The sequence below is a fragment of the Oncorhynchus mykiss genome, unplaced genomic scaffold (genome assembly GCF_057628025.1).
Source record: "Oncorhynchus mykiss isolate SJ-2025 unplaced genomic scaffold, ASM5762802v1 scaffold93, whole genome shotgun sequence".
NCBI classification, from domain to species: domain Eukaryota; kingdom Metazoa; phylum Chordata; class Actinopteri; order Salmoniformes; family Salmonidae; genus Oncorhynchus; species Oncorhynchus mykiss.
In genome coordinates this window covers 263,055-377,553 of record NW_028322092.1, presented here as the reverse complement: position 1 = coordinate 377,553, position 114,499 = coordinate 263,055, and the positions used below count along the sequence as shown (strand labels likewise).

The following is a 114,499-nucleotide window of genomic DNA, read 5'->3' as shown; positions in this document are numbered from 1 at the left end:
AAAGGGAAATTAAGCACCGTATGAAAACAGCACAAGACAAGCCTGTAGTGTACGGCTCACGTCAGAGGAACCCACGGCCCTATTGATGGAATCTGATCACCATGACGATATCTCACCAAAAGCTCTCAAACCTGATGAGTCTTCAGGGCTGTTTAAAATCCTTACCTTTTCACTATTACAGGCTGCTGTGTTGTCCAATCATTGTCCTGTCGGTCTCAATACAGAGCTCTATAGGAGAGTGGGACTGGACACTTCCTGCAGTAGGCGGATATGTCCCAAATGGCACCCTATTCCCTACATAGTGCCCTGTGCGCCCTGGTCAAATGTAGTGCACTACATAGGGAATAGGTTGTCATTTGGGAGGCATCTCGTGAGGAACACTACTCTGTTATTGTACCCTTGGATGATGTCATCGTCGAGGGTGACGGAGATGTTATCAGGCCGTCTCATGTTTTCTCTGTACATGCTGTTATCAGGCCGTCTCATGTTTTCTCTGTACATGCTGTTATCAGGCCGTCTCATGTTTTCTCTGCTGTTTCACAAGGCCTTCTGAGAAGCAGGAGACACCTTTTTGAAGGACAACCCTAAACCCAAAAGCTGAAGCAAATGAAACGTTGAAAGACGTGTTTTTCACCTACAGGGTTAGGGTTAGCAGCACCATATCACCAGGTAACATCCTGAGTATGTTGTCTAACAGCACCATATCAGCAGGTAACATTCTGAGTATGTTGTCTATCACTAGCAGCACCATATCACCAGGTAACATTCTGAGTATGTTGTCTTGCAGCACCATATCACCAGGTAACATTCTGAGTATGTTGTCTATCACTAGCAGCACCATATCACCAGGTAACATTCTGAGTATGTTGTCTAGCAGCACCATATCACCAGGTAACATTCTGAGTATGTTGTCTATCACTAGCAGCACCATATCACCAGGTAACATTCTGAGTATGTTGTCTAACAGCACCATATCAGCAGGTAACATTCTGAGTATGTTGTCTATCACTAGCAGCACCATATCACCAGGTAACATTCTGAGTATGTTGTCTAGCAGCACCATATCACCAGGTAACATTCTGAGTATGTTGTCTATCACTAGCAGCACCATATCACCAGGTAACATTCTGAGTATGTTGTCTAGCAGCACCATATCACCAGGTAACATTCTGAGTATGTTGTCTATCACTAGCAGCACCATATCAGCAGGTAACATTCTGAGTATGTTGTCTATCACTAGCAGCACCATATCACCAGGTAACATTCTGAGTATGTTGTCTAGCAGCACCATATCACCAGGTAACATTCTGAGTATGTTGTCTAGCAGCACCATATCACCAGGTAACATTCTGAGTATGTTGTCTATCAGCACCATATCACCAGGTAACATTCTGAGTATGTTGTCTATCACTAGCAGCACCATATCACCAGGTAACATTCTGAGTATGTTGTCTATCACTAGCAGCACCATATCACCAGGTAACATTCTGAGCATGTTGTCTATCACTAGCAGCACCATATCACCAGGTAACATTCTGAGTATGTTGTCTATCAGCACCATATCACCAGGTAACATTCTGAGTATGTTGTCTATCACTAGCAGCACCATATCACCAGGTAACATTCTGAGTATGTTGTCTATCACTAGCAGCACCATATCACCAGGTAACATTCTGAGTATGTTGTCTATCACTAGCAGCACCATATCACCAGGTAACATTCTGAGTATGTTGTCTATCACTAGCAGCACCATATCACCAGGTAACATTCTGAGTATGTTGTCTATCACTAACAGCACCATATCACCAGGTAACATTCTGAGTATGTTGTCTATCACTAGCAGCACCATATCACCAGGTAACATTCTGAGTATGTTGTCTATCACTAGCAGCACCATATCACCAGGTAACATTCTGAGTATGTTGTCTATCACTAGCAGCACCATATCACCAGGTAACATTCTGAGTATGTTGTCTATCACTAGCAGCACCATATCACCAGGTAACATTCTGAGTATGTTGTCTATCACTAGCAGCACCATATCACCAGGTAACATTCTGAGTATGTTGTCTATCACTAGCAGCACCATATCACCAGGTAACATTCTGAGTATGTTGTCTATCACTAGCAGCACCATATCACCAGGTAACATTCTGAGTATGTTGTCTATCAGCACCATATCACCAGGTAACATTCTGAGTATGTTGTCTATCACTAGCAGCACCATATCGCCAGGTAACATTCTGAGTATGTTGTCTATCACTAGCAGCACCATATCACCAGGTAACATTCTGAGTATGTTGTCTATCAGCACCATATCACCAGGTAACATTCTGAGTATGTTGTCTATCACTAGCAGCACCATATCACCAGGTAACATTCTGAGTATGTTGTCTATCACTAGCAGCACCATATCACCAGGTAACATTCTGAGTATGTTGTCTATCACTAGCAGCACCATATCACCAGGTAACATTCTGAGTATGTTGTCTATCACTAGCAGCACCATATCACCAGGTAACATTCTGAGTATGTTGTCTATCACTAACAGCACCATATCACCAGGTAACATTCTGAGTATGTTGTCTATCACTAGCAGCACCATATCACCAGGTAACATTCTGAGTATGTTGTCTATCACTAGCAGCACCATATCACCAGGTAACATTCTGAGTATGTTGTCTATCACTAGCAGCACCATATCACCAGGTAACATTCTGAGTATGTTGTCTAGCAGCACCATATCACCAGGTAACATTCTGAGTATGCTGTCTAGCAGCACCATATCACCAGGTAACATTCTGAGTATGTTGTCTAGCAGCACCATATCACCAGGAAACATTCTGAGTATGTTGTCTATCACTAGCAGCACCATATCACCAGGTAACATTCTGAGTATGTTGTCTATCACTAGCAGCACCATATCACCAGGTAACATTCTGAGTATGTTGTCTATCACTAACAGCACCATATCACCAGGTAACATTCTGAGTATGTTGTCTATCACTAGCAGCACCATATCACCAGGTAACATTCTGAGTATGTTGTCTATCACTAGCAGCACCATATCACCAGGTAACATTCTGAGTATGTTGTCTAGCAGCACCATATCACCAGGTAACATTCTGAGTATGTTGTCTATCAGCACCATATCACCAGGTAACATTCTGAGTATGTTGTCTATCACTAGCAGCACCATATCACCAGGTAACATTCTGAGTATGTTGTCTATCACTAGCAGCACCATATCACCAGGTAACATTCTGAGTATGTTGTCTAGCAGCACAATATCACCAGGTAACATTCTGAGTATGTTGTCTATCACTAGCAGCACCATATCACCAGGTAACATTCTGAGTATGTTGTCTATCACTAGCAGCACCATATCACCAGGTAACATTCTGAGTATGTCTATCACTAGCAGCACCATATCACCAGGTAACATTGAGTATGTTGTCTAGCAGCACCATATCACCAGGTAACATCCTGAGTATGTTGTCTATCACTAGCAGCACCATATCACCAGGTAACATTCTGAGTATGTTGTCTAAGAGCACCATATCACCAGGTAACATTCTGAGTATGTTGTCTAGCAGCACCATATCACCAGGTAACATTCTGAGTATGTTGTCTATCAGCACCATATCACCAGGTAACATTCTGAGTATGTTGTCTATCACTAGCAGCACCATATCACCAGGTAACATTCTGAGTATGTTGTCTATCACTAGCAGCACCATATCACCAGGTAACATTCTGAGTATGTTGTCTATCAGCACCATATCACCAGGTAACATTCTGAGTATGTTGTCTATCACTATCAGCACCATATCACCAGGTAACATTCTGAGTATGTTGTCTAGCAGCACCATATCACCAGGTAACATTCTGAGTATGCTGTCTAGCAGCACCATATCACCAGGTAACATTCTGAGTATGTTGTCTAGCAGCACCATATCACCAGGTAACATTCTGAGTATGTTGTCTATCACTAGCAGCACCATATCACCAGGTAACATTCTGAGTATGTCTATCACTAGCAGCACCATATCACCAGGTAACATTCTGAGTATGTTGTCTAGCAGCACCATATCACCAGGTAACATTCTGAGTATGTTGTCTATCACTAGCAGCACCATATCACCAGGTAACATTCTGAGTATGTTGTCTAGCAGCACCACATCACCAGGTAACATTCTGAGTATGTTGTCTAACAGCACCATATCACCAGGTAACATTCTGAGTATGTTGTCTATCACTAGCAGCACCATATCAGCAGGTAACATTCAGAGTATGTTTTCTATCACTAGCAGCACCATATCACCAGGTAACATTCTGAGTATGTTGTCTAGCAGCACCATATCACCAGGTAACATTCTGAGTATGTTGTCTAGCAGCACCATATCACCAGGTAACACTGAGTATATTGTCTAGCAGCACCATATCACCAGGTAACACTGAGTATGGTGTCTATCACTAGCAGCACCATATCACCAGGTAACATTCTGAGTATGTTGTCTAGCAGCACCATATCACAAGGTAACATTCTGAATAAGTTGTCTAGCAGCACCATATCACCAGGTAACATTCTGAGTATGTTGTCTATCAGCACCATATCACCAGGTAACACTGAGTATGTTGTCTAGCAGCACCATATCACCAGGTAACACTGAGTATGTTGTCTATCAGCACCATATCACCAGGTAACACTGAGTATGTTGTCTATCAGCACCATATCACCAGGTAACACTGAGTATGTTGTCTAACAGCACCATATCACCAGGTAACACTGAGTGTGTTGTCTAACAGCACCATATCACCAGGTAACACTGAGTATGTTGTCTAACAGCACCATATCACCAGGTAACACTGAGTATGTTGTCTATCAGCACCATATCACCAGGTAACACTGAGTATGTGTAAATGTACTTGGTAAATAAAGGTGATTCTGAAAAGAACACGTTTGCTTTCTGAATGTTCTAGAATAGTTCCAGTTTCACTTGGTTTCTCCAAGTGCCATCATGGGCAGGCTTTCTATCACCACAATGGGAAGGAGGAAGAACAGGCTTTTCCCCACTATCCCCATTTAGTTTGACTGATCAGTAATAATGACCCTTTAAAGGTCAAGACACAGCAGTGGCATGGATAATGGATAGATGGATGAATGATGGATAATGGATAGATGGATGAATGATGGATAATGGATAGATGGATGAATGATGGATAATGGATAGATGGATGAATGATGGATAATGGATGGATGGATGAATGATGGATAATGGATAGATGGATGAATGATGGATAATGGATGGATGGATGAATGATGGATAATGGATAGATGGATGAATGCTGGGTAGGTGAATGGACAATGGATGGATGGATGGATGCATACTGGACAATGGATGGATGAATGATGGACAATGGATGGATGGATGAATGATGGGTGCATGCTGGATGGATGAATGACGGACAATGGAAGGATGAATGATGGATGGATGATGGATGACTGGCCAGTAATAATGACCCTTTAAAGGTCAAGACAGAGCAGTGGCATGGATAGTTGATGGATGGATAATGAATGGTGGATGGATGATGGTCAATATGGAGAAGTGGAGCAGTCTTCCATGAGACAATCGTTGAATCATATTATTAAACAATGTTTACCTCTTAGATTTTAATTTGTCAAATTAAATAGAAATAGGCTCTGTAACAGTGAACATTTACAAAACATTTACAGAAGTAAGAAGATATTGTATACAACATCATATTTACAAAGTCATGCTTAACATATAAAGAACCGCAACAGAAAACATCAAGGGGAACGTGATGCGTTAACCAACAGATAAATAATATGGACATTAAAACCAGTCCCAGAAGTTCAGTCCACAGCAGGGTTCAAGGTGTCAGATCTGAAAACGTATGGATAGATAACACTCTGATAGGATTTCCTAGGTCCAAGAATGTTGCCTTTCAGATCTGTACAAGTGGCAATGGACCTAGGGGTTAGGAGCTAGGGATTAGGAGCTAGGGGTTAGGAGGGGTTAGGAGCTAGGGATTAGGAGCTAGGGGTTAGGAGCTAGGGGTTAGGGGTGTGGAGGTGTTAAGGACTAGGGGTTAGGAGCTAGGGGTGTGGAGCTAGGGATTAGGAGGGGTTAGGAGCTAGGGATTAGGGGTGTGGAGGTGTTAAGGACTAGGGGTTAGGAGCTAGGGGTGTGGAGCTGTTAAGGACTAGGGATTATGAGCTAGGGGTTAGGGGTGTGGAGGTGTTAAGGACTAGGGATTAGGAGCTAGGGGTTAAGGACTAGGAATTAGGAGCTAGGGGTTAGGAACTAAGGGTTAGGAGCTAGGGGTTAGGAGCTAAGGGTTAGGGGTGTGGAAGGGTTAAGGACTAGGGGTTAGGAGCTAGTGGTTAGGGGCTAGGGGTTAGGAGCTAAGGGTTAGGGGTGTGGAAGGGTTAAGGACTAGGGATTAGGAGCTAGTGGTTAGGGGGTTAGGAGCTAAGTGTTAGGGTTGTGGAAGGGTTAAGGACTAGGGAATAGGAGCTAGGTTTAAGGGACTAGGGGTCAGGGGCTAGGGGTTAGGAGCTAGGGGTTAGGAGCTAGGGATTAGGAGCTAGGGATTAGGAGCTAGGGATTAGGAGCTAGGGGTTAGGAGCTAGTGGTTAAAGACTAGGGGTTAGGAGCTAGGGAATAGGAGCTAGGGATTAGGAGCTAGGGATTAGGAGCTAGGGATTAGGAGCTAGGTTTTAGGGACTAGGGTTTGATGTGTCGGCAGAGCGAGGCGATCTGTGTGATGCAGCTGGTGACAGCGGGGGGGACGGGCTGGGTGGTCTCTCCTCGCCATGACGCCAGCGCAGCCAGAGCCTCCTTGGGGTTGCTAGGCGACAGGTCGTAGACAGTGTAGACAGCTGCCAGCTGGACCTCCCAGGGAACACCTGGAAAAGACATCACAGAGACTCATTGGTTGGCCATCTGTCCAATACAGACACACAGATCTGTCCAGTCTCATCTCTAAAAACAAAACAAAAAGTAATTCTGCTCAGATGAGACTGGACAGATGTCTGCCCGGTCCCGTCTGCCCGGTCCCGTCTGCCCGGTCCCGTCTGCCCGGGCCCGTCTGAGCAGAATTACTTTTTGTTATTCGCAGAAGAGTTAGGGTTACAGGTACATATATCCCACCCAGAAACTGAGGTTATCAGGAAACGAGGTGTACAGCGCCTTCAGAAGGTAATCAGAACCCTGGACTTTTAACACATTATGTTTACAGCCTTAACCTAAAATGGATTCAATTAAATACAAATATCAGCAATCTACACACAATACCCCATAATGACATCACAATACCCTATAATGACATCACAATACCCTATAATGACATCACAATACCCCATAATGACATCACAATACCCCATAATGACATCACAATACCCTATAATGACATCACAATACCCCATAATGACAAAGCGAAAATAGGTTTAGACAATTAAAAATTAAATACCTTACTAAAAGTTTGGACACCTACTCATTCCAGAGTTTCTTTATTTTTACAATTTTCTATATTGCAGAATAATAGTAAAGACATTAAAACTATGAAATAAAACACATGGAATAATGTGAAAGTGATAAATAAAATATATTTTATATTTGAGTATCTTCAAAGTAGCCATCCTTTGCCTTGACAGCTTTGCACAATCTTGGCAATCTCTCAACCAGCTTCACCTGGAATTATTTTCCAACAGTCTTGATGGAGTTCCCACATATGCTGAGCACTTGTTGGCTGCTTTTCATTCACTGGGCAGTCCAACTCATCACAAACCATCTCAATTGGGTTGAGGTCGGGTGATTGTGAGCTCAGGTGCATCCGGTTTCCATTGATCATCATTGAGATGTTCCTACAACTTGATTGGAGTCCATCTGTTCAATTGATTGGACATGATTTGGAAAGGCAAACACCTGTCTATATGAGGTCCCACAGATGACAGTGCAGGTCAGAGCAAAAACCAAGCCATGAGGTCAAATTAAATTTTCCGTAGAGCTCCGAGACAGGAGGGTGTCGAGGCACAGATCTGGAGAAGGTTACCAAAACATTTCAGCTGGTCCCCAAGAACACATTGGCCTTCATAATTCTTAAATGGAATTAGTTTGGAACCACCAAGACTCTTCCTAGAGCTGGCAGCCCAGCCAAACTGAGCAATCAGGGGAGAATGGTCACTCTGACAGAGCTCCAGAGTTCCTCTGTGGAGATGAGAAAACCTTCCAGAAGGACAACCATCTCTGCAGCACTCCACCAATCAGGCCTTTTTGGTAAAGTGGCCAGAAGGAAGCCACTCCTCAGTAAAAAGGCACATGAGAGCCCGCTTGGAGTTTGCCAAAAGGCACCTAAAGACTCTAAAGACTCTAAAAAGATTCTCTGGTCTGATGAAACCAAGATGAATCACTTTGGCCTGAATGCCAAGCGTCACATCTGGAGGAAACCTGGCACCATCTGCAGCATCATGCTGTGGGGATGTCTTTCAGAGGCAGGGACTGGGAGACTAGTCAGGATCGAGGTTCACCATCCAACAGGACAACGACCCTAAGCACACAGCCAAGACAATGCAGGAGTAGCTTCGGGACAAGTCTCTGAATGTCCTTGAGTGGCCCAGCCAAAGCCCGGACTTGAACCTGATCTAACATCTCTGGATAGACCTGAAAATAGCTGTGCAGTGACTCTCCACATCCAACCTGACAGAGCTTGAGGATCTGCAGAGAAGAAATGGGAGAAAATCCCCAAATACAGGTGTGCCAAACTTGTAGTGTCATATCCAAGAAGACTCAAGGCTGTAATTGCTGCCAAAGGTGCTTCAACAAAGTACTGAGTAAAGGGTCTGAATACTTATGTAAATGTTTTCAGTTTTTATTTTTTATAAATTAACAAAATGTCTTAACCTTTTTTTTGTTGCTTTGTCATTATGGGGTATTGTGATGTCATTATTGGGTATCGTGATGTCATTATGGGGTATTGTGATGTCATTATGGGGTATTGTGATGTCATTATGGGGTATTGTGATGTCATTATGGGGTATTGTGATGTCATTATGGGGTATTGTGATGCCATTATGGGGTATTGTGATGCCATTATTGGGTATTGTGTGTAGATGAGGGGGAAAACAACAGTGTAATCCATTTAGAATAAGTCTGTAACCTAACAAAAGTCAAGGCATCTGAATACATTCTGCATTCTGCCCCACGTCACAGAAGCGGCATTTGTAAACGTAAACATTTTTTCTTTTCAATCAAAATGCTTTTTTTTTTGGCAGAAATGCCTTCTGGAACTTTCATGTACCTTAATAACAAACTTGTATTCCATCCATAAATACAAATAAAATTGTTAAATTACGAGCCTAGTTGGTTTAGCCACAAAAAGGCAGGAACCTTCCTGCTAGCCATGATTGGCTGAGATAATGAATGGGCTGGACATGCCAGGAGAGGAGTTTGGATTGGTCTACCATGCCGGATGCTTCTGTCTATAACGTGAGCTGTTCAGTATGTGTTGACAGTCGTTTCTACCACACCGTTTTTGAAAGATATAACGTTAGCCATTGAGAACTACAAATGTTTTTCTACTTTTCTCAGCAATATTGAAACCCTGAATGTAGCAGGCGCTATCGACAGATCAGTTGGAACAAGTGATGGGCTACTTTCTGCACAGGCCACAGTCAGTGTGAACCGGAGTGACTTGACAACGCTGCCAAACAAGATGTAGCTACAACCAAACCTGAGTTAAATGGTTCCAGTCAGTGTGAACCGGAGTGACTTGACACAACGCTGCCAAACAAGATGTAGCTACAACCAAACCTGAGTTAAATGGTTCCAGTCAGTGTGAACCGGAGTGACTTGGCACAACGCTGCCAAACAAGATGTAGCTACAACTAAACCGGAGTTAAATGGTTCCAGTCAGTGTGAACCGGAGTGACTTGACACAACGCTGCCAAACAAGATGTAGCTACAACCAAACCGGAGTTAAATGGTTCCAGTCAGTGTGAACCAGAGTGACTTGACACAACGCTGCCAAACAAGATGTAGCTACAACCAAACCTGAGTTAAATGGTTCCAGTCAGTGTGAACCGGAGTGACTTGACACAACGCTGCCAAACAAGATGTAGCTACAACCAAACCTGAGTTAAATGGTTCCAGTCAGTGTGAACCGGAGTGACTTGGCACAACGCTGCCAAACAAGATGTAGCTACAACTAAACCGGAGTTAAATGGTTCCAGTCAGTGTGAACCGGAGTGACTTGACACAACGCTGCCAAACAAGATGTAGCTACAACCAAACCGGAGTTAAATGGTTCCAGTCAGTGTGAACCAGAGTGACTTGACACAACGCTGCCAAACAAGATGTAGCGACAACCAAACCTGAGTTAAATGGTTCCAGTCAGTGTGAACCGGAGTGACTTGACACAACGCTGCCAAACAAGATGTAGCTACAACCAAACCTGAGTTAAATGGTTCCAGTCAGTGTGAACCGGAGTGACTTGACACAACGCTGCCAAACAAGATGTAGCTACAAACAAACCGGAGTTAAACATGGTTCCAGTCAGTGTGAACCAGAGTGACTTGACACAACGCTGCCAAACAGGATGTAGCTACAACCAAACCTGAGTTAAATGGTTCCAGTCAGTGTGAACCGGAGTGACTTGACACAACGCTGCCAAACAGGATGTAGCTACAGCCAAACCGGAGTTAAATGGTTCCAGTCAGTGTGAACCAGAGTGACTTGACACAACGCTGCCAAAAAAGATGTAGCTACAACCAAACCGGAGTTAAATGGTTCCAGTCAGTGTGAACCAGAGTGACTTGACACAACGCTGCCAAACAAGATGTAGCTACAACCAAACCGGAGTTAAATGGTTCCAGTCAGTGTGAACCAGAGTGACTTGACACAACGCTGCCAAACAAGACGTAGCTACAACCAAACCGGAGTTAAATGGTTCCAGTCAGTGTGAACCGGAGTGACTTGACACAACGCTGCCAAACAAGACGTAGCTACAACCAAACCGGAGTTAAACATGGTTCCAGTCTACCGTGAAGCATTCCTCCATGTAAGAGTCTAGGTACAATTTCAGATATAAGTTCTTAATTTTGTCAGAAATGTGTTTTTATTGCAAGCTAAAGTGTACTGTTAGTTAGCATGCTGGCTCGCTAGCTAATGTTACGCGTATAATCTGTGTAGTAATATGATTTGAATCAGAAATCCATTCGCGTTGCTAGTTATAGCCTAATGTTAGCTAGCTAACGTTTACCCTAGTCTGTTAGCTTTAGCTACCTGCAGATTCATACTACAGCTATGACCATGTTTGTATTGGTAGTAGCACGAGCTGGGATTGTGCCCAGTCATAGTTTAGCTAGCTAGCCACATTCAGCCGTGGCAGTATGTTCATCCTGAAGCATTGAACTACACACATTCAGCCGTGGCAGTATATCCATCCTGAAGCCTTGAACTACACACATTCAGCCGTGGCAGTATTTCATCCTGAAGCATTGAACTACACACATTCAGCCGTGGCAGTATTTCACCCTGACGATAGACATTCTGCCGGGTTAAAGCGACTGGGATGTCAGTCCGTCTGAGTAGAATGACTGATGAAATATAGATGGACCATTCCAGAAGCTCTACAGTAGACGGTTACCTTCTGACTGTCCGTGTCTGGCGAATGTGTTGATGACCCTGGCGATGTTCTTCACAGACGAGCCGCATCTCTCCTTTATCCCGAGCTGCCCGAGGCGCCCTAACGAGGTGGTTCTCATGGTTACACTTCATTGGTCAGGACAAATTATACAGTGCCTTGCGAAAGTATTCGGCCCCCTTGAACTTTGCGACCTTTTGCCACATTTCAGGCTTCAAACATAAAGATATAAAACTGTATTTTTTTGTGAAGAATCAACAAGTGGGACACAATCATGAAGTGGAACGACATTTATTGGATATTTGAAACTTTTTTAACAAATCAAAAACTGAAAAATTGGGCGTGCAAAATTATTCAGCCCCTTTACTTTCAGTGCAGCAAACTCTCTCCAGAAGTTCAGTGAGGATCTCTGAATGATCCAATGTTGACCTAAATGACTAATGATGATAAATACAATCCACCTGTGTGTAATCAAGTCTCCGTATAAATGCACCTGCACTGTGATAGTCTCAGAGGTCCGTTAAAAGCGCAGAGAGCATCATGAAGAACAAAGAACACACCAGGCAGGTCCGAGATACTGTTGTGAAGAAGTTTAAAGCCGGATTTGGATACAAAAAGATTTCCCAAGCTTTAAACATCCCAAGGAGCACTGTGCAAGCGATAATATTGAAATGGAAGGAGTATCAGACCACTGCAAATCTACCAAGACCTGGCCGTCCCTCTAAACTTTCAGCTCATACAAGGAGCAGACTGATCAGAGATGCAGCCAAGAGGCCCATGATCACTCTGGATGAACTGCAGAGATCTACAGCTGAGGTGGGAGACTCTGTCCATAGGACAACAATCAGTCGTATATTGCACAAATCTGGCCTTTATGGAAGAGTGGCAAGAAGAAAGCCATTTCTTAAAGATATCCATAAAAAGTGTTGTTTAAAGTTTGCCACAAGCCACCTGGGAGACACACCAAACATGTGGAAGAAGGTGCTCTGGTCAGATGAAACCAAAATTTAACTTTTTGGCAACAATGCAAAACGTTATGTTTGGCGTAAAAGCAACACAGCTCATCACCCTGAACACACCATCCCCACTGTCAAACATGGTGGTGGCAGCATCATGGTTTGGGCCTGCTTTTCTTCAGCAGGGACAGGGAAGATGGTTAAAATTGATGGGAAGATGGATGGAGCTAAATACAGGACCATTCTGGAAGAAAACCTGATGGAGTCTGCAAAAGACCTGAGACTGGGACGGAGATTTGTCTTCCAACAAGACAATGATCCAAAACAGAAAGCAAAATCTACAATGGAATGGTTCAAAAATAAACATATCCAGGTGTTAGAATGGCCAAGTCAAAGTCCAGACCTGAATCCAATCGAGAATCTGTGGAAAGAACTGAAAACTGCTGTTCACAAATGCTCTCCATCCAACCTCACTGAGCTCGAGCTGTTTTGCAAGGAGGAATGGGAAAAAATGTCAGTTTCTCGATGTGCAAAACTGATAGACATACCCCAAGCGACTTACAGCTGTAATCGCAGCAAAAGGTGGCGCTACAAAGTATTAACTTAAGGGGGCTGAATAATTTTGCACGCCCAATTTGAGTTTTTGATTTGTTAAAAAAGTTTGAAATATCCAATAAATGTCGTTCCACTTCATGATTGTGTCCCACTTGTTGTTGATTCTTCACAAAAAAATACAGTTTTATATCTTTATGTTTGAAGCCTGAAATGTGGCAAAAGGTCGCAAAGTTCAAGGGGGCCGAATACTTTCGCAAGGCACTGTATATATATGTAAAAAAAAGAAAGTGTTTCATGATTTTTTTTTTACACAAACAAAACACCACCCACCTATGAGTCTGAGGACCGCAGCCACAGTGACATCCTGGATGGGTGTTTGTCTTGACCTGGGCTGGGTCACCCAGGAGTTCATCATCGGCCACAGCTCTGTACTTTAAACAGAACAACAACAACACACCTAAGGCCACGATTCACTGACTGATACACACTCCTACATACTGTATCTACTGTCTACAGTCTGTCTCTATCTGACTGATAAACACACTCTTACATACTGTATCTACTGTCTTCAGTCTGTCATGTTGTCTCTATCTCCACTGACTGATATCGTGATACAGGTTGTGGCCGAAAGTTTTGAGAATGACAAATATTAATTTTCAAAGTCTGCTGCCTCAGTTTGTATAATGGAAATTTGCATATACTCCAGAATGTTATGAAGAGTGATCAGATGAATTGCAATTCATTGCAAAGTCCCTCTTGGCCATGCAAATGAACTGAATCCCCCCCAAAAAACATTTCCACTGCATTTCAGCCCTGCCACAAAAGGACCAGCTGACATCATGTCAGTGATTATCTCGTTAACACAGGTGTGGGTGTTGACGAGGACAGGGCTGGAGATCACTCTGTCATGCTGATTGAGTTTGAATAACAGACTGGAAGCTTCAAAAGGAGGGTGGTGCTTGGAATCATTGTTCTTCCTCTGTCAACCATGGTTACCTGCAAAGAAACACGTGCCGTCATCATTGCTTTGAACAAAAAGGGCTTCACAGGCAAGGATATTGCTGCCAGTAAAATTGCACCTAAATCAACCATTTGATCAACCAAGTTCATCAAGAACTTCAAGGAGAGCGGTTCAATTGTTGTGAAGAAGGCGTCATGGCGCCCAAGAAAATCCAGCAAGCGCCAGGACCGTCTCCTAAAGTTGATTCAGCTGCGGGATCGGGGCACCACCAGTACAGAGCTTGCTCAGGAATGGCAGCAGGCAGGTATGAGTGCATCTGCACGGACAGTGAGGCGAAGACTTTCTGAGGATGGCCTGGTGTCAAGAAGGGCAGCAAAGCAGCCACTTCTCTCCAGGAAAAACATCAGGGACAGACTGATATTCTGCAAAAGGTACAGGGATTGGACTGCTGAGGACTGGGGTAAAGTCGTTTTCTCTGATGAATCCCCTTTCCGATTGTTTGGGGCATCCGGGAAAAGCTTGTCCGGAGAAGACAAGGTGAGAGCTACCATCAGTCCTGTGTCATGCCAACAGTAAAGCATCCTGAGACCATTCATGTGTGGGGTTGCTTCTCAGCCAAGGGAGTGGGCTCACTCACAATTTTACCTAAGAACACAGCCATGAATAAAGAATGGTACCAACACATCCTTCTAGAGCACCTTCTCCCAACCATCCAGGAACAGTTTGGTGACGAACAATGCCTTTTCCAGCATGATGGAGCACCTTGCCATAAGGCAAAAGTGATAACTAAGTGGCTCAGGGAACAAAACATTTATATTTTGGGTCCATGGCCAGGAAACTCCCCAGACCTTAATCCCATTGAGAACTTGTGGTCAATCCCAAAGAGACGGGTGGACAAACAAAAACCTGCAAATTCTGACAAACTCCAAGCATTGATTATGCAAGAATGGGCTGCCATCAGTCAGGATGTGGCCCAGAAGTTAATTGACAGCCTGACAGGGTGGATTGCAGAGGTCTTGAAAAAGAAGGGTAAACACTGCAAATATTGACTCTCTGCATCAACTTCATGTAATTGTCAATAAAAGCCTTTGACACTTGTAATTACACTTCAGTATTTCATAGTAACATCTGACAAAAATATCTAAAGACACTGAAGCAGCAAACTTTTTGGAAATTAATATTTGTGTCATTCTCAAAACTTTTGGCCATGACTGTACAGTGTAGAGAATCATTGTACCATCTAAATCACTGTATCTTTTCTACAACCATATTTACTGTTTACAGCCGGTCGGTGTACAAAACCAAAACCAAAACATGAAAAAAATTCAACTTTAGACCGGAAGCATAGAAATAGTGACATAGAACAGATCTACCTCTTCTTAGACTGGCTTTCAATGACAAATGACAGATCTATAACTCGCATTTCTGTGTGAATTTTGCAGATGTCACCTAAAAAGTGACATCTGCAGTCAAATGGGGCTAACTGGCCGAGTTAGTTACATACATTAACTAACCATCTTCAACGCTTCACAAAATCATTTTTAGGTCGTTTTCCACCCCCCCCCCCATCCCCCCACATGCTGTCTAGCTAGATTATTATTTATCTGGATGGTCATAATGACATTAAAAGAGTTTGCTAAATGTATGCATCTGGTTCTGTCTTCACTGTTTTGTTAGCTGTTGAATTTCAGTCCAGCTGTGGCAGTCAACAACAACCAATAGCAGGCCTGCTTTCTACCTCAGTAGGTTGTCATGGGTCCACTTCCAGTGTGTATGAGAGCAGAGCAGCTCCAGGGTGAAGACGTGTTGCCAGGCAACGGGGTTCAGGTCCTGTCCCTGTCGCGGGTGTTTCTGGAAGGTCATCTCAGCTGCAGCTCTGACGGACGTCAACGTGCGGGACACCAACTGATCCACGTCACTAGGAGGACTCTGGGGACACAGACATGGCATGAAGTCCAAACAGATGTTACGCCAAGCTTCACAATCCACAAACAGGAAATGGCCTTCTCAGTGACGGAATACTGACAACTCTTCCCTCTGTTAATTGAACAAAAGGCGGAGACCGATAGACAACAGTAGATCCATAAAACCTCATGACCACAGACCAAGATTACAGAGATGCCATACCTTCTCCCAACCCAGGTAAGCAGTTAGGCAGTGGAGCACCTCTCCTTGAGCTTTGACCTTGGTGACCGTGTGGATGGCCTGGCACACTACAGTCCTGCAGGAGAACACATTGGGCCATGTGGTCACCATGAACAGAACCAGCTTGGTTGACTCAGGGAAATCTGGGGGGTAACAAGAACAGAAACAATGTCAACTCAAGCTGTGAAGTCACGTGACGTCAGTCCAATCAAGCTATTCAATGAAGCCATGTTACCTTCTCTAAGGACACTGTAGGCCAGGATGTGTTACCTTCTCTAAGGACGCCGTACCTTCTCTAAGGACACTGTAGGCCAGGATGTGTTACCTTCTCTAAGGGCGCTGTAGGCCAGGATGTGTTACCTTCTCTAAGGACGCTGTAGGCCAGGATGTGCTACCTTCTCTAAGGACGCTGTAGGCCAGGATGTGCTACCTTCTCTAAGGATGCCGTAGGCCAGGATGTGTTACCTTCTCTAAGGATGCCGTAGGCCAGGATGTGCTACCTTCTCTAAGGACGTCGTAGGCCAGGATGTGTTACCTTCTCTAAGGACGCTGTAGGCCAGGATGAGTTACCTTCTCTAAGGACGCTGTAGGCCAGGATGTACTACCTTCTCTAAGGATAATGTAGGCCAGGATGAGTTACCTTCTCTAAGGATGCCGTAGGCCAGGATGTGCTACCTTCTCTAAGGATAATGTAGGCCAGGATGAGTTACCTTCTCTAAGGATGCCGTAGGCCAGGATGTGTTACCTTCTCTAAGGATGCTGTAGGCCAGGATGTGTTACCTTCTCTAAGGATGCTGTAGGCCAGGATATGTGCTCTGTCCCAGTCCCTCTTCCGTCGGCACAGAGCAGTGTAGACTCTAACAAGAGCCTGGAGGTGAGACCCAGGCAGCTCAGTCCTCTCAGTCTTCAGCTTAGTCAGCATCACCGACATCAGGTCATCTGCCAGAGGCTGACAAGTCACAGGACAGCCATGTACCAACGATTCACAGGACAGCCATGTACCAATGATTCACAGGACAGCCATGTACCAATGATTCACAGGACGGCCATGTACCAATGATTCACAGGACAATAATGTACCAATGAGTCACAGGACAGCCATGTACCAATGAGTCACAGGACAGCCATGTACCAACGATTCACAGGACAACCATGTAAGAGGTGTTACCGTCTACAAATTAAAGGGATATTTTAGGATCTCTGCTAGCAGATACCATTAACTTCTAGTCATTATGCCAACGCTAGTTAGCAACTACGTTCAAACTGCACGGAGACATAAAAATGGTATCCACGAGTTCACCTGACTCTGGGGAAGTCGATAAAGGAGACCACCTGACTCTGGGGAAGTCGATAAAGGAGACCACCTGACTCTGGGGAAGTCGATAAAGGAGACCTCCTGACTCTGGGGAAGTCGATAAAGGAGACCTCCTGACTCTGGGGAAGTCGATAAAGGAGACCTCCTGACTCTGGGGAAGTCGATAAAGGAGACCTCCTGACTCTGGGGAAGTCGATAAAGGAGACCTCCTGACTCTGGGGAAGTCGATAAAGGAGACCTCCTGACTCTGGGGAAGTCGATAAAGGAGACCTCCTGACTCTGGGGAAGTCGATAAAGGAGACCTCCTGACTCTGGGGAAGTCGATAAAGGAGACCTCCTGACTCTGGGGAAGTCGATAAAGGAGACCACCTGACTCTGGGGAAGTCGATAAAGGAGACCACCTGACTCTGGGGAAGTCGATAAAGGAGACCACCTGACTCTGGGGAAGTCGATAAAGGAGACTACCTGACTCTGGGGAAGTCGATAAAGGGTCTCATTGACAAAATCCAGAATAGAGGTCGACCGATTAGTCGGAATGGCCGATTAATTAGGGCCGATTTCAAGTTTTCATTTATACCTTTATTTAACTAGGCAAGTCAGTTAAGAACACATTCTTATTTTCAATGACGGCCTAGGAACGGTGGGTTAAGTGCCTCGTTCAGGGGCAGAACGACAGATTTTCACCTTGTCAGCTCGGGGGATACAATCTTGCAACCTTACAGTTAACTAGTCCAACGGTCTAACCACCTGCCTCTCATTGCACTCCACGAGGAGCCTGCCTGTTACGCGAATGCAGTAAGCCAAGGTAAGTTGCTAGCTAGCATTAAACTTATCTTATAAAAAACAATCAACCATAATCACTAGTTAACTACACATGGTTGATGATATTACTAGATATTATCTAGCGTGTCCTGCGTTGCATTTAATCTGACTGAGCATACAAGTATCTAAGTATCTGACTGAGCGGTGGTAGGCAGAAGCAGGCGCGTAAACATTCATTCAAACAGCACTTTCGTGCGTTTTGCCAGCAGCTCTTCGTTGTGCGTCAAGCATTGCGCTGTTTATGACTTCAAGCCTATCAACGCCCGAGATGAGGCTGGTGTAACCGAAGTGAAATGGCTAGCTAGTTAGCGCGCGCTAATAGCGTTTCAAACGTCACTCGCTCTGAGACTTGGAGTAGCATGGGTAACGCTGCTTCGAGGGTGGCTGTTGTCGTTGTGTTGCTGGTTCGAGCCCAGGGAGGAGCGAGGAGAGGGACGGAAGCTATACTGTTACACTGGCAATACTAAAGTGCCTATAAGAACATCCAATAGTCAAAGGTTAATGAAATACAAATGGTATAGAGGGAAATAGTCCTATAATAACTACAACCTAAAACTTCTTACCTGGAATATTGAAGACTCATGTTAAAAGGAACCACCAGCTTTCATATGTTCTCATGTTCTGAGCAAGGAACTGAAACGTTAAGCTTTCTTACATGGCACATATTTCACTTTTACTTTCTTCTCCAACACTTTGTTTGTGCATTATTTAAACCAAATTGAACATGTTTCATTATTTACTTGAGGCTAAATTGATTTTATTGATGTATTATATTAAGTTAAAATAAGTGTTCATTCAGTATTGTTGTAATTGTCATTACTACAAATAAATAAATACAAATTTGGATGATTAATCGGTTTCGGCTTTTGGTCCTCCAATAATCGGTATCGGCGTTGAAAAATCATAATCGGTCGACCTTTACTCCAGAAGCATGCCTTTAAAAGATCCTACGGTAAATATGCTATGTAGGCAAAGCTGTTCGTGACTAACCTCATTGTCTGAGAACTCAGAGAGGACCTCCTTCTCCTCATCCCGTAACACAGGTTTCCTAGACAGATTCCCAACAAACAGGTGACTCTTGATGACAGGTAACAGGTCAAAACACTGGGCTGCTATCTTCTCTAAGGCCTGGGATATGGAGGCTTCGCCTGCTGCTTTCCCAACCAGTTTCTCCTTCTCTAAGGCCTGGGATATGGAGGCTTCGCCTGCTGCTTTCCCAACCAGTTTCTCCTTCTCTAAGGCCTGGGATATGGAGGCTTCGCCTGCTGGTTTCCCAAACAGTTTCTCCATCTCTGTAGGCTGTGAAGAACTCCCATGTTGAGGTGTCCTGAGTAGTGGGTCAGGACAGGCTGATGTCGTGGAGGATATCCCCTTCGCAGCAGGGCCGGCCGTCGCCCCAGCAGGGCCGGGGGAGCAGTTATCCAGCCTCAGTCTTTTGGCACTCTTTGGTAGAAGCACGTCGACTCCACTTCGCTTCCCTCTTTGCTCTGTTTTGGTGAAAGCCGTGGACGAGGAGTTGATGGTTTTGAAGCCAGATATCTGACTGACAGAGCTGGAAGGTGTGGTGCCCGTCTCAGCAGAAGACATAGAGAGGTTTCCTCGGAGGATACTGAGAGTCCAGGCACGGGCAGACAGTTCTGGATACATGCCGTCTAGAATCCTCATGGAGTTCTCCTGGGCGGGACTAGTGGAGGAAGAGGAGGGGCTGAAGGCAGGAAGTCTCCCTGGAACAGGAACAGCGTGTTTAGGAGTGGCTGAACCAAACTGTAGTGGTGAGGAAGGGGTGGTTCGAGACGGGGAGCTCAACATCTGACCATCAGGTGCTGTTTGGGATCCCACAGGGGAAACAGGCCCTTCCATCGGTGAGGGAAAGGACAGTTTACCAATCGCCGGTCTTGGATTGCCAGGTTTTACCGGTCTCGGAGGAGTTAAAGTGAGAGGCATCAGAAGAGGAGGTAGTGGAGGACCCATTTCAAAGCGAACCTTCCCAATGGGAACTTTCCATGTACATTCTGGGGAGTGGCCCACAGGCAAGGCTGCTGTAGGTTTTGGGGAGTGGCCCACAGGCAAAGCTGTTGTAGCTTCTGGGGAGTGGCCCACAGGCAAGGCTGCTGTAGGTTCTGGGGAGTGTCCCACAGGCAAGGCTGCTGGCCTGATCCCATCACTCATGTCAGGGCTGAGTCTTTCAATAATAACTTTACATGAAAGGGTGGCCGTTTGCTGGCCGTCCCTGGGAGCCGCTCCGTCCCTGGGAGCCGCGCCGTCCCTGGGAGCCGCGCCGTCCCTGGGAGCCGCGCCGTCCCTGGGAGCCGCTCCGTCCCTGGGAGCCGCGCCGTCCCTGGGAGCCGCGCCGTCCCTGGGAGCCGCGCCGTCCCTGGGAGCCGCGCCGTCTTTCACTGAGCTGGTTTGGACTGCGTTTGATCTAACAAGACTCTTCCTGACACGCCCACTTCTAGTACTGATCATCTCAGTCTGGTCTTTCCCACCTAGTTTCTCAGACCCTTCATCTGTCAGCTGGGACTCAGAGATGCAGTCGGTGGTTGTAGGACGCTTACGGTCAGCTTTCATATCCTGGTGTTGTAGAACATGGACTGGGCGATCACAATCTTTCAGCATCCCGTTGTTCAAAGGCTCGTCCCTCTGTAACTCTGTAGGAGACAGTGGATTCCTAACGTCAGACCCTGGGTCTTCAGCATCTTTCCTTCCATTCATCCTCTTCGGTTGTGTACCAGATCTCAGGAGCTTCACGTTCACCACAGGGGAAAGACATATGGGACTATGTAACCTCTTGCAAACTGTATGGTTTCTGCTACTCTGAGCATTGGGTTTTGTTGCCTGGATGTCTTCATGGAGTTCAGATGTCGTAGTACAGTTCTCTACGTTATTTACAGAGCTCATTAAACTGGCAGGAGAGATGTGGACACTTGTTTTTGTCAGCGGTGCCAGAGACTTCTGTTCAGATGATGATTCCTCTGCCCCAGAGGAATGCACCGTGATGACTGTTGATACTATACCTACATCCTTCAGTCCTTCTGTAGGGTGACTGTGGGAGGCCAGTCTTTCTGTAGGTTGACTTGGGGAGGCCAGTCCTTCTGTGGGGTGACTGGGGGAGGCCAGTCCTTCTGTAGGGTGACTGGGGGAGGCCAGTCCTTCTGTAGGGTGACTGGGGGAGGCCAGTCCTTCTGTAGGGTGACTGGGGGGGGCCAGTCCTTCTGTAGGGTGACTGGGGGGGAACAGTACATCACCAACCTGTTTCCAAGAGAAACCCTCTTCATCGTCTTTATCCGATTCCTGGCCTGTAAACAACTTGTCTTGTTTATGGGGACATGCTTGAGGAGCTGCTTTCTGATCAGTTGTGTTACATTGAGTGTTAGGAGCCCATTCAGTCAGTTGTTCTGGACCAGTCACTGTCTCTGCAGAACACTCAACCAGAGGACTGGGTTCCAGCTGTTTAGTGGAGGGAGTTTGAGACACGCTGGCCTCTCCTGACTGATCTTTAATGCTTTCTACTTTCTCTGAGTCCCCATGGTTGATGCTCTGACCCGCCAAGACACAGCCATTATAACACGGGTTAGTCTCAACATCCATCTCTGTCATGTCTGGTGAGAAGTGCTGCACTTCTTCTCCTTGTGTCTGGGTGAGTGACTTCTGAACGGCCCCATTATGGACAGAGAGGTTGTCTGGATGCTCTACTGGGTTTGGGAGACACTCTGTGGCTTTGGTAAAGGAAGGTAGATCATTAGAGGAGGTTTGAGTCTCTCCTGATGGGGACTGGATGGTTTCAGCAGCTGGTTCTACCTGCATGTCTTCCTGTTCACAGACAGCCACACTGTTCCTCTCTGTCTCTCCTGAGGTCCCTGCGGCCAGATCAGGGCTTTTTCTCAGAGTAGAATTAGTGCTGTCTGAAACAGGGCTTTCTCTCGGAGTAAAATTAATTCTGTCTGATGGTAGTTCCACTGAGGAGTCTGCAGGTTGTTGTCCTGCCAAAACAAGGGCCATCTGATTGGCTGGTCCAGTTTTCTGTCCTGCTGTCTGATTGGCTGGTCCAGGCTGCTGTCCTGCTGTCTGATTGGCTGGTCCTGTAGTGTAGACAGAGTGGTTTCTGTTCTCTAGAGGAGATCTGGTTCCTCGAGCTCTGGACTCCAAGACATCATCCAACCTCTCCTGAGCTGAGGAGCAGGGTAAGGGGGAGAGGACAGGGGGCAGCGGCTTGAACCAGTCCAGGATCTCCTCAACTGATCTACTATGTTTATGGCCTGGCGGGTCATTGTTCCTGCCGGGACCAGGGCCTGCCGGGTCACTGTTCCTGCTGGGTCCAGGGCCTGCCGGGTCACTGTTCCTGCTGGGTCCAGGGCCTGCCGGGTCACTGTTCCTGCTGGGTCCAGGGCCTGCCGGGTCACTGTTCCTGCCGGGACCAGGGCCTGCCGGGTCACTGTTCCTGCTGGGTCCATGGCCTGGCGGGTCACTGTCAGGTCTGTGGGGTTCAACTGTGCTGCGGTCTTGTAGGTGCTCCTTTAACTGCTGTTTCCTCCTGGCTGTGAGTGAGACAGACAGAGACATAATGATATTCTGGTCTGTTGTAACAAGGAGAGGTCCATTATATCATATGACATCATTACAATGCGTCTTGAATACATACCAGGGAGGTGTGATGAGGGAGGAGCTACACACACCCATAGATCCTCCAGCAGCCTCTGGATCTTCTCTGTAAAACACACCACCGTATCAACACCACGATGACTGTAGATACTATACCCCACCGTATCAACACCGTGACGACTGTAGGTACTATACAACACTGTGACGACTGTAGGTACTACACCCCACCGTGACGACTGTAGGTACTAAACCCCACCGTGACGACTGTAGGTACTAAACCCCACCGTGACGACTGTAGGTACTACACCCCACCGTGACGACTGTAGGTACTACACCCCACCGTGACGACTGTAGGTACTACACCCCACCGTGAGGACTGTAGGTACTACACCCCACCGTGAGGACTGTAGGCACTACACCCCACCGTGACGACTGTAGGCACTACACAACACCGTGATGACTGTAGGTACTACACAACACCGTGACGACTGTAGGTACTACACCCCACCGTGACGACTGTAGGTACTACACAACACCGTGACGACTGTAGGTACTACACAACACCGTGACGACTGTAGGTACTACACCCCACCGTGACGACTGTAGGTACTACACCCCACCGTGACGACTGTAGGTACTACACCCCACCGTGACGACTGTAGGTACTACACCCCACCGTGACGACTGTAGGTACTACACCCCACCGTGACGACTGTAGGTACTACACCCCACCGTGACGACTGTAGGTACTACACCCCACCGTGACGACTGTAGGTACTACACCCCACCGTGACGACTGTAGGTACTACACCCCACCGTGACGACTGTAGGTACTACACCCCACCGTGACGACTGTAGGTACTACACCCCACCGTGACGACTGTAGGTACTACACCCCACCGTGACGACTGTAGGTACTACACCCCACCGTGACGACTGTAGGTACTACACCCCACCGTGACGACTGTAGGTTCTATACAACACCATGACGACTGTAGGTACTACACCCCACCGTATCAACACCATGACGACTGTAGGTACTACACCCCACCGTATCAACACCATGACGAATACTACACCACACCGTGACGACACCCCACTGTGACGACTGTAGGTACTACACCCCTACTACAGTACTATACAACCCCATGACGACTGTAGGTACTATAATACACCATGACAACTGTAGGTACTACACCTAACCAACACCATGATGACTGTAGGTTTTTAATTTTATTTAACTAGGCAAGTCAGTTAAGAACAAATTCTTATTTACAATGACGGCCTACATGGGAACAATGGGTTAACTGGGGCAGAACGACAGATTTATACCTTGGGGCTAGGGGATTCGATCCTGCAACCTTTCGGTTACTGGCCCAACGCTCTAACCACTAGGCTACCTGCCGCCCCAAAGGTATTAGTGTGTGGTATCAACTTGTGTAATAAAAACATACCTTTATCCACCTGTGTTTCTTCAGGTGCCGTTGCTTGAGTTGATGTGCTCTTTAATACTGAACAAAGACAAGATTGAACTTAATTAACAAACGCTGTGATACTACTACTGCTACTTATCAACTCACTGCCTTCCTGAAGACAAACAATGTATACGAAATGCTTCAGTCTGGTTTTAGACCCCATCATAGCACTGAGACGGCACTTGTGAAGGTGGTAAATGACATTTTAATGGCATCGGACCGAGGCTCTGCATCTGTCCTCGTGCTCCTAGACCTTAGTGCTGCTTTTGATACCATCGATCACCACATTCTTTTGGAGAGATTGGAAACCCAAATTGGTCTACACGGACAAGTTCTGGCCTGGTTTAGATCTTATCTGTCGGAAAGATATCAGTTTGTCTCTGTGAATGGTCTGTTCTCTGACAAATCAACTGTAAATTTCGGTGTTCCTCAAGGTTCCGTTTTAGGACCACTATTGTTTTCACTATATATTTTACCTCTTGGGGATGTTATTCGAAAACATAATGTTAACTTTCACTGCTATGCGGATGACACACAGCTGTACATTTCAATTAAACATGGTGAAGCCCCAAAATTGCCCTTGCTAGAAGAATGTGTTTCAGACATAAGGAAGTGGATGGCTGCAAACTTTCTACTTTTAAACTCGGACAAAACAGAGATGCTTGTTCTAGGTCCCAAGAAACAAAGAGATCTTCTGTTGAATCTGACAATTAATCTTAATGGTTGTACAGTCGTCTCAAATAAAACTGTGAAGGACCTCGGCGTTACTCTGGACCCTGATCTCTCTTTTGAAGAACATATCAAGACCATTTCAAGGACAGCTTTTTTCCATCTACGTAACATTGCAAAAATCAGGAACTTTCTGTCCAAAAATGATGCAGAAAAATTAATCCATGCTTTTGTCACTTCCAGGTTAGACTACTGCAATGCTCTACTTTCCGGCTACCCGGATAAAGCACTAAATAAACTTCAGTTAGTGCTAAATACGGCTGCTAGAATCCTGACTAGAACCAAAAAATTTGATCATATTACTCCAGTGCTAGCCTCTCTACACTGGCTTCCTGTCAAAGCAAGGGCTGATTTCAAGGTTTTACTGCTAACCTACAAAGCATTACATGGGCTTGCTCCTATCTATCTCTCTGATTTGGTCCTGCCGTACATACCTACACGTACGCTACGGTCACAAGACGCAGGCCTCCTAATTGTCCCTAGAATTTTTAAGCAAACAGCTGGAGGCAGGGCTTTCTCCTATAGAGCTCCATTTTTATGGAACGGTCTGCCTACCCATGTCAGAGACGCAAACTCGGTCTCAACCTTTAAGTCTCTACTGAAGACTCATCTCTTCAGTGGGTCATATGATTGAGTGTAGTCTGGCCCAGGAGTGGGAGGGTGAACGGAAAGGCTCTGGAGCAACGAACCACCCTTGCTGTCTCTGCCTGGCCGGTTCCCCTCTTTCCACTGGGATTCTCTGCCTCTAACCCTATTACAGGGGCTGAGTCACTGGCTTTACTGGGGTTCTCTCATGCCGTCCCTGGAGGAGGTGCGTCACCTGAGTGGGTTGAGTCACTGATGTGGTCATCCTGTCTGGGTTGGCGCCCCCCCCCCCCCCTTAAGTTGTGCCGTGGCGGAGGTCTTTGTGGGCTATACTCAGCCTTGTCTCAGGATGGTAAGTTGGTGGTTGAAGATATCCCTCTAGTGGTGTGGGGGCTGTGCTTTGGCAACGTGGGTGGGGTTATATCCTTCCTGTTTGGCCCTGTCCGGGGGTGTCCTCGGAGTGGGCCACAGTGTCTCCTGACCCCTCCTGTCTCAGCCTCCAGTATTTATGCTGCAGTAGTTTATGTGTCGGGGGGCTAGGGTCAGTTTGTTATATCTGGAGTACTTCTCCTGTCCTATTCGGTGTCCTGTGTGAATCTAAGTGTGCGTTCTCTAATTCTCTCCTTCTCTCTTTCTCTCTCTCGGAGGACCTGAGCCCTAGGACCATGCCCCAGGACTACCTGACATGATGACTCCTTGCTGTCCCCAGTCCACCTGGCTGTGCTGCTGCTCCAGTTTCAACTGTTCTGCCTTATTATTATTTGACCATGCTGGTCATTTATTAACATTTGAACATCTTGGCCATGTTCTGTTATAATCTCCACCCGGCACAGCCAGAAGAGGACTGGCCATCCCACATATGCTCTCTCTAATTCTCTCTTTCTTTCTCTCTCTCGGAGGACCTGAGCCCTAGGACCATGCCCCAGGAATACCTGACATGATGACTCCTTGCTGTCCCCAGTCCACCTGACTGTGCTGCTGCTCCAGTTTCAACTATTCTGCCTTATTATTATTCGACCATGCTGGTCATTTATTAACATTTGAACATCTTGACCATGTTTTGTTATAATCTCCACCCGGCACAGCCAGAAGAGGACTGGCCACCCCACATAGCCTGGTTCCTCTCTAGGTTTCTTCCTAGGTTTTGGCCTTTCTAGGGAGTTTTTCCTAGCCACCGTGCTTCTTCACCTGCATTGCTTGCTGTTTGGGGTTTTAGGCTGGGTTTCTGTACAGCACTTTGAGATATCAGCTGATGTACGAAGGGCTATATAAATAAATGTGATTTGATTTGATTTGATTTATACTGATACTACTACTACTACTACTACTACTACTACTACTACTACTACTACTACTACTACTACTACTGCTACTACTACTGATACTGCTACTACTACTGATACTGCTACTACTACTGATACTACTACCACCACTACTCCCACTACTACCACCACTACTACTACTACTGATACTGCTACTACTGATACTGCTACTACTAATACTACTACTACTTCCACCACTACTACTGATACTGCTACTACTGATACTGCTACTACTACTACTGATACTACCACTACTTCCACCACTACTACCACCACTACTCCCACTACTACCACCACTACTACTACTACTGATACTGCTACTACTGATACTGCTACTACTAATACTACTTCCACCACTACTACTGATACTACTACTACTGATACTGCAACTACTGATACTGCAACTACTACTGATACTACCACTACTGATACCACTACCACTACTAATACCACTACTGATACCACTACCACTACTACTACTAATCAACCACTACCACTACTACTCAACTACCACCACTACTACTCAACTACCACTACTACTCAACTACCACTACTACTCAACTACCACTACTACTCAACTACCACTACTACTACTACTGATACTACTACTACTGATACCGATACTACTACCACTACTACTACTACTCAACCACTACTACTACTCAACCACTACTACTACCACCACCACTACCACTACCACTACTACCACCGCCACTACTACCACTGCTACTACTACTACTACCACCACCACTACCACTACCACCACTACCACTACTACCACCACCACCACCACCACTACTACTACTACTACGAACAGCACTGTTACCTTTATTCTTCTCCGTCTCCAGTTTCTCTAGTCGTTCCTGGAATAGAAAGAGGGTCCAATCAGACCGTTTCAAAACACTTTACAGTTGATACTACAGCCAATGAGAGTCTAACACTCTACAACAGTGGTCACCAACCTTTTCTGAGTCAAGATCACAGAGTCAAAATGCAAGCTGAGATCTACCGCTCTGATTATTTTTAAACAGGACTTTAAAAAACAACCAATTAAAAACAGTTCTGTAGCAATGAGGTTTGAGCAGTAGACTATAGGCCCAATACATTATACAGCGCCTTGCAAAAGTATTCATCTCCCTTGGCGTTTTTCCTCATTTGTTGCATTACAACCTGTCATTTAAATGGATTTTTATTTGAAGTAATGGACAAACACAAAATAGTCCAAATTGTTGAAGTGAAATGAAAAATAACACTTTAAAAATATAAATAAAGAATAAAACCTGAAAAGTGGTGCGTTCATCTGTATTCACCCCCTTTACTAGGAAGCCCCTAAATAAGATCTGGTGCAAACAATCACCTTCAGAAGTCACATCATTAGTTAAATAAAGTCCACCTGTGTGCAATCTAATTGTCACATGATCTCAGTATATATATACACACACACACCTGTTCTGAAAGGCCCCAGAGTCTGCAACACCACTAAGCAAGGGGCACCACCAAGCAAGCGGCACCATGAAGACCAAGGAGCTCTCCAAACAGGTCAGGGATAAAGTTGTGGAGAAGTACAGATCAGGGTTGGGTTATAAAAAAATATCAGGAACTTTGAACATCTCACGGAGCACCATTAAATCCATAATTCAAAAATATGAATATGAAGAATATGGCACCACAACAAACCTGCCAAGAGAGGCCTACCCACCAAAACTCACAGAACAGGCAAGGAGGGCAACAACGATGACCCTGAAGGAGCTGCAAAGTTCCACAGCGGAGATTGGAGTATCTGTCCATAGGACCACTTTAAGCCGTATACTCCACAGAGCTGGGCTTTATGGAAAAGTGGCCCAAAAAATGCCATTGCTTAAAGAAAAAAATACGCAAACACGTTTGTTGTTCACCAAAGGGCATGTGGGAGACTCCCCAAACATATGGAAGAAGGTACTTTGGTCAGATGAGACTAAAATTGAGCTTTTTGGCCATCAAGGAAAACGCTATGTCTGGTGCAAACCCAACACCTCTCATCACCCCGAGGACACCATCCCCACAGTGAAGCATGGTGGTGGCAGCATCATGCTGTGGGGATGTTTTTCCATCGGCAGGGAAACAGGTCAGTACTGAAGGAATGATGGATGGGGCTAAATAAAGGGACATTCTTGAGGGAAACCTGTTTCAGTCTCCCAGAGATTTAAGACTGGGACGGAGGTTCACCTTCCAGCAGGGCAATAACCCTAAGCATACTGTTAAAGCAACACTCGAGTGGTTTAAGGGGAAACATTTAAATGTCTTGGAATTGCAGAGTCAAAGCCCAGACCTCAATCCAATTGAGAATCTGTGGTGTGACTTTAAGATTGCTGTACACCAGCGGAACCCATCCAACTTGAAGGAGCCGGAGCAGTTTTGCCTTGAAGAATGGGCAAGAATCACAGTGGCTATATGTTTCAAGCTTATCAAGACATACCCCAAGAGACTGTCAGCTGTAATTGCTGCGAAAGGTGTCTCTACAAAGTATTGACATTGGGGGGTGATAGTTATGCACGCTCAAGTTCTGTTTTTTTGTTTTATTTCTTGTTTCTCAATAAAAAAATATTTTGCATCTTCAAAGTGGTAGGCATGTTGTGTAAATCAAATGATACACACACACCCCCTCCCCCAAAAAATATATTTTAATTCCAGGTTCTGAGGCAACGAAATAGGTAAGATGCCAAGGAGGGTGAATACTTTCGCAAGCCACTGTTACTGCATTTTGGCTATGCTCAGTAGGCTATAGGTCCAATACATTACCACTGCATATTGGCAATGCTCAGCACTCCCAATACATTATCCCTGCATATCGGCTATGCTCAGTAGGCTATAGACCCAATACATTATCACTGCATATTGGCTATGCTCAGTAGGCTAGAGGCCCAATACATTATCCCTGCATATCGGCTATGCTCAGTAGGCTAGAGGCCCAATACATTATCCCTGCATATTGGCAATGCTCAGCACTCCCAATACATTATCCCTGCATATCGGCTATGCTCAGTAGGCTATAGACCCAATACATTATTACTGCATATTGGCTATGCTCAGTAGGCCCAACACATTATCCCTGCATATTGGCAATGCTCAGTAGGCTATAGAACCAATACATTATCCCTGCATATTGGCAATGCTCAGCACTCCCAATACATTATCCCTGCATATCGGCTATGCTCAGTAGGCTATAGACCCAATACATTATCCCTGCATATTGGCTATGCTCAGTAGGTTATAGACCCAATACATTATCCCTGCATATTGGCTATGCTCAGTAGGCCCAATACATTATCCCTACATATTGGCTATGCTCAGTAGGCCCAATACATTATCCATGCATATTGGCTATGCTCAGTAGGCTATAGGTCCAATACATTACCACTGCATATTGGCAATGCTCAGCACTCCCAATACATTATCCCTGCATATCGGCTATGCTCAGTAGGCTATAGACCCAATACATTATCACTGCATATTGGCTATGCTCAGTAGGCTAGAGGCCCAATACATTATCCCTGCATATCGGCTATGCTCAGTAGGCTAGAGGCCCAATACATTATCCCTGCATATTGGCAATGCTCAGCACTCCCAATACATTATCCCTGCATATCGGCTATGCTCAGTAGGCTATAGACCCAATACATTATTACTGCATATTGGCTATGCTCAGTAGGCCCAACACATTATCCCTGCATATTGGCAATGCTCAGTAGGCTATAGAACCAATACATTATCCCTGCATATTGGCAATGCTCAGCACTCCCAATACATTATCCCTGCATATCGGCTATGCTCAGTAGGCTATAGACCCAATACATTATCCCTGCATATTGGCTATGCTCAGTAGGTTATAGACCCAATACATTATCCCTGCATATTGGCTATGCTCAGTAGGCCCAATACATTATCCCTACATATTGGCTATGCTCAGTAGGCCCAATACATTATCCCTGCATATTGGCTATGCTCAGTAGGCCGTAGACCCAATATATTATCCCTGCATATCGGCTATGCTCAGTAGGCTATAGACCCAATACATTATCACTGCATATTGGCTATGCTCAGTAGGCTAGAGGCCCAATACATTATCCCTGCATATTGGCAATGCTCAGCACTCCCAATACATTATCCCTGCATATCGGCTATGCTCAGTAGGCTAGAGGCCCAATACATTATCCCTGCATATTGGCAATTCTCAGCACTCCCAATACATTATCCCTGCATATCGGCTATGCTCAGTAGGCTATAGACAGAATACATTATCCCTGCATACTGGCAATGCTCAGTAGGCCGTAGACCCAATACATTATCCCTGCATATTGGCTATGCTCAGTAGGTTATAGGCCCAATACATTATCCCTGCATATTGGCTATGCTCAGTAGGCCGTAGACCCAATACATTATCCCTGCATATTGGCTATGCTCAGTAGGTTATAGGCCCAATACATTATCCCTGCATATTGGCTATGCTCAGTGGGCTATAGACCCAATACATTATCCCTGCATATTGGCTATGCTCAGTGGGCTATAGACCCAATACATTATCCCTGCATATTGGCTATGCTCAGTAGGCCCAATACATTATCCCTACATATTGGCTATGCTCAGTAGGCCCAATACATTATCCCTGCATATTGGCTATGCTCAGTAGGCTACAGGCCCAATACATTATCCCTGCATATTGGCAATGCTCAGCACTCCCAATACATTATCCCTGCATATCGGCTATGCTCAGTAGGCTATAGACCCAATACATTATCCCTGCATATTGGCTATGCTCAGTAGACCCAATACATTATCCATGCACATTGGCTATGCTCAGTAGGCTATAGGCCCAATACATTATCCCTGCATATTGGCTATGCTCAGTAGGCTAGAGGCCCAATACATTATCCCTGCATATTGGCAATGCTCAGCACTCCCAATACATTATCCCTGCATATCGGCTATGCTCAGTAGGCTATAGACCCAATACATTATCACTGCATATTGGCTATGCTCAGTAGGTTATAGACCCAATACATTATCCCTGCATATTGGCTATGCTCAGTAGACCCAATACATTATCCCTGCACATTGGCTATGCTCAGTAGGCTATAGGCCCAATACATTATCACTGCATATCGGCTATGCTCAGTAGGTTATAGGCCCAATACATTATCACTGCATATTGGCTATGCTCAGTAGGCTATAGGCCCAATACATTATCACTGCATATTGGCTATGCTCAGTAGGTTATAGACCCAATACATTATCCCTGCATATTGGCTATGCTCAGTAGACCCAATACATTATCCCTGCACATTGGCTATGCTCAGTAGGCTATAGGCCCAATACATTATCACTGCATATCGGCTATGCTCAGTAGGTTATAGGCCCAATACATTATCCCTGCACATTGGCTATGCTCAGTAGGTTATAGGCCCAATACATTATCCCTGCACATTGGCTATGCTCAGTAGGCTATAAGCCCAATACATTATCACTGCATATTGGCTATGCTCAGTAGCTATAGGCCCAATACATTATCCCTGCATATTGGCTATGCTCAGTAGGCCATAGGGCCAATACATTATCCCTGCATATTGGCTATGCTCAGTAGGCCCAATACATTATCCCTACATATTGGCTATGCTCAGTAGGCCCAATACATTATCCCTGCATATTGGCTATGCTCAGTAGGCTATAGGCCCAATACATTACCACTGCATATTGGCTATGCTCAGTAGGCTGTAAGCCCAATACATTATCACTGCATATTGGCTATGCTCAGTAGGCCATAGGCCCAATACCTTATCCCTGCATATTGGCTATGCTCAGTAGGCTATAGGCTCAATACATTATCCCTGCATATCGGCTATGCTCAGTAGGCTATAGACCCAATACATTATCACTGCATATTGGCTATGCTCAGTAGGCTAGAGGCCCAATACATTATCCCTGCATATTGGCAATGCTCAGCACTCCCAATACATTATCCCTGCATATCGGCTATGCTCAGTAGGCTAGAGGCCCAATACATTATCCCTGCATATTGGCAATTCTCAGCACTCCCAATACATTATCCCTGCATATCGGCTATGCTCAGTAGAATATAGAATGAATACATTATCCCTGCATACTGGCAATGCTCAGTAGGCCGTAGACCCAATACATTATCCCTGCATATTGGCTATGCTCAGTAGGTTATAGGCCCAATACATTATCCCTGCATATTGGCTATGCTCAGTAGGCCGTAGACCCAATACATTATCCCTGCATATTGGCTATGCTCAGTAGGTTATAGGCCCAATACATTATCCCTGCATATTGGCTATGCTCAGTGGGCTATAGACCCAATACATTATCCCTGCATATTGGCTATGCTCAGTGGGCTATAGACCCAATACATTATCCCTGCATATTGGCTATGCTCAGTAGGCCCAATACATTATCCCTACATATTGGCTATGCTCAGTAGGCCCAATACATTATCCCTGCATATTGGCTATGCTCAGTAGGCTACAGGCCCAATACATTATCCCTGCATATTGGCAATGCTCAGCACTCCCAATACATTATCCCTGCATATCGGCTATGCTCAGTAGGCTATAGACCCAATACATTATCCCTGCATATTGGCTATGCTCAGTAGACCCAATACATTATCCATGCACATTGGCTATGCTCAGTAGGCTATAGGCCCAATACATTATCCCTGCATATTGGCAATGCTCAGCACTCCCAATACATTATCCCTGCATATCGGCTATGCTCAGTAGGCTATAGACCCAATACATTATCACTGCATATTGGCTATGCTCAGTAGGTTATAGACCCAATACATTATCCCTGCATATTGGCTATGCTCAGTAGACCCAATACATTATCCCTGCACATTGGCTATGCTCAGTAGGCTATAGGCCCAATACATTATCACTGCATATTGGCTATGCTCAGTAGGTTATAGACCCAATACATTATCCCTGCATATTGGCTATGCTCAGTAGACCCAATACATTATCCCTGCACATTGGCTATGCTCAGTAGGCTATAGGCCCAATACATTATCACTGCATATCGGCTATGCTCAGTAGGTTATAGGCCCAATACATTATCCCTGCACATTGGCTATGCTCAGTAGGTTATAGGCCCAATACATTATCCCTGCACATTGGCTATGCTCAGTAGGCTATAAGCCCAATACATTATCACTGCATATTGGCTATGCTCAGTAGCTATAGGCCCAATACAATATCCCTGCATATTGGCTATGCTCAGTAGGCCATAGGGCCAATACATTATCCCTGCATATTGGCTATGCTCAGTAGGCCCAATACATTATCCCTACATATTGGCTATGCTCAGTAGGCCCAATACATTATCCCTGCATATTGGCTATGCTCAGTAGGCTATAGGCCCAATACATTACCACTGCATATTGGCTATGCTCAGTAGGCTGTAAGCCCAATACATTATCACTGCATATTGGCTATGCTCAGTAGGCCATAGGCCCAATACATTATCCCTGCATATTGGCTATGCTCAGTAGGCTATAGGCTCAATACATTATCACTGCATATCGGCTATGCTCAGTAGGCTGTAAGCCCAATACATTATCACTGCATATTGGCTATGCTCAGTAGGCCATAGGCCCAATACATTATCCCTGCATATTGGCTATGCTCAGTAGGCTATAGGCTCAATACATTATCACTGCATATTGGCTATGCTTGAATTGCCCTTCCAATGCTATTCTTCTCAGACCATTTAGAAAATATATTTTCTGGAAATAGATCATGTGTTGTATTATATATAGTTATTATTATATAGTATATAGTTGTATTACTATTTTTACTGGACTGCTGTCCTGCATCTGATGGTCAGTCTGCGGGAGGGAGGGGGCAGCGGTAAGGCTGCCTCACCTGACTCACCGTCCCTCTGGTCTCCCTCCCTCCCTCTGCCCTCCCTCCCCCCGCTGAGAAAAGGGGACGCAGTCTTCTAGCTGATGGTCAGTCTGAGGGAGGGAGGGGGCAGCGGTAAGGCTGCCTCTCACCTGACTCACCGTCCCTCTGCTCTCCCTCCCTCCGCTGAGAAAAGGGGACGCAGTCTTCTAGCTGATGATGAAACTCAAGTCACTCTGCATTATTTAAAAGACAAGTCTCTAATAAAAACAACGTAAGCTTATCGGAACACTTTGTTAAACTCCATCGTAGCTGCAGTGCTGGTTGTAGCGTGAGTGGAAGTAGGGAGAACGTGCAAACCTGAAGATGAAGAAGCTCGTTCTCCAGTACAATCTTCTCTGTTTTCAGCCTGGTAATGTCACGCTCTTGCTTGAGTTTAGAATCTAAAAACAGAACAACCCAGGCACATCGCCAATAAGACAAGGCAGGTAAAAGGCTGTGTGACAGATCACAATAGGAATATTGTAAATGATGTTTCCCACAGACTAGCAGATAATAAAAAAGTATTATCAACCTTGAAACAGTACAAGTTGTTTTTCCAGGTCGTATTTTCTGTTGGTGAAATCAGAAGGTAGAAACATGAGTACAGCAACACCATGACTTAATCCATCCACTTGTTGTTTTAGTGTTCGGTGAAAACCCCCTTACAGAACGGATGTTCTGGCGTTGTCCTCCTTCAACTGCTGCACTTCCTCTGCTACCTTCTGACATGTCTTCAACGACACCTGACAAGACAAACACACGTCAAATCATCCCCGTACTAAACACTTTGACACCAATACTTCACCGTGGTTCTTAGTTCAGTGGGTTGAAACCACGCAGACAAACATTGGATAAGTGTTAGAACGAGGAGGATTTATTGTCCCGATCGATGATACTGTTACCTGTGTTTTCAGCAGGTCTTTCTGCAGTGCCGTATTCTCCTGTCTCAGCTGGACATTATCCACACACTGCTTCTCTGTTGTCTCTTCATAATAAAACAGTTTCAGAGGAAAGACCGAGTTACATACATCAGACAGTGGACTATTACAATGTGGGTATATCAGCGGTTGAGGGTTTACAGAAAGTACAATTATAACCAGAGACGATACCTGCTACCATCTTCAGCCGGTCCTCAAGTCTCTTCTTTCTGGAGAACAGAGAGAGAGAGAAAAGAGATGTCAGCGAAACAAGAACCAAACAAAATATGCTGTAAAATGTTCTTGATGAGTCTTACAGTGTCTCTGTGTTGTTGTTCTGCTCCTTCAGCCTCTCCACTTCCTCCAAAAGCTGCTGGGACAAATTCTCAGCGCTCTACAGGACAGAAACACAGCTCTGTTAGAGCTCTCCAGGACACAACACTGGTAGAGCTCTCCAGGACAATAGGACACAGCTCTGTTAGAGCTCTCCAGGACACAGCTCTGTTAGAGCTCTCCAGGACACAGCTCTGTTAGAGCTCTCCAGGACACAGCTCTGTTAGAGCTCTCCAGGACACAGCTCTGTTAGAGCTCTCCAGGACAATAGGACACAGCTCTGTTAGAGCTCTCCAGGACACAGCTCTGTTAGAGCTCTCCAGGACACAACACTGTCATGATGAGTAGAACGGAGCATTTCACATCTCTTACCTGCTTAGCCTCCAGCTCTGCCCGCACGGCTTCGTACTCTGCATGTTGCTTTACCAGAGAAGCTACTTTCAACTGCAGATCATCAAGTTGTATACGCTGCTTACTGGTCTCCCTGGAACAATGTCGTGTGACAGAAAATAATGAACAACTTTATGTTGTCAACCATATAAGTTTCCATAACATGTCAAATACTCGCAAAAGACATAGACGAGCATTTAGTAAAGAGGAACTGGAGAAGTGAAATGTGTCATACCTCTGGGATGTCTGGAGCTGTAAACAAACTGTCAAGGAAAACACTTCATAATCCTGGAATTAAAGCAGAGGCCTTTTATCCAAAGCATTAATGCGTGCATACATTTTTAGGTACGGGTGGTTCTGGGAATCGAACACACTATCCTAGCGTTGCCAGCGCTACGCTCTATCAACTGAGCTAGACGAACACTTCTAACAACACTGACAGTAGTGCAATGGGTGTGGCAGGTAGCCTTGTGGGTAAGGCTGTTGGGCCAATGGGGGTGGCAGGTAACCTTGTGGATAAGGCTGTTGGGCCAATGGGAGTGGCAGGTAGCCTTGTGGGTAGCCTTGTGGATAAGACTGTTGGGCCAATGGGGGTGGCAGGTAGCCTTGTGGATAAGGCTGTTGGGCCAATGGGGGTGGCAGGTAGCCTTGTGGATAAGACTGTTGGGCCAATGGGGGTGGCAGGTAGCCTTGTGGATAAGGCTGTTGGGCCAATGGGAGTGGCAGGTAGCCTTGTGGGTAGCCTTGTGGATAAGACTGTTGGGCCATTGGGGGTGGCAGGTAGCCTTGTGGATAAGGCTGTTGGGCCAATGGGGGTGGCAGGTAGCCTTGTGGATAAGACTGTTGGGCCAATGGGGGTGGCAGGTAGCCTTGTGGATAAGGCTGTTGGGCCAATGGGGGTGGCAGGTAGCCTTGTGGATAAGGCTGTTGGGCCAATGGGGGTGGCAGGTAGCCTTGTGGATAAGACTGTTGGGCCAATGGGGGTGGCAGGTAGCCTTGTGGATAAGGCTGTTGGGCCAATGGGGGTGGCAGGTAGCCTTTACCTCAGTAAGGTCACCCCCATAGAATTCTAATGTTCACCCCCATAGAATTCTAATGGTCACCCCCATAGAATTCTAATGGTCACCCCCATAGAATTCTAATGGCCACTCCCATAGAAGTCTAAATGGCCACTCCCATAGAAGTCTAAATGGCCACTCCCATAGAAGTCTAAATGGCCACTCCCATAGAAGTCTAAATGGCCACTCCCATAGAAGTCTAAATGGCCACTCCCATAGAAGTCTAAATGGCCACTCCCATAGAAGTCTAAATGGTCACTTCCACTAAGGACGAGGTCAGTACAATACATAATCACCTTGAACCTCTCATCCCACTGTAACCAGTGAAGTCAAAACAGACTTGTTATGATGGTGTTATATTGTAACACCAGTGAAGTCAAAACAGACTTGTTATGATGGTGCTATATTGTAACACCAGTGAAGTCAAAACAGACTTGTTATGATGGTGTTATCGTGTAACACCAGTGAAGTCAAAACAGACTTGTTATGATGGTGTTATCGTGTAACACCAGTGAAGTCAAAACAGACTTGTTATGATGGTGTTATATTGTAACACCAGTGAAGTCAAAACAGACTTGTTATGATGGTGTTATATTGTAACACCAGTGAAGTCAAAACAGACTTCTTATGATGGTGTTATATTGTAACACCAGTGACAGGAGTGAGAGTAGTGAAGTCGGAAATAGTGGCCATTAGTACCAGAGCCAGCAAATCAGAACAGTTTTCTGTTCTGTTCATTCCAAGGGAGGCACTGAGACCTAATTAATGACTGAAGAGAGGCTGAAGAGCATGAATGGCTGAGACCTAACAACTGAAGAGAGGCTGAAGAGCATGAATGGCTGAGACCTAACAACTGAAGAGAGGCTGAAGAGCATGAATGGCTGAGACCTAACAACTGAAGAGAGGCTGAAGAGCATGAATGGCTGAGACCTAACAACTGAAGAGAGGCTGAAGAGCATGAATGGCTGAGACCTAATGAATGACTGAAGACAGGCTGAAGAGCATGAATGGCTGAGACCTAATGAATGACTGAAGAGAGGCTGAAGAGCATGAATGGCTGAGACCTAATTAATGACTGAAGAGAGGCTGAAGAGCATGAATGGCTGAGAACCTAATTAACGACTGAAGAGAGGCTGAAGAGCATGAATGGCTGAGACCTAATGAATGACTGAAGAGAGGCTGAAGAGCATGAATGGCTGAGACCTAATGAATGACTGAAGAGAGGCTGAAGAGCATGAATGGCTGAGACCTAATAAGTGAAGAGAGTGAATGGACTTTTGAAAGGATATCTTCACACTTCCCTTGATATTCACTCAGCAGGTGACTGAAAAAGAAAGTTAAACAGATTACATTAGTAGCCTACCGTTTCTAAAACATACCAGTGATTCACTCCACCTGTTACATTAAACATGGTAGGCCTAGCTACATAGCTACATGGTAGGCCTAGCTACATGGTAGGCCTAGCTACATAGCTACATGGTAGGCCTAGCTACATAGCTACATGGTAGGCCTAGCTACATAGCTACATGGTAGGCCTAGCTACATAGCTACATGGTAGGCCTAGCTACATAGCTACATGGTAGGCCTAGCTACATAGCTACATGGTAGGCCTAGCTACATAGCTACATGGTAGGCCTAGCTACATAGCTACATGGTAGGCCTAGCTACATAGCTACATGGTAGGCCTAGCTACATAGCTACATGGTAGGCCTAGCTACATAGCTACATGGTAGGCCTAGCTACATAGCTACATGGTAGGCCTAGCTACATATGTGTTTAACATTGTCATTTTCAGTTCCAAAACACAGCTAGCTACATCAGATGAGTCTAGATAGAGTCTATGGGTCGTAGTCAGTCAAACCAGGCACCGGGTCAATGACAACACTGTTGCTGCTCTGTGACATGTGTAGCAGACAGACAGATATAGCTTTAACGTCGTGTCTGGCTCCGTTTCCACACAGATGTTTATTGACAAGTGGAATGAAACTGTCATCAGAATTCAGACAATGCAGGTTTGTTTTCAACTTCCAGGGAACCAGACTACAGAGTTTGATTGAATATCCCCCACCCCGAGTATGTATGCAGTTAGCTGTTTGATTGAATAGCCCCCCACCCTGAGTATATATGTAGTTAGTTAGCTGTTTGATTGAATAGCCCCCACCCTGAGTATGTAGTTAGTTAGCTGTTTGATTGAATAGCCCCCACCCTGAGTATATATGTAGTTAGCTGTTTGATTGAATAGCCCCCACCCTGAGTATATATGTAGTTAGTTAGCTGTTTGATTGAATAGCCCCCACCCTGAGTATGTAGTTAGCTGTGATTGAATAGCCCCCACCCTGAGTATATATGTAGTTAGCTGTTTGATTGAATAGCCCCCACCCTGAGTATATATGTAGTTAGTTAGCTGTTTGATTGAATAGCCCCCACCCTGAGTATATATGTAGTTAGCTGTTTGATTGAATAGCCCCCACCCTGAGTATGTAGTTAGCTGTTTGATTGAATATCCCCCACCCTGAGTATATATGTAGTTAGTTAGCTGTTTGATTGAATAGCCCCCGACCTGAGTATGTAGTTAGCTGTTTGATTGAATAGCCCCCCACCCTGAGTATGTAGTTAGTTAGCTGTTTGATTGAATAGCCCCCCACCCTGAGTATGTAGTTAACTGTTTGATTGAATAGCCCCCCACCCTGAGTATGTATGTAGTTAGCTGTTTGATTGAATAGCCCCCACCCTGAGTATATATGTAGTTAGTTAGCTGTTTGATTGAATAGCCCCCCACCCTGAGTATGTAGTTAGTTAGCTGTTTGATTGAATAGCCCCCCACCCTGAGTATGTATGTAGTTAGCTGTTTGATTGAATAGCCCCCACCCTGAGTATGTATGTAGTTAGCTGTTTGATTGAATAGCCCCCCACCCTGAGTATATATGTAGTTAGCTGTTTGATTGAATATCCCCCCACCCTGAGTATGTATGTAGTTAGCTGTTTGATTGAATAGCCCCCACCCTGAGTATGTAGTTAGATAGCTGTTTGATTGAATAGCCCCCCACCCTGAGTATGTAGTTAGCTGTTTGATTGAATAGCCCCCCACCCTGAGTATGTATGTAGTTAGTTAGCTGTTTGATTGAATAGCCCCCACCCTGAGTATATATGTAGTTAGTTAGCTGTTTGATTGAATAGCCCCCACCCTGAGTATGTAGTTAGATAGCTGTTTGATTGAATAGCCCCCCACCCTGAGTATGTAGTTAGCTGTTTGATTGAATAGCCCCCCACCCTGAGTATGTAGTTAGCTGTTTGATTGAATAGCCCCCACCCTGAGTATATATGTAGTTAGTTAGCTGTTTGATTGAATAGCCCCCACCCTGAGTATGTATGTAGTTAGCTGTTTGATTGAATAGCCCCCACCCTGAGTATATATGTAGTTAGTTAGCTGTTTGATTGAATAGCCCCCCACCCTGAGTATGTAGTTAGTTAGCTGTTTGATTGAATAGCCCCCCACCCTGAGTATGTATGTAGTTAGCTGTTTGATTGAATAGCCCCCACCCTGAGTATGTATGTAGTTAGCTGTTTGATTGAATAGCCCCCACCCTGAGTATATATGTAGTTAGCTGTTTGATTGAATATCCCCCCACCCTGAGTATGTATGTAGTTAGCTGTTTGATTGAATAGCCCCCACCCTGAGTATGTAGTTAGATAGCTGTTTGATTGAATAGCCCCCCACCCTGAGTATGTAGTTAGCTGTTTGATTGAATAGCCCCCCACCCTGAGTATGTATGTAGTTAGTTAGCTGTTTGATTGAATAGCCCCCACCCTGAGTATATATGTAGTTAGTTAGCTGTTTGATTGAATAGCCCCCACCCTGAGTATGTAGTTAGATAGCTGTTTGATTGAATAGCCCCCCACCCTGAGTATGTAGTTAGCTGTTTGATTGAATAGCCCCCCACCCTGAGTATATATGTAGTTAGTTAGCTGTTTGATTGAATAGCCCCCACCCTGAGTATATATGTAGTTAGCTGTTTGATTGAATATCCCCCCACCCTGAGTATGTATGTAGTTAGCTGTTTGATTGAATAGCCCCCACCCTGAGTATGTAGTTAGATAGCTGTTTGATTGAATAGCCCCCCACCCTGAGTATGTAGTTAGCTGTTTGATTGAATAGCCCCCCACCCTGAGTATGTATGTAGTTAGTTAGCTGTTTGATTGAATAGCCCCCACCCTGAGTATATATGTAGTTAGTTAGCTGTTTGATTGAATAGCCCCCACCCTGAGTATGTAGTTAGATAGCTGTTTGATTGAATAGCCCCCCACCCTGAGTATGTAGTTAGCTGTTTGATTGAATAGCCCCCCACCCTGAGTATATATGTAGTTAGTTAGCTGTTTGATTGAATAGCCCCCACCCTGAGTATATATGTAGTTAGCTGTTTGATTGAATATCCCCCCACCCTGAGTATGTATGTAGTTAGCTGTTTGATTGAATAGCCCCCACCCTGAGTATGTAGTTAGATAGCTGTTTGATTGAATAGCCCCCCACCCTGAGTATGTAGTTAGCTGTTTGATTGAATAGCCCCCCACCCTGAGTATGTATGTAGTTAGCTGTTTGATTGAATATCCCCCCACCCTGAGTATGTATGTAGTTAGCTGTTTGATTGAATAGCCCCCCACCCTGAGTATATATGTAGTTAGCTGTTTGATTGAATAGCCCCCACCCTGAGTATGTATGTAGTTAGCTGTTTGATTGAATAGCCCACCACCCTGAGTATGTATGTAGTTAGCTGTTTGTTTGAATAGCCCCCCACCCTGAGTATGTATGTAGTTAGCTGTTTGATTGAATAGCCCCCCACCCTGAGTATGTAGTTAGTTAGCTGTTTGATTGAATAGCCCCCCACCCTGAGTATGTATGTAGTTAGTTAGCTGTTTGATTGAATATCCCCCACCCTGAGTCTGTAGTTAGTTGTTTGATTGAATAGCCCCCACCCTGAGTATGTAGTTAGCTGTTTGATTGAATATCCCCCCACCCTGAGTATGTAGTTAGCTGTTTGATTGAATAGCCCCCCACCCTGAGTATGTAGTTAGCTGTTTGATTGAATAGCCCCCACCCTGAGTATATATGTAGTTAGTTAGCTGTTTGATTGAATAGCCCCCACCCTGAGTATGTATGTAGTTAGTTAGCTGTTTGATTGAATAGCCCCCACCCTGAGTATGTAGTTAGTTAGCTGTTTGATTGAATAGCCCCCACCCTGAGTATGTATGTAGTTAGCTGTTTGATTGAATAGCCCCCACCCTGAGTATATATGTAGTTAGTTAGCTGTTTGATTGAATAGCCCCCCACCCTGAGAATGTAGTTAACTGTTTGATTGAATAGCCCCCACCCTGAGCCCCCACCCTGAGTATATATGTAGTTAGTTAGCTGTTTGATTGAATAGCCCCCACCCTGAGTATGTAGTTAGTTAGCTGTTTGATTGAATAGCCCCCACCCTGAGCCCCCACCCTGAGTATATATGTAGTTAGGGTGGGGGCTATTCAATCAAACAGCTAACTACATACATACATACTCAGGGTGGGGGCTATTCAATCAAACAGCTGAGTATATATGTAGTTAGCTGTTTGATTGAATAGCCCCCACCCTGAGTATGTAGTTAGCTGTTTGATTGAATAGCCCCCCACCCTGAGTATGTATGTATGTAGTTAGCTGTTTGATTGAATAGCCCCCACCCTGAGTATATATGTAGTTAGTTAGCTGTTTGATTGAATAGCCCCCACCCTGAGGATATATGTAGTTAGTTAGCTGTTTGATTGAATAGCCCCCACCCTGAGTATGTAGTTAGTTAGCTGTTTGATTGAATAGCCCCCACCCTGAGTATGTATGTAGTTAGCTGTTTGATTGAATAGCCCCCACCCTGAGTATATATGTAGTTAGTTAGCTGTTTGATTGAATAGCCCCCCACCCTGAGTATGTAGTTAACTGTTTGATTGAATAGCCCCCACCCTGAGTATGTAGTTAGCTGTTTGATTGAATAGCCCCCACCCTGAGTATATATGTAGTTAGTTAGCTGTTTGATTGAATAGCCCCCACCCTGAGTATGTAGTTAGTTAGCTGTTTGATTGAATAGCCCCCACCCTGAGCCCCCACCCTGAGTATATATGTAGTTAGGGTGGGGGCTATTCAATCAAACAGCTAACTACATACATACATACTCAGGGTGGGGGCTATTCAATCAAACAGCTGAGTATATATGTAGTTAGCTGTTTGATTGAATAGCCCCCACCCTGAGTATGTAGTTAGCTGTTTGATTGAATAGCCCCCCACCCTGAGTATGTATGTATGTAGTTAGCTGTTTGATTGAATAGCCCCCACCCTGAGTATGTAGTTAGCTGTTTGATTGAATAGCCCCCACCCTGAGTATGTAGTTAGCTGTTTGATTGAATAGCCCCCACCCTGAGTATGTAGTTAGCTGTTTGATTGAATATCCCCCACCCTGAGTATGTAGTTAGCTGTTTGATTGAATATCCCCCACCCTGAGTATATATGTAGTTAGTTAGCTGTTTGATTGAATAGCCCCCACCCTGAGTATGTAGTTAGCTGTTTGATTGAATAGCCCCCACCCTGAGTATGTATGTAGTTAGCTGTGTTTTAGGGGCCTGTACAGCCTCATCTCATCACACAAGTCTAATAACGTTAGTTACTTACTCGGAGTCATTAGTTTTCTGTTTCAAAACCAGGAGAGCTGCCACATATTCGTTTAGGTTCTACAATGAGAGAGAGGATGGATTGTCCGTCAGTATAGTTGGGTGAAATATTATCTAACTATCTTTTTCTCCAGGTTTGAAGCAAGCATAGACCAGTAGCCAGAGCCTTTCTCTCCTCACCTGGTGAAGCACAGTGCAGTTTTGACAGGCTCCAGTAGTTGCTCCTGAAGCGATTTTGGAAAGATTCTCCCCCGGCATCATGATAAGTCGTCACAGTTACTGTCCAATATCCCAAACTAGTAATGTCAAAATAGAACTACTGACATTAAAAACACAAACACTTGACAACAAATTCGGCATGACACAAACGCACTGTCCCACGTTGACTCAAGACCCAAAATATACACGGGGTTGTCTATAGAAATGCCGGTCTGAAAAAGTCAGACCTTAGCGATATATTTTTTCACATTTTTTATACATTACATTTTTGTATTATTATTATAAACAACAAATCAATACAAAAAAGTACATGGGGGAACACAAGCATATATAAAGAATATCCCAAGAACAATTGGGCTAGGGGAGGGGCTGGAGGCGGTGGCGGGGCTGGGGGCGGGGCTTGGGGGTACAATAATCACGTTACACAACGACCTCAAGGGGAATATACACGTTTATCATTCTAACAGCTTATTTGTTGTATTTAGTTGTCATAAAATAAAGTTCCATTTATTTTTGTAATGTAAAATGTGGTGTTTTGTTTGTAAATTTACATTTGTGAATATGGCCAAAAGAATAATGAAATTAATTGTTTCAATTTATTTCTATCGTAGGTAAATAATCCAAGCAGTACATCTCTCCACAATAGTGTAAAATCTTCATAAATGTGTTTGATTATAAATCTACTGATGTCTTGCCACAGATTCCTTAAATGCATAAAATACCAAAAAAGATACAACACTGTTTCTGGGTGGTCATTACAAAAGGTACAATTTGAATTTATATTTTCTTAAAATTTCTTCGTGATATGGTGGTTGGCAGGATAATATTTATTAATCATTTTTAAAGAAACTTCCTTAATTTTGTTAATAAGTAGGTATGTGTGTGGCAATATCCAAACTTTTTTCCAACAGACATGATCAATAAAACCGTTCCAATATGGCACGACATAAGGAATAGATACAACATCCTGTTGAAACAAGGTTCCTATAGTTCTATTGTTGTTGAATGGACCAACATGACATAAAGAATAGATACAACATCCTGTTGAAACAAGGTTCCTATAGTTCTATTGTTGTTGAATGGACCAACATGACATAAGGAATAGATACAACATCCTGTTGAAACAAGGTTCCTATAGTTCTATTGTTGTTGAACAGGCCAACAGAAAAACTAATCTCTCCTGCTGATGGATGGTTAATTGTAGGTATGTTCTGAGGGTCTGGTCTTGACGGGTCAGGTCTTGACGGGGTCAGGTCTTGACGGGGTCAGGTCTTGACGGGGTCAGGTCTTGACGGGGTCAGGTCTTGACGGGGTCAGGTCTTGACGGGGTCAGGTTCCTGAATAATACAGCAACACCAGAGGGAATGGCATCTAAAACAATCACAACACTTTTAGGTGTTACAGGGACCTTGTAAAGGAATAAGAATTCCTTATAACTAAGTAAAAGACCCTCTGAATTTACCAGTTGGCTCACCAATAGCATATTATTTCAGAACCAATATTCTAAAATCAAAGAGGTATTTTTATACAATATGTCCTGATTATTCCATATATAAAATCTGTGCTTATTAATTAAGGACCATGACAAGAAAACATGCTGATGAAAAACAGAGAGTTTCACTAGAAAACATGCTGATGAAAAACAGAGAGTTTCACTAGAAAACATGCTGATGAAAAATAGAGAGTTTCACTAGAAAACATGCTGATGAAAAACAGAGAGTTTCACTAGAAAACATGCTGATGAAAAACAGAGAGTTTCACTAGAAAACATGCTGATGAAAAACAGAGTTTCACTAGAAAACATGCTGATGAAAAACAGAGTTTCACTAGAAAACATGCTGATGAAAAACAGAGTTTCACTAGAAAACATGCTGATGAAAAACAGAGAGTTTCACTGGAAAACATGCTGATGAAAAACAGAGAGTTTCACTAGAAAACATGCTGATGAAAAACAGAGAGTTTCACTAGAAGCATGCTGATGAAAAGCACCGAAAGTAGAGAAGACATGATGAGGAATCAAGTTCCACATAGAAGTGGGTCTTCTTATGAATTGTTTTATCCAATTGATCTCAAAAGTATTATTTAAGGTAGTAAAGTCCAGAAAATTCAACCCACCATTCTCATGTGTTCATTACAACAGCTTTCCTAGCGTAACGGGTACGGTTTCTCCACAGAAAGTTGAAAAGCATCTGTTCTATCTCCTTGCTGATTTTACCGTCAAGATATAAAGACAGAGTATGTTAGTCTAGAGATACCTTCAGCCTTGGTTATTAGGACTCTTCCTTTTAAAGAGAAGTCCCTCTGTAGCCATTGATTTAGCTTCTTCTGTTTAAAAAAGAACAAGATGGTTAAAATGTAGTAAGCCTGTAGACTTCTGATCCTTAGTGACGGTTATACCTAAATGTGTAATATATTCTTTCACTGGAAAACCATCATATGTCACAATCTTTGACAGCCATGAGTTCACATGTATTCATGTTAAGACATAATAAATGACACATCACATTGTTCGAATTGGTAATCTGACTAGTGTCTTTCAGAACAAGTGTAGTATCGTCAGCCAGCTGGCTTATAATAATTTCTTTACCATCTATTGAAATACCTTGTACTGGACTATTTAAATCATTTGTAAGAAGTTGGGTGATTAACAAAAACAGATACAGTGAGATAGGAACTAGGTCAAGTTGTCCTCTCTTCAACTCAAATCTAGGTGAGGGGCCATGTTTCAGTTTGATAGAGCTGTTACCATTCGTATTGAGAGTTTTAATAGCCTTACAGAAAAAATCCCCAAAGCCAAATGTCTCAAGGGAGTGGAAGAGGAACTGATGCTCTACTGTGTCAAATGCTTTACAAAAATAATACGAAGCTATCCTCTGTTATCAGGACTGAGTAGTCAATAAAAATAATGCGAAGCTATCCACTGTTATCAGGTCTGAGTAGTCAATAAAAATAATACGAAGCTATCCACTGTTCTCAGGTCTGAGTAGTCAATAAAAATAATACGAAGCTATCCTCTGTTATCAGGTCTGAGTAGTCAATAAAAATAATACGAAGCTATCCTCTGTTATCAGGTCTGAGTAGTCAATAAAAATAATACGAAGCTATCCTCTGTTATCAGGTCTGAGTAGTCAATAAAAATAATACGAAGCTATCCTCTGTTATCAGGTCTGAGTAGTCAATAAAAATAATATGAAGCTATCCTCTGTTATCAGGTCTGAGTAGTCAATAAAAATAATACGAAGCTATCCTCTGTTATCAGGTCTGAGTAGTCAATACAAATAATACGAAGCTATCCACTGTTATCAGGTCTGAGTAGTCAATAAAAATAATACGAAGCTATCCTCTGTTATCAGGTCTGAGTAGTCAATAAAAATAATACGAAGCTATCCTCTGTTATCAGGTCTGAGTAGTCAATAAAAATAATACGAAGCTATCCTCTGTTATCAGGTCTGAGTAGTCAATAAAAATAATACGAAGCTATCCTCTGTTATCAGGTCTGAGTAGTCAATACAAATAATACGAAGCTATCCACTGTTATCAGGTCTGAGTAGTCAATAAAAATAATACGAAGCTATCCACTGTTATCAGGTCTGAGTAGTCAATAAAAATAATACGAAGCTATCCACTGTTATCAGGTCTGAGTAGTCAATAAAAATAATACGAAGCTATCCTCTGTTATCAGGTCTGAGTAGTCAATAAAAATAATATGAAGCTATCCTCTGTTATCAGGTCTGAGTAGTCAATAAAAATAATATGAAGCTATCCTCTGTTATCAGGTCTGAGTAGTCAATAAAAATAATACGAAGCTATCCACTGTTATCAGGTCTGAGTAGTCAATAAAAATAATATGAAGCTATCCACTGTTATCAGGTCTGAGTAGTCAATAAAAATAATATGAAGCTATCCTCTGTTATCAGGTCTGAGTAGTCAATAAAAATAATATGAAGCTATCCTCTGTTATCAGGTCTGAGTAGTCAATAAAAATAATATGAAGCTATCCTCTGTTATCAGGTCTGAGTAGTCAATAAAAATAACACAAAGCTATCCTCTGTTATCAGGTCTGAGTAGTCAATAAAAATAATATGAAGCTATCCTCTGTTATCAGGTCTGAGTAGTCAATAAAAATAATACGAAGCTATCCTCTGTTATCAGGTCTGAGTAGTCAATAAAAATAATATGAAGCTATCCTCTGTTATCAGGTCTGAGTAGTCAATAAAAATAATACGAAGCTATCCTCTGTTATCAGGTCTGAGTAGTCAATAAAAATAATATGAAGCTATCCTCTGTTATCAGGTCTGAGTAGTCAATAAAAATAATATGAAGCTATCCTCTGTTATCAGGTCTGAGTAGTCAATAAAAATAATATGAAGCTATCCTCTGTTATCAGGTCTGAGTAGTCAATAAAAATAATATGAAGCTATCCTCTGTTATCAGGTCTGAGTAGTCAATAAAAATAACACAAAGCTATCCTCTGTTATCAGGTCTGAGTAGTCAATAAAAATAATACGAAGTTATCTACTGTTATCAGGTCTGAGTAGTCAATAAAAATAATATGAAGTTATCTACTGTTATCAGGTCTGAGTAGTCAATAAAAATAATATGAAGTTATCTTCTGTTATCAGGTCTGAGTAAATAAAAATAATACGAAGCTATCCTCTGTTATCAGGTCTGAGTAGTCAATAAAAATAATATGAAGTTATCCTCTGTTATCAGGTCTGAGTAAATAAAAATAATACGAAGCTATCCACTGTTCTCAGGTCTGAGTAGTCAAGTTTGTCTAATACTAGTCTGTTATTGTTAGAAATATGTCTGTTCCTAATAAAGCCAGACTGTGTTTCATCAATGACTGCATCCAGGACTTATTTAATTAATTGTGCAAGTAGTAAGGCTAATATAATACTAATAGTAGTCATTATTGTGTCTGGAACCTGTTTTGTTACTCCAAGCGAATGATCTGTCGGCCAGAAACCTCTCTCTCCATATATCAGTAAGATCAAACTTTTCCGTAAAAAAGTATTAAACCCAAATTCTGATTGGTTGGCCTACCTGGGGGCCATCTATCAGATGAATTATTTATAGTAATGTTAAAGTCCCCTCCTATCAATAATAACGAATTGGGACATTTAGATAACCAATGAAGTATGTTTCTCTACAGATTCAAGCAACTCATCATTCTCATGTTTGGTGTGGTACCCCTAGAAGTTTACAGTAATGAGCGTAATGTCATTGTAACTGATGACAGGATAAATAAAGTGACCAAAGGGGTCACAGTCCGAGTGTAGAATATTACCACCAGCGCGACTCCTAAAATATATATATATTTTTTCGAAGTTGTTTAGCAAATTAAAATAAGGCCTTGTGCTTCACATTGTTTCGTAACCCCCAGACCTTTGCATTTTTTAAATCAGTTTCTAAACCCAGAGGCGCTGCATTGCGAGACTTGTGGGAACGCTTGGGAAGTGGACCACATATGATCCATTATATTGATAGGTGAGATTTAGGACTTTGTGGCTGTGGTAACTAGTGACGACCAGGCACAATTTCGAAGTGTTTTTCCAAAGTTGCCGGGATGTCACGTGTCCTAGTTATATCAGTACCCTCATAGCTACCTAATCATTACGAAACGTCTATTCGATTAAATAAGCCACACGTAACAAATAAGCCATTAGATTTTTTGTTAACCAAATTCGACACTCTCTCATTGATCTCCATAAAAAGACTCCTCGCTTGGTGAGCGGAAACAACGACACCTACTGGAGAAGACAGATTTTGGTCCCAGCTTCGCCTCTTCCTCTCAGAGAAGACCAAGCAGGACGTTCTTCTTCTTCGGTGGAGTTTAACGGCGGTTGGCATCCAATATGTTGCATTACCGCCACCAACTGAACTATAGTATAAACCCATTCAACTTTGTGACGGAAAAAGGGCAAACGGGAAAAATACAATATATATTTAAATGTTTTAATTAACCCTTATTTTACAGGGTAAGTTGACTGAGAACACATTCTCATTTACAGCAATGACCTGGGGAATAGTTACGAGAGGAGGGGGGATGAATGAGCCAATTGGAAGCTGGGGATGATTTTGAAGCCGTGATGGTACCAACTAGCCCTCATTAAAACCCACCACCTTATTCCACTACTTTAACCCCATCTAATCCTACCCCATGCCAACGACCTGAGAGGACAGACCTTGTTCCACTAGAGGACAGACTTTATTCCACAAGAGGACAGACTTTATTCCACAAGAGGACAGACTTTATTTCACAAGAGGACAGACTTTATTCCACTTGAGAGGACAGACCTTATTCCACTAGAGAGGACATACCTTATTCCACTAGAGAGGACAGACCTTATTCCACAAGAGGACAGACCTTATTCCACTAGAGAGGACAGACCTTATTCCACTAGAGAGGACGGACCTTATTCCACTAGAGAGGACGGACCTTATTCCACTAGAGAGGACGGACCTTATTCCACTAGAGAGGACAGACCTTATTCCACAAGAGGACAGACCTTATTCCACTAGAGGACAGACCTTATTCCACTAGAGAGGACTGACCTTATTCCACTAGAGAGGACAAACCTTATTCCACTACTTTAACCCTATCTGATCCTACTTCAGGCCAACAACCCTTGTCACCTCAACATACCACATCTCCTGCACTACTCTGACCCTGGTCACCTCAACATACCACATCTCCTGCACTACTCTGACCCTGGTCACCTCAACATACCACATCTCCTACACTACTCTGACCCTGGCCACCTCAACCTGCCTCTCTCACCTTCATCACTCCACTTGTATTGTGCGACAGCTAATAACAGTCAATTGTACTAAAATGTTAGTGTTACAATAATTATTTAATCTATTTTAATTACGTATTATATAATAATATCAGCCATTGCTTAGAAATTAACATTACTCTCTCTATTTTACATAGTTTTCTGATGAGTGCTTTTATTTTGAAGCCCAAAACCGGAAGTGACGTTGACTCTACGTCCTGTTTTCTAAACGCATAGAATACACTGCTAGTTTATAAGATTAATTTAGCTATTCACTACGAAGTTTAAAATGTCTAGAATAGAACTATTACGGTCGTTTTTCAACCAGAGATTAGCAGCTGCTGCCGAAGAGATATTCCGGGTCGTGGAGAAAACGATAGCCGAGTATCAGGACGAGATGTCCCGCTCGGAAGAGAGGAACAGCCGTCTACAGAAGCTGCTCGATATCACTATTAAACCAGAAATAAAGTTATATAGAGCAGGTTTGTGAATGATTTTCTAGGTATGTTTACATTGTTAGTAGGTAGATGTTCGTTAGCTTCTAGACGCCGTCGCCCCCTCAGTGGACCAGGGCCCTTATCCACAAAGCATCTCAGAGTAGGAGTATCTGATCTGGGATCCGTTTTCCCATTAGATTATATCGACAGATCCCAGATCAGCACTGCTGCTCTGAGATGCTTTGTGTAAATGTGCCCAGAGTTAATGTAGTGTTTCCCCGTTCATAGACGCTAATTAACTTCAGATCCCAGATCAGCAGTGCCTATTGATGAGTTTTGTTGTTCGGTCTGAACGAGAACAAACATAGCTTGGGATACGGTTTTGGAAACAAGGAACGTATCTTTTATATCAGAAATAAATACTTTTTCAAAAAGCATAAGGTTAAATAGAGTACCACAGTGTGAGTCATAATACCCATAAAACCTAGCAGTCAAAAAAAGGAAATGGTTCCAATTGTTTTTCCACAATGTTTCCCATAGTGGATTTTAGAAACATTTAAATTAAGGGCTGTGTTTCGTGTGACTTGCCTGTATCTACCCTACCAAATGAAACGCTAATTCGTTGCTAATGTGGCTATCATTAAGCACAAATGCCATGATGATCTGGATTGCCTGATCATGGATGATCTGGATGAGACTGCCTAATCAAGGCAAAGGTAAACATTTCTGGATTTACTTTCTAATGTTTCTAATAAATTAAGGACATTTCTGTCAAGTGACAATTCTGTGAATTGTCTTGTGCAAGTATTAAATGGACACAATACCTGTTAGCAAAAGGTGTCAGCTAGAGATGACCTGCAGGGATTTGTCGTCTTCAATGGATGTCTACTCTGATGCTAACTAGCGTTTTAGAATGTGAGAGTAAATAGAGATGAATAAGTGGATAAAAGTCACCTTGTCCAAGAGCAATTTACCTGGTTATTAAAAGGTCACGCCAGGGTAAGGACACACGAAACACAGCCCTCATTTGATAAAAGTCACCTTGTCCGAGAGCGATTTACCTGGTTATTAAAAGGTCACGCCAGGGTAAGGACACACGAAACACAGCCCTCATTTGATAAAAGTCACCTTGTCCGAGAGCGATTTACCTGGTTATTAAAAGGTCACGCCAGGGTAAGGACACACGAAACACAGCCCTTAATTGAAGTGTTTCTAAAATCCCCTATGGGGGGAAATGATTGGAACCATTTCCCTGTTTAACCGCTAGGTTTTATGGGTATTATGACACCTCCACTGTGGAGCTCTATTACTAAACACCTTTATAAGGTAAGTGTTCCCACACAGCCACATCTCCGTGTTACAATGGTGTTTACATAAAACAGAGGAGACCACCGGTGCTAATTGTCTATCTAGCTCAGAATGACTGTGTGTAACAGAACGCAGCCAGAAACATGTCATTGAAAACTACTGCCACTAATAAAGCTGTTAAAACACTGGACAGTATATTCTGGATTTTGACGTGATGTGAAAGGACTATGTATTTAGAACCATATCGTTGGATTGTTTGTCTGTTTTGTCTGCCAGAGCCTGTCTACTTCTGACAATAACCAGGTCCCTGGCCCTTTTTTATTTTTTATTTTACCTTTATTTAACCAGGCAAGTCAGTTAAGAACAAATTCTTATTTTCAATGACGGCCTGGGAACAGTGGGTTAACTGCCTGTTCAGGGGCAGAACGACAGATTTGTACCTTGTCAGCTCGGGGGTTTGAACTCACAACCTTCCGGTTACTAGTCCAACGCTCTAACCACTAGGCTACCCTCCCTGGCCCTTAAGGAGTACTGGTAGGCTGACCTACACTCCTTTTAGAGTACATGGTTGGCTTAGTGCACTGGTTCCCTAACTGTTTATAGTCCTGTACCCTGTCAAACATTCAACCTCCAGCTGTACCCCCTCTAGCACCAGGGTCAGCTGTACCCCCTCTAGCACCAGGGTCAGCTGTACCCCCTCTAGCACCAGGGTCAGCTGTACCCCCTCTAGCACCAGGGTCAGCTGTACCCCCTCTAGCACCAGGGTCAGCGTACCCCCTCTAGCACCAGGGTCAGCGTACCCCCTCTAGCACCAGGGTCAGCTGTACCCCCTCTAGCACCAGGGTCAGCACACACTCAAATGTTGTTTTTTGCCATCATTGTAAGCCTGCCACACACACACAATACGATACATTTATTACACATAAGAATGAGTGTGTTTTTGTCACCACCCGGCTCGTGGGAAGTGACCAAGAGCTCTTATAGGACCAGGGCACAAATAATAATATAATAATAATCAATAATTTTGCTCTTTATTTAACCATCTTACATATGAAACCTTATTTGCTCATCAAATGGTGAATAACTCACCACAGGTTAATGTGCTTGAAAGGATGCACATAACTCTGCAATGTTGGGTTGCATTGGAGAGAGTGTCTGTCTGAAATCATTTTCTACACACAGTGGCCTGTATTTAGTTTTCATGCTAGTGAGGGCCGAGAATCCACTCTCACATAGGTACGTGGTTGCAAAGGGCATCAGTGTCTTAACAGCGCAATTTGCCAAGGCAGGATACTCTGAGCGCAGCCCTATTCAGAAATCTGGCAGTGGCTTCTGATTAAATCCAATTTTCACAGAACTGCTTGTTGCAATTTTGATGAGGCTCTCTTGTTCAGTGGACTTGAGGCAGGGCATGAAAGGGATAACGAATCCAGTTTGTGTCATCTGTAACTCTGATGCTTCGCTATATCACATTTGACATTGTCCGTTAGCTCGAGTTAATTTACACACAAAATCCTGCAGTGATGGAAAGACCTGTGTGTTGTTAATGCAGACAGAGAAGAGCTCCAACTTCTTAATCAGCCTCAGTTTTGTCCTGCACATTGAATATAGTTGCAGAGAGTCCCTGTAATCTCAGATTCAGATCATTCAGGGGAGAAAAAACATCACCCAGAAAGGCCAGTCGTGTGAGAAACTCGTCATCATCAAGCGGTCAGACAAGTGAAAATTATGGTCAGTAAACTTTAATCTCGTCTCTCAATAAAAAAATAAAAAACGTGCCAATACTTTCCCCGTTGATAACCAGCGCTCTTCTGTATGTTGTAAAACGGTCACATGGTCGCTGCCCATATCATTGCAAAGTGCAGAAAATATACGAGAGTTCAGGGGTCTTGCTTTAACAAAGTTAACCATTTTCACTGTGGTGTCCAAAACGTCTTTCAAGCTGTCCGGCGTTCCCTTGGCAGCAAGAGCCTCTCGGTGGATGCTACAGTGTACCCAAGAGCCTCCGGTTGGATGCTGCAGTGTACCCAAGAGCGTCTCGGTGGATGCTGCAGTGTACCCAAGAGCCTCTCGTGGATGCTGCAGTGTACCCAAGAGCCTCTAGGGGGATGCTGCAGTGTACCCAAGAGCCTCTCGGTGGATGCTGCAGTGTACCCAAGAGCCTCTCGGTGGATGCTACAGTGTACCCAAGAGCCTCTAGGTGGATGCTGCAGTGTACCCAAGAGCCTCTAGGTGGATGCTGCAGTGTACCCAAGAGCCTCTCGGTGGATGCTGCAGTGTACCCAAGAGCCTCTCGGGGGATGCTGCAGTATACCCAAGAGCCTCTAGGGGGATGCTGCAGTGTACCCAAGAGCCTCTAGGGGGATACTGCAGTCTACCCAGGTGGCGTCAGGTGCAACTGCTTGCAGGCGCGTTACCACTCCACTATGTCTCCCTGTCATGGCTTTTGCACCATCAGTACAGATGCCAACATGAGCAGCAGCTACGTTTGGCTCCATACAAACCGTTAGTGGAATTACCGCGAGAGAGTAACGATTAATGTGATTGGATGTTAATTACTTGACTAGGCTACCTGGTTAATGTGATTGGATGTTAATTACTTGGCTCGGCCACCTGATTGATGTGATTGGAGGTTAATTACTTGGCTCGGCCACCTGGTTAATGTGATTGGAGGTTAATTACTTGGCTCGGCCACCTGGTTAATGTGATTGGAGGTTAATTACTTGGCTAGGCCACCTGGTTAATGTGATTGGATGTTAATTACTTGGCTAGGCCACCTGGTTAATGTGATTGGAGGTTAATTACTTGGCTCGGCCACCTGGTTAATGTGATTGGAGGTTAATTACTTGGCTAGGCCACCTGGTTAATGTGATTGGATGTTAATTACTTGGCTCAGCCACCTGGTTAATGTGATTGGAGGTTAATTACTTGGCTAGGCCACCTGGTTAATGTGATTGGATGTTAATTACTTGGCTAGGCCACCTGGTTAATGTGATTGGATGTTAATTACTTGGCTAGGCCACCTGGTTAATGTGATTGGATGTTAATTACTTGACTGGGCCACCTGGTTAATGTGATTGGATGTTAATTACTTGACTGGACCACCTGGTTAATGTGATTGGAGGTTAATTACTTGACTGGGCCACCTGGTTAATGTGATTGGATGTTAATTACTTGACTGGACCACCTGGTTAATGTGATTGGAGGTTAATTACTTGACTGGGCCACCTGGTTAATGTGATTGGAGGTTAATTACTTGACTGGACCACCTGGTTAATGTGATTGGAGGTTAATTACTTGACTGGGCCACCTGATTGATGTGATTGGAGGTTAATTACTTGACTGGACCACCTGGTTAATGTGATTGGAGGTTAATTACTTGACTGGGCCACCTGTATTTGACATTTTGTTGTTATTTAGCTATTTTTGTCAGTGTAACGAGGCTACTCAGGCGAGAGAAGGAAAAAAAACTCACCCAAATGTAGAGCCCCGTTGGAAAATATAAATGGACTGTTTGAAAATGGGAATCACATTTTTATTTGGCGTACTTCCGTTTGGGAATACCTGGCCCAGTGTATGTTCTGATCTCTGTCTCTGCTTCCTTCCTTCCAGACACCCAGCTGCAGCAGCTCCCAGCCTGTGGAGAACAGGTTCCCTCTGAGCAGGAGGAGTGGATCCACAGTCTGGGGCAGGAGGATTCACAGTCTGGGGCAGGAGGATCCACAGTCTGGGGCAGGAGGATCCACAGTCTGGGGCAGGAGGATCCACAGCCCGTTCACATTAAAGAGGAACAGCAGGAACTCTGGACCAGTCTGGGGGAAGGTCAGGAGTCTGACACCACAGAGTTCATATTCACTTCCGCTTGTGTGCAAAGTGACTGTAATCAGGATCCACCTCAGCCCTCACATCTCTACCAGACCCAGAGTACCAGCACCTCATATGAACAGTTGAAAAGAGGAACTAGAGAGGACCGCCAACTATTAGAGACACCCAGTGCTTCTCAGCCCGTCTCTGCAGGGAAGTCGATCCATCCTAGTTCTCCCTCTAAGAGTCACTGTAAGGTGTGTGGGAAAATGTTTCTCATGAAAAGCTATTTCTTTAAACATGTGAGAATGCACACCAAGATGAGAGAACGTGTCTGTGGGGTGTGTGGAAAACAGGTTGAGTTAGAGGCGATAAAAGATCACGTTCAAGCTCACATCGATGCTCAGTTTACTTGTCAGTTCTGCAGTAAGTGTTTCACTAAGAATAATGCTCTGAGGTTACACATGAGGATCCACACAGGGGAGAAACCCTACCGCTGTTCTGTCTGCGGCAGAGGGTTCGCAGGAGCAACCAATCTAACCAATCACATGAGGATCCACACAGGGTATAAACCCCACCGCTGTACTGAGTGTGGACGGTGCTTCTCTGTCCTGGGTCATCTCCAGACACACATGAGGAGCCACACGGGGGAGAAACCCTACCGGTGTACTGTCTGTGGTAAAGGGTTTAGTGTGAGCTGCAACCTGACGCAGCACATGATGATACACACAGGGGAGAGACCTTACCACTGTCCTGACTGTCAGAAAGGATTCATCACCATGGTCCGGCTGAGGAGACATCAGATCGCCGTTCACATGCAGGGAGAAATGTTCTTCTGTAATGAGCAACAGCTGTAAAAGCATGCAGGCCTTGAAACACACAGTAGAGTACAGAGAGAGAGACAGCGATGACATGATGAGCCCTGACGTAAGACACAGAGAGACAGCTGTTGGTGGACCGTATCTTCTGAGCAACAGAAGTCCCTGATCATTAGTTAGAACAGTTGGTTCTCAGACTGTTTGGGGCCTGGGACCCCTTCTGTGTGAGTAAATTCATCAGGGACACCCTCATCAGAACACAACTAGAGTGAGATAGAAAATAGCATACAAGGAATTTGACTTTGACTTTGGCAGTGCATTGTGGGACAAACCAAGTCCCTGGGAAGGAACATTTTAAAAGGCATCACAGAAAGAAATGAGCAGTTTTCAAGCTAATTTCTATGTACTGTCATCTGTTGTTGAGAGTAAAACATCTTGTTCATATACTGTCATCTGTTGTTGAGAGTAAAACATCTTGTTCATTTACTGTCATCTGTATTGTCACATCTGCTTAATATTGCTAACCTAAAATCTACAATGATTGGGGATCTTTCACTATTCTACCTATTTGACTTTAACTTGAGAATAAAATGTGTTGTTTTAAATAGTGTAATCTGCTGTAATGTGTCATGTATATCTGCTTAATGTTGCTTTGGGGATGTGTCTCTATGTTGTGGTACATTGGGGAAGTTGGGAGAGACACGGTGACGTCGTAACTCTTCCTGTGTTAAGTCCCTGATCCTGTGGTTAACCACGATCCATTCTGCCGCTCGTCTGGACAGAAAGAAAGGGCTCTAGAATGTTAACAATGGAAGCCTTGACAACAGCCCTAAATCACCCTCGGGAACATTCAGAGGACAGAGACCTCTTAGAGGAGTCGTTGGTTAGAGACCTCTTAGAGGAGTCGTTGGTGAGAGACCTCTTAGAGGAGTCGTTGGTGAGAGAGAGAGCTCTTAGAGGAGTCGTTGGTTAGAGAGAGCTCTTAGAGGAGTCGTTGGTGAGAGAGAGAGACCTCTTAGAGGAGTCGTTGGTGAGAGAGAGAGAGCTCTTAGAGGAGTCGTTGGTGAGAGAGAGAGAGCTCTTAGAGGAGTCGTTGGTGAGAGAGAGAGACCTCTTAGAGGAGTCGTTGGTGAGAGAAAGAGCTCTTAGAGGAGTCGTTGGTGAGAGACCTTTTAGAGGAGTCGTTGGTTAGAGAGAGAGAGAGCTCTTAGAGGAGTCGTTGGTGAGAGAGAGAGAGCTCTTAGAGGAGTCGTTGGTGAGAGAGAGAGACCTCTTAGAGGAGTTGTTGGTGAGAGAGAGAGACCTCTTAGAGGAGTCGTTGGTGAGAGAGAGAGCTCTTAGAGGAGTCGTTGGTGAGAGACCTCTTAGAGGAGTCGTTGGTGAGAGAGAGCTCTTAGAGGAGTCGTTGGTGAGAGAGAGACCTCTTAGAGGAGTCGTTGGTGAGAGAGAGAGCTCTTAGAGGAGTCGTTGGTGAGAGACTGCTCTTAGAGGAGTCGTTGGTGAGAGAGCTCTTAGAGGAGTCGTTGGTGAGAGACAGCTCTTAGAGGAGTCGTTGGTGAGAGAGAGCTCTTAGAGGAGTCGTTGGTTAGAGAGAGAGCTCTTAGAGGAGTCGTTGGTTAGAGAGAGCTCTTAGAGGAGTCGTTGGTGAGAGAGAGAGCTCTTAGAGGAGTCGTTGGTGAGAGACAGCTCTTAGAGGAGTCGTTGGTGAGAGAGAGAGCTCTTAGAAGAGTCGTTGGTGAGAGACAGCTCTTAGAGGAGTCGTTGGTGAGAGAGAGAGCTCTTAGAGGAGTCGTTGGTGAGAGAGAGAGCTCTTAGAGGAGTCGTTGGTGAGAGACTGCTCTTAGAGGAGTCGTTGGTGAGAGAGCTCTTAGAGGAGTCGTTGGTGAGAGACAGCTCTTAGAGGAGTCGTTGGTGAGAGAGAGCTCTTAGAGGAGTCGTTGGTTAGAGAGAGAGCTCTTAGAGGAGTCGTTGGTTAGAGAGAGCTCTTAGAGGAGTCGTTGGTGAGAGAGAGAGCTCTTAGAGGAGTCGTTGGTGAGAGACAGCTCTTAGAGGAGTCGTTGGTGAGAGAGAGAGCTCTTAGAAGAGTCGTTGGTGAGAGACAGCTCTTAGAGGAGTCGTTGGTGAGAGAGAGAGCTCTTAGAGGAGTCGTTGGTTAGAGAGAGATCTTAGAGGAGTCATTGGTGAGAGAGAGAGCTCTTAGAGGAGTCGTTGGTTAGAGAGCTCTTAGAGGAGTCATTGGTGAGAGAGAGAGCTCTTAGTGTAGTCATTGGTGAGAGAGAGAGCTCTTAGAGGAGTCGTTGGTGAGAGAGAGAGCTCTTAGAGGAGTCGTTGGTGAGAGAGAGAGAGAGAGCTCTTAGAGGAGTCGTTGGAGAGAGAGAGAGCTCTTAGAGGAGTCGTTGGTGAGAGAGAGAGAGAGCTCTTAGAGGAGTCGTTGGTGAGAGAGAGAGAGCTCTTAGAGGAGTCGTTGGTGAGAGAGAGAGAGCTCTTAGAGGAGTCGTTGGTGAGAGAGAGAGAGAGCTCTTAGAGGAGTCGTTGGTGAGAGAGGGAGAGCGCTCTTAGAGGAGTCGTTGGTGAGAGAGAGAGCGAGCTCTTAGTGGAGTCGTTGGTGAGAGAGGGAGAGTGATTGGTGATTAACATCATACTGCATGTCTGGTGGAGTTACCAAACTAAACATCCATATTAGTAGTAGATACTTTCTGTAGGGTTAGTATTGGATACTTTCTGTAGGGTTAGTATTGGATACTTTCTGTAGGGTTAGTATTGGATACTTTCTGTAGGGTTAGTATTGGATACTTTCTGTAGGGTTAGTATTGGATACTTTCTGTAGGGTTAGTATTGGATACTTTCTGTAGGGTTAGTAGTAGATACTTTCTGTAGGGTTAGTATTGGATACTTTCTGTAGGGTTAGTAGTAGATACTTTCTGTAGGGTTAGGGTTAGAATTAGATATTTTCTGTAGGGTGTTCAATCGGGTTCAAGTCTGGGCTCTGGCTGGGCCACTCGAGGACATTCAGAGACTTGTCCCGAAGCCACTCCTTCATTGTCTTGGTTGTGTGCTTTGGGTCGTTGTCCTGTTGGAAGGTGAACCTTCGCCCCAGTCTGAGGTCCTGAGCACGCTAGAGCGGGTTTTCATCAAGGATCTCTCTGTACTTTGCTCCGTTCATCTTTGCCTCCATCCTGACTAGTCTCCCAGGCCCTGCAGCTGAAAAACACCCCCACAGCATGATGCTGCCACCACCATGCTTCACCATAGAGATGGTGCCAGGTTTCCTCCAGACGTGGCTCTTGGCATTCAGACCAAAGAGTTGAGTCTTGGTTTCATCAGACCAGAGAGCCTTGTTTCTCATGGTCTGAGAGTCTTTAGGTGCCTTTCTGCAAACTCCAAGCTGGTTGTCATGTGCCTTTTACTGAGGAGTGGCTTCCATCTGGCCACTCTACCATAAAGTGCTGCAGAGATGGATGTCCTTCTGGAAGGTTCTCCCATCTCCACAGAGGAACTCTGGAGCTCTATCAGAGTGACCGTTCTCGCCTGATTGCTCAGTCTGGCTGGGCGGCCAGTTCTTGGTGGTTCCAAACTTCACCCATTTAAGAATGATGGAGGCCACTCTGTTCTTGGGGCCCTTCAATGCTGCAGAAATTGTTTGGTACCCTTCCCCAGATCTGTGCTTTGACACAATCCTGTCTCGGAGCTCTACGGACAATTCATTTGACCTCACTCATGGCTTGGTTTTTACTCTGACATGCACTGTCAACTGGTGGACCTTGTATGGACATGTGTGCACGTTTCCAAATCATGTCCAATCCATTTAATTTACCACCAGCTGGACTCCAATCAAGTTGTAGAAACATCTCAAGGATGATCGGTGGAAACAGGATGCACCTGAGCTCAACGTTGAATCTCATAGTAAAGGGTCTGAATACATATGTAAAATAAGGTATTAGTTTTTATTTTTAATAAATTTGCCAACATTTCTAAAAACCTGTTTTAATTTTGTCATTATGGGGTATTGTGTGTAGATTGCTGAGGATTATAAGGCTGTAACGTAACAAAAATGGAAAAAGTCAAGGGGTCTGAATACTTTCCGAAGGCTCTGTTAGTAACATAAGATAATAATCCTCATCAAACTCTGTCAATTTTAACTAGAGATCAGTTTTTAGCGTGGGCTGTGTCTCAAAACCACACTGAGCCCACCCCAAACCCCCACATTAAGCCCACCCCAAACCCCCACACTAGGCCCCCCCAAACCCCCACATTAAGCCCACCCCAAACCCCCACCCTAAGCCCACCCCAAACCCCCACCCTAAGCCCACCCCAAACCCCCACCCTAAACCCACCCCAAACCCCCACCCTAAGCCCAGGACCCCTCCTAACTCAGAACCAGCCCAGGACCCCTCCTAACTCAGAACCAACCCAGGACCCCTCCTAACTCAGAACCAACCCAGGACCCCTCCTAACTCAGAACCTGGTGTCACTGTGTTTCAGTGAGGTGAGTCTGGTGTCACTGTGTTTCAGTTAGGTGAGTCTGGGGTCACTGTGTTTCAGTGAGGTGAGTCTGGTGTCACTGTGTTTCAGTGAGGTGAGTCTGGTGTCACTGTGTTTCAGTGAGGTGAGTCTGGTGTACCGGTGTTTCAGGGAGGTGAGTCTGGTGTACCGGTGTTTCAGTGAGGTGAGTCTGGTGTCACTGTGTTTCAGTGAGGTGAGTTTGGTGTACCTGTGTTTCAGTGAGGTGAGTAAGGTGTCACTGTGTTTCAGTGAGGTGAGTAAGGTGTCACTGTGTTTCAGTGAGGTGAGTCTGGTGTCACTGTGTTTCAGTGAGGTGAGTCTGGTGTACCTGTGTTTCAGTGAGGTGAGTCTGGTGTACCTGTGTTTCAGTGAGGTGAGTCTGGTGTCACTGTGTTTCAGTGAGGTGAGTCTGGTGTTACTGTGTTTCAGTTAGGTGAGTCTGGGGTCACTGTGTTTCAGTGAGGTGAGTCTGGGGTCACTGTGTTTCAGTGAGATGAGTCTGGGGTCACTGTGTTTCAGTGAGGTGAGTCTGGGGTCACTGTGTTTCAGTGAGATGAGTCTGGTGTCACTGTGTTTCAGTGAGGTGAGTCTGGTGTCACTGTGTTTCAGTGAGGTGAGTCTGGTGTACCTGTGTTTCAGTGAGGTGAGTCTGGTCTCACTGTGTTTCAGTGAGGTGAGTCTGGTGTCACTGTGTTTCAGTGAGGTGAGTCTGGTGTCCCTGTGTTTCAGTGAGGTGAGTCTGGTGTCCCTGTGTTTCAGTGAGGTGAGTCTGGTGTACCTGTGTTTCAGTGAGGTGAGTCTGGTGTACCTGTGTTTCAGTGAGGTGAGTCTGGTGTACCTGTGTTTCAGTGAGGTGAGTCTGGTCTCACTGTGTTTCAGTGAGGTGAGTCTGGTGTCACTGTGTTTCAGTGAGGTGAGTCTGGTGTCCCTGTGTTTCAGTGAGGTGAGTCTGGTGTCCCTGTGTTTCAGTGAGGTGAGTCTGGTGTCACTGTGTTTCAGTGAGGTGAGTCTGGTGTCCCTGTGTTTCAGTGAGGTCAGTCTGGTGTCACTGTGTTTCAGTGAGGTGAGTCTGGTGTCACTGTGTTTCAGTGAGGTGAGTCTTGTGTGGCAGAATGAGGTTGGTCTTGTGATGGGCCAACCTCTCTCCAGGGGTCACCTGAGAGGAACTGTGAACCTGCAGTGAACTCTACATGACATAGAGACACAGTAAGATGGCCGCCTCACCTCTACAGATACTGTCAGGGCTGAGCAGACAACAGAGTTTAACCACCTCTACAGATACTGTCAAGGCTGAGCAGACAACAGAGTTTAACCACCTCTACAGATACTGTCAGGGCTGAGCAGACAACAGAGTTTAACCACCTCTACAGATACTGTCAGGGCTGAGCAGACAACAGAGTTTAACCACCTCTACAGATACTGTCAGGGCTGAGCAGACAACAGAGTTTAACCACCTCTACAGATACTGTCAGGGCTGAGCAGACAACAGAGTTTAACCACCTCTACAGATGGTAGTGCCTGTCCATCAGGTTAAACCCTCTAGTGGTAGGTTTTTGGTAGTGTCTGTTCATCATTAAACCCTCTAGTGGTAGGTTTATGGTAGTGTCTGTCATTAAACCCTCTAGTGGTAGGTTTACCATAGTGTCTGTTCATCATTAAACCCTCTAGTGGTAGTTTTATGGTAGTGTCTGTCATTAAACCCTCTAGTGGTAGGTTTACCATAGTGTCTGTTCATCATTAAACCCTCTAGTGGTAGGTTTATGATAGTGTCTGTTCATCATTAAACCCTCTAGTGGTAGGTTTATGGTAGTGTCTGTTCATCATTAAACCCTCTAGTGGTAGGTATATGGTAGTGTCTGTTCCTCAGGTTAAACCCTCTAGTGGTAGGTTTATGGTAGTGTCTGTTCATCATTAAACCCTCTAGTGGTAGGTTTATGGTAGTGTCTGTTCATCATTAAACCCTCTAGTGGTAGGTTTATGGTAGTGTCTGTTCATCATTAAACCCTCTAGTGGTAGGTTTATGGTAGTATCTGTTCAAAATTAAACCTTCTAGTGGTAGGTTTATGGTAGTGTCTGTTCATCATTATTAAACCCTCTGGTGGTAGGTTTATCATAGTGTCTGTCCGTCATTAAACCCTCTAGTGGTAGGTTTACCATAGTGTCTGTTCATCATTAAACCCTCTAGTGGTAGGTTTACCATAGTGTATGTCTGTCATTAAACCCTCTAGTGGTAGGTTTACCATAGTGAATGTCTGTCATTAAACCCTCTAGTGGTAGGTTTATGATAGTGTCTGTTCATCATTAAACCCTCTAGTGGTAGGTTTATGATAGTGTCTGTTCATCATTATTAAACCCTCTAGTGGTAGGTTTACCATAGTGTCTGTTCATCATTAAACCCTCTAGTGGTAGGTTTACCATAGTGTCTGTTCATCATTAAACCCTCTAGTGGTAGGTTTATGGTAGTGTCTGTCATTAAACCCTCTAGTGGTAGGTTTACCATAGTGTCTGTTCATCATTAAACCCTCTAGTGGTAGGTTTACCATAGTGTCTGTTCATCATTATTAAACCCTCTAGTGGTAGGTATATGGTAGTGTCTGTTCATCATTATTAAACCCTCTAGTGGTAGGTATATGGTAGTGTCTGTTCATCATTATTAAACCCTCTAGTGGTAGGTTTATGGTAGTGTCTGTCATTAAACCCTCTAGTGGTAGGTTTACCATAGTGTCTGTTCATCATTAAACCCTCTAGTGGTAGGTTTACCATAGTGTCTGTTCATCATTAAACCCTCTAGTGGTAGGTTTATGGTAGTGTCTGTCATTAAACCCTCTAGTGGTAGGTTTACCATAGTGTCTGTTCATCATTAAACCCTCTAGTGGTAGGTTTACCATAGTGTCTGTTCATCATTAAACCCTCTAGTGGTAGGTATATGGTAGTGTCTGTTCATCAGGTTAAACCCTCTAGTGGTAGGTTTATCATAGTGTCTGTCTGTCATTAAAGCCTCTAGTGGTAGGTTTACCATAGTGTCTGTCCATCATTAAACCCTCTAGTGGTAGGTTTACCATAGTGTATGTCTGTCATTAAACCCTCTAGTGGTAGGTTTATGATAGTGTCTGTTCATCATTATTAAACCCTCTAGTGGTAGGTTTACCATAGTGTCTGTTCGTCATTAAACCCTCTAGTGGTAGGTTTATGATAGTGTCTGTTCATCATTATTAAACCCTCTAGTGGTAGGTTTACCATAGTGTCTGTTCATCATTAAACCCTCTAGTGGTAGGTTTACCATAGTGTCTGTTCATCATTATTAAACCCTCTAGTGGTAGGTTTATGATAGTGTCTGTTCATCATTAAACCCTCTAGTGGTAGGTTTACCATAGTGTCTGTTCATCATTAAACCCTCTAGTGGTAGGTTTATGATAGTGTCTGTTCATCATTATTAAACCCTCTAGTGGTAGGTTTACCATAGTGTCTGTTCATCATTAAACCCTCTAGTGGTAGGTTTACCATAGTGTCTGTTCATCATTAAACCCTCTAGTGGTAGGTTTACCATAGTGTCTGTTCATCATTATTAAACCCTCTAGTGGTAGGTATATGGTAGTGTCTGTTCATCATTAAACCCTCTAGTGGTAGGTTTATGATAGTGTCTGTTCATCATTATTAAACCCTCTAGTGGTAGGTTTATGGTAGTGTCTGTTCATCATTAAACCCTCTAGTGGTAGGTATATGGTAGTGTCTGTCCATCAGGTTAAACCCTCTAGTGGTAGGTTTATGGTAGTGTCTGTTCATCATTAAACCCTCTAGTGGTAGGTTTACCATAGTGTCTGTTCATCATTAAACCCTCTAGTGGTAGGTTTATGGTAGTGTCTGTTCATCATTAAACCCTCTAGTGGTAGGTTTATGGTAGTGTCTGTTCATCATTAAACCCTCTAGTGGTAGGTTTACCATAGTGTCTGTTCATCATTAAACCCTCTAGTGGTAGGTTTATGGTAGTGTTCATCATTAAACCCTCTAGTGGTAGGTTTATGGTAGTGTTCATCATTAAACCCTCTAGTGGTAGGTTTATGGTAGTGTTCATCATTAAACCCTCTAGTGGTAGGTTTATGGTAGTGTCTGTTCATCATTAAACCCTCTAGTGGTAGGTTTATGGTAGTGTCTGTTAACCCTCTAGTGGTAGGTTTATGGTAGTGTCTGTTCATCATTAAACCCTCTACTGGTAGGAAATCCCATTTTCAGTGTTATTGCAGAGGATAGTCATTAGGTCAGTCAGTCTGTGATAGTGTTTCACAGAGGTGAAGTGATGAGAGAGGTCTCTGTGGTAGTGAGGTCTCTGTGGTATAGAAGTCCCTGTAGTAGAGAGGTCTCTGTGGTAGAGAAAACCCTGTGGTAGAGAAGTCCCTGTGGTATAGAGGTCCCTGTGGTAGAGAAGTCCCTGTGGTAGAGAAGGTCATAGAGAGGTCTCTGTGGTAGAGAAGGCCATAGAGAGGTCCCTGTGGTAGAGAGGTCTCTGTGGTGGAGAGGTCTCTGTGGTTAAGAGGTCTCTGTGGTAGTGAGGTCTCTGTGGTAGAGAGGTCCCTGTGGTAGAGAGGTCTCTGTGGTAGAGAAGTCTCTTTGGTAGTGAGGTTCCTGTGGTAGAGAAGTCTCTGTGGTAGAGAAGTCTCTGTGGCGGAGAGGTCCCTGTGGTGGAGAGGTCACTGTGGTAGAGAGGTCACTGTGGTAGAGAGGTCTCTGTGGTAGTGAGGTCCCTGTGGTAGAGAAGTTTCTGTGGTAGAGAAGCCTCTGTGGTAGAGAAGCCTCTGTGGCAGAGAAGGCCATAGAGAGGTCCCTGTGGTAGAGAGTTCCCTGTGGTAGAGAGGTCCCTGTGGCAGAGAGGTCCCTGTGGCAGAGAGGTCCCTGTGGTAGAGAGGTCCCTGTGGTAGAGAGGTCTCTGTGGTAGAGAGGTCTCTGTGGTAGTGAGGTCCCTGTGGTAGAAAAGGCCATAGAGAGGTCCCTGTGGTAGAGAGGTCCCTGTGGTAGAGAGGTCCCTGTGGTAGAGAGGTCTCTGTGGTAGACAGGTCCCTGTGGTAGAGAGATCCCTGTGGTAGAGAGGTCTCTGTGGTAGACAGGTCTCTGTGGTAGACAGGTCTCTGTGGTACAGAAGTTTCTGTGGTAGAGAAGTCTCTGTGGTAGAGAGGTATCTGTGGTTGAGAGGTCTCTGTGGTAGAGAAGGCCATTGTACTAGCTAGTAGTTCTAGACTAGTCTCTGTGGTAGAGAGGTATCCATGGTAGAGAGGTCTCTGTGGTAGAGAAGGCCATTGTACTAGCTAGTAGTTCTAGACTAGTCTCTGTGGTAGAGAGGTATCCGTGGTAGAGAGGTCTCTGTGTTAGAGAAGGCCATTGTACTAGCTAGTAGTTCTAGACTAGTCTCTGTGGTAGAGAGGTATCCGTGGTAGAGAGGTCTCTGTGGTAGAGAAGGCCATTGTACTAGCTAGTAGTTCTGGACTACTGTTGCAACTAGATGAGCTAGAGTACTGGAGGAGTAGACAGCTGCTCCTTCCATAAAGGGTTAGAGAGAATATCTAAAGAGTACTAGCTAGTAATACTGGACTAGTAGTACTCCACAAAGCACTTAACTGTCCTCATTACTGTGCCCCCGGGACCCCCAGGCCTCAGAAGGGTTGATCACGCTGCAGGATGATCCTCTCTCAAGTCCTTTCATGTTTACTGCCTGGATGGGGCTGAAATTCTAATACGACTTTGCTATGAAAAAATATGCACATACATTTAGCATGGAAATCTCCAAGGACTGAACAGAGGAGATGGGCATATGTCATCTAACATATCGTGTGAGGAGCAGGACTTCCCATAAATGATTCAGACATTATTTATCACCAGTTTGTCTGCCCTGTGCTCCTAACGTCCCCTCACCTCACCCCCCCTCCCCACCAGGCCAGGGTAATGTTACTGTCTTGGCCTGTTACCCCCTCCCCCTCACCCCCCAGCCCCACCTCCACCAGGCCAGGGTATTGTTAATGTCTTGGCCTGTTACCCCCTCCCCCTCCCCTCCCCTCCCCACCTCCACCAGGCCAGGGTAATGTTAATGTCTTGGCCTGTTACCCCCTCCCCCTCCCCTCCCCTCCCCACCTCCACCAGGCCAGGGTAATGTTAATGTCTTGGCCTGTTACCCCCTCCCCCTCCCCTCCCCACCTCCACCAGGCCAGGGTAATGTTAATGTCTTGGCCTGTTAACCCCTCCCCCTCCCCTCCCCTCCCCACCTCCACCAGGCCAGGGTAATGTTAATGTCTTGGCCTGTTACCACCTCCCCTCCACCAGGCCAGGGTAATATTAATGTCTTGGCCTGTTACCCCCCCCTCCCCTCCCCACCTCCACCAGGCCAGGGTAATGTTAATGTCTTGTCCTGTTACCTCCTCCCCCTCACCTCCCCTCCCCACCTCCACCAGGCCAGGGTAATGTTAATGTCTTGGCCTGTTAACCCCTCCCCCTCCCCTCCCCTCCCCTCCCCACCTCCTCCAGGCCAGGGTAATGTTAATGTCTTGGCCTGTTACCTCCTCCCCCTCACCTCCCCTCCCCACCTCCACCAGGCCAGGGTAATGTTAATGTCTTGGCCTGTTACCTCCTCCCCCTCACCTCCCCTCCCCACCTCCACCAGGCCAGGGTAATGTTAATGTCTTGGCCTGTTACCTCCCCTCCCCACCAGGCCAGGGTAATGTTAATGTCTTGGCCTGTTACCTCCTCCCCCTCACCTCCCCTCCCCACCTCCACCAGGCCAGGGTAATGTTAATGTCTTGGCCTGTTACCTCCTCCCCCTCACCTCCCCTCCCCACCTCCACCAGGCCAGGGTAATGTTAATGTCTTGGCCTGTTACCTCCCCTCCCCACCAGGCCGGGGTAATGTTAATGTCTTGGCCTGTTACCTCCTCCCCCTCACCTCCCCCTCACCTCCCCTCCCCACCTCCACCAGGCCAGGGTAATGTTAATGTCTTGGCCTGTTACCTCCCCTCCCCACCAGGCCGGGGTAATGTTAATGTCTTGGCCTGTTACCTCCTCCCCCTCACCTCCCCTCCCCACTTCCACCAGGCCAGGGTAATGTTAATGTCTTGGCCTGTTACCTCCCCTCCCCACCAGGCCGGGGTAATGTTAATGTCTTGGCCTGTTACCTCCTCCCCCTCACCTCCCCTCCCCACCTCCACCAGGCCAGGGTAATGTTAATGTCTTGGCCTGTTACCTCCCCTCCCCACCAGGCCGGGGTAATGTTAATGTCTTGGCCTGTTACCTCCTCCCCCTCACCTCCCCTCCCCACCTCCACCAGGCCAGGGTAATGTTAATGTCTTGGCCTGTTACCTCCCCTCCCCACCAGGCCGGGGTAATGTTAATGTCTTGGCCTGTTACCTCCTCCCCCTCACCTCCCCTCCCCACCTCCACCAGGCCAGGGTAATGTTAATGTCTTGGCCTGTTACCTCCCCTCCCCACCAGGCCAGGGTAATGTTAATGTCTTGGCCTGTTACCTCCCCTCCCCACCAGGCCAGGGTAATGTTAATGTCTTGGCCTGTTACCTCCCCTCCCCACCAGGCCAGGGTAATGTTAATGCCTTGGCCTGTTACCTCCCCTCCCCACCAGGCCAGGGTAATGTTAATGTCTTGGCCTGTTACCTCCCCTCCCCACCAGGCCAGGGTAATGTTAATGTCTTGGCCTGTTACCTCCCCTCCCCACCAGGCCAGGGTAATGTTAATGTCTTGGCCTGTTACCTCCCCTCCCCACCAGGCCAGGGTAATGTTAATGTCTTGGCCTGTTACCCCCTCCCCCTCACCTCCCCTCCCCACCTCCACCAGGCCAGGGTAATGTTAATGTCTTGGCCTGTTACCTCCCCTCCCCACCAGGCCAGGGTAATGTTAATGTCTTGGCCTGTTACCCCCTCCCCCTCACCTCCCCTCCCCACCTCCACCAGGCCAGGGTAATGTTAATGTCTTGGCCTGTTACCTCCCCTCCCCACCAGGCCAGGGTAATGTTAATGTCTTGACCTGTTACCTCCCCTCCCCACCAGGCCAGGGTAATGTTAATGTCTTGGCCTGTTACCTCCCCTCCCCACCAGGCCAGGGTAATGTTAATGCCTTGGCCTGTTACCTCCCCTCCCCACCAGGCCAGGGTAATGTTAATGTCTTGGCCTGTTACCTCCCCTCCCCACCAGGCCAGGGTAATGTTAATGTCTTGGCCTGTTACCTCCCCTCCCCACCAGGCCAGGGTAATGTTAATGTCTTGGCCTGTTACCTCCCCTCCCCACCAGGCCAGGGTAATGTTAATGTCTTGGCCTGTTACCTCCCCTCCCCACCAGGCCAGGGTAATGTTAATGTCTTGGCCTGTTACCTCCCCTCCCCACCAGGCCGGGGTAATGTTAATGTCTTGGCCTGTTACCTCCCCTCCCCACCAGGCCAGGGTAATGTTAATGTCTTGGCCTGTTACCTCCCCTCCCCACCAGGCCAGGGTAATGTTAATGTCTTGGCCTGTTACCTCCCCTCCCCACCAGGCCAGGGTAATGTTAATGTCTTGGCCTGTTACCTCCCCTCCCCACCAGGCCGGGGTAATGTTAATGTCTTGGCCTGTTACCTCCCCTCCCCACCAGGCCAGGGTAATGTTAATGTCTTGGCCTGTTACCCCCTCCCCCTCACCTCCCCTCCCCACCTCCACCAGGCCAGGGTAATGTTAATGTCTTGGCCTGTTACCTCCCCTCCCCACCAGGCCGGGGTAATGTTAATGTCTTGGCCTGTTACCTCCCCTCCCCACCAGGCCAGGGTAATGTTAATGTCTTGGCCTGTTACCTCCCCTCCCCACCAGGCCAGGGTAATGTTAATGTCTTGGCCTGTTACCTCCCCACCAGGCCAGGGTAATGTTAATGTCTTGGCCTGTTACCTCCCCACCTTCACCAGGCCAGGGTAATGTTAATGTCTTGGCCTGTTACCTCCCCTCCCCACCAGGCCAGGGTAATGTTAATGTCTTGGCCTGTTACCCCCTCACCTCCACCAGGCCAGGGTAATGTTAATGTCTTGGCCTGTTACCTCCCCACCTCCACCAGGCCAGGGTAATGTTAATGTCTTGGCCTGTTACCTCCCCTCCCCACCAGGCCAGGGTAATGTTAATGTCTTGGCCTGTTACCTCCCCTCCCCACCAGGCCAGGGTAATGTTAATGTCTTGGCCTGTTACCTCCCCTCCCCACCAGGCCAGGGTAATGTTAATGTCTTGGCCTGTTACCTCCCCTCCCCACCAGGCCAGGGTAATGTTAATGTCTTTGCCTGTTACCTCCCCTCCCCACCAGGCCAGGGTAATGTTAATGTCTTGGCCTGTTACCTCCCCTCCCCACCAGGCCAGGGTAATGTTAATGTCTTGGCCTGTTACCTCCCCTCCCCACCAGGCCAGGGTAATGTTAATGTCTTGGCCTGTTACCTCCCCTCCCCACCAGGCCAGGGTAATGTTAATGTCTTGGCCTGTTACCTCCCCTCCCCACCAGGCCAGGGTAATGTTAATGTCTTGGCCTGTTACCTCCTTACTTATCTCTTACTTTTTTGTTGTTGTATTTTCTTAAAATTGCATTGTCGGTTAAGGTAAGTAAGCGTTTCACTGTAAGGTCTACTACGCCTGTTGTATTCGGCACATGTGATCTCTGCAGCACTCCACCAATCAGGCCTTTACGGTAGAGTGGCCAGACGGAAGCCACTCCTCAGTAAAAGGCACATGACAGCACTCTTGGAGTTTGCCAAAAGGCACCTAAAGACTCTCAGACCAGGAGAAACAAGAAAAAGAAAGAAAAGAAATAGCTGTGCAGCGACGCTCCCCATCCAACCTGACAGAGAGGATCTGCAGAGAAGAATGGGAGAAACTCCCCATCCAACCTGACAGAGAGGATCTGCAGAGAAGAATGGGAGAAACTCCCCATCCAACCTGACAGAGAGGATCTGCAGAGAAGAATGGGAGAAACTCCCCATCCAACCTGACAGAGAGGATCTGCAGAGAAGAATGGGAGAAACTCCCCATCCAACCTGACAGAGAGGATCTGCAGAGAAGAATGGGAGAAACTCCCCATCCAACCTGACAGAGAGGATCTGCAGAGAAGAATGGGAGAAACTCCCCATCCAACCTGACAGAGAGGATCTGCAGAGAAGAATGGGAGAAACTCCCCATCCAACCTGACAGAGCTTGAGAGGATCTGCAGAGAAGAATGGGAGAAACTCCCCATCCAACCTGACAGAGAGGATCTGCAGAGAAGAATGGGAGAAACTCCCCATCCAACCTGACAGAGCTTGAGAGGATCAGCAGAGAAGAATGGGAGAAACTCCCCATCCAACCTGACAGAGCGTGAGAGGATCTGCAGAGAAGAATGGGAGAAACTCCCCATCCAACCTGACAGAGAGGATCTGCAGAGAAGAATGGGAGAAACTCCCCATCCAACCTGACAGAGCTTGAGAGGATCAGCAGAGAAGAATGGGAGAAACTCCCCATCCAACCTGACAGAGCTTGAGAGGCTCTGCAGAGAAGAATGGGAGAAACTCCCCATCCAACCTGACAGAGAGGATCTGCAGAGAAGAATGGGAGAAACTCCCCATCCAACCTGACAGAGCTTGAGAGGATCAGCAGAGAAGAATGGGAGAAACTCCCCATCCAACCTGACAGAGCTTGAGAGGATCTGCAGAGAAGAATGGGGGAAACTCCCCATCCAACCTGACAGAGCGTGAGAGGATCTGCAGAGAAGAATGGGAGAAACTCCCCATCCAACCTGACAGAGCGTGAGAGGAACTGCAGAGAAGAATGGGAGAAACTCCCCATCCAACCTGACAGAGCGTGAGAGGATCTGCAGAGAAGAATGGGAGAAACTCCCCATCCAACCTGACAGAGCGTGAGAGGATCTGCAGAGAAGAATGGGAGAAACTCCCCATCCAACCTGACAGAGCGTGAGAGGATCTGCAGAGAAGAATGGGAGAAACTCCCCATCCAACCTGACAGAGCGTGAGAGGATCTGCAGAGAAGAATGGGAGAAACTCCCCATCCAACCTGACAGAGCTTGAGAGGATCTGCAGAGAAGAATGGGGGAAACTCCCCATCCAACCTGACAGAGCGTGAGAGGATCTGCAGAGAAGAATGCGAGAAACTCCCCATCCAACCTGACAGAGCTTGAGAGGATCTGCAGAGAAGAATGGGAGAAACTCCCCATCCAACCTGACAGAGCTTGAGAGGATCTGCAGAGAAGAATGGGAGAAACTCCCCATCCAACCTGACAGAGCGTGAGAGGATCTGCAGAGAAGAATGGGAGAAACTCCCCATCCAACCTGACAGAGCGTGAGAGGATCTGCAGAGAAGAATGGGAGAAACTCCCCATCCAACCTGACAGAGCTTGAGAGGATCTGAGGGAGAAGAATGGGAGAAACTCCCCATCCAACCTGACAGAGCGTGAGAGGATCTGCAGAGAAGAATGGGAGAAACTCCCCATCCAACCTGACAGAGCTTGAGAGGATCTGCAGAGACGAATGGGAGAAACTCCCCATCCAACCTGACAGAGCTTGAGAGGATCTGCAGAGACGAATGGGAGAAACTCCCCATCCAACCTGACAGAGCGTGAGAGGATCTGCAGAGAAGAATGGGAGAAACTCCCCATCCAACCTGACAGAGCGTGAGAGGATCTGCAGAGAAGAATGGGAGAAACTCCCCATCCAACCTGACAGAGCGTGAGAGGATCAGCAGAGAAGAATGGGAGAAACTCCCCATCCAACCTGACAGAGCGTGAGAGGATCTGCAGAGAAGAATGGGAGAAACTCCCCATCCAACCTGACAGAGCTTGAGAGGATCTGCAGAGAAGAATGGGAGAAACTCCCCATCCAACCTGACAGAGCTTGAGAGGATCAGCAGAGAAGAATGGGAGAAACTCCCCATCCAACCTGACAGAGCGTGAGAGGATCTGCAGAGAAGAATGGGAGAAACTCCCCATCCAACCTGACAGAGCGTGAGAGGATCAGCAGAGAAGAATGGGAGAAACTCCCCATCCAACCTGACAGAGCGTGAGAGGATCTGCAGAGAAGAATGGGAGAAACTCCCCATCCAACCTGACAGAGCGTGAGAGGATCTGCAGAGAAGAATGGGAGAAACTCCCCATCCAACCTGACAGAGCGTGAGAGGATCAGCAGAGAAGAATGGGAGAAACTCCCCATCCAACCTGACAGAGAGGATCTGCAGAGAAGAATGGGAGAAACTCCCCATCCAACCTGACAGAGCTTGAGAGGATCTGCAGAGAAGAATGGGAGAAACTCCCCATCCAACCTGACAGAGCTTGAGAGGATCAGCAGAGAAGAATGGGAGAAACTCCCCATCCAACCTGACAGAGCGTGAGAGGATCTGCAGAGAAGAATGGGAGAAACTCCCCATCCAACCTGACAGAGCGTGAGAGGATCAGCAGAGAAGAATGGGAGAAACTCCCCATCCAACCTGACAGAGCGTGAGAGGATCTGCAGAGAAGAATGGGAGAAACTCCCCATCCAACCTGACAGAGCGTGAGAGGATCTGCAGAGAAGAATGGGAGAAACTCCCCATCCAACCTGACAGAGCGTGAGAGGATCAGCAGAGAAGAATGGGAGAAACTCCCCATCCAACCTGACAGAGAGGATCTGCAGAGAAGAATGGGAGAAACTCCCCATCCAACCTGACAGAGCTTGAGAGGATCTGCAGAGAAGAATGGGAGAAACTCCCCATCCAACCTGACAGAGCTTGAGAGGATCTGCAGAGAAGAATGGGAGAAACTCCCCATCCAACCTGACAGAGCTTGAGAGGATCTGCAGAGAAGAATGGGAGAAACTCCCCATCCAACCTGACAGAGCTTGAGAGGATCTGCAGAGAACAATGGGAGAAACTCCCCATCCAACCTGACAGAGCGTGAGAGGATCTGCAGAGAAGAATGGGAGAAACTCCCCATCCAACCTGACAGAGCGTGAGAGGATCTGCAGAGAATAATGGGAGAAACTCCCCAGATACATGTGTTCCAAGCTTGTAAGCGTCATACCCAAGAAGACTCCAGGCTGTCATCGCTGCCAAAGGTGCTTAAAAAAATACTGAGTAAAGGGTCTGAATACTTATGTAAATGTCATATTTACGTTTTTGTTTTATTTTATAGATTTTCAAAAATTCTAAAAAACAGTTTTTGCTTTGTCATTATGGGTTATTGTGTGTAGATTGATGAAGAAGCAAATACATTTTATAATAACGCTATAACAAGTTCTGCCCACAAATGTTCAATTGGTTTGAGGTCAGGGCTTTGTGCTGGCCACTCCAATACCGTGACTTTGTTGTCCTTAAGATTTTTTGCCATAACTTTGAAAGCATGCTTGGGGTCATTGTCCATTTGGAAGACCCATTTGCGACCAAGTTTTAACTCCCTGACTGATGTTTTGAGATGTTGCTTCAGTATATCCACATAATTTTCCTTCCTGCAGATTGCCATCTATTTTGTGAAGTGCACCAGTTGCAGTATCTATATCCACTGTAAAACGAGTCCTATATCGACATAACCTGAAAGGACGCTCAGCAAAGAAGAAGCCACTGCTCCAAAACCACCATAAAAAAAAGTCAGACTACGGTTTGCAACTGCACATGGGGACAGAGATCATACGTTTTGGAGAAATGTCCTCTGGTCTGATGAAACAAAAATAGAACTGTTTGGACATAATGACCATCGTTATGTTTGGAGGAAAAAGGGGAACGCTTGCAAGCCGAAGAACACCATCCCAACCGTGAAGCACGGGGGTGGCAGCATCATGTTATGGGGGTGGCAGCATCATGTTGTGGGGGTGCTTTGCTGCAGTTCTATTTTTGTTTCATCAGACCAGAGGACATTTATCCAAAAAGTATGATCTTTGTCCCCATGTACAGTTGCAAACCGTAGTCTGGCTTTTTTATGGCGGATTTGGAGCAGTGGCTTCTTCCTTGCTGAGCAACCTTTCAGGTTATGTCGATATAGGACTAGTTTTACTGTGGATATAGATACTTTGTACCTGTTTCCTCCAGCATCTTCCCAAGGTCCTTTGCTGTTGTTCTTGGATTGATTTGCACTTTTCACACCAAAGTACGTTCATCTCTAGGAGACAGAACGCGTCTCCTTCCTGAGCGGTATGACAGCTGTGTGGTCCCATGGTGTTTATACTTGCGTACTATTGTTTGTACAGATGAACGTGGTACCTTCAGGCGTTTGGAAATTGCTCCCAAGGATGAACCAGACTTGTGGAGGTCTACAAATTTGTTTTCTGAGGTCCTGGCTGATTTCTTTTGATTTTCCCATGATGTCAAGCAAATGGGCACTGAGTTTGAAGGTAGGCATTGAAATACATCCACAGGTACACCTCCAATTGACTCAAATGATGTCAATTAGCCTATCAGAAGCTTCTCAAGCTTTGACATCATTCCCGGAAATGTTCAACTTAGTGTATGTAAACTTCTGACCCACTGGAATTATAAGTGAAGTAATCTGTCTGTAAACAATTATTGGAAAAATTACAGGATTCCATTCCTCATCGCAGGCTTCCATTCCTCATTGAAGGCTTCCATTCCCCATCGAAGGGTTCTATTCCCCATCTCAGGCTTCCATTCCTCATCGGAGGCTTCCATTCCTCATCGCAGGCTTCCATTCCTCATCGCAGGCTTCCATTCCCCATCGAAGGGTTCCATTCCTCATCACAGGCTTCCATTCCTCATCGCAGGCTTCTGTTCCCAATCGCAGGCTTCCGTTCCCCATCGCAGGCTTCCATTCCTCATCGCAGGCTTCCATTCCTCATCGCAGGCTTCCATTCCTCATCGAAGGGTTCTATTCCTCATCGCAGGCTTCCATTCCTCATTGCAGGCTTCCATTCCTCATCGCAGGCTTCCATTCCTCATCGCAGGCTTCCATTCCTCATCGCAGGCTTCCATTCCTCATTGCAGGCTTCCATTCCTCATTGCAGGCTTCCATTCCCCATCGCAGGCTTCCATTCCCCATCGAAGGGTTCTATTCCCCCTCAGAGGATTCCATTCCTCATCTCAGGATTCCATTCCTCGTCGCAGGCTTCCATTCCTCATCGCAGGCTTCCATTCCTCATCACAGGCTTCCATTCCCCAACGAAGGGTTCTATTCCACCTCAGAGGATTCCATTCCTCATCTCAGGCTTCCTTTCCCCATCGAAGGGTTCTATTCCTCATCGCAGGCTTCCATTCCTCATCGAAGGGTTCTATTCCCCCTCAGAGGATTCCATTCCTCATCGCAGGCTTCCTTTCCCCATCGAAGGGTTCTATTCCTCATCGCAGGCTTCCATTCCACATCGCAGGCTTCCATTCCTCATCGCAGGCTTCCATTCCTCATCTCAGGCTTCCATTCCTCATCTCAGGCTTCCATTCCTCATCGCAGCCTTCCATTCCTCATCGCAGGCTTCCATTCCTCATCGCAGGCTTCCATTCCTCATCGCAGGGTTCCATTCCTCATTGCAGGCTTCCATTCCTCATCGCAGGCTTCCATTCCCCATCGCAGGCTTCCATTCCCCATCGAAGGGTTCTATTCCCCCTCAGAGGATTCCATTCCTCATCTCAGGATTCCATTCCTCATCGCAGGCTTCCATTCCTCATCACAGGCTTCCATTCCCCAACGAAGGGTTCTATTCCCCCTCAGAGGATTCCATTCCTCATCTCAGGCTTCCTTTCCCCATCGAAGGGTTCTATTCCTCATCGCAGGCTTCCATTCCTCATCGCAGGCTTCCATTCCTCATCGCAGGCTTCCATTCCTCATCTCAGGCTTCCATTCCTCATCGCAGCCTTCCATTCCTCATCGCAGGCTTCCATTCCTCATCGCAGGGTTCTATTCCTCATTGCAGGCTTCCATTCCTCATCGCAGGCTTCCATTCCTCATCGCAGGCTTCCATTCCCCATCGAAGGGTTCTATTCCCCCTCGGAGGATTCCATTCCTCATTGCAGGCTTCCATTCCCCATCGCAGGCTTCCATTCCTCATTGCAGGCTTCCATTCCTCATCGCAGGCTTCCATTCCCCATCGCTGGCTTCCATTCCCCATCGAAGGGTTCTATTCCCCCTCAGAGGATTCCATTCCTCATCTCAGGATTCCATTCCTCGTCGCAGGCTTCCATTCCTCATCGCAGGCTTCCATTCCTCATCACAGGATTCCATTCCCCATCGAAGGGTTCTATTCCCCCTCAGAGGATTCCATTCCTCATCTCAGGCTTCCATTCCCCATCGAAGGGTTCCATTCCTCATCGCAGGCTTCCATTCCTCATCTCAGGCTTCGATTCCTCATCGCAGGCTTCCATTCCTCATCGAAGGGTTCTATTCCCCCTCAGAGGATTCCATTCCTCATCTCAGGCTTCCATTCCCCATCGAAGGGATCCATTCCTCATCGCAGGCTTCCATTCCTCATAGCAGGCTTCCATTCCTCATCGCAGGTTTCCATTCCTCATCGCAGGCTTCCATTCCCCATCGAAGGGTTCTATTCCCCCTCAGAGGATTCCATTCCTCATCGCAGGCTTTCATTCCTCATCGCAGGGTTCCATTCGTCATCGCTGGGTTCTATTCCTCATCGCAGGCTTCCATTCCTCATCGCAGGCTTCCATTCCTCATTGCAGGCTTCCATTCCTCATCGCAGGCTTCCATTCCTCATCGCAGGCTTCCATTCCTCATTGCAGGCTTCCATTCCTCATCGCAGGCTTCCATTCCTCATTGCAGGCTTCCATTCCTCATCGCAGGCTTCCATTCCCCATCGAAGGGTTCTATTCCCCCTCAGAGGATTCCATTCCTCATCGCAGGCTTCCATTGCTCATCGCAGGCTTCCATTCCTCATCGCAGGGTTCTATTCCCCATCGCAGGATTCCATTCCTCATCGCAGGCTTCCATTCCTCATCTCAGGCTTCCATTCCTCATCGCAGGCTTCCATTCCTCATCGCAGGCTTCCATTCCTCATATCAGGCTTCCATTCCTCATCGCAGGCTTCCATTCCTCATCACAGGCTTCCATTCATCATCACAGCCTTCCATTCCCCATCACAGGGTTCCATTTCCCAGCACAGGGTTCCATTCCCCATCACAGGGTTCCATTCCCCATAAAATGATTCCATTCCCCATAACAGGATTCCATTCCCCATTACATGGTTCCATTCCTGTCACAGGGTTCCATTCCCATCACAGGGTTCCATTCTGCATCACATGGTTCCATGCCCGTCACAGAATTCCATTCCCATCACAGGATTCCATTCCCTTCACAGTTTTCCATTCCTGTCACAGGGTTCCATTCCACATCACAGGGTTCCATTCCCCATCACAGGGTTCCATTCCCCATCACATGGTTCCATTCCCGTCACAGGGTTCCATTCCCCATCACAGGGTTCCTTTCCCCATCACAGGGTTCCATTCCCCATAACAGGGTTCCATTCCCCACCACAGGGTTCCATTCCCCATCACAGGGTTCCTTTCCCCATCACAGGGTTCCATTCCCCATCACAGGGTTCCATTCCCATCGCAGGGTTCCCTCCCGATCTCAGGGTTCCATTCCCCATCTCAGGGTTCACTTCCCCCTCAGAGGATTCCATTCCTCATCGCAGGCTTTCATTCCTCATCGCAGGGTTCCATTCGTCATCGCTGGGTTCTATTCCTCATCGCAGGCTTCCATTCCTCATCGCAGGCTTCCATTCCTCATTGCAGGCTTCCATTCCTCATCGCAGGCTTCCATTCCTCATCGGAGGCTTCCATTCCTCATTGCAGGCTTCCATTCCTCATTGCAGGCTTCCATTCTTCATCGCAGGCTTCCATTCCTCATTGCAGGCTTCCATTCCTCATCGCAGGCTTCCATTCCCCATCGAAGGGTTCTATTCCCCCTCAGAGGATTCCATTCCTCATCGCAGGCTTCCATTGCTCATCGCAGGCTTCCATTCCTCATCGCAGGGTTCTATTCCCCATCGCAGGATTCCATTCCTCATCGCAGGCTTCCATTCCTCATCTCAGGCTTCCATTCCTCATCGCAGGCTTCCATTCCTCATCGCAGGCTTCCATTCCTCATATCAGGCTTCCATTCCTCATCGCAGGCTTCCATTCCTCATCTCAGGCTTCCATTCCTCATCACAGCCTTCCATTCCCCATCACAGGGTTCCATTTCCCAGCACAGGGTTCCATTCCCCATCACAGGGTTCCATTCCCCATAAAATGATTCCATTCCCCATAACAGGATTCCATTCCCCATTACATGGTTCCATTCCTGTCACAGGGTTCCATTCCCATCACAGGGTTCCATTCCGCATCACATGGTTCCATGCCCGTCACAGAATTCCATTCCCATCACAGGATTCCATTCCCTTCACAGTTTTCCATTCCTGTCACAGGGTTCCATTCCACATCACAGGGTTCCATTCCCCATCACAGGGTTCCATTCCCCATCACAGGGTTCCATTCCCCATCACAGGGTTCCTTTCCCCATCACAGGGTTCCATTCCCCATCTCAGTGTTCCCATCCCCATTGCAGGGTTCCCTCCCCCATCGCAGAGTTCCCTTCCCAGTCGCAGGGTTCCATTCCCCATCTCAGGGTTCCATTCCCCATCACAGGGTTCCATTCCCATCGCAGGGTTCCCTTCCCCATCTCAGGGTTCCCTTCCCCACCCCAGGGTTCCCTTCCCCACCTCAGGGTTCCCTTCCCCATCTCAGAGTTCCCTTCCCCGTCACAGGTTTCCATTCCCCATCACAGGGTTCCATTTCCATTGCAAGGTTCCATACCATATCACAGTGTTCCATTCCACATCACAGGGTTCCATTCCACATCACAGGGTTCCATTCCCGTCCCAGGGTTCCATTCCCCATCACAGGGTTCCATTCCCGTCCCAGGGTTCCATTCCCCATCACAGGGTTCCATTCCAATCACAGGGTTCCATTCCCCATCACAGGGTTCCATTCCCTATCACAGGGTTCCATTCCCCATAACAGGGTTCCATTCCCCACCACAGGGTTCCATTCCCCATCACAGGGTTCCTTTCCCCATCACAGGGTTCCATTCCCCATCACAGGGTTCCATTCCCATCGCAGGGTTCCCTCCCGATCTCAGGGTTCCATTCCCCATCTCAGGGTTCACTTCCCCATCTCAGTGTTCCCATCCCCATTGCAGGGTTCCCTCCCCCATCGCAGAGTTCCCTTCCCAGTCGCAGGGTTCCATTCCCCATCTCAGGGTTCCATTCCCCATCACAGGGTTCCATTCCCATCGCAGGGTTCCCTTCCCCATCTCAGGGTTCCCTTCCCCACCCCAGGGTTCCCTTCCCCACCTCAGGGTTCCCTTCCCCATCTCAGAGTTCCCTTCCCCGTCACAGGTTTCCATTCCCCATCACAGGGTTCCATTTCCATTGCAAGGTTCCATACCATATCACAGTGTTCCATTCCACATCACAGGGTTCCATTCCACATCACAGGGTTCCATTCCCGTCCCAGGGTTCCATTCCCCATCACAGGGTTCCATTCCCGTCCCAGGGTTCCATTCCCCATCACAGGGTTCCATTCCAATCACAGGGTTCCATTCCCCATCACAGGGTTCCATTCCCTATCACAGGGTTCCATTCCCCATCCCAGGGTTCCTTAATCCATCACAGGGTACCATTCCCCATCACAGGGTTCCATTCCCCATCACAGTGTTCCATTCCCCCTCACAGGGTTCCATTCCCCATGACAGAGTTCCATTACCCATAACAGAGTCCCACTCCCCATAACAGGATTCCATTCCCCATCACAGGGTTCTATTCCCCATCACAGGGTTCCATTCCACATCACAGGGTTCCATTCCCCATAGCAGGTTTCCATTCCACATTGCAGTGTTCCATTCCACATCTCAGGGTTCCATTCCACATCACAGGGTTCCATTCCCATCACAGGGTTCCATTCCCCATCACAGGGTTCCATTCCCGTCACAGGGTTCCATTCTCCGTCACAGGGTTCCATTTCCGTCACAGGGTTCCCTTCCCCATCGCAGGGTTCCCTTCCCCATCGCAGGGTTCCCTTCCCCATCGCAGGGTTCCCTTCCCATTCGCAGTGTTCCCTTCCTCATCGCAGGGTTCCATTCCCCATAACAGGGTTCCATTCCCATTAGAGGGTTCCATTCCCCATTGCAGGGTTCCATTCCCATCAATGGGTTCCAATCCCCATCACAGGGTTCCATTCGCATCGCAGGGTTCCCTTCCCCATCACAGGGTTCCATTCGCATCGCAGGGTTCCCTCCCCATCTCAGGGTTCCCTTCCCCATCACAGGGTTCCATTCGCATCGCAGGGTTCCCTTCCCCATCTCAGGATTCCCTTCCCCATCGCAGAGTTCCCTTCCCCGTCACAGGGTTCCATTCCCCATCACAGGGTTCCATTTAACATCACAGTGTTCCATTTCACATCTCAGGGTTCCATTCCACATCACAGGGTTCCATTCCCCATCACAGGGTTCTATTCCCCATCACAGGGTTAAATTCCCGTCACAGGGTTCCATTTACCATCACAGGGTTCAATTCCTGTCACAGGGTTCCATTCCCCATCACATGGTTCCATTCCCGTCACAGGGTTCCATTCCCGTTACAGGGTTCCATTCCCCATCACAGGGTTCCAGTCCCGTCACAGGGTTCCATTCCCCATCACAGGGTTCCATTCCCGTCACAGGGTTCCATTCCCGTCACAGGGTTCCATTCCCCATCACAGGGTTCCATTCCCGTCACAGGGTTCCATTCCCCATCACAGGGTTCCATTCCCGTCACAGGGTTCCATTCCCGTCACAGGGTTCCATTCCACATCACAGGGCTCCATTCCCCATCACAGGGTTCCATTCCCGTCACAGGGTTCCATTCCCGTCACAGGGTTCCATTCCTGTCACAGGGTTCCATTCCCATCACAGGGTTCCATTCCCCATCACATGGTTCCATTCCCGTCACAGAATTCCATTCCCATCACAGGATTCCATTCCCTTCACAGGGTTCCATTCCTGTCACAGGGTTCCATTCCACGTCACAGGGTTCCATTCCCCATCACAGGGTTCCATTCCCCATCACAGGGTTAAATTCCCGTCACAGGGTTCCATTTACCATCACAGGGTTCAATTCCCGTCGCAGGGTTCCATTCCCCGTCACAAGGTTCCATTCCCCATCACAGGGTTCCATTCCCGTCACAGGGTTCCATTCCCCATCACAGGGTTCCATTCCCATCACAGCGTTCCATTCCCGTCACAGGATTCCATTCCCCATCACAGAGTTCCATTACCGTCACAGGGTTCCATTCCCGTCACAGGATTCCATTTCCATCACAGGGTTCCATACCCGTCACAAGGTTCCATTCCCGTCACAGGGTTCCATTCCAGTCACAGGGTTCCATTCCCCATCACAAGGTTCCATTCCCCATCACAGGGTTCCATTCCCCATCACAGGGTTCCATTCCCCATCACAAGGTTCCATTCCCCATCACAGGGTTCCATTCCCCATCACAGGGTTCCATTTCCCAGCACAGGGTTCCATTCCCCATAACATAGTTCCATTCCCCATAACAGAGTTCCATTCCCCATAAAAGGATTCCATTCCCCATAACAGGATTCCATTCCCCATTACATGGTTCCATTCCTGTCACAGAGTTCCATTCCCATCACATGGTTCCATTCCCCATCACATGGTTCCATTCCCGTCACAGAATTCCATTCCCATCACAGGATTCCATTCCCTTCACAGGGTTCCATTCCTGTCACAGGGTTCCATTCCACGTCACAGGGTTCCATTCCCCATAACAGGGTTCCATTCCCCATCACAGGGTTCCATTCCACATCTCAGGGTTCCATTCCCCATCACAGGGTTCCTTTCCCCATCACAGGGTTCCATTCCCCATAACAGGGTTCCATTCCCCACCACAGGGTTCCATTCCCCATCACAGGGTTCCTTTCCCCATCTCAGGGTTCACTTCCCCATCTCAGTGTTCCCATCCCCATTGCAGGGTTCCCTCCCCCATCGCAGAGTTCCCTTCCCAGTCGCAGGGTTCCATTCCCCATCTCAGGGTTCCATTCCCCATCACAGGGTTCCATTCCCATCACAGGGTTCCCTTCCCAATCTCAGGGTTTCCTTCCCCACCCCAGGGTTCCCTTCCCCACCTCAAGGTTCCCTTCCCCATCTCAGAGTTCCCTTCCCCGTCACAGGTTTCCATTCCCCATCACAGGGTTCCATTTCCATTGCAGGGTTCCATACCATATCACAGTGTTCCATTCCACATCACAGGGTTCCATTCCACATCACAGGGTTCCATTCCCGTCCCAGGGTTCCATTCCCCATCACAGGGTTCCATTCCTGTCCCAGGGTTCCATTCCCCATCACAGGGTTCCATTCCAATCACAGGGTTCCATTCCCCATCACAGGGTTCCATTCCCCATAACAGAGTTCCATTACCCATAACAGAGTCCCATTCCCCATAACAGGATTCCATGCCCCATCACAGGGTTCCATTCCCCATCACAGGGTTCCATTCCACATCACAGGGTTCCATTCCCCATAGCAGGTTTCCATTCCACATTGCAGTGTTCCATTCCACATCTCAGGGTTCCATTCCACATCACAGGGTTCCATTCCCATCACAGGGTTCCATTCCCCATCACAGGGTTCCATTCCCGTCAAAGGGTTCCATTCCCCGTCACAGGGTTCCATTTCCGTCACAGGGTTCCCTTCCCCATCGCAGGGTTCCCTTCCCCATCGCAGGTTTCCCTTGCCCATCGCAGGGTTCCCTTCCCCATCGCAGGGTTCCCTTCCCCATCGCAGGGTTCCCTTCCTCATCGCAGGGTTCCATTCCCCATCACAGGGTTCCATTCCACATCACAGGGTTCCATTCCCCATAGCAGGTTTCCATTCCACATTGCAGTGTTCCATTCCACATCTCAGGGTTCCATTCCACATCACAGGGTTCCATTCCCATCACAGGGTTCCATTCCCCACCACAGGGTTCCATTCCCCATCACAGGGTTCCTTTCCCCATCTCAGGGTTCACTTCCCCATCTCAGTGTTCCCATCCCCATTGCAGGGTTCCCTCCCCCATCGCAGAGTTCCCTTCCCAGTCGCAGGGTTCCATTCCCCATTGCAGGGTTCCATTCCCATCACAGGGTTCCATTCCCCATCACAGGGTTCCATTCGCATCGCAGGGTTCCCTCCCCATCTCAGGGTTCCCTTCCCCATCACAGGGTTCCATTCGCATCGCAGGGTTCCCTTCCCCATCTCAGGATTCCCTTCCCCATCGCAGAGTTCCCTTCCCCGTCACAGGTTTCCATTCCCCATCACAGGGTTCCATTCAACATCACAGTGTTCCATTCCACATCTCAGGGTTCCATTCCACACCACAGGGTTCCATTCCCCATCACAGGGTTCTATTCCCCATCACAGGGTTAAATTCCCATCACAGGGTTCCATTTACCATCACAGGGTTCAATTCCTGTCACAGGGTTTTATTCCCCATCACATGGTTCCATTCCCGTCACAGGGTTCCATTCCGTCACAGGGTTCCATTCCCCATCACAGGGTTCCATTCCCGTCACAGGGTTCCATTCCCCATCACAGGGCTCCATTCCCCATCACAGGGTTAAATTCCCGTCACAGGGTTCCATTTACCATCACAGGGTACAATTCCCGTCACAGGGTTCCATTCCCCGTCACAGGGGTCCATTCCCCATCACAGGGTTCCATTCCCGTCACAGGGTTCCATTCCCCATCACAGGGTTCCATTCCTGTCACAGGGTTCCATTCCCGTCACAGGATTCCATTCCCCATCACAGAGTTCCATTCCCATCACAGGGTTCCATTCCCGTCACAGGATTCCATTTCCATCACAGGGTTCCATACCCGTCACAAGGTTCCATTCCCGTCACAGGGTTCCATTCCAGTCACAGGGTTCCATTCCCCATCACAAGGTTCCATTCCCCATCACAGGGTTCCATTCCCCATCACAGGGTTCCATTCCCCATCACAAGGTTCCATTCCCCATCACAGGGTTCCATTCCCCATCTCAGAGTTCCCTTCCCCGTCACAGGTTTCCATTCCCCATCACAGGGTTCCATTTCCATTGCAGGGTTCCATACCATATAACAGTGTTCCATTCCACATCAAAGGGTTCCATTCCACATCACAGGGTTCCATTCCCGTCCCAGGGTTCCATTCCCCATCACAGGGTTCCATTCCCGTCCCAGGGTTCCATTCCCCATCACAGGGTTCCATTCCAATCACAGGGTTCCATTCCCCATCACAGGGTTCCATTCCCCATCACAGGGTTCCATTCCCCCTCACAGGGTTCCATTCCCCATAACAGAGTTCCATTACCCATAACAGAGTCCCATTCCCCTTAACAGGATTCCATGCCCCATCACAGGGTTCCATTCCCCATCACAGGGTTCCATTCCCGTCACAGGGTTCCATTCCCCATCACAGGGTTCCATTCCCGTCACAGGGTTCCATTCCCGTCACAGGGTTCCATTCCACATCACAGGGTTCCATTCCCCATCACAGGGTTCCATTCCCCATCACAGGGTTAAATTCCCGTCACAGGGTTCCATTTACCATCACAGGGTACAATTCCCGTCACAGGGTTCCATTCCCCGTCACAGGGTTCCATTCCCCATCACAGGGTTCCATTCCCGTCACAGGGTTCCATTCCCCATCACAGGGTTCCATTCCCGTCACAGGGTTCCATTCCCGTCACAGGATTCCATTCCCAATCACAGAGTTCCATTCCCGTCACAGGGTTCCATTCCCGTCACAGGATTCCATTTCCATCACAGGGTTCCATACCCGTCACAAGGTTCCATTCCCGTCACAGGGTTCCATTCCAGTCACAGGGTTCCATTCCCCATCACAAGGTTCCATTCCCCATCACAGGGTTCCATTCCCCATCACAGGGTTCCATTCCCCATCACAAGGTTCCATTCCCCATCTCAGGGTTCCCTTCCCCATCACAGGGTTCCATTCGCATCGCAGGGTTCCCTTCCCCATCTCAGGATTCCCTTCCCCATCGCAGAGTTCCCTTCCCCGTCACAGGTTTCCATTCCCCATCACAGGGTTCCATTCAACATCACAGTGTTCCATTCCACATCTCAGGGTTCCATTCCACACCACAGGGTTCCATTCCCCATCACAGGGTTCTATTCCCCATCACAGGGTTAAATTCCCATCACAGGGTTCCATTTACCATCACAGGGTTCAATTCCTGTCACAGGGTTCTATTCCCCATCACATGGTTCCATTCCCGTCACAGGGTTCCATTCCGTCACAGGGTTCCATTCCCCATCACAGGGTTCCATTCCCGTCACAGGGTTCCATTCCCCATCACAGGGTTCCATTCCCGTCACAGGGTTCCATTCCCGTCACAGGGTTCCATTCCACATCACAGGGTTCCATTCCCCATCACAGGGTTCCATTCCCCATCACAGGGTTAAATTCCCGTCCCAGGGTTCCATTCCCCATCACAGGGTTCCATTCCCGTCCCAGGGTTCCATTCCCCATCACAGGGTTCCATTCCAATCACAGGGTTCCATTCCCCATCACAGGGTTCCATTCCCCATCACAGGGTTCCATTCCCCCTCACAGGGTTCCATTCCCCATAACAGAGTTCCATTACCCATAACAGAGTCCCATTCCCCATAACAGGATTCCATGCCCCATCACAGGGTTCCATTCCCCATCACAGGGTTCCATTCCACATCACAGGGTTCCATTCCCCATAGCAGGTTTCCATTCCACATTGCAGTGTTCCATTCCACATCTCAGGTTTCCATTCCACATCACAGGGTTCCATTCCCATCACAGGGTTCCATTCCCCATCACAGGGTTCCATTCCCGTCACAGGGTTCCATTCCCCGTCACAGGGTTCCATTTCCGTCACAGGGTTCCCTTCCCCATCGCAGGGTTCCCTTCCCCATCGCAGGGTTCCCTTCCCCATCGCAGGGTTCCCTTCCTCATCGCAGGGTTCCATTCCCCATAACAGGGTTCCATTCCCATCACAGGGTTCCATTCCCCATTGCAGGGTTCCATTCCCATCACAGGGTTCCATTCCCCATCACAGGGTTCCATTCGCATCGCAGGGTTCCCTTCCCCATCACAGGGTTCCATTCGCATCGCAGGGTTCCCTCCCCATCTCAGGGTTCCCTTCCCCATCACAGGGTTCCATTCGCATCTCAGGGTTCCCTATCCCATCTCAGGATTCCCTTCCCCATCGCAGAGTTCCCTTCCCCGTCACAGGTTTCCATTCCCCATCACAGGGTTCCATTCAACATCACAGTGTTCCATTCCACATCTCAGGGTTCCATTCCACACCACAGGGTTCCATTCCCCATCACAGGGTTCTATTCCCCATCACAGGGTTAAATTCCCATCACAGGGTTCCATTTACCATCACAGGGTTAAATTCCTGTCACAGGGTTCTATTCCCCATCACATGGTTCCATTCACGTCACAGGGTTCCATTCCGTCACAGGGTTCCATTCCCCATCACAGGGTTCCATTCCCGTCACAGGGTTCCATTCCCCATCACAGGGTTCCATTCCCGTCACAGGGTTCCATTCCCGTCACAGGATTCCATTTCCATCACAGGGTTCCATACCCGTCACAAGGTTCCATTCCCGTCACAGGGTTCCATTCCAGTCACAGGGTTCCATTCCCCATCACAAGGTTCCATTCCCCATCACAGGGTTCCATTCCCCATCACAGGGTTCCATTCCCCATCACAAGGTTCCATTCCCCATCACAGGGTTCCATTCCCCATCACAGGGTTCCATTTCCCAGCACAGGGTTCCATTCCCCATAACAGAGTTAAATTCCCCATAACAGAGTTCCATTCCCCATAAAAGGATTCCATTCCCCATAACAGGATTCCATTCCCCATTACATGGTTCCATTCCTGTCACAGGGTTCCATTCCCATCACAGGGTTCCATTCCCCATCACAGGGTTCCATTCGCATCGCAGGGTTCCCTTCCCCATCACAGGGTGCCATTCGCATCGCAGGGTTCCCTCCCCATCTCAGGGTTCCCTTCCCCATCACAGGGTTCCATTCGCATCGCAGGGTTCCCTTCCCCATCTCAGGATTCCCTTCCCCATCGCAGAGTTCCCTTCCCCGTCACAGGTTTCCATTCCCCATCACAGGGTTCCATTTAACATCACAGTGTTCCATTCCACATCTCAGGGTTCCATTGCACACCACAGGGTTCCATTCCCCATCACATTGTTCCATTCCCGTCACAGGGTTCCATTCCCGTCACAGGGTTCCATTTACCATCACAGGGTTCAATTCCTGTCACAGGGTTCCATTCCCCATCACATGGTTCCATTCCCGTCACAGGGTTCCATTCCCGTTACAGGGTTCCATTCCCCATCACAGGGTTCCAGTCCCGTCACAGGGTTCCAGCCCCATCACAGGGTTCAATTCCCGTCACAGGGTTCCATTCCCGTCACAGGGTTCCATTCCCCATCACAGGGTTCCATTCCCGTCACAGGGTTCCATTCCCCATCACAGGGTTCCATTCCCGTCACAGGGTTCCATTCCCGTCACAGGGTTCCATTCCACATCACAGGGTTCCATTCCCGTCACAGGGTTCCATTCCCGTCACAGGGTTCCATTCCACATCACAGGGTTCCATTCCCCATCACAGGGTTCCATACCCGTCACAAGGTTCCATTCCCGTCACAGGGTTCCATTCCAGTCACAGGGTTCCATTCCCCATCACAAGGTTCCATTCCCCATCACAGGGTTCCATTCCCCATCACAGGGTTCCATTCCCCATCACAAGGTTCCATTCCCCATCACAGGGTTCCATTCCCCATCACAGGGTTCCATTTCCCAGCACAGGGTTCCATTCCCCATAACAGAGTTAAATTCCCCATAACAGAGTTCCATTCCCCATAAAAGGATTCCATTCCCCATAACAGGATTCCATTCCCCATTACATGGTTCCATTCCTGTCACAGGGTTCCATTCCCATCACAGGGTTCCATTCCCCATCACAGGGTTCCATTCGCATCGCAGGGTTCCCTTCCCCATCACAGGGTGCCATTCGCATCGCAGGGTTCCCTCCCCATCTCAGGGTTCCCTTCCCCATCACAGGGTTCCATTCGCATCGCAGGGTTCCCTTCCCCATCTCAGGATTCCCTTCCCCATCGCAGAGTTCCCTTCCCCGTCACAGGTTTCGATTCCCCATCACAGGGTTCCATTTAACATCACAGTGTTCCATTCCACATCTCAGGGTTCCATTGCACACCACAGGGTTCCATTCCCCATCACATTGTTCCATTCCCGTCACAGGGTTCCATTCCCGTCACAGGGTTCCATTTACCATCACAGGGTTCAATTCCTGTCACAGGGTTCCATTCCCCATCACATGGTTCCATTCCCGTCACAGGGTTCCATTCCCGTCACAGGGTTCCATTCCCCATCACAGGGTTCCAGTCCCGTCACAGGGTTCCAGCCCCATCACAGGGTTCAATTCCCATCACAGGGTTCCATTCCCGTCACAGGGTTCCATTCCCCATCACAGGGTTCCATTCCCGTCACAGGGTTCCATTCCCCATCACAGGGTTCCATTCCCGTCACAGGGTTCCATTCCCGTCACAGGGTTCCATTCCACATCACAGGGTTCCATTCCCCATCACAGGATTCCATTCCTGTCACAGGGTTCCATTCCCATCACAGGGTTCCATTCCCCATCACATGGTTCCATTCCCGTCACAGAATTCCATTCCCATCACAGGATTCCATTCCCTTCACAGGGTTCCATTCCTGTCACAGGGTTCAATTCCACGTCACAGGGTTCCATTCCCCATTACATGGTTCCATTCCCCATCACAGGGTTAAATTCCTGTCACAGGGTTCCATTCCCCATCACATGGTTCCATTCCCGTCACAGGGTTCCATTCCCGTCACAGGGTTCCATTCCCCATTACAGGGTTCCAGTCCCGTCACAGGGTTCCATTCCCCATCACAGGGTTCCATTCCCGTCACAGGGTTCCATTCCCGTCACAGGGTTCCATTCCCCATCACAGGGTTCCATTCCCGTCACAGGGTTCCATTCCTGTCACAGGGTTCCATTCCCATCACAGGGTTCCATTCCCCATCACATGGTTCCATTCCCGTCACAGAATTCCATTCCCATCACAGGATTCCATTCCCTTCACAGGGTTCCATTCCTGTCACAGGGTTCCATTCCACGTCACAGGGTTCCATTCCCCATCACAGGGTTCCATTCCCCATCACAGGGTTAAATTCCCGTCACAGGGTTCCATTTACCATCACAGGGTTCAATTCCCGTCACAGGGTTCCATTCCCCGTCACAGGGTTCCATTCCCCATCACAGGGTTCCATTCCCGTCACAGGGTTCCATTCCCCATCACAGGATTCCATTCCCCATCACAGAGTTCCATTCCTGTCACAGGGTTCCATTTCCCAGCACAGGGTTCCATTCCCCATAACAGAGTTCCATTCCCCATAACAGAGTTCCATTCCCCATAAAAGGATTCCATTCCCCATAACAGGATTCCATTCCCGTCACAGGGTTCCATTCCCCATCACAGGGTTCCATTCCCGTCACAGGGTTCCATTCCCGTCACAGGGTTCCATTCCACATCACAGGGTTCCATTCCCCATCACAGGATTCCATTCCTGTCAAAGGGTTCCATTCCCATCACAGGGTTCCATTCCCATCACAGGATTCCATTCCCTTCACAGGGTTCCATTCCTGTCACAGGGTTCCATTCCCCATCACAGGGTTCCATTCCCCATCACAGGGTTAAATTCCCGTCACAGGGTTCCATTTACCATCACAGGGTACAATTCCCGTCACAGGGTTCCATTCCCCGTCACAGGGTTCCATTCCCCATCACAGGGTTCCATTCCCGTCACAGGGTTCCATTCCCCATCACAGGGTTCCATTCCCGTCACAGGGTTCCATTCCCGTCACAGGATTCCATTCCCCATCACAGAGTTCAATTCCCGTCACAGGGTTCCATTCCCGTCACAGGATTCCATTTCCATCACAGGGTTCCATACCCGTCACAAGGTTCCATTCCCGTCACAGGGTTCCATTCCAGTCACAGGGTTACATTCCCCATCACAGGGTTCCATTCCCCATCACAGGGTTAAATTCCCGTCACAGGGTTCCATTTACCATCACAGGGTACAATTCCCGTCACAGGGTTCCATTCCCCGTCACAGGGTTCCATTCCCCATCACAGGGTTCCATTCCCCATCACAGGGTTCCATTTCCCAGCACAGGGTTCCATTCCCCATAACAGAGTTCCATTCCCTATAACAGAGTTCCATTCCCCATAAAAGGATTCCATTCCCCATAACAGGATTCCATTCCCGTCACAGGGTTCCATTCCCCATCACAGGGTTCCATTCCCGTCACAGGGTTCCATTCCCGTCACAGGGTTCCATTCCACATCACAGGGTTCCATTCCCCATCACAGGATTCCATTCCTGTCACAGGGTTCCATTCCCATCACAGGGTTCCATTCCCCATCACATGGTTCCATTCCCGTCACAGAATTCCATTCCCATCACAGGATTCCATTCCCTTCACAGGGTTCCATTCCTGTCACAGGGTTCAATTCCACGTCACAGGGTTCCATTCCCCATCACAGGGTTCCATTCCCCATCACAGGGTTAAATTCCTGTCACAGGGTTCCATTCCCCATCACATGGTTCCATTCCCGTCACAGGGTTCCATTCCCGTCACAGGGTTCCATTCCCCATCACAGGGTTCCAGTCCCGTCACAGGGTTCCATTCCCCATCACAGGGTTCCATTCCCGTCACAGGGTTCCATTCCCGTCACAGGGTTCCATTCCCCATCACAGGGTTCCATTCCCGTCACAGGGTTCCATTCCCCATCACAGGGTTCCATTCCCGTCACAGGGTTCCATTCCCGTCACAGGGTTCCATTCCACATCACAGGGTTCCATTCCCCATCACAGGGTTCCATTCCCATCACAGGGTTCCATTCCCGTCACAGGGTTCCATTCCTGTCACAGGGTTCCATTCCCATCACAGGGTTCCATTCCCCATCACATGGTTCCATTCCCGTCACAGAATTCCATTCCCATCACAGGATTCCATTCCCTTCACAGGGTTCCATTCCTGTCACAGGGTTCCATTCCACGTCACAGGGTTCCATTCCCCATCACAGGGTTCCATTCCCCATCACAGGGTTAAATTCCCGTCACAGGGTTCCATTTACCATCACAGGGTTCAATTCCCGTCACAGGGTTCCATTCCCCGTCACAGGGTTCCATTCCCCATCACAGGGTTCCATTCCCGTCACAGGGTTCCATTCCCCATCACAGGATTCCATTCCCCATCACAGAGTTCCATTCCTGTCACAGGGTTCCATTTCCCAGCACAGGGTTCCATTCCCCATAACAGAGTTCCATTCCCCATAACAGAGTTCCATTCCCCATAAAAGGATTCCATTCCCCATAACAGGATTCCATTCCCGTCACAGGGTTCCATTCCCCATCACAGGGTTCCATTCCCGTCACAGGGTTCCATTCCCGTCACAGGGTTCCATTCCACATCACAGGGTTCCATTCCCCATCACAGGATTCCATTCCTGTCACAGGGTTCCATTCCCATCACAGGGTTCCATTCCCCATCACATGGTTCCATTCCCGTCACAGAATTCCATTCCCATCACAGGATTCCATTCCCTTCACAGGGTTCCATTCCTGTCACAGTGTTCCATTCCCCATCACAGGGTTCCATTCCCCATCACAGGGTTAAATTCCCGTCACAGGGTTCCATTTACCATCACAGGGTACAATTCCCGTCACAGGGTTCCATTCCCCGTCACAGGGTTCCATTCCCCATCACAGGGTTCCATTCCCGTCACAGGGTTCCATTCCCCATCACAGGGTTCCATTCCCGTCACAGGGTTCCATTCCCGTCACAGGATTCCATTCCCCATCACAGAGTTCAATTCCTGTCACAGGGTTCCATTCCCGTCACAGGATTCCATTTCCATCACAGGGTTCCATACCCGTCACAAGGTTCCATTCCCGTCACAGGGTTCCATTCCAGTCACAGGGTTCCATTCCCCATCACAAGGTTCCATTCCCCATCACAGGGTTCCATTCCCCATCACAGGGTTCCATTCCCCATCACAAGGTTCCATTCCCCATCACAGGGTTCCATTCCCCATCACAGGGTTCCATTTCCCAGCACAGGGTTCCATTCCCCATAACAGAGTTAAATTCCCCATAACAGAGTTCCATTCCCCATAAAACGATTCCATTCCCCATAACAGGATTCCATTCCCCATTACATGGTTCCATTCCTGTCACAGGGTTCCATTCCCATCACAGGGTTCCATTCCCCATCACAGGGTTCCATTCGCATCGCAGGGTTCCCTTCCCCATCACAGGGTGCCATTCGCATCGCAGGGTTCCCTCCCCATCTCAGGGTTCCCTTCCCCATCACAGGGTTCCATTCGCATCGCAGGGTTCCCTTCCCCATCTCAGGATTCCCTTCCCCATCGCAGAGTTCCCTTCCCCGTCACAGGTTTCCATTCCCCATCACAGGGTTCCATTTAACATCACAGTGTTCCATTCCACATCTCAGGGTTCCATTGCACACCACAGGGTTCCATTCCCCATCACATGGTTCCATTCCCGTCACAGGGTTCCATTCCCGTCACAGGGTTCCATTTACCATCACAGGGTTCAAATCCTGTCACAGGGTTCCATTCCCCATCACATGGTTCCATTCCCGTCATAGGGTTCCATTCCCGTCACAGGGTTCCATTCCCCATCACAGGGTTCCAGTCCCGTCACAGGGTTCCATTCCCCATCACAGGGTTCAATTCCCGTCACAGGGTTCCATTCCCGTCACAGGGTTCCATTCCCCATCACAGGGTTCCATTCCCGTCACAGGGTTCCATTCCCCATCACAGGGTTCCATTCCCGTCACAGGGTTCCATTCCCGTCACAGGGTTCCATTCCACATCACAGGGTTCCATTCCCCATCACAGGATTCCATTCCCGTCACAGGGTTCCATTCCAGTCACAGGGTTCCATTCCCCATCACAAGGTTCCATTCCCCATCACAGGGTTCCATTCCCCATCACAGGGTTCCATTCCCCATCACAAGGTTCCATTCCCCATCACAGGGTTCCATTCCCCATCACAGGGTTCCATTTCCCAGCACAGGGTTCCATTCCCCATAACAGAGTTAAATTCCCCATAACAGAGTTCCATTCCCCATAAAAGGATTCCATTCCCCATAACAGGATTCCATTCCCCATTACATGGTTCCATTCCTGTCACAGGGTTCCATTCCCATCACAGGGTTCCATTCCCCATCACAGGGTTCCATTCGCATCGCAGGGTTCCCTTCCCCATCACAGGGTGCCATTCGCATCGCAGGGTTCCCTCCCCATCTCAGGGTTCCCTTCCCCATCACAGGGTTCCATTCGCATCGCAGGGTTCCCTTCCCCATCTCAGGATTCCCTTCCCCATCGCAGAGTTCCCTTCCCCGTCACAGGTTTCCATTCCCCATCACAGGGTTCCATTTAACATCACAGTGTTCCATTCCACATCTCAGGGTTCCATTGCACACCACAGGGTTCCATTCCCCATCACATGGTTCCATTCCCGTCACAGGGTTCCATTCCCGTCACAGGGTTCCATTTACCATCACAGGGTTCAAATCCTGTCACAGGGTTCCATTCCCCATCACATGGTTCCATTCCCGTCATAGGGTTCCATTCCCGTCACAGGGTTCCATTCCCCATCACAGGGTTCCAGTCCCGTCACAGGGTTCCATTCCCCATCACAGGGTTCAATTCCCGTCACAGGGTTCCATTCCCGTCACAGGGTTCCATTCCCCATCACAGGGTTCCATTCCCGTCACAGGGTTCCATTCCCCATCACAGGGTTCCATTCCCGTCACAGGGTTCCATTCCCGTCACAGGGTTCCATTCCACATCACAGGGTTCCATTCCCCATCACAGGATTCCATTCCTGTCACAGGGTTCCATTCCCATCACAGGGTTCCATTCCCCATCACATGGTTCCATTCCCGTCACAGAATTCCATTCCCATCACAGGATTCCATTCCCTTCACAGGGTTCCATTCCTGTCACAGGGTTCAATTCCACGTCACAGGGTTCCATTCCCCATTACATGGTTCCATTCCCCATCACAGGGTTAAATTCCTGTCACAGGGTTCCATTCCCCATCACATGGTTCCATTCCCGTCACAGGGTTCCATTCCCGTCACAGGGTTCCATTCCCCATCACAGGGTTCCAGTCCCGTCACAGGGTTCCATTCCCCATCACAGGGTTCCATTCCCGTCACAGGGTTCCATTCCCGTCACAGGGTTCCATTCCCCATCACAGGGTTCCATTCCCGTCACAGGGTTCCATTCCCCATCACAGGGTTCCATTCCCGTCACAGGGTTCCATTCCCGTCACAGGGTTCCATTCCACATCACAGGGTTCCATTCCCCATCACAGGGTTCCATTCCCGTCACAGGGTTCCATTCCCGTCACAGGGTTCCATTCCTGTCACAGGGTTCCATTCCCATCACAGGGTTCCATTCCCCATCACATGGTTCCATTCCCGTCACAGAATTCCATTCCCATCACAGGATTCCATTCCCTTCACAGGGTTCCATTCCTGTCACAGGGTTCCATTCCATGTCACAGGGTTCCATTCCCCATCACAGGGTTCCATTCCCCATCACAGGGTTACATTCCCGTCACAGGGTTCCATTTACCATCACAGGGTTCAATTCCCGTCACAGGGTTCCATTCCCCGTCACAGGGTTCCATTCCCCATCACAGGGTTCCATTCCCGTCACAGGGTTCCATTCCCCATCACAGGATTCCATTCCCCATCACAGAGTTCCATTCCTGTCACAGGGTTCCATTCCCGTCACAGGATTCCATTTCCATCACAGGGTTCCATACCCGTCACAAGGTTCCATTCCCGTCACAGGGTTCCATTCCAGTCACAGGGTTCCATTCCCCATCACAAGGTTCCATTCCTCATCACAGGGTTCCATTCCCCATCACAGGGTTCCATTCCCCATCACAAGGTTCCATTCCCCATCACAGGGTTCCATTCCCCATCACAGGGTTCCATTTCCCAGCACAGGGTTCCATTCCCCATAACAGAGTTCCATTCCCCATAAAAGGATTCCATTCCCCATAACAGGATTCCATTCCCGTCACAGGGTTCCATTCCCCATCACAGGGTTCCATTCCCGTCACAGGGTTCCATTCCCGTCACAGGGTTCCATTCCACATCACAGGGTTCCATTCCCCATCACAGGATTCCATTCCTGTCACACGGTTCCATTCCCATCACAGGGTTCCATTCCCCATCACATGGTTCCATTCCCGTCATAGAATTCCATTCCCATCACAGGATTCCATTCCCTTCACAGGGTTCCATTCCTGTCACAGGGTTCCATTCCCCATCACAGGGTTCCATTCCCCATCACAGGGTTAAATTCCCGTCACAGGGTTCCATTTACCATCACAGGGTACAATTCCCGTCACAGGGTTCCATTCCCCGTCACAGGGTTCCATTCCCCATCACAGGGTTCCATTCCCCATCACAGGGTTCCATTTCCCAGCACAGGGTTCCATTCCCCATAACAGAGTTCCATTCCCCATAACAGAGTTCCATTCCCCATAAAAGGATTCCATTCCCCATAACAGGATTCCATTCCCGTCACAGGGTTCCATTCCCCATCACAGGGTTCCATTCCCGTCACAGGGTTCCATTCCCGTCACAGGGTTCCATTCCACATCACAGGGTTCCATTCCCCATCACAGGATTCCATTCCTGTCACAGGGTTCCATTCCCATCACAGGGTTCCATTCCCCATCACATGGTTCCATTCCCGTCACAGAATTCCATTCCCATCACAGGATTCCATTCCCTTCACAGGGTTCCATTCCTGTCACAGGATTCCATTCCCCATCACAGAGTTCAATTCCCGTCACAGGGTTCCATTCCCGTCACAGGATTCCATTTCCATCACAGGGTTCCATACCCGTCACAAGGTTCCATTCCCGTCACAGGGTTCCATTCCAGTCACAGGGTTACATTCCCCATCACAGGGTTCCATTCCCCATCACAGGGTTAAATTCCCGTCACAGGGTTCCATTTACCATCACAGGGTACAATTCCCGTCACAGGGTTCCATTCCCCGTCACAGGGTTCCATTCCCCATCACAGGGTTCCATTCCCCATCACAGGGTTCCATTTCCCAGCACAGGGTTCCATTCCCCATAACAGAGTTCCATTCCCTATAACAGAGTTCCATTCCCCATAAAAGGATTCCATTCCCCATAACAGGATTCCATTCCCGTCACAGGGTTCCATTCCCCATCACAGGGTTCCATTCCCGTCACAGGGTTCCATTCCCGTCACAGGGTTCCATTCCACATCACAGGGTTCCATTCCCCATCACAGGATTCCATTCCTGTCACAGGGTTCCATTCCCATCACAGGGTTCCATTCCCCATCACATGGTTCCATTCCCGTCACAGAATTCCATTCCCATCACAGGATTCCATTCCCTTCACAGGGTTCCATTCCCCATCACAGGATTCCATTCCCCATCACAGAGTTCAATTCCCGTCACAGGGTTCCATTCCCGTCACAGGATTCCATTTCCATCACAGGGTTCCATACCCGTCACAAGGTTCCATTCCCGTCACAGGGTTCCATTCCAGTCACAGGGTTACATTCCCCATCACAGGGTTCCATTCCCCATCACAGGGTTAAATTCCCGTCACAGGGTTCCATTTACCATCACAGGGTACAATTCCCGTCACAGGGTTCCATTCCCCGTCACAGGGTTCCATTCCCCATCACAGGGTTCCATTCCCCATCACAGGGTTCCATTTCCCAGCACAGGGTTCCATTCCCCATAACAGAGTTCCATTCCCTATAACAGAGTTCCATTCCCCATAAAAGGATTCCATTCCCCATAACAGGATTCCATTCCCGTCACAGGGTTCCATTCCCCATCACAGGGTTCCATTCCCGTCACAGGGTTCCATTCCCGTCACAGGGTTCCATTCCACATCACAGGGTTCCATTCCCCATCACAGGATTCCATTCCTGTCACAGGGTTCCATTCCCATCACAGGGTTCCATTCCCCATCACATGGTTCCATTCCCGTCACAGAATTCCATTCCCATCACAGGATTCCATTCCCTTCACAGGGTTCCATTCCTGTCACAGGGTTCAATTCCACGTCACAGGGTTCCATTCCCCATCACAGGGTTCCATTCCCCATCACAGGGTTAAATTCCTGTCACAGGGTTCCATTCCCCATCACATGGTTCCATTCCCGTCACAGGGTTCCATTCCCGTCACAGGGTTCCATTCCCCATCACAGGGTTCCAGTCCCGTCACAGGGTTCCATTCCCCATCACAGGGTTCCATTCCCGTCACAGGGTTCCATTCCCGTCACAGGGTTCCATTCCCCATCACAGGGTTCCATTCCCCATCACAGGGTTCCATTCCCGTCACAGGGTTCCATTCCCGTCACAGGGTTCCATTCCACATCACAGGGTTCCATTCCCCATCACAGGGTTCCATTCCCATCACAGGGTTCCATTCCCGTCACAGGGTTCCATTCCTGTCACAGGGTTCCATTCCCATCACAGGGTTCCATTCCCCATCACATGGTTCCATTCCCGTCACAGAATTCCATTCCCATCACAGGATTCCATTCCCTTCACAGGGTTCCATTCCTGTCACAGGGTTCCATTCCACGTCACAGGGTTCCATTCCCCATCACAGGGTTCCATTCCCCATCACAGGGTTAAATTCCCGTCACAGGGTTCCATTTACCATCACAGGGTTCAATTCCCGTCACAGGGTTCCATTCCCCGTCACAGGGTTCCATTCCCCATCACAGGGTTCCATTCCCGTCACAGGGTTCCATTCCCCATCACAGGATTCCATTCCCCATCACAGAGTTCCATTCCTGTCACAGGGTTCCATTTCCCAGCACAGGGTTCCATTCCCCATAACAGAGTTCCATTCCCCATAACAGAGTTCCATTCCCCATAAAAGGATTCCATTCCCCATAACAGGATTCCATTCCCGTCACAGGGTTCCATTCCCCATCACAGGGTTCCATTCCCGTCACAGGGTTCCATTCCCGTCACAGGGTTCCATTCCACATCACAGGGTTCCATTCCCCATCACAGGATTCCATTCCTGTCACAGGGTTCCATTCCCATCACAGGGTTCCATTCCCCATCACATGGTTCCATTCCCGTCACAGAATTCCATTCCCATCACAGGATTCCATTCCCTTCACAGGGTTCCATTCCTGTCACAGTGTTCCATTCCCCATCACAGGGTTCCATTCCCCATCACAGGGTTAAATTCCCGTCACAGGGTTCCATTTACCATCACAGGGTACAATTCCCGTCACAGGGTTCCATTCCCCGTCACAGGGTTCCATTCCCCATCACAGGGTTCCATTACCGTCACAGGGTTCCATTCCCCATCACAGGGTTCCATTCCCGTCACAGGGTTCCATTCCCGTCACAGGATTCCATTCCCCATCACAGAGTTCAATTCCCGTCACAGGGTTCCATTCCCGTCACAGGATTCCATTTCCATCACAGGGTTCCATACCCGTCACAAGGTTCCATTCCCGTCACAGGGTTCCATTCCAGTCACAGGGTTCCATTCCCCATCACAAGGTTCCATTCCCCATCACAGGGTTCCATTCCCCATCACAGGGTTCCATTCCCCATCACAAGGTTCCATTCCCCATCACAGGGTTCCATTCCCCATCACAGGGTTCCATTTCCCAGCACAGGGTTCCATTCCCCATAACAGAGTTAAATTCCCCATAACAGAGTTCCATTCCCCATAAAAGGATTCCATTCCCCATAACAGGATTCCATTCCCCATTACATGGTTCCATTCCTGTCACAGGGTTCCATTCCCATCACAGGGTTCCATTCCCCATCACAGGGTTCCATTCGCATCGCAGGGTTCCCTTCCCCATCACAGGGTGCCATTCGCATCGCAGGGTTCCCTCCCCATCTCAGGGTTCCCTTCCCCATCACAGGGTTCCATTCGCATCGCAGGGTTCCCTTCCCCATCTCAGGATTCCCTTCCCCATCGCAGAGTTCCCTTCCCCGTCACAGGTTTCCATTCCCCATCACAGGGTTCCATTTAACATCACAGTGTTCCATTCCACATCTCAGGGTTCCATTGCACACCACAGGGTTCCATTCCCCATCACATGGTTCCATTCCCGTCACAGGGTTCCATTCCCGTCACAGGGTTCCATTTACCATCACAGGGTTCAAATCCTGTCACAGGGTTCCATTCCCCATCACATGGTTCCATTCCCGTCATAGGGTTCCATTCCCGTCACAGGGTTCCATTCCCCATCACAGGGTTCCAGTCCCGTCACAGGGTTCCATTCCCCATCACAGGGTTCAATTCCCGTCACAGGGTTCCATTCCCGTCACAGGGTTCCATTCCCCATCACAGGGTTCCATTCCCGTCACAGGGTTCCATTCCCCATCACAGGGTTCCATTCCCGTCACAGGGTTCCATTCCCGTCACAGGGTTCCATTCCACATCACAGGGTTCCATTCCCCATCACAGGATTCCATTCCTGTCACAGGGTTCCATTCCCATCACAGGGTTCCATTCCCCATCACATGGTTCCATTCCCGTCACAGAATTCCATTCCCATCACAGGATTCCATTCCCTTCACAGGGTTCCATTCCTGTCACAGGGTTCAATTCCACGTCACAGGGTTCCATTCCCCATTACATGGTTCCATTCCCCATCACAGGGTTAAATTCCTGTCACAGGGTTCCATTCCCCATCACATGGTTCCATTCCCGTCACAGGGTTCCATTCCCGTCACAGGGTTCCATTCCCCATCACAGGGTTCCAGTCCCGTCACAGGGTTCCATTCCCCATCACAGGGTTCCATTCCCGTCACAGGGTTCCATTCCCGTCACAGGGTTCCATTCCCCATCACAGGGTTCCATTCCCGTCACAGGGTTCCATTCCCCATCACAGGGTTCCATTCCCGTCACAGGGTTCCATTCCCGTCACAGGGTTCCATTCCACATCACAGGGTTCCATTCCCCATCACAGGGTTCCATTCCCGTCACAGGGTTCCATTCCCGTCACAGGGTTCCATTCCTGTCACAGGGTTCCATTCCCATCACAGGGTTCCATTCCCCATCACATGGTTCCATTCCCGTCACAGAATTCCATTCCCATCACAGGATTCCATTCCCTTCACAGGGTTCCATTCCTGTCACAGGGTTCCATTCCATGTCACAGGGTTCCATTCCCCATCACAGGGTTCCATTCCCCATCACAGGGTTACATTCCCGTCACAGGGTTCCATTTACCATCACAGGGTTCAATTCCCGTCACAGGGTTCCATTCCCCGTCACAGGGTTCCATTCCCCATCACAGGGTTCCATTCCCGTCACAGGGTTCCATTCCCCATCACAGGATTCCATTCCCCATCACAGAGTTCCATTCCTGTCACAGGGTTCCATTCCCGTCACAGGATTCCATTTCCATCACAGGGTTCCATACCCGTCACAAGGTTCCATTCCCGTCACAGGGTTCCATTCCAGTCACAGGGTTCCATTCCCCATCACAAGGTTCCATTCCTCATCACAGGGTTCCATTCCCCATCACAGGGTTCCATTCCCCATCACAAGGTTCCATTCCCCATCACAGGGTTCCATTCCCCATCACAGGGTTCCATTTCCCAGCACAGGGTTCCATTCCCCATAACAGAGTTCCATTCCCCATAAAAGGATTCCATTCCCCATCACAGGATTCCATTCCCTTCACAGGGTTCCATTCCTGTCACAGGGTTCCATTCCACGTCACAGGGTTCCATTCCCCATCACAGGGTTCCATTCCCCATCACAGGGTTACATTCCCGTCACTGGGTTCCATTTACCATCACAGGGTTCAATTCCCGTCACAGGGTTCCATTCCCCGTCACAGGGTTCCATTCCCCATCACAGGGTTCCATTCCCGTCACAGGGTTCCATTCCCCATCACAGGATTCCATTCCCCATCACAGAGTTCCATTCCTGTCACAGGGTTCCATTCCCGTCACAGGATTCCATTTCCATCACAGGGTTCCATACCCGTCACAAGGTTCCATTCCCGTCACAGGGTTCCATTCCAGTCACAGGGTTCCATTCCCCATCACAAGGTTCCATTCCTCATCACAGGGTTCCATTCCCCATCACAGGGTTCCATTCCCCATCACAAGGTTCCATTCCCCATCACAGGGTTCCATTCCCCATCACAGGGTTCCATTTCCCAGCACAGGGTTCCATTCCCCATAACAGAGTTCCATTCCCCATAAAAGGATTCCATTCCCCATAACAGGATTCCATTCCCGTCACAGGGTTCCATTCCCCATCACAGGGTTCCATTCCCGTCACAGGGTTCCATTCCCGTCACAGGGTTCCATTCCACATCACAGGGTTCCATTCCCCATCACAGGATTCCATTCCTGTCACACGGTTCCATTCCCATCACAGGGTTCCATTCCCCATCACATGGTTCCATTCCCGTCATAGAATTCCATTCCCATCACAGGATTCCATTCCCTTCACAGGGTTCCATTCCTGTCACAGGGTTCCATTCCCCATCACAGGGTTCCATTCCCCATCACAGGGTTAAATTCCCGTCACAGGGTTCCATTTACCATCACAGGGTACAATTCCCGTCACAGGGTTCCATTCCCCGTCACAGGGTTCCATTCCCCATCACAGGGTTCCATTCCCCATCACAGGGTTCCATTTCCCAGCACAGGGTTCCATTCCCCATAACAGAGTTCCATTCCCCATAACAGAGTTCCATTCCCCATAAAAGGATTCCATTCCCCATAACAGGATTCCATTCCCGTCACAGGGTTCCATTCCCCATCACAGGGTTCCATTCCCGTCACAGGGTTCCATTCCCGTCACAGGGTTCCATTCCACATCACAGGGTTCCATTCCCCATCACAGGATTCCATTCCTGTCACAGGGTTCCATTCCCATCACAGGGTTCCATTCCCCATCACATGGTTCCATTCCCGTCACAGAATTCCATTCCCATCACAGGATTCCATTCCCTTCACAGGGTTCCATTCCTGTCACAGGGTTCAATTCCACGTCACAGGGTTCCATTCCCCATCACAGGGTTCCATTCCCCATCACAGGGTTAAATTCCTGTCACAGGGTTCCATTCCCCATCACATGGTTCCATTCCCGTCACAGGGTTCCATTCCCGTCACAGGGTTCCATTCCCCATCACAGGGTTCCAGTCCCGTCACAGGGTTCCATTCCCCATCACAGGGTTCCATTCCCGTCACAGGGTTCCATTCCCGTCACAGGGTTCCATTCCCCATCACAGGGTTCCATTCCCGTCACAGGGTTCCATTCCCCATCACAGGGTTCCATTCCCGTCACAGGGTTCCATTCCCGTCACAGGGTTCCATTCCACATCACAGGGTTCCATTCCCCATCACAGGGTTCCATTCCCGTCACAGGGTTCCATTCCCGTCACAGGGTTCCATTCCTGTCACAGGGTTCCATTCCCATCACAGGGTTCCATTCCCCATCACATGGTTCCATTCCCGTCACAGAATTCCATTCCCATCACAGGATTCCATTCCCTTCACAGGGTTCCATTCCTGTCACAGGGTTCCATTCCACGTCACAGGGTTCCATTCCCCATCACAGGGTTCCATTCCCCATCACAGGGTTAAATTCCCGTCACAGGGTTCCATTTACCATCACAGGGTTCAATTCCCGTCACAGGGTTCCATTCCCCGTCACAGGGTTCCATTCCCCATCACAGGGTTCCATTCCCGTCACAGGGTTCCATTCCCCATCACAGGATTCCATTCCCCATCACAGAGTTCCATTCCTGTCACAGGGTTCCATTTCCCAGCACAGGGTTCCATTCCCCATAACAGAGTTCCATTCCCCATAACAGAGTTCCATTCCCCATAAAAGGATTCCATTCCCCATAACAGGATTCCATTCCCGTCACAGGGTTCCATTCCCCATCACAGGGTTCCATTCCCGTCACAGGGTTCCATTCCCGTCACAGGGTTCCATTCCACATCACAGGGTTCCATTCCCCATCACAGGATTCCATTCCTGTCACAGGGTTCCATTCCCATCACAGGGTTCCATTCCCCATCACATGGTTCCATTCCCGTCACAGAATTCCATTCCCATCACAGGATTCCATTCCCTTCACAGGGTTCCATTCCTGTCACAGGGTTCCATTCCCCATCACAGGGTTCCATTCCCCATCACAGGGTACAATTCCCGTCACAGGGTTCCATTCCCCGTCACAGGGTTCCATTCCCCATCACAGGGTTCCATTCCCGTCACAGGGTTCCATTCCCCATCACAGGGTTCCATTCCCGTCACAGGGTTCCATTCCCGTCACAGGATTCCATTCCCCATCACAGAGTTCCATTCCCGTCACAGGGTTCCATTCCCGTCACAGGATTCCGTTTCCATCACAGGGTTCCATACCCGTCACAAGGTTCCATTCCCGTCACAGGGTTCCATTCAAGTCACAGGGTTCCATTCCCCATCACAAGGTTCCATTCCCCATCACAGGGTTCCATTCCCCATCACAGGGTTCCATTCCCCATCACAAGGTTCCATTCCCCATCACAGGGTTCCATTCCCCATCTCAGAGTTCCCTTCCCCGTCACAGGTTTCCATTCCCCATCACAGGGTTCCATTTCCATTGCAGGGTTCCATACCATATAACAGTGTTCCATTCCACATCACAGGGTTCCATTCCACATCACAGGGTTCCATTCCCGTCCCAGGGTTCCATTCCCCATCACAGGGTTCCATTCCCGTCCCAGGGTTCCATTCCCCATCACAGGGTTCCATTCCAATCACAGGGTTCCATTCCCCATCACAGGGTTCCATTCCCCATCACAGGGTTCCATTCCCCCTCACAGGGTTCCATTCCCCATAACAGAGTTCCATTACCCATAACAGAGTCCCATTCCCCATAACAGGATTCCATGCCCCATCACAGGGTTCCATTCCCCATCACAGGGTTCCATTCCACATCACAGGGTTCCATTCCCCATAGCAGGTTTCCATTCCACATTGCAGTGTTCCATTCCACATCTCAGGGTTCCATTCCACATCACAGGGTTCCATTCCCATCACAGGGTTCCATTCCCCATCACAGGGTTCCATTCCCGTCACAGGGTTCCATTCCCCGTCACAGGGTTCCATTTCCGTCACAGGGTTCCCTTCCCCATCGCAGGGTTCCCTTCCCCATCGCAGGTTTCCCTTCCCCATCGCAGGGTTCCCTTCCCCATCGCAGGGTTCCCTTCCCCATCGCAGGGTTCCCTTCCTCATCGCAGGGTTCCATTCCCCATAACAGGGTTCCATTCCCATCACAGGGTTCCATTCCCCATTGCAGGGTTCCATTCCCATCACAGGGTTCCATTCCCCATCACAGGGTTCCATTCGCATCGCAGGGTTCCCTTCCCCATCACAGGGTTCCATTCGCATCGCAGGGTTCCCTCCCCATCTCAGGGTTCCCTTCCCCATCACAGGGTTCCATTCGCATCGCAGGGTTCCCTATCCCATCTCAGGATTCCCTTCCCCATCGCAGAGTTCCCTTCCCCGTCACAGGTTTCCATTCCCCATCACAGGGTTCCATTCAACATCACAGTGTTCCATTCCACATCTCAGGGTTCCATTCCACACCACAGGGTTCCATTCCCTTCACAGGGTTATATTCCCCATCACAGGGTTAAATTCCCATCACAGGGTTCCATTTACCATCACAGGGTTAAATTCCTGTCACAGGGTTCTATTCCCCATCACATGGTTCAATTCCCGTCACAGGGTTCCATTCCGTCACAGGGTTCCATTCCCCATCACAGGGTTCCATTCCCGTCACAGGGTTCCATTCCCCATCACAGGGTTCCATTCCCGTCACAGGGTTCCATTCCCGTCACAGGGTTCCATTCCACATCACAGGGTTCCATTCCCCATCACAGGGTTCCATTCCCCATCACAGGGTTAAATTCCCGTCACAGGGTTCCATTTACCATCACAGGGTACAATTCCCGTCACAGGGTTCCATTCCCCGTCACAGGGTTCCATTCCCCATCACAGGGTTCCATTCCCGTCACAGGGTTCCATTCCCCATTACAGGGTTCCATTCCCGTCACAGGATTCCATTCCCCATCACAGAGTTCCATTCCCGTCACAGGGTTCCATTCCCGTCACAGGATTCCATTTCCATCACAGGGTTCCATACCCGTCACAAGGTTCCATTCCCGTCACAGGGTTCCATTCCAGTCACAGGGTTCCATTCCCCATCACAAGGTTCCATTCCCCATCACAGGGTTCCATTCCCCATCACAAGGTTCCATTCCCCATACCAGGGTTCCATTCCCCATCACAGGGTTCCATTTCCCAGCACAGGGTTCCATTCCCCATAACAGAGTTCAATTCCCCATAACAGAGTTCCATTCCCCATAAAAGGATTCCATTCCCCATAACAGGATTCCATTCCCCATTACATGGTTCCATTCCTGTCACAGGGTTCCATTCCCATCACAGGGTTCCATTCCCCATCACAGGGTTCCATTCGCATCGCAGGGTTCCCTTCCCCATCACAGGGTTCCATTCGCATCGCAGGGTTCCCTCCCCATCTCAGGGTTCCCTTCCCCATCACAGGGTTCCATTCGCATCGCAGGGTTCCCTTCCCCATCTCAGGATTCCCTTCCCCATCGCAGAGTTCCCTTCCCCGTCACAGGTTTCCATTCCCCATCACAGGGTTCCATTTAACATCACAGTGTTCCATTCCACATCTCAGGGTTCCATTGCACACCACAGGGTTCCATTCCCCATCACATGGTTCCATTCCCGTCACAGGGTTCCATTCCCGTCACAGGGTTCCATTTACCATCACAGGGTTCAATTCCTGTCACAGGGTTCCATTCCCCATCACATGGTTCCATTCCCGTCACAGGGTTCCATTCCCGTCACAGGGTTCCATTCCCCATCACAGGGTTCCAGTCCCGTCACAGGGTTCCATTCCCCATCACAGGGTTCCATTCCCGTCACAGGGTTCCATTCCCGTCACAGGGTTCCATTCCCCATCACAGGGTTCCATTCCCGTCACAGGGTTCCATTCCCCATCACAGGGTTCCATTCCCGTCACAGGGTTCCATTCCCGTCACAGGGTTCCATTCCACATCACAGGGTTCCATTCCCCATCACAGGATTCCATTCCTGTCACAGGGTTCCATTCCCATCACAGGGTTCCATTCCCCATCACATGGTTCCATTCCCGTCACAGAATTCCATTTCCATCACAGGATTCCATTTCCTTCACAGGGTTCCATTCCTGTCACAGGGTTCAATTCCACGTCAGAGGGTTCCATTCCCCATCACAGGGTTCCATTCCCCATCACAGGGTTAAATTCCTGTCACAGGGTTCCATTCCCCATCACATGGTTCCATTCCCGTCACAGGGTTCCATTCCCGTCACAGGGTTCCATTCCCCATCACAGGGTTCCAGTCCCGTCACAGGGTTCCATTCCCCATCACAGGGTTCCATTCCCGTCACAGGGTTCCATTCCCGTCACAGGGTTCCATTCCCCATCACAGGGTTCCATTCCCGTCACAGGGTTCCATTCCCCATCACAGGGTTCCATTCCCGTCACAGGGTTCCATTCCCGTCACAGGGTTCCATTCCACATCACAGGGTTCCATTCCCCATCACAGGGTTCCATTCCCGTCACAGGGTTCCATTCCCGTCACAGGGTTCCATTCCTGTCACAGGGTTCCATTCCCATCACAGGGTTCCATTCCCCATCACATGGTTCCATTCCCGTCACAGAATTCCATTCCCATCACAGGATTCCATTCCCTTCACAGGGTTCCATTCCTGTCACAGGGTTCCATTCCACGTCACAGGGTTCCATTCCCCATCACAGGGTTCCATTTACCATCACAGGGTTCAATTCCCGTCACAGGGTTCCATTCCCCGTCACAGGGTTCCATTCCCCATCACAGGGTTCCATTCCCATCGCAGGGTTCCATTCCCCATCACAGGGTTCCATTTCCCAGCACAGGGTTCCATTCCCCATAACAGAGTTCCATTCCCCATAACAGAGTTCCTTTCCCCATAAAAGGATTCCATTCCCCATAACAGGATTCCATTCCCCATTACATGGTTCCATTCCTGTCACAGGGTTCCATTCCCATCACAGGGTTCCATTCCCCATCACATGGTTCCATTCCCGTCACAGAATTCCATTCCCATCACAGGATTCCATTCCCTTCACAGGGTTCCATTCCTGTCACAGGGTTCCATTCCACGTCACAGGGTTCCATTCCACGTCACAGGGTTCCATTCCCCATAACAGAGTTCCATTCCCCATCACAGGGTTCCATTCCACATCTCAGGGTTCCATTCCCCATCACAGGGTTCCTTTCCCCATCACAGGGTTCCATTCTCCATAACAGGGTTCCATTCCCCACCACAGGGTTCCATTCCCCATAACAGGATTCCATTCCCGTCACAGGGTTCCATTCCCCATCACAGGGTTCCATTCCCGTCACAGGGTTCCATTCCCGTCACAGGGTTCCATTCCACATCACAGGGTTCCATTCCCCATCACAGGATTCCATTCCTGTCACAGGGTTCCATTCCCATCACAGGGTTCCATTCCCCATCACATGGTTCCATTCCCGTCACAGAATTCCATTCCCATCACAGGATTCCATTCCCTTCACAGGGTTCCATTCCTGTCACAGGGTTCCATTCCCCATCACAGGGTTCCATTCCCCATCACAGGGTACAATTCCCGTCACAGGGTTCCATTCCCCGTCACAGGGTTCCATTCCCCATCACAGGGTTCCATTCCCGTCACAGGGTTCCATTCCCCATCACAGGGTTCCATTCCCGTCACAGGGTTCCATTCCCGTCACAGGATTCCATTCCCCATCACAGAGTTCCATTCCCGTCACAGGGTTCCATTCCCGTCACAGGATTCCGTTTCCATCACAGGGTTCCATACCCGTCACAAGGTTCCATTCCCGTCACAGGGTTCCATTCAAGTCACAGGGTTCCATTCCCCATCACAAGGTTCCATTCCCCATCACAGGGTTCCATTCCCCATCACAGGGTTCCATTCCCCATCACAAGGTTCCATTCCCCATCACAGGGTTCCATTCCCCATCTCAGAGTTCCCTTCCCCGTCACAGGTTTCCATTCCCCATCACAGGGTTCCATTTCCATTGCAGGGTTCCATACCATATAACAGTGTTCCATTCCACATCACAGGGTTCCATTCCACATCACAGGGTTCCATTCCCATCCCAGGGTTCCATTCCCCATCACAGGGTTCCATTCCCGTCCCAGGGTTCCATTCCCCATCACAGGGTTCCATTCCAATCACAGGGTTCCATTCCCCATCACAGGGTTCCATTCCCCCTCACAGGGTTCCATTCCCCATAACAGAGTTCCATTACCCATAACAGAGTCCCATTCCCCATAACAGGATTCCATGCCCCATCACAGGGTTCCATTCCCCATCACAGGGTTCCATTCCACATCACAGGGTTCCATTCCCCATAGCAGGTTTCCATTCCACATTGCAGTGTTCCATTCCACATCTCAGGGTTCCATTCCACATCACAGGGTTCCATTCCCATCACAGGGTTCCATTCCCCATCACAGGGTTCCATTCCCGTCACAGGGTTCCATTCCCCGTCACAGGGTTCCATTTCCGTCACAGGGTTCCCTTCCCCATCGCAGGGTTCCCTTCCCCATCGCAGGTTTCCCTTCCCCATCGCAGGGTTCCCTTCCCCATCGCAGGGTTCCCTTCCCCATCGCAGGGTTCCCTTCCTCATCGCAGGGTTCCATTCCCCATAACAGGGTTCCATTCCCATCACAGGGTTCCATTCCCCATTGCAGGGTTCCATTCCCATCACAGGGTTCCATTCCCCATCACAGGGTTCCATTCGCATCGCAGGGTTCCCTTCCCCATCACAGGGTTCCATTCGCATCGCAGGGTTCCCTCCCCATCTCAGGGTTCCCTTCCCCATCACAGGGTTCCATTCGCATCGCAGGGTTCCCTATCCCATCTCAGGATTCCCTTCCCCATCGCAGAGTTCCCTTCCCCGTCACAGGTTTCCATTCCCCATCACAGGGTTCCATTCAACATCACAGTGTTCCATTCCACATCTCAGGGTTCCATTCCACACCACAGGGTTCCATTCCCTTCACAGGGTTATATTCCCCATCACAGGGTTAAATTCCCATCACAGGGTTCCATTTACCATCACAGGGTTAAATTCCTGTCACAGGGTTCTATTCCCCATCACATGGTTCAATTCCCGTCACAGGGTTCCATTCCGTCACAGGGTTCCATTCCCCATCACAGGGTTCCATTCCCATCACAGGGTTCCATTCCCCATCACAGGGTTCCATTCCCGTCACAGGGTTCCATTCCCGTCACAGGGTTCCATTCCACATCACAGGGTTCCATTCCCCATCACAGGGTTCCATTCCCCATCACAGGGTTAAATTCCCGTCACAGGGTTCCATTTACCATCACAGGGTACAATTCCCGTCACAGGGTTCCATTCCCCGTCACAGGGTTCCATTCCCCATCACAGGGTTCCATTCCCGTCACAGGGTTCCATTCCCCATTACAGGGTTCCATTCCCGTCACAGGATTCCATTCCCCATCACAGAGTTCCATTCCCGTCACAGGGTTCCATTCCCGTCACAGGATTCCATTTCCATCACAGGGTTCCATACCCGTCACAAGGTTCCATTCCCGTCACAGGGTTCCATTCCAGTCACAGGGTTCCATTCCCCATCACAAGGTTCCATTCCCCATCACAGGGTTCCATTCCCCATCACAAGGTTCCATTCCCCATCACAGGGTTCCATTCCCCATCACAGGGTTCCATTTCCCAGCACAGGGTTCCATTCCCCATAACAGAGTTCAATTCCCCATAACAGAGTTCCATTCCCCATAAAAGGATTCCATTCCCCATAACAGGATTCCATTCCCCATTACATGGTTCCATTCCTGTCACAGGGTTCCATTCCCATCACAGGGTTCCATTCCCCATCACAGGGTTCCATTCGCATCGCAGGGTTCCCTTCCCCATCACAGGGTTCCATTCGCATCGCAGGGTTCCCTCCCCATCTCAGGGTTCCCTTCCCCATCACAGGGTTCCATTCGCATCGCAGGGTTCCCTTCCCCATCTCAGGATTCCCTTCCCCATCGCAGAGTTCCCTTCCCCGTCACAGGTTTCCATTCCCCATCACAGGGTTCCATTTAACATCACAGTGTTCCATTCCACATCTCAGGGTTCCATTGCACACCACAGGGTTCCATTCCCCATCACATGGTTCCATTCCCGTCACAGGGTTCCATTCCCGTCACAGGGTTCCATTTACCATCACAGGGTTCAATTCCTGTCACAGGGTTCCATTCCCCATCACATGGTTCCATTCCCGTCACAGGGTTCCATTCCCGTCACAGGGTTCCATTCCCCATCACAGGGTTCCAGTCCCGTCACAGGGTTCCATTCCCCATCACAGGGTTCCATTCCCGTCACAGGGTTCCATTCCCGTCACAGGGTTCCATTCCCCATCACAGGGTTCCATTCCCGTCACAGGGTTCCATTCCCCATCACAGGGTTCCATTCCCGTCACAGGGTTCCATTCCCGTCACAGGGTTCCATTCCACATCACAGGGTTCCATTCCCCATCACAGGATTCCATTCCTGTCACAGGGTTCCATTCCCATCACAGGGTTCCATTCCCCATCACATGGTTCCATTCCCGTCACAGAATTCCATTTCCATCACAGGATTCCATTCCCTTCACAGGGTTCCATTCCTGTCACAGGGTTCAATTCCACGTCAGAGGGTTCCATTCCCCATCACAGGGTTCCATTCCCCATCACAGGGTTAAATTCCTGTCACAGGGTTCCATTCCCCATCACATGGTTCCATTCCCGTCACAGGGTTCCATTCCCGTCACAGGGTTCCATTCCCCATCACAGGGTTCCAGTCCCGTCACAGGGTTCCATTCCCCATCACAGGGTTCCATTCCCGTCACAGGGTTCCATTCCCGTCACAGGGTTCCATTCCCCATCACAGGGTTCCATTCCCGTCACAGGGTTCCATTCCCCATCACAGGGTTCCATTCCCGTCACAGGGTTCCATTCCCGTCACAGGGTTCCATTCCACATCACAGGGTTCCATTCCCCATCACAGGGTTCCATTCCCGTCACAGGGTTCCATTCCCGTCACAGGGTTCCATTCCTGTCACAGGGTTCCATTCCCATCACAGGGTTCCATTCCCCATCACATGGTTCCATTCCCGTCACAGAATTCCATTCCCATCACAGGATTCCATTCCCTTCACAGGGTTCCATTCCTGTCACAGGGTTCCATTCCACGTCACAGGGTTCCATTCCCCATCACAGGGTTCCATTTACCATCACAGGGTTCAATTCCCGTCACAGGGTTCCATTCCCCGTCACAGGGTTCCATTCCCCATCACAGGGTTCCATTCCCATCGCAGGGTTCCATTCCCCATCACAGGGTTCCATTTCCCAGCACAGGGTTCCATTCCCCATAACAGAGTTCCATTCCCCATAACAGAGTTCCTTTCCCCATAAAAGGATTCCATTCCCCATAACAGGATTCCATTCCCCATTACATGGTTCCATTCCTGTCACAGGGTTCCATTCCCATCACAGGGTTCCATTCCCCATCACATGGTTCCATTCCCGTCACAGAATTCCATTCCCATCACAGGATTCCATTCCCTTCACAGGGTTCCATTCCTGTCACAGGGTTCCATTCCACGTCACAGGGTTCCATTCCACGTCACAGGGTTCCATTCCCCATAACAGAGTTCCATTCCCCATCACAGGGTTCCATTCCACATCTCAGGGTTCCATTCCCCATCACAGGGTTCCTTTCCCCATCACAGGGTTCCATTCTCCATAACAGGGTTCCATTCCCCACCACAGGGTTCCATTCCCCATCACAGGGTTCCTTTCCCCATCTTAGGGTTCACTTCCCCATCTCAGTGTTCC

The 114,499-nt window shown here is 47.9% G+C and overlaps 2 protein-coding genes across 4 annotated transcripts; one reads left to right on the top strand and one right to left on the bottom strand.

The window, feature by feature from the left end:
* Positions 1-5,659: 5,659 nt before the first annotated feature.
* On the bottom strand, positions 5,660-44,871 carry LOC110510481 (interactor of little elongation complex ELL subunit 1). Of its 3 annotated transcripts, none has more exons than XM_090228577.1 (21): positions 44,634-44,871; positions 44,455-44,513; positions 39,059-39,093; positions 36,947-36,965; positions 36,694-36,805; positions 36,306-36,382; positions 36,181-36,218; positions 35,974-36,056; positions 35,738-35,814; positions 35,604-35,641; positions 35,390-35,472; positions 27,958-27,994; positions 24,475-24,531; positions 23,061-23,126; positions 19,412-22,956; positions 17,065-17,233; positions 16,267-16,427; positions 15,878-16,068; positions 13,509-13,604; positions 11,671-11,769; positions 5,660-6,934 (listed from the first exon to the last, which is right to left on the bottom strand). In XM_090228577.1, the coding sequence occupies exons 1-21, from the start codon at positions 44,712-44,714 to the stop codon at positions 6,877-6,879; spliced, it is 5,181 nt and encodes a 1,726-aa protein (XP_090084703.1). In that variant the 5' UTR covers positions 44,715-44,871; the 3' UTR covers positions 5,660-6,876. The 3 variants fall into 3 exon arrangements, with proteins under 3 accessions (XP_090084703.1, XP_090084701.1, XP_090084704.1); XM_090228575.1 differs by having other exon boundaries at positions 13,509-13,609; positions 44,634-44,870; XM_090228578.1 differs by lacking the exons at positions 35,390-35,472; positions 35,604-35,641; positions 35,738-35,814; ... (6 more) ...; positions 44,455-44,513; positions 44,634-44,871 and adding an exon at positions 28,578-28,778 and having other exon boundaries at positions 13,509-13,609.
* A 6,772-nt stretch (positions 44,872-51,643) lies between these two features.
* LOC149970088 (uncharacterized) lies at positions 51,644-58,434 on the top strand. Its single transcript, XM_090228580.1, has 2 exons — positions 51,644-51,936; positions 56,812-58,434. Exons 1-2 carry the CDS (start codon positions 51,744-51,746, stop codon positions 57,858-57,860), a joined length of 1,242 nt encoding a protein of 413 aa, XP_090084706.1. The 5' UTR covers positions 51,644-51,743; the 3' UTR covers positions 57,861-58,434.
* The last annotated feature ends 56,065 nt before the right edge of the window (positions 58,435-114,499 follow it).

Coding starts and splice junctions, on each gene's coding strand:
- LOC110510481 (XM_090228575.1), bottom strand. CDS start 44,714: ATGATGCCGGGGGAGAATCTTTCCAAAATCGCTTCAGGAGCAACTACT. Junction 35,473..35,603: donor ACAACTTGTACTGTTTCAAG/GTTGATAATACT, acceptor TTCTGTTTTTAG/ATTCTAAACTCAAGCAAGAG. Junction 27,995..35,389: donor ACGAGCTTCTTCATCTTCAG/GTTTGCACGTTC, acceptor TTTCTATTCCAG/GAACGACTAGAGAAACTGGA.
- LOC149970088 (XM_090228580.1), top strand. CDS start 51,744: ATGTCTAGAATAGAACTATTACGGTCGTTTTTCAACCAGAGATTAGCA. Junction 51,937..56,811: donor AATAAAGTTATATAGAGCAG/GTTTGTGAATGA, acceptor CCTTCCTTCCAG/ACACCCAGCTGCAGCAGCTC.